The following is a 144,179-nucleotide window of genomic DNA, read 5'->3' on the forward strand; positions in this document are numbered from 1 at the left end:
TGTTAGCAATCTTCTTATAGCCCAGGCCATCTTTGTGGAGAGCAACAATTCTATTTCTAACATCCTCAGAGAGTTCTATGCCATGAGGTGCCATGTTGAATATCCAGTGGCCAGTATGAGAGAATTGTACCCAAAACACCAAATTTAACAGCCCTGCTCCCCATTTACACCTGGGACCTTGACACATGACACCAGGGAGGGACAACGACACATTTGGGCACAATTGGGACACGTTCACTGTGGGGTGTACTCACTTATGTTGCCAGCTATTTAGACATTAATGGCTGTGTGTTGAGTTATTTTCAGAAGACAGTAAATCTACACTGCTATACAAGCTGTACACTGACTACTCTAAGTTATATCCAAGTTTCATGTCTATAGTGTTGTCCCATGAAAAGATATAATGAAATATTTGCAGAAATGTGAGGGGTGTACTCACTTTTGTGATACACTGTATGTATGGGTGGTGCAGGATATGTATGAGGAAAGTCGAACAGTAGTGAGATGGGCAGTAGAAATGACAGACAGGTTTAAAGTGGTAGTGGGACTGCATCAAGAGTTAGCTCGGAGTCCTTTCAAGTTTAAAATGGTCATGGACAGGCTGATAAATGAGGTTAGGCCAGAGGCCATGCGTTATTTACAAAGACACATCTGCATGATTCCAGCCTTGCTGGCATTCAAAAATGACTCTTCCGGTCAGTGAAGAGTCATTTTTGCTCTTTTCCGGTCTGCTGCGTGACCTTGTTCTTATGAAACATCTTTGAAATTTTAGGGATGGAAGCCACCTAATGCTCACTCTCTGGTACTCTCTTTACCCTTCTAAAAATATTTTATTCCAGCTACTTAAATACTAATAACACATTTTTGCCACACAGCTGGTTTTATTGCAGGAAAACAGTGATTACCACAGCATTAATTCTTACCACAGCATTTTTTACCATACCGTTTTTACCACAGCATTAATATATTTCCTTGTCAAATACAACCCCAAATCAGAAAAAAAGTTGCAACAGTATGGAAATTTTTTTTGTTTCCTTACATTTAGTTTGACTTTAATTGTAATGCAAACTAGATATTTTATGTTGTCTGGTCAACTTTATTTGTTAATACACATCCATTTCTGCACTTCAGGCCTTCAACACCAGAAAGGTTTGTACAGTAAAGCATTTACCATTTTGTAATTATGCCATTCATTCTCACAACACAAGATATTTTTGCACCCAGGATACAAAGTAATGTGTTGCTAGTGTTATTTTGTCCCATTCCTCATGCAAACACATCTGCAACAGCACAGGGTTGTCATATTTTTTGTTTTAAAATTCTTAACACATTCTTTATTGAGGACTGCAGGAAGGCAGTCCAGTACGTACCCTCTTCCTCCACAGCCATTGTGTGCAGCATGAGGTTTTGCATTGTCTTGTTGAAAAATGCAGGGATGTCCCTGGAAAAGATATCTTCTTGTAATTGTACCTGTTTGTAAAAGTACTTCCTTGTCCATGTGGTTATATCAGCTATTGATGAATGATAATTCCTGATGCAGTGTAGTCTAAGGGATCAGAGATCACGCTTCCAGGCTTTCTTTAAAAAATATTGTTTTTAAACATTTTTAAAAAAATTGTCATGCATTTGCTGACAAACTGGAGATCCTCTTTCCATCTTTGTTCCTCAAAGACACAGCTTATAATGGCTGCTGGTTTTGTTCCAAATCATGATTACAATTACTTGGCTTAATATGTTTTATTTAATCTATTTAACAATTTGTTTCTCTAACCCCTTGGCAGGATCAGTGTCCTCGCAACGCAGACCCCTAAAAACATGTTTTATTCCTTTTATTACTAGCTACCCATTAGTAGATAGTAAATATGATTGGAGGTTAAAATCTAAACCTAAAATCAAGATTTAAGATTTACTGTCATTTCACTGTACACCAAAGTGTATAGAAAAAATGAAATTATGTGCATTGGTTCATGCTAAAAACACCGCAGGTTTAAAATAGAGTATATATAAAACAGTAATGAAATAAAAAAATAACTAAATAAATAAATATATAAATATTGCACATAGTAGTTATTAAGTATTGCACATGCAAAAAAATTCAGTGATTATACATAATGATAATTATTGCACATTGCGTTATTGCACATTTCGTTATTGCACGTTAAGATATTACGATATTGCACATGATATACCTTTAGATAAAAATATGTATCAGATTTGGGTTAATTTGTTCTGTTCAGAAGTCTGATGGCAGTCGGGTAGAAACTACTTCTAAATTGGACCGTATTGCAATAATAATTGAAATGGCTAACTGGCAGAGAATTAAGGTTTTGCCATGGCCATTCCAGTCCTCGTACAATGAGGTACTAGCCTAATAAGCCTACCAAGCCCAGCCACTGCTTAGGCTGGGTCCTTGAGCAAGGTTTTTTACCTTTACAATTTTTTTAATTGTATTCAGCCTTCTTATGAATGAAAGACCAAAAGGATATGCAATCAAGAATGTCTTTTCCAGTTAATTTTATTCATGTTTTCAACAGGTAACAATATTTGTGAATGAAAACAAATTTACTACAAATTCTAATTTTGTTGGAAAGACACATGTAAAAAAAAAAAAAAGTAAAGAGAAAGAGTGTATATTAGTGGTTAACAAACTTTTTTCTGTGACTTGACATACACAGGGGCACAATCAAATTCACAGAAATGATCAACATAAAATGACAACAATGTCGAATTAACAGGAAAGGTTTTGTAAAAAGCCTTTCCTTAATGTGACCTTTTAGCATTTTTTAATAATTTCCTGCAGTACTAGCTAATTCTCTAAAAAACTGAGCAACAAAATTTGGATCTTTTTCTTCCAGATTGGTCAAGAATGCATTTCTCTCCTCTTCGCTCCATGACTCAAACCACTGGGTCCACAGCCTTATTTGACATTCGAAAATGTTGGGTGGGCGGTCCTTTACCTGAAGAGCAGAAGGGAAACAAGGAACTGTTATACAACACAGCACATGTGTATATTTTTGGGTAACTCAACATTTAGGAAAATTTTGTTTGGGTTCCTTGCAGTAAATAATGTCTTTTAAATTCAACAGTTACAAAAACAAAAGCTAAATGTCAGAAAAGCTAAGTAATAAAAAGTGAGTATATAATAATAAAAAGAACCAAGAAACCCAGCTTTAATTTTTAAACAAGTTAACAGCATTAACTAGAGATTGCATTTCCGGAGAAAATGCGAGTGTGATTGCAGCGTAGCGGGCGGGCGTGCGCGCGTATCCAAATGCTGTATCTAAGTCGGTAGCGGCATCAACGGGCCGGACAATTTAGAGTCGGAACAGCTTCGATATCTCGAAATGTAAAAAAACGGGCGTGGCGGGCGTGCCTATCCAAAAATTGCATCCATGTCCCGGTGTCATCAATGGGCCTGACGATTTGGGCCTGAAAATTGCCTGAAAATTGCATCCAAGTCGGGGTGTCATCAGTGGGCTAAACAATTTAGAGTTGGAACGGCGTTGATATCTCGAAATATTAAAAAAACGGGCGTGGCAGGCGGGCGGGGCTGTGTATGACCATGCTGTATCCAAGTTGGGGTGTCATTAACTGCACGGATAATTTACAGTTGGAACGGCATTGATATCTCGAAATTTCCAAAAAATGAATGGAAGTGAATGGGACAAAAAAAAACAGGTGTGGCGGGCGAACGGGCGGGTGGATCCAAAAGCTGTAAAGAAGCATTGTTGTCATTTACAGGCCGGACAATTTAGAGTTGGAACGGTGTCGATATCTTGAAAATTGTAGAAAATAAAGCCAGACAATTTGGCCAAAAACGGTTAAAAGCGGGCGTGGTGGGCAAACGGGCGGCCGGATCCTAAAGCTTTCTTCAAGAAGTGGTGTTGTTAATAGCCCGGACGATTTAGAGTTGGAACGGCATCGATATCTCAAAATTTTTCTAAAATGAATGGAAGTCTATGGGAAATTCTTTTTGGGGAAAACGGGCGTGGCGGGCAAACGGGCAGGCGGATCCAAAAGCTGTATACAAACGCTCTATTCCCATATGGGCCAGACGATTTGGCGTTGGAACGGGGTCGATATCTCGAAAACTGCGGACGAAGAAACGCAGACAAAAACGAGCAGAATAATAACTAGAGATTGCATTTCTGGAGAAAATGCGAGTGTGATTGCGGCGTGGCGGGCGGGCGGTCGTGCATGTGTATCCAAATGCTGTATCTAAGTCGGGAGCGGCATCAACGGGCCGGACGATTTAGAGTCGGAACGGTGTCGATATCTCAAAATGGAAAAACACGGGAGTGGCGGGCGGGCGGGTGTGCCTATCCAAAAATTGCATCCATGTCCCAGTGTCATGAATGGGCCAGACGATTTAGAGTTGAAACGGCACTAATATCTAAAAAAATTTAAAAAAACGGGTGTGGCAGGCAGGTGGGGCTGTGTATTCCCATGCTGTATCCAGGTTGGGGTGTCATTAACTGCCCGGATGATTTACAGTTGGAACGGTGTCGATATCTCGAAATTTCTAAAAAATGAAGAAGTGAATGGGACAAAAAAACGGGCGTGGCGGGCAAACGGGCGGGTGGATCCAAAAGCTGTAAAGAAGCATTGATGTCATTCACGGGCTGGACGTTTTAGAGTTGGAACGGTGTCGATATTTCGAGAATTGTGGATGAAAAAAGGCTGACAATTTGGCCAAAAAACGCAAAGAAATAGGCGTGGCGGGCTAATGGGCGGGCGGATCCTAAAGCTTTCTTTAAGAAGTGGTGGCATTAACGGGCTGGACGATTTAGAATTGGAACGGCGTCGATATCTCAAACTTTTTAGAAAATGAATGGAAGTCAATGGGACCAAAAAACGCTACAAAAGCGGGCGTGGCGGGTGAACGGGTGGGCGGATCCAAAAGCTGTATACAAGCCCACGTCAAACGGGCCGGACGATTTGGCGTTGGAACGGCGTCGATATCTCGAAAACAGCGGGGCGAGTTAACCGGACAAGAAACAGGTGGAATAATAAAAATAAAAAGAATATTAATATGACTATCGAATAACAATAGTGTGATTGCCTACTGCAATCACACTAATAATAATATGACTATCGAATAACAATAGTCTGATTGCCTACTGCAATCACACTAATAATAATATGACTATCGAATAACAATAGTCTGATTGCCTACTGCAATCACACTAATAATGTACACACGTGGACAAAATTGTTGGTACCCTTCCATTAAAGAAAGAAAAACCCACAATGGTCACTGAAATAACTTGAGACTGACAAAGGTAATAATAAATAAAAATGTACTGTGGGGACCATAGGGACATGTTAACCTAAGGTGTGTCCTGTAATTAGCATCACAGTTGTCTTTAAACTTGTAATCAGTCAGTCTGCCTATTTAAAGGGTGAAAAGTAGTTACTGTGCTGTTTGGTATCTGAACATGGACCACAGAAAGCTAAGGTGAGAGTTGTCTCAGGAGATTAGAAAGAAAATTATAGACAAACATGTTAAAGGTAAAGGCTATAAGACCATCTCCAAGCAGCTTGATGTTCCTGTTGCATGTGTACAGCTGCACATATTATTCAGAAGTTTAAGGTCTACGGGACTGTAGCCAACCTCCCTGGACATGGCCGCAAGAGAAAAAATTGATAAATTGAAGAGACGGATAATACAAATGGTAACCAAAGAGCCCAGAACAACTTCCAAAGAGATTAGAGGTGAACTCCAAGGTCAAGGAACATCAGTGTCAGATCGCACCATCCGTCTCTGTTTTAGTCAAAGTGGACTTAATGAAAGACGACTGAGGAGGAAATCACTGTTGAAAGCAAATCATAAAAAAGCAAGACTGGAATTTGCCAAAATGTATATTGACAAGCCACAAAGCTTCTGGGAGAATGTCCTTTGGACAGATGAGACAAAACTGGAGCTTTTTGGCAAGTCACATCAGCTCTATGTTCACAGATACAAAAATGAAGCATACAAAGAAAAGAACATTGTACCTACTGTGAAACATGGTGGAGGCTTGGTTATGTTTTGGGGCTGCTTTGCTGCATCTGGCACAGGGTGTCTTGAATCTGTGCAGGGCACAATGAAATCTCAAGTAGGGCTGTCGCGGTAACCGCAATTTTGCAATACTGCAGGGCATGCCAAGCAACTGTCACAACCGCAATGTTCACGTTTTTTCTTTCTTTTTTTTGTTGCAGGGTCCATCTTGTTTTAGGCTTACATTCGGGCATAATAAATGTTAAATAAATTCATAATGAAAATGAGCTAAGTGTCATTTTCCCACCACCTGTTCGCATGCGTTGCTGCTGAGTGTCAGGCTTTGTGTTTTAAGATGGAACCAATGGCAACATTAATTATAGGCAAGTTTATTAATGATAAAATTGAGTTCACACTCAATAAAATACTTGTAATTTAGACTATATTTAAACAGCCTTGGCATACTAAAACACTTAATGACAGTTAATATGGCATTGCAGCCTGCAAATATTCTCTTGCTGGCTTGCTGGAATGATTTAACCTTTAAGAGATCCTTTAATATTCTGACGCATTTGTCCCTAAGGACAAAAAATGGCCACTTCCCAAAAACTGCTGTAAAAACATCATACATTAATATTTTTTTCCCTTTAAATGAGTCAAACTTTTAAATCTACTTCTGCCTTAAACATACATACCAAATATTAATGATATTTTTGGATTTTTTTAATCCTTTACATGCCAGTTTGTTTACATAGCACCACTGTTTTTCATAGAAAAACGAAAAACAAAAAACAAAAATAATTTCCATAAAATACATTTCAAGGAGCATTTGATAATTATTATTATTAGGCCCTGAGGTGGGTCAATGATTGGCAGCAACATTGATTTTGGTGCATTTTTTTTTTTTTTTGCAGTGTCAGATTAAAAGCCAAACTCACACTCAAGTGAGTCCATTTTTCCATTTTTTAAGGACAAAAAATGGCCGCTTGCCAAAAACCGCTGTAAAAATATATCTTTTTTAATTTAAATGAGTAAACCAAAAAGGGGGAGAGGGCGAGAGAGAGAGAGCAAGTAAGGGAAAGGGGGAGAGACAAAGAGGGCGAGAGAGACAGACAGACACCTGCTCGCTCTCCCTTTTAGTTATGCTGTAATAATTAGGGCTGCCGGAGTCTAAAACTCTCTGTAAAACTGTTTTACTCAACTCGCATTGTACATTATTAACTACATTCTTTGTTGTTTTACTCCAAAGGCATTCTGATGGAAACCTGTTCACCCGCCGAGGTTAAGGATTAAAGTCGAGACTGCCGTGACAACTATGCTGCTCCTGCCGGATGTGACTGGTCTGGAGTAATTGCACCAAGAATGACAAGAAATCACTACAGACATTATTGAAGACTACAGCGAAGAAAAACTCTATTATTATTTATCTATTTATTACCAGTTATAACTTTTAGATCATTTAATTCTGTGTTCGTATGTTCTGTGTAAATCGTGTATTTATTTAAAGTATCCTCCTGGCCACCCAAGAAGGATGGGCCCTGCTGAGTCAGGTTCCTCTCAAGGTTTCTTCCTGTAATTTTCAGGGAGTTTTTCCTTGCCACAGTCGCCCTCGGCTTGCTCAACAGGGTTTTTTTTTGTATCTGTTGGTCCTGGATTTTGTAAAGTTGCTTTGAGACAATGTCTATTGTAAAAAGCGCTATATAAATATGTCTGAGTGTGAAAGTCCAGCTCAGGTGGCGCCGAGGCTGCAAACGGACAGAATGTGGTCCTTGCATGTGAATATTCCAAGTGTACAGCAGGTGCTCCAAACTCTTCTCTTTCTGTCTGTGCAGAAGTCGAACTGCCTCCTGCCCTTATATTTATGAATGAGAGAGGGGTCTGGAGCAGCACCCTGCATATCTGCACCTATCCCTGCAGCAGCTGATGAGCGGGGAAAACACCCTCTCTTTTTGATGTGTGGGGCATTCCTCCCACCTTGTACGGTGTTTCGTGCTTAGGAGCAGCACATTCCTGCCCCGTCAAGGGAAGTAAGAGACCAGTGTGTGGGTCTTCGTAAAAGCAAAGGTGGAGGAGAAGAGCGCTTTTGCCTGAAGCAATTGAGGGGAAGCTCAGGCTTGTGTCGGTAATTTGTGCCAACCACGGCCAGAGGTGAGAAAATTGTCACAGGTAATGATGTGTCCCTGGAGCCCATCTGTCATCTCCAAGACCACCCTCATCCCCTGGTTGACTTCAGTTGGATTGCCAGAGGCTAAGGGTTGATTTATTTTTTGACCTGTAAACACCGGCCGAAATGAGCAGCCCTACGTAAGCCTACAGTTCCTCTGTGTCCACATCTCGCCAGTCTGTGATTGAACAACTCCAATGAAGGTGTGTCATGGCCACAATATGCTGCAGGATTTCATCTGTCAGCAAGAGTAAAAAGCTGGACGTCGAATCACTGATCCAGGCAGCGGCATAGTGTGTACAGTGTATCACAAAAGTGAGTACACCCCTCACATTTCTGCAAATATTTTATTATATCTTTTCATGGGACAACACTATAGAAATAAAACTTGGATATAACTTAGAGTAGTCAGTGTACAACTTGTATAGCAGTGTAGATTTACTGTCTTCTGAAAATAACTCAACACACAGCCATTAATGTCTAAATGGCTGGCAACATAAGTGAGTACACCCCACAGTGAACATGTCCAAATTGTGCCCAAAGTGTCAATATTTTGTGTGACCACCATTATTATCCAGCACTGCCTTAACCCTCCTGGGCATGGAATTCACCAGAGCTGCACAGGTTGCTACTGGAATCCTCTTCCACTCCTCCATGATGACATCACGGAGCTGGTGGATGTTAGACACCTTGAACTCCTCCACCTTCCACTTGAGGATGCACCACAGGTGCTCAATTGGGTTTAGTCCATCACCTTTACCTTCAGCTTCCTCAGCAAGGCAGTTGTCATCTTGGAGGTTGTGTTTGAGGTCGTTATCCTGTTGGAAAACTGCCATGAGGCTCAGTTTTCGAAGGGAGGGGATCATGCTCTGTTTCAGAATGTCACAGTACATGTTGGAATTCATGTTTCCCTCAATGAACTGCAGCTCCCCAGTGCCAGCAACACTCATGCAGCCCAAGACCATGATGCTACCACCACCATGCTTGACTGTAGGCAAGATACAGTTGTCTTGGTACTTCTCACCAGGGCGCCGCCACACATGCTGGACACCATCTGAGCCAAACAAGTTTATCTTGGTCTCGTCAGACCACAGGGCATTCCAGTAATCCATGTTCTTGGACTGCTTGTCTTCAGCAAGCTGTTTGCGGGCTTTCTTGTGCGTCAGCTTCCTTCTGGGATGACGACCATGCAGACCGAGTTGATGCAGTGTGCGGCGTATGGTCTGAGCACTGACAGGCTGACCTCCCACGTCTTCAACCTCTGCAGAAATGCTGGCAGCACTCATGTGTCTATTTTTTAAAGCCAAACTCTGGATATGACGCCGAACACGTGGACTCAACTTCTTTGGTCGACCCTGGTGAAGCCTGTTCCGAGTGGAACCTGTCCTGGAAAACCGCTGTATGACCTTGGCAACCATGCTGTAGCTCAGTTTCAGGGTGTTAGCAATCTTCTTATAGCCCAGGCCATCTTTGTGGAGAGCAACAATTCTATTTCTAACATCCTCAGAGAGTTCTATGCCATGAGGTGCCATGTTGAATATCCAGTGGCCAGTATGAGAGAATTGTACCCAAAACACCAAATTTAACAGCCCTGCTCCCCATTTACACCTGGGACCTTGACACATGACACCAGGGAGGGACAACGACACATTTGGGCACAATTGGGACATGTTCACTGTGGGGTGTACTCACTTATGTTGCCAGCTATTTAGACATTAATGGCTGTGTGTTGAGTTATTTTCAGAAGACAGTAAATCTACACTGCTATACAAGCTGTACACTGACTACTCTAAGTTATATCCAAGTTTCATGTCTATAGTGTTGTCCCATGAAAAGATATAATGAAATATTTGCAGAAATGTGAGGGGTGTACTCACTTTTGTGATACACTGTAGGTCCCAGGATCAAACCTGGCTTCTGAGATGTAATGGAGCGCCTCAGTGTTTGAGGGAGACCAAAATATTTTGCCATTTTTTGAATCTATTCTGCCGCTGCTTCATTCATGTCCTCTCTGCTGTCATCTTCAGATAGTTGGAGTTGGACTCCAGCTGGTCATTTTCTACCTTTGAGGCCTTCTCTCCATCAGACTCAGAGTCCTCGGAGGAGGTTGAGGAGCCATTCTCACACTCAGAGTGCATGATCAATCCCAGTGCCTCCTGGGTGCTGTAATGACTTGCCATCTCCAAAATGACCACTCCTGCACTACTGTAATACAACCTGAGCGAGAGCCCAAACAAAGTCCTATTTTGTTTTGGTTCTCTCTACTCATCGTTTTTATTATTGAATTAGTTTATAATGCAGAGTGTGGTCTTCAAAGAGACAAGATTTATGAAGTTGGACACATACACACACACACCATTATCAAACATCAATAGCGACACACACTTATCAAGGCACCCTTTTAGAAAACAGTAAAAATTGTGAAATTTTGATGCATGCTTTAAAAGGGTGTGAAAGAACAAAGAAATGTTAAGTTATACATAGCAAAAGACTGTCGCCTGCAATCAAGAGGTTTACGAATCCTGTTCCCGCTGACTTCAAACAGTTACTACTCCCCACCTAAGAAACATCTGTTAAGGTGTGAACTTTCCCACACAGCCATGAGGGCATTGTCATCATGTATATAAGAAAGACTGTTCCTTTGTTCAGGAGCACACTGCCCAGTTTACTATGTGAGACTTGTCAGTGTGTTCCTTCTCTGCAGACAAGATTAAACCTCTTTTTCTACTTATAATCCAGTCTTCAAGGTATTTATTAAAAGGGTTCTTTTTCTACCACATTTTGGCACCCCAGATGGCCGGGTCGTTTGGGTTTGACCTGACGGACAGACATACTTGAGGACGCTCGTGGAGACCTTACACTTCATCCTTTTTACCTCGTTTTTTAGAGACAAAAGGAAGTATTTTCTGATCGTCAATGGTCTGCCCTGCGCTACTGTCCATACTCATACAGGTGAGAGAGAACCCTTCTTTGTTTTAGTAGTAATTCTGTAATGGAATAGTGATTTAAGTAGTTTTGTGGAACTGTGTGTATACGTTGTCCCCTAGAAGCTTACCGAAAACTGGGTTTTCGGGGTCGAGACTTCCCGTCTCTCGACTAAATGGGATTTTTGACCAAAGTTTCTCGATAAAACTTGGATTTACGTTGACGAATGTAACTTAGCAGGGCAACGGTGAATAAGTTAAACACTGGGTGTTTAATTGAATGCATGGTCTGGGACCTGCAACTTGTGAACGGGTTGGCAAGTAGTATTCGTGACGTGTTGTGGCTGTGAGGCACGCGCTTTAGCTCGGGGCGTATAGACAGCACTTGCACAAACTAAAAGACTGGATTCTTAGTAGATTTGAGAATGTGTGTTATATGTTCGTATTAATCGTTGTATGTGTGTGTTGTGTGTATGTAGCAATTGCCGTGTGTGTTTTTGTAACTTTTGGTGACTTGCCATTTGCCATTCTAAGGTATATTATTTTTGGAAAATATTATCTTTTGGTTGGAGACCACTAAAACCTGTTAAATGGTCATATATCGTGTAACGTAATAACTGAGTAATTCAAAATTTTAACTCTTTACATAAAATAAAAAAATAAAAAAATAAAAAATAAATAAATAAAAATGGGCCAGACCAAGAGCAAAAAACATTCTGCATGTGATAACACTTATGATAGTCCTAATATACAATTTATGCGTGTCAATTATGGACTAGATAGTGTAAGTCAAATAAGTTATTGGATAACAGAATGTGGATTTCCAGAGAAGGGAAGTTTTAGTGAAAGACAATTAGAAATATTGAAAGAAAAGCTTGAACAAAAAGAAAGAGAATACAAGAGTAGCAAGAAGGGAAAGAAAAAACTTGTAGTAAATTGGAAAGCATTTGCAGAGTGGGAAAGAGAAGCCTACATAAGGGCAAGAAAAAATGTAGAGCAGGCAGGAAAAAATTCATCTGTCTCTCAGTGTGTTAAAATGCAGGCTACCCCTGACCTGGACTCCGCCCCCATACGCAGCCAGCAAAGGAACCCTTCTGAACAGCTTCAGCAGCAACAGGACGTGCAAGACAGCCAGACAGAGAGAGGAGGATCAGAAGGAGGAAGAAGAGCAATCACCTCCAGTACATCACATCTCTATCCAAACTTGACTCCTCAACCAACAGCTCCTCCCCCATACCACGAATCAACAACCCTTGCCCATGTGGATGAGGTGTCTCCACATCACACCAGAACAGGCAGACTCTACAGACATGATGCAAATCAAGAACAATCGTCACCAGTTCGACCAGACAAAGAAAGGCAAGCACATGCTGTGACACAAATGCCAATGGTGGAGGTCGCCGGAGCCGAAGGCATATTGCTGGTACACCGCCCATGGACCATAGCTGACATCAAAGAGGCCATGACACACCTACCAAACGTCAGAGAGGTGGGAGGTAACAAGTTTGCTGATGAACTGTTGATCTTCTGCAAAGAATTCAGACCAACTACTACTGAGCTCAGACGCCTCCTAATGGCCAAAATGGGCAATGATTGGTCACGTGCAGCAGCAGGATTTCCAGAAACGGATGTTAGAATGGAGCACTCAGAATGGGACAGAGACGTGAATAATACATATCGTGGATACATTATCCAGCTGTTGACTAGACTAAAGGAGAGTTTTCCATTAAGAATGGACATGACCAAAATTGCTGCTTGCAAACAAAATGAAGATGAGTCTGTACACAACTATCTTACAAGACTCACAAATGTTCACAATACTAACAGTGGACTTCAACCACCTAACAACATCAATGATGCTGAAATCACTGCATGGGAAGCACACTTAAGAAACAGCTTCCTAAATGGACTAAAACCGGACATTCAAACTATGGTCAAGAACATTTGTATCACTTGGGATTCAGGCAAACTGAGTCTTATTGAAGCACATGCTACCCATGCTAAGAAAATCGTTCGTGAAAGGGAAAAAAGAAAAACAGAGAAAAGAAGCAAAGACCTGCATGCAGCTAGTCTCACCATGTTCCAAGGAGTAAACAGAGGACGAGGACGTGGTCAAGGGCGAGGAACAAGACGTGGAGGACGGCCTGGTCGAGTTTTCAAGGCCAACCCAGACACAGTATGTTATAACTGTGGCAAGAAAGGACATTTTGCTAGAGACTGCTTAAACCAGGACATACAGGGGTTGGACAAAATAACTGAAACACCTGGTTTTAGACCACAATAATTTATTAGTATGGTGTAGGGCCTCCTTTTGCGGCCAATACAGCGTCAATTCGTCTTGGAAATGACATATACAAGTCCTGCACAGTGGTCAGAGGGATTTTAAGCCATTCTTCTTGCAGGATAGTGGCCAGGTCACTACGTGATGCTGGTGGAGGAAAACGTTTCCTGACTCGCTTCTCCAAAACACCTCAAAGTGGCTCAATAATATTTAGATCTGGTGACTGTGCAGGCCATGGGAGATGTTCAACTTCACTTTCATGTTCATCAAACCAATCTTTCACCAGTCTTGCTGTGTGTATTGGTGCATTGTCATCCTGATACACGGCACCGCCATTGGATGCACATGGTCCTCCAGAATGGTTCGGTAGTCCTTGGCAGTGACGCGCACATCTAGCACAAGTATTGGGCCAAGGGAATGCCATGATATGGCAGCCCAAACCATCACTGATCCACCCCCATGCTTCACTCTGGGCATGCAACAGTCTGGGTGGTACGCTTCTTTGGGGCTTCTCCACACCGTAACTCTCCCGGATGTGGGGAAAACAGTAAAGGTGGACTCATCAGAGAACAATACATGTTTCACATTGTCCACAGCCCAAGATTTGCGCTCCTTGCACCATTGAAACCGACGTTTGGCATTGGCACGAGTGACCAAAGGTTTGGCTATAGCAGCCCGGCCGTGTATATCGACCCTGTGGAGCTCCCGACGGACAGTTCTGGTGGAAACAGGAGAGTTGAGGTGCACATTTAATTCTGCCGTGATTTGGGCAGCCGTGGTTTTATGTTTTTTGGATACAATCCGGGTTAGCACCCGAACATCCCTTTCAGACAGCTTCCTCTTGAGTCCACAGTTAATCCTGTTGGATGTGGTTTGTCCTTCTTGGCGGTATGCTGACATTACCCTGGATACCGTGGCTCTTGATACATCACAAAGACTTGCTGTCTTGGTCACAGATGCGCCAGCAAGACGTGCACCAACAATTTGTCCTCTTTTGAACTCCGGTATGTCACCTATAATGTTGTGTGCATTGCAATATTTTGAGCAAAACTGTGCTCTTACCCTGCTAATTGAACCTTCACACTCTGCTCTTACTGGTGCGATGTGCAATTAATGAAGATTGGCCACCAGACTGGTCCAATTTAGCCATGAAACCTCCCACACTAAAATGACAGGTGTTTCAGTTATTTTGTCCAACCCCTGTAGAAGCTGATGTTAGGTTTTTCGGAACATAAAAACGTACATTTAATATGGGAAGTTTTACGGCATTTTCCAAGCTTTACGACATCCAGGCCACGTGGTCTTTTGTCCAACATGTCGCCGGCTAGGCTCTCTCCCTGACTCCTACAGAAGGGGTGGGAGGCAGAGCCCGGGGCTTGTTAGCACACTTCATTGGCTCCACCAGCAGTAAAGGAGGAGGAGCCTAGCTGAGTTTAAAAACTGGCGGGGAGAAAGGCTTGGCCTCTTTCTTACGTGGTTTTTCTAGACTGCAGGAGTAAGGAGCGCCGGTCGGCCTAGCTCTGATATATATTCACAGATTATTTTTACACTTAATAAAGTGTTTTTAAAGAGTACTTTCTGGACTTCCCGACTGCTTTCTTCAGGACCTTTTGAACCAAAAGATTCATCCTAACACTGACCAGATCACGTATCCTGAAGCAGACTGAGGGGCGGAGACCAGTGAAGGGGACCAGCACAGGGAACAGATAAGTACAAAACAACACACCCTAAACACACACAAAAGTTGTACCCTGTATGTGAAATACTCAACCTACCCCTTCACTGAGCTACCATGTATTGATTTAATAGTTCAAGATACCAACTTAACCTTTCTAGTAGATTCCGGAGCTACACATTCAGTAATTAGACAGAATGCATTATGTCCTAAACCTACACTTAGTTCCAGATCAGTTCACACGATAAGTTCCACGGGTCATTCAATCACAGAACATTTTTCTAAGCCACTTGAGTGCGTAGGGAATGCAGGACAGACATTTTTACATCAGTTTCTCATTTCCTTAGTATGCCCAATAAATTTAATGGGAAGAGACTTGATGTGTACCCTAGGGATCACTCTTGTCTCTACCCCGAAGGGAATTACTATATCTGATAAGTCATATGTTGATCATGAATTGACATGTGTCAAGTATGATCAAAATATTCCATTTCACTGTTATGAATGGCAGATCCCTGATGAAGTAACTAAAGTCACTGACTATCTTGTAACTCTGGCTAAGGAGTTTGTTAGCAGCAAGGAAGTTGTTTTTATGTCTTTGAATGAGTTGCACTGCACAGCACATATTAGTGAAGGACCAGATGTAGATTTTGAGACAAGGTGGTACAGAAGATGCCCTGAGGAAACATTGTTTCTGGAAAACATCTATTGGTCTGAAACTAATGTAGCTTGCTCTGTCAAACTCTCCGAATGTTCTTTGCTCTGTTCTGGAAATTGTTGTCAACAAAAATTGTTTAATGTATTAGGTTCCGTGCCGCATGTTCCACTAGCAAAACCTAAGCATGGCAAATGGCAAGATTTAGGCCCATGGATCCGGGCAGCTTGTGATTCCCACCCAATGACTACACAAAATGTAGTCTGGGAACCTACAGACAATCCTACCATTTTTTATCTACCAGAATTTAAAATCTTTAGAAAGAGACTGTCAGTTGTTGTTCGCACAATTAGAACAGTTCAGTTAACAAACAGAACAGTGGGGATTCTCACATGTGTTAATGAAACTGACTTGTCTCCTTCTAACATACACCCAAAGTTAACGGATGTTCCAAACCATTTATGGGCAAAAGGGAAGTATGATGTGGGGTTGATTAAGGGGAGAGAGCCTGTAAAAATCAAGCCAAAATCTGATCACCGCCCATTTCAAACACAATACCCATTAAAACCTGAGGCAGCTAAAGGTATAACACCAGTATTTGAGTCTCTTTTAAAAGCAGGAGTCATTGTGCCATGCCCAGACTCCCCTGTCCGAAGCCCTATTTTTCCAGTAAAAAAGGCAAGACGCCCGCCAGAACCAGATGACTGGAGATTCGTCCAAGACCTTCAGGCGGTGAATGCAGCCGTGGTACCTAGAGCCCCGGATGTACCAAATCCGTACACAATTTTGAGTCAAGTACCACCTGATAGTAAGTGGTTTTCTGTTGTTGATTTGGCTAATGCATTTTTCAGTATTCCGATGCATAAAGATAGCCAGTTTTGGTTTGCATTTTCTTTTAAGGGAGCCACTTACACATTCACCAGGTTATGCCAAGGTTATTGCGAGTCTCCAACCATCTACAACCAGGTGTTAAGGGAAAGTTTAAGCTCATTGCAGCTCACACAAGGGTCCGCCTTACTGCAGTATGTCGATGATCTCATGGTTTGTTCACCTACCCAGGAACAATGTGTAAATGATACAGTGGCATTGTTGCAACACCTTGCTAGAGAGGGCCACAAAGCTAGCTTGTCCAAATTACAATTTGTAAAGGAAAATGTGCACTTTCTAGGGCATGACATTTCAGCGATAGGAAAAACCATTTCGTCGGACCGGGTTGCTGCTATTCAGAAAATTCCCAAGCCCATTACCAAAAAACAAATACTTTCCTTTTTAGGTATGTGTTCTTACTGCCGGACTTTTATCCCTAACTACTCAGTAATGGAGGCACCATTGAGAGAAATTGCTCATGGACAAGGCCTCAATGCACACAGCAAAGTGGCATGGACTAAAAACGCTGAAAAAGCTGTTGTTGACTTGAAATTGACTTTGCAAACCACACCTACATTAGGACTACCTGACCCATCTAGACCTTTTACACAGACAGTGGACGAGAAACAAGGTTGTATGGTTTCTGTACTACTCCAGAAGCATGGCGACAGATTGAGACCAGTTGCTTATTTTTCTGCTAAATTGGATCCTGTAGCAGCAGGACTTCCTATCTGTCTACGGGCAGTAGCTGCAGCTGAGAAGGCTGTCCTTGCTTCCAGAGATCTGGTTGGATATTCCCAATTAACCTTGCTGGTCCCACATGCTGTCTCCATGCTCCTGCTAGAACACAAAACTTCACATTTGTCAACCCAGCGATGGCTGCGGTACAACAATGTTATACTTGACATGCCTAATATCACGGTCAAAAGATGTACAGTTTTAAACCCTGCCACTTTGTTGCCCACAGAGGAAGATGGCGATCCACATGATTGTGTAGCGGTTACTAATGAACTTTGTTCTCCCAGGCTAGACCTGCAGGAAGTTCCAATTCCTAATTCTAACCTGGAATTGTTTGTTGATGGATCAGCTTCTTGCAACCCTGAAACCGGCAAGAGTCAAGTGGGCTTTGCAGTGGTAAACGCTTATGATGTTGTCACATCAGGTCCTTTACCTTCACACTACTCTGCACAAGCAGCTGAACTTCAGGCCTTAATTGAAGCATGTAAATTAGCAGAAGGCAAAACCGTAACTATTTACAGATAGTAGATATGCATTTGGAGTGGTCCATGACTTTGGCACAATTTGGAAGCACAGGAAATTTCTAACTAGCTCTGGTACTCACATTGCTCACCACTCTTTGGTTTCTCAGTTGCTTGATGCTATCCTTCTTCCAAAACAGGTGGCAGTTTGCAAGTGTGAGGCTCATACCAACAAATCTGATCCTGTTTCACTAGGGAATGCCAAAGCGGACGCTGCTGCCAAAGCTGCCGCTAAACTGCCATATAAACCTGTTTTGTCCCTTTTACAGGATTCTGAGGCCATACCATTTCTGCAGGTTTTTGAAATCCAGCAACGAGCTACTCCTGAAGAGAAAAAGGAGTGGAAAAAAGCAGGTTGTATTGTCTCTGATGGTGCGTGGTTGAGCCCTGATGGTAGACCGTGTCTCCCAAAATATCTATTCCCGTATTTCGCTAAATTGACCCATGGTAAAGACCATGTGTCAAAAACAGGGATGATTGCATCACTTACAAAACATTGGTTTACAAAAAACTTTACATCTTATGCACAGCAATTTTGTCAAAAGTGTCTAGTGTGCGTTACCAACAACACTGGCAGAGGCCGAGTAATGACACAAGCCGCACACCCTGTTCCAAACAAACCTTTTGATCACCTACAGATGGATTTTATTGAATTATCTCCCAGTGAAGGAAAAAAATACTGTTTGGTAATCGTGGACATGTTCTCCAAATGGATTGAAGCATTTCCAACAGCCAAACAAGATTCAGAGGCTGTAGCGAAGGCACTGATTAAAGAAATCATCCCTCGATGGGGAATTCCAGGTAAAATCTCTAGCGATAATGGTACTCCGTTCATAAGACAGAAAGACATCCTTTATTTGTCATATATACATATACAGATGTACAGTACAATGAAATTCTTTCTTCGCATATCCCAGCTGGTGTTGGAAGCTGGGGTCAGAGCGCAGGGTCAGCCAACTTACGGCGCCCCTGGAGCAGACAGGGTTAAGGGCCTTGCTCAAGGACCCAACAGTGGCTACATAGCAGAGCCTGGATTTGAACCGCCAATCTTCCGGTTGATAGCCCAAAGCCCTACCCACTAGGCTACCACAGGCCTAGTGGGTAAGTGTAGCATTGAAACAGATCAGCCGATACTTGGGTGTTGATCTAAGACAGCACTGTGCTTATCACCCAGCCAGCGGTGGAGCTGTGGAAAGGGAAAATGGCACACTAAAAAACAAGCTCACCAAGTGCTGTGCCGAAACAAAATTGTCCTGGACTAAAGCGCTACCTCTGGTTCTCATGCAAATGAGAATGAGGGAAAGGTCAAAACATGGATTAAGTCCATTTGAGATTCTGTTCGGGAGACCTCCAAATACAGGAATTGGGCCAAATAAACCCACACCATTAGACGCAAACCAATGTGATGACGAAATGCTTGATTATTGTGTAAACCTGTCCTCTGCTCTGAATGTGATCCATAGGCAAGTAAAAGAAGCCCTTCCAACACCAGCGACGGGGCCACTACATGACTTAAAACCAGGGAATTGGGTAGTGATCAAAGACTTCAGAAGGACGAAATGGAATAAACAGAGGTGGACTGGACCATTTCAAGTACAACTGACAACCTACACGGCTGTGAAAGTGACAGGCAGAGCCACCTGGGTACACGCTAGCCACTGCAGAAGAATTCCGGAGCCAGAAGAACAACAGTCACAGCCAGTAGACTCGTAGCTGATTCCAGATACAAATCAACTGCATTGCATTGTTGTCCGCACTTGAATGATAATTTAAACAACTCAAAAAATAGCCTGATAACCCCATGTTTGACAGCTTTTAGTTGTTTTTTTTGTTTCCCTTAGCTGACAAATAGTGGAAGGGAATGAGTAGACACTGACCTTCACATAGTGAGACATTAAATACACTCCAGTTTTTATCATTGTTTTGTGATTACCGGGCAGTTCTATATGGAAAGACCATGGCATTTGTTCTGCGACCCAGGCTGGGGTGGACTGAAAAGATATTTTTGTGTCTTAATGTTAGTATGTCTAACAGTGCTTCCAATTGTGCAGTTTACCCGATCACAGGTTAAAGTAAAGTGCTCTGCTCCTGTTCCAGTATCCAATGACACCCACAACGCTACACGTGTTAGAAAATCGATAGCTAACACAATTCCCTATTCTTTGAATGCGTATTGGCAGTTTGCTAATTTCACTGCGGTAGGCCTTAAATTGCACACACCATTCGGATGTTATGTTTGTTCGGCTTTCCCTCACAGTACTGAGCAAGTAGGAAGCTATAAGCCAGCTATGGTATCTATAAATCAGACGATCTGTGCCGCCTCTTTTAGTAAAATTTCTAATCAATCACCATTAGAGGGCCATGAAACTATAACTGGGTTTGTTCGACAACCATATCTTCATAACAATCTAAGAGTAGATCACCTACCAAACAGCACACAAAGTATAGATGCCTGCCAGAGCTATGGTGAGGTGACGGATATACCTCAAGTAGATTTTAAACAACCTGTAATCTTACCTGACGAACTAAAGTTCCCAGTATGTTTCCTTAGAAAAGGCAGGGTACACGTAGGGCAACTGCCAAGGTCAACTTGCTCAGTCATCTATGTTGAATGTACAGATAGTAACTGCTCCAATGCTAACGGTTCCTATACCACTCCTAGCCACCGGGGTACTAATGGCTTGGTAGATTGGTTTTGGATTTGTGGAAACACTGTACGAATATATCTGCCGGCTGAGTGGAGTGGACTCTGTGCTTTCTCACCCCTTAGGGCACAAATTACAATTATTCGAGCAGCTCAAGTACACGTAACCAATATTAGACGCAGACGATCATATGACGAAGTACCAATAGAGCATCAAACAACTAGCAAATGGCATAGGTTTTGGACATCTGTACTGTCTCCGTTTGGGACAGTTGAACAGTGGCACGCTATTGAGGACATACATTATAAGCTAGTGTCGTTTACTAATTTCACTTTGCAAGCATTAGATGGAGTAAAAGTAGAGCTTACAGCTTTGAGGATGACTGCTATGCAAAATAGAATGGCTTTAGACATGCTTTTGGCTAAGGAAAGAGGGGTATGTCAGGTTGTAGGAGATAAATGTTGTACTTATGTTCCCCCAAACGATGCCACAGATGGAAACATAGCTAAAGCCTTGAATAACATTAAGCAGTTAACCAATAGTTTAACCAAGGAAGAAACACTGAAAGACACTTGGGGCATGTGGTATGGAATGTTTGGATGGCTGGCTCCACATCTATCAATGCTAATTCCAGTTTTAGTTGTGATTATAATATTTTTTTTACTTGGACCTTGCCTAATACACTGTTTACAGTCCTTAATTTCTAGATCCATGCAAAATCTTGCTGCTCCAGCATATGCACGACTGCATCAACAACATCTGGACAGAAATCAGGACTGCAAACCAGAAACATATGATGATATGTTTTATATGGACGTGGACTGTTTGTGATGTTACATGGCATATTAACGAAGCAATGACTTAAACCCGAAATGGAGTGTTATTGTGGATGTATTCTATGTCTTTTTTTCCTCTTTCTCTTTTCCCTTTTATTTTGTTACCTTAAAATTTTGTTTTATATGCTTTTATACTTTTAGTTATGCTAACTTGTTGAGTTAATTTGGTTGCCATAAAATGACAAAGAGGAGGGAATGTGAAAGAACAAAGAAATGTTAAGTTATACATAGCAAAAGACTGTCGCCTGCAATCAAGAGGTTTACGAATCCTGTTCCCGCTGACTTCAAACAGTTACTACTCCCCACCTAAGAAACATCTGTTAAGGTGTGAACTTTCCCACACAGCCATGAGGGCATTGTCATCATGTATATAAGAAAGACTGTTCCTTTGTTCAGGAGCACACTGCCCAGTTTACTATGTGAGACTTGTCAGTGTGTTCCTTCTCTGCAGACAAGATTAAACCTCTTTTTCTACTTATAATCCAGTCTTCAAGGTATTTATTAAAAGGGTTCTTTTTCTACCACAAGGGAAAAAGTAGTGCCAACTGTTAGAAAAATATATAAATTAAAAGTTGAAAGCTAGTAGTTCAAAATGAAATCTTAACCTAAACGAAAGCATTAGTTTATGTTCAGATAAAGGTGGGTTAAAAAATTGCGTTTTCAATGGGACATTTTTTGTCCTTAGGAACAAATGTGTCAGTTTTTGTGTAGCTTAGCCATTTTAGGCTAATTTAAGGAATTGACATAATAATTCTAAAATTTGTTAAAAATTAATATCCTGGACTTCCGGTCCAGCAGGTGAGGTGATGGCAGCATAGAACGGTAGGCTCCCGACAATAATAATTGAAATATAACCCGATAAAACTCGAATACTGCTTGAAGGCTAATAAAGGACTTATAGATATAGAGGGGGAACAATAATGCCCAAAATTGGGAAGCAAACTTCTGTACAAAGCAAAAAACACGACGAAGAGGAGGAATACCAGCCGCTACAAACTGATAGCAGCATGGAGGACGAACAGATAAACACAGACTCGGAGCCAACGCGTGAGGCCGATTTGAACAAAATTTTGAAGGAACTTCGAGAATTCAGAAATGATTCAAACCAGCAGTTAAGTGGCATAAGAGACGATATAAACAAGATATACAAAAGAGTAGATGAAGCAGAGGAGCTAATTAACACTGCCGAGAACCGAATCCAGTTATCGGAGGATGTGTTGTCGGAGTTGGTGAAGCTGCAGGGGCAAATGGAGGCTAAACTGACTGATTTGGAGGGACGTTCGCGACGTGACAATGTCAGAATACACGGGGTAAAAGAAGGAGAAGAAGAGAGCGCCACATCAATGATAACTTTTGTGGAGGAGTTGTTAATGAAAGGCTTGGAGCTCCCGACATCTACAGCACTGAACATAGAAAGAGCCCACCGCGCTCTCACCCCGAAATCTCAGAACGAAACCCGACCAAGATCAATTGTGGTGAAGTTCGCAAGCTTCAGATTAAAGGAAGATGTGCTTAAAAGAGCCTGGCAGAAAAAAGGATTCGAGTTCCAGGGAAAAAAGTGAATTTGGACCATGATTATGCACCGGAGCTATATACCGAGCTCAAAACTGCACTCAAAGAACGAAGCATAAGATTCCAGACTCCATTCCCAGCCAGACTGAGAGTGTTTTATAAGGACGGCACGGTGCTTTACAACTCAGCCGAGGAGGCAACAGCGGACATGACAGGAAGGGGAATATCGGTAACGGTCCACAAAAGTCCTCCCTCCCTTTTGGACAAGATTAACCAACTGACCTGGCGATTCAGCGGGAATCGAGAAAACCAGAGCGATACGAGCTCCGCCCGAGGCTTCAGGGAACGGCTCCAGGCATTCCGGCGATGAGTCATTTGATAAGTACAAAAGTTATGACAGTAATATGCCAGTCCTATATTATATCTTATAATAATTTCACATAATGTTAAAGACTAATAATTAGTGAGAAGTTTAATTACAAAATTTGCTTTTAAGCAATACCTATGATGTGGACATTGTCAAGGGCTAATGAAGGACAGATATGGTGACGGGACACCACTCACTGACCACTTTGGACCTAAATATCAGCTTAAAAGCTGAGGAGGGCCCTCTTCCACTCTCAGGAGGAAGAGGTTTTCCCTCATTGCTCTCATTCCAGCAGAGACATAAGGCAACAGGAAAGGCCTTAAAATTGGAAGTCATTTATTGTTATATTGTTATCTTGGTTCTGGTTAATGTTTGCAGTTGTTCTATTGTTCTTTATAACATTAGGGTGATGGATGCGAAGTAAGAATAAGTTTGAGGGGATTTCAAAACACTCAATGCAAAGTATTAAGTCAATCAGAGTAATTACTCACAATGTAAATGGTTTGGGATGTCCAGTTAAGAGGGGAAAAGTTTTGTCAAAATTAAAGAGGGAGGGAGTGGACGTAGCTCTTCTCCAGGAGACTCACATGACTGATCTAGAACACGAAAAGCTAAGGAGATGGAGGTTTGCTCAATATTCATCCTCATGTGGGCAGGGTTCTAAAAGGGGTGTGGTGATTTTAATCTCTAGTAAGCTAAATTTTGAATGTGTGTATGAAAGGAAGGACAAAGAGGGGAGGTTTGTAATTGTTAGAGGATATTTACAAGGTGCACTAGTTACTTTTCTGAATGTCTATGCACCACCAGGATCTGAATGGAAATTTTACAAACATATTTTTGAACTGTTAATTCGGGAGGCCCAGGGAATCCTAATTTGCAGGGGAGATTTTAATGTTAGACTTCAGCTGAGTCTGGATAGTTCAAAACCCTGCTACCCTGGGGGGCAGAAAATTATTAAAAATATTAAAATAATGATGAGGGAAGTAGGATTGTTAGATACATGGAGGGAAAGAAATCCGATAAAAAGCTATTACACTTTTTTTTCACATGCACATTCCGTCTACTCAAGGCTTGACTACTTTTTCATGTTCCAGAATGATCTGTCTAGGGTAATGGATTGCCATATTGGGACTATGGATTTGTCAGACCATGCCCCAGTTTTTCTTGATTTGTTACTTGATTGTGAAGAGAAGAATACTATCTGGAAGCTAAATACAGGAATTTTAGGACAAATGAGGCAGCAGATACAGATTGATATTAAAGACTATTTTGACATGAATGACAATGGGGAAGTAACCAATTTTATGGGATGCATGTAAAGCAGTCCTTAGGGGTAAAATTATAGGATATAGTTCAAATAAAAAAAAACTGAAAAAAGTAAAATTGGAACAATTACAAACAGAACTAAAACAATTAGAGAACATTCATAAAAATACAATGAATAAAAAAACAAAAATGGAACTGGATAAGAAGAAAAATGAATTAAATGAAATATACTCAAATGACATAAAAAAAAAAGTTGACTTTCCTCAAACAAAGATACTATGAAGCAGGAGGAAAGTCAGCTAAACTGCTTGCTTACAAATTGAAAAAGCAACAAGCAGAAAACACAATTTATAAAATCAGGGACCCGACAACAAAATCTATGCAATATAAATTAAAAGATATTCAACGATCATTTGAGACCTTTTATAAAAATGTTTATACACAGCCGAAAACAGATGAAACAAAAATGAAATATTTTTTTGACATGATACAGTTACCTAGAGTGGGGGACGAACAAAATGAGCTTTTAATCAGTGAAATAACCGAAGAAGAAATAAAAAAAGCAATATCAAACTTAAAACTCAATAAAGCAGCAGGACCGGACGGATTTCCCTCAGAATGATATAAGGAGATGAAAGATTTGCTCATCCCGGTAATGAAAAAAACATTTAATTATGTGCTCAGTACATTACATTTTACATTTACATTTTCAGCATTTAGCAGACGCTTTTATCCAAAGCGACTTACACGATGAGCAATTGAGGGTTAAGGGCCTTGCTCAGGGACCCAACAGTGGCAACTTGGTGGTGGCGGGGCTTGAACCGGCAACCTTCTGTTTACTAGTCCAGTACCTTCACCACTAAGCCATCACTGTACAGGTACAACTCCTCCATCTTGGAGAGAAGCAGTGATCTCTTTGATTCCAAAAGAAGGTAAAGACAAATATGAATGCGGAAGCTATAGACCGATAAGTGTACTAAACCAGGATTACAAAATTTTTACCCATATCTTAGCAAAAAGAACTGAAAAAATCCTCCTCCAAATCATAAGTCTAGACCAAACAGGTTTTATTCTACATAGGCAGACGCAGGACAATATTCGACGTACTCTACATCTGATCGAACAAACTACAGGGGAAAAACTTCAGGCAGTATTTTTGGGTCTTGATGCGGAAAATGCCTTCGATCGAGTCAACTGGGAATTTTTATATAGAGTATTACAAAAATTTGGATTCCGTCAAACATTCATTAAAACTATACAAGCATTGTACAAAGATCCAACAGCGAGAATAAAAATAAATGGGGGCATTTCAAACCCATTTAATTTAGAAAGAGGTACTAGACAGGGATGCCCTATTAGCCCATTACTATTTGCAATGTTTATTGAGGCATTAAGTCAGGGAATTACCCAAGATAAAAATATCACAGGGAAACAAATGAATGGACAGGAGCATAAAATCTCTTTGTTTGCAGATGACATTTTAATTTATTTGACAGATCCAGAGAACTCAATCCTGTATCTTTTATCATTATTAGAGGTCTTTGGCTCTATCTCAGGATATAAATTGAATGTTCCAAAGACTCAAATATTATGCTTCAATTACAAGCCCAGTCAAATTATTAGCTCCAAAATTAGACTGAATTGGAGTATGGACTATATGATGTACCTGGGAGTAAACATCCCAAAGGATTTAACAAAATTATATGATTAAAATTTTGATCAATTAAATCAGAAATTAAAGGAGGACATAAAGAAATGGAATTTAATTCCAATGCTAGTATTTGAGTCGCGGATTGAGTCTGTGAAAATGAATGTTCTGCCTAGGGTGCTTTATTTATTTCAGACTCTTCCGATAGAAATCAATGATAGACAATTTAATGAATGGGATAAGTTAATATCACGGTACATTTGGCATGGGAGCAAACCAAGAATAAAATTTCAAACCCTTCAGCTGGCAAAAAACAAGGGAGGGGTGGCACTTCCCTGCCTCAAGGACTATTATATGGCTGCCCAATTACGATACCTTTTCTGCTGGTGTAAATCTGATTACCAAGCAAGATGGAAAGAAATTGAAGTGGAAATATCTGGGGAAGTTCCTATTCAGGCACGGTTGGGGGATAAAAGGTTAATTAAAAACTTAATGGATTTGGGTAATAAGTGGATCAATGTGAATTTAAGAATATGGCTAAAAATTATCACAAAAGAGGGCTTGCTTGAAGACATAAGGATTTTGAGATGGTGCTCTCATGATTTGGACTTTGTCCCAAGTCAGTTGGATGCGACTTATAGGGGATGGGCGGGGAGGGGCCTTTCCTCGTACTGCACCTTTTTCCATCAGAACACCCTGTGCAGTTTTCAGGGGTTGAAAGTTTTATATGGGTTAAATAATAGTGATTTTTTTATAAAAAAAATATAAGCCACCATATAAGCAATTTTATGAAAGAGGGTCAAAAAGTATTTGAAAATAATTTATTGAAAACTTTTATAAATGCCTATAAAGCTGATTCTGGACTTAAAGTGATATCTAGAATATACAGAGGGCTTCAGGAGATGAAAATGGCAAGTACCACTTATATAAAAAAAAAAATGGGAAAGAGATACTAACAGTAGCATCCCAGAGGAGACATGGATAAAATACTGTGAATTTCAGTGGAGGATAACAAGGTCAGCTTCATGGAGGGTGTTCGGATGGAAGAGCCTCAGTAGATATTTTATTACTCCTGTTCAGAGGTCTCGTTATTCAGGTACATCCAGCTGCTGGAGGAACTGCGGCTCCCAGGAAGCCAATCACTACCATCTGTTTTGGGATTGTCCAAAAATAAATATCTTTAGGCACGAAATTTACTTAGAAATGGGGACTATTTTTGGGAGAGAAATAACCTTTAATTGGAAAGAGCTTTTCTTTGGACTTATGCACGCAACATCGACAAACACTCAAAGGTATATTAAGTGTAGCTGCAAGAAAGGCTATCACAAAGAAATGGCTTAACCCAGTCTCTCCATCCATAGAGAATTGGTATGACATAATCTATGAAATTTTTGTAATGGAAAGAATAACCTTCTCTGTTAGGCTTCAGGAGAATAAATTTGAGAAAATATGGGAGAAGTGGAAAGCATATATTTCCTCAAAACGCCCTTCTTTTGTCTAAATACTGTGTTTGCTCTGATCTTTTATTTTATTTAAAGGCTGCAGCTTTGTTTCTGTATCACCCCAACTTTTAATTTCAAGTTTTGATTTTGAGTTTGTTATCAAAATGGTAAAAGTTGAATCACATTGTAAAAAAGAATTTAAATCATAATTATATGTGTAAAATGCTGTCATGTCTTTGTGATTCCAAAAAAAAAAAAAAAAAAAAATGAATATCCTTTGGCAAATATGAGCTGTATTTATTCAACACAGCCAAAATGGTTTGAAAAAAAAAAAAAAAAATAGCACAAAATGTCCCTAGGATCTCTTAAGGGTTAAATGTATTTTTTCGTTGAATAAAAATGTATTGAAACGAATAATAACTTAAAATGTAGTATATAATGTTATGTTAATAGTGGCTAATTTCAGTGCATTTTTAATGCGCAACAACCAGACTACATTTCCTCTGCTCTCTAAAGTCGCATGCAAGTACATGTGTATTTGTGCAACGAGCACACCATCAGAGAGAGTTTTTAGTGCCGCCGGGAACATTGCCACCCCACTCAGGTCCTCTCTGAAACCACATCAGGTGAACATGTTGGGTTTTCTAGCGCGCAACAAGAACATGATAACGCAGGTTTAAGGTCTTATAGACTTTATTCTTTATTCTAAACGAAAGGTTTCGTTTTATTATCTTTTTTTTACCATATTTTCATTAGATGTGCATTTAAAATATTTAGCCTAAACAGTTTTTTAAACAGTTTTTGCTTTTTTTCGTTTCACAGTGTATATCTATCCTAGGCTAGAAGCTAAATTTAAACCTTTTTTAATAGAGAAAATCCATGCATTCTTATTGCGCATCCCTGCTCTTCTTTGTTTTGTATTTAACAATAAACACGCATTTGATTTGTCTTAAAGCTGTCTCATCTTTGTCATTAAAAAGCAATAATATACCGAATTATAGCCTAACAATAAAGCTTTTTTATATAGCTCTAAAATCCAGATAAATTAAGTAATTTAAAAAAAAAAAAAAAAAAAAATGGCGGTAATACCGCATACCGTGGTGTTGAGCCACGCTAAATACTGAAAGGGAAAATTCTTTCACCACGACAGCCCTAATCTCAAGACTATCAAAGCATTCTGGAGCAAAATGTGCTGCCCAGTGTCAGAAAGCTTGGTCTTAGTCGCAGGTCATGGGTCCTTCAACAGGATAATGACCCGAAACACACAGCTAAAAACATCCAAGAATGGATAAGAGCAAAGCATTGGACTGTTCTGAAGTGGCCTTCTACGAGTCCTGATCTAAATCCAATTGAACATCTGTGGAAGGAGCTAAAACATGCAGTCTGGAGAAGGCATCCTTCAAACCTGAGACAGCTGGAGCAGTTTGCTCATGAGAAGTGGGCCAAAATACCTGTGGACAGGTGCAGAAGTCTCATTGAGTTACAGAAATCGCTTGATTGCAGTGATTGCCTCAAAGGGTTGTGCAACAAAATATTAAGTTAAGGGTACCATCATTTTTGTCCAGGCCAGTTTCATTAGTTTGTTCTTTTAAATTATTCTGTTGAACCACAATTCAAAAGCAATGTCTGATTTTCATTAGTTGATTTTCAGTTAATTTTATGTATTATTACTTTTGTCAGTTTCAAGTTATTTCAGTGACCATTGTGGGTTTTTCTTTCTTTGATGTAAGGGTACCAACAATTTTGTCCACGTGTGTATATCACTTACATTTTTGAGGCTGAGCCTCTTCCAGAATTTATCTATTTTTTGTTTTTAAAAACAGTAACAAACAAGTTTAGCACAAAGTAAACAGCAAATTAACAATTTATTTAACTGTTAAAACTGCAAACTGGACATATAAAATTTAACATTTGTAACAAAACTATATTAAACCATTTAAGATGTTATAACCTAAAAGATCTAGGTGCTTACCAACTAACATCTATATATCTTAAATAGCTTGTATTTAAAAAAAATACTACGAATATGTACAAATGTGTTTAAGAGTTGTCTTAAACTGAAAATGTATAAAGGAAAGTTAAAAACGTAAAATGTTTTTGGTACATTTCATGTCAGTGATCAACCTATAACAACCTAGTCATGCTATTAGAAATTAAACACAATCAAGAAAACCTCATTTTTTGAGGAGATATGATAGGGTGATGTTTGTGTGAGTTACCTGTAATGTATTGAGTTGCTCCAAAAGGCTGCTAACTTTTCTTGGTACTGCCTTTGAAATCAGGTCCTCTAGAAATCGCTTTCTTTGAGAAGGACCCCAGCCAAAAAACCAGTTTAACACACAACGCTGTTCCTGAAGAGTCACATAAGATAAGGGAACAGGACCATCGCTTAGCCCAAGGTTAAAGGAAGAAATACACGAAAGCTCTCCCAGGCTTGGCAATACCACGCTCTGTGATGCATCATCAAAGTATATATTTGAAGACTGGAGACAACTTTGTCCATCAGATAGATCTACTAGTACATTTGTACTAGGGTTTGACTTGTGGCATTCATGGCCATCGCACTTGAGGTCGTTTACCGAAGACAACTGTGGTTGGCAGGCATCTTGCATAACATGATGAAACCAGGCCATTTCCTAAGACAAGCGGAAACACAACATTTTAATTACTTTTATACACTGTGAAATTCATATCTGACAATACTGACATTGTATAGAAGACAAATGTTTAAAAACCATAATATTCTTATCTAAATGTACACAGGTTTGTACATTTCCAAACGTTTTAAAAATTGCATTTTTTTTAAATGTAGTAAAAAAGAATCTGTTTGGTACTTCTCTGGAATCTTTATTTAAATGGTAGACATTCGATTCCTGGAACATACTCCAAAATTACTATTAATGAAACTTCTTAATGGTTGCAGAATTGAGGATGCTAATTGCTGCATTTTGCAAGTGTAATTTTGGTCCATTATTCCTTGATACGAGACTTCAACAGTCCGTGATCACCATTGCCTGATCCCAAAGATCCACCATACATTTTAATTAGAAAACAGAACTGGACACACTCTGTGCCTACATAGCCACGCTGTTGTAGCACATTCAGAATGAGGCCTGGCATGTTCTTGTTGAAGTAACCATAAACTTCCTGAGAAAAGATGTCACCTTGATGGCAGCATGTGTCACTCTTAAATCCCTATATATAATGCCTCCACGCCTATGGAACCTTCACACATGGAACCCATACCATGGCCAATGATGTACCCCCACACCATGACAGATATTGGCTTTTGCACCTTTTTTTCTTGCATTTTACTACATGTCCCAACATTTACAGAAATGGAATTTGTATGTAAATGAGTAGTATTAAGGGAAATTTTAAAATGTTTTAACGTTACACATTTAATGTTGCAAAATGTTAATATTTTTGTTTGAAATATTTGTCATTTACTGTCGTTTACTAATTCAATTTAGTTTTTTAGGTATAGAAAACCTATAAAATATAAAATTTATAAATTTTATAAAATAAATGTCTCTTAAATAAAATGACATTTATTTTATAAAATTTATAAATTTTATATTTTATAGGTTTTATATACCTAAAAAACTAAATTGAATTAGTAAACCACAGTAAATGACAAATATTTTGAACAAAAATATTAACATTTTCATTAACATCAATGGATCAACAAGCCACAGTCATGTCAGAAAGTAAACAGACTGGATCCGGAGGGCAAAGGAGTATAGATAATGCTGCATGATGTCACCATTTATGTGCAACCTGTATGCTGAACATATAATAAGAAAAGCGGGACTGCAGAAAAATGATAGAAGATTTAAGTTGGTAAAAGAAACATCAATAACCTTTGATATGCAAATGACAAAACTCTAACAGAATAACATGACTACCAGAAAGTCCAGAAGATTTAAAGGCCCGTATAAAGGAAAGTTAAAGAACAAAAAGATGGAACTTAATACAAAAATCATGACAACCGAAAAAACACTAACTTTAAAATTGATGTCTCATTTGAATAGATTGTTCATAGCAAAGGATCCAGCAGTCAGGAAATACAACACCAACTGGCACTTGACAGAACTAAAAGGAACTGAAAATAAAGGAACTAAAAAATTTTCAAATGTAATGATTTGTCTGTTCAGAGATCAGAAGTGTCCAGACATTAGCTGCGTCCGGAATCGCATACTTACAGAGTGCGTACTAGATTGGAGGAAGTATGCACTACTCGGCCGATAAAAAAGTACATACTTTCAGTACAGAAGTATGCAGTATGCACACATCACTACGAACTACATGCGCCATCTTGCCAACGTCAAGTGATGACGTAAGGACGTGATGACGTAATATCACCATAGTTACTCATTACAAACCCCACTCGCCAAAATTTTGGATATTTATCGTGTTTTTGTTATTTATTCGTCTTTAAAATGTTTTATTTTATTTATCTTACTTACACTTGTGAACAGAAGACTCCGTTTTCCGCCATCTTTCTTGTTTCTTATTCCGCTTTGAACGCCTACGCAGCTCCAGTTGCATTATGGGATACATTAGCGGACCGCAAGTGTGCATCGCTTGCATACTCAAACATGGCTGCCCAATAAGTATGTTATCCGGGTACTTCTCGCGTACCTCTTTATTTATACTATGTATTCGGACATACTAACCGCTCTCGCGTACTCATTTCGCGTACTATTAAGTATGGAAGTATGCGATTCCGGACGCAGCTATTGTCTTCTCTGTGGTTTATGGATGTAAAAGCTGGACGAAAAAAAGCAAAGGGGAAAGAATGCAGTGAACAAGCTACTTGACAGGAAAGAGGAGAATAATAAATAGATGACAGATGGTTTGGCCTTAATATAATAAAAAAAAATTTGAGAGTTAAATTAAGTTAAATAAGAGAGAAAAGTAGCAATTAGAAGTCAGACGTAAATAAGTGTACATTGTACATGCAACACAATGGTTTTGTTTTTCAATTTATGTTCATACATGTGTGCAGGTGTATCCAGCTTCATTAATGTGTTGGTGAACAGAACCATGAGTGTGATTGATACAAAGTGTAGTAGAGTTTTTAACAAGACATGGACATCCAAGTTTTTTTTTTTTTTTGTTTGTTTTTTTACAGAAGTCGAATGTAAAGCCATGTGTTTAGTTTGTAGAGAACAGATTGCTGTGTTTAAGGATTACAATTTAAATTGACATTACGGTAAAACGCAGAAAAAGACAAACTTTAACGTGTTTTGCTTATGTATTAGAAGTATAACCTATTGCTTGGCATAGTATTTTTTTTGCAAATTATTTCTCTAACATGAACAGGAAATCAAAAGATGTGGAACAGCTTTCCACCATTCATGTGCTTCTCATGTCCCCTACTCAGGAAACTTAAAAAAGCAATTCTTGTGGTCATTGAAGGACAACCTAACATTACACTTAACACATTCAGTGGTTGTACATCCATCCATCCTTGCAGTGTGCACATCGGACTCATTTGTCCGCCTTTATGGGCTAATGTCCCATGTTACCCAGGAAAAAATGTACTGTGAAGTTTTACAGTAAAACTGTTAAGTTTACAGTTAAACCATAAAAGTTCATAGTTCTACTGTCATTTTTACAGTTTCACCATGAGTACAACTGTGAACTCTCATGTTACCATGAAGTTCATGGTAACCTTTTCAGTGTTTAATAATAGTAACTGTGAAGTTTACAGTTCAACTGTTAAATTTACAGTTAAACCATAAAAGTTCATAGTTCTACTGTCACTTTTACAGTTTGACCATGAGTACAACTGTGAACTCTCATGTTACCATGAAGTTCATGGCCACCTCTTCCGTGGTGTTCCGTGGTGTTTAACAATATTGACTGAAGTTTACAGTTCAACTGTAAACATGATATTGTTGAATTGTAAAATTCAGTTAACTTACAGTTTACAGTTCAACTAAGAATAGTTCAGTCACCTCTTCTAATGTTTGATGTTTACAGTAATTTACAGTTTAACTATGATCATATAGGTAAATGACAAGATACAAATATCAAGACAATAATAATGTAATATTTATGTATTATTTAAAGGAGGTACGTGAAGGTTGTACGTGTATGTGTGTGGGGCTAAGTTAATTACATGACATGAAAAACATGTCAAAAAGACATTATTTACATCTAAAAAATTAGATGATTAACAATATTCCAATAAAAAAAGAATACAGCACAGATTTTACAAAAATACAAATAACCTCATGCAGGCAGGACAAACATTACATTACATCAATATTACATCAGACAGATGACTTTATAACCTTTTATTCTGCCTATTCTGCACAAACCTCTCTTCTACACACATGATGTCAGTCTGGACAGCTGGGCGCGCACATGCGCACTTGATTTGAGACCGTTATCTCAACCAAGCGTCTCAAGCTTGGCGTCAGGTGAACCGCGCGAAATACAAATGTAGAGTCAGTTTCAGTGATTTAATTCTCACAAACGAGTCTGTTAAAGTCCACGCTGTGTATTTACTTAAGACGGAAAATCTCGTCAACGGCTAAACTGTTACCTGGAAAGTAAGAAATGGATAAAAAGACGTTGGTGAAGCGGCGCGCTGCTAAACCCTGAAGTTCGATGGTAAGTCATAAACTTAAACAGTTTATAATAATAAACAATGATATCTTAACTATGCCTGAAATGTTATTAAAAATAAGTGCCCATTTTAGAAAGCCGAAAATAACACAGGTCTCAGGATTATATGTCTTCAAATTAGTTACTTGGGACGTTAGCTAAACTATAACATTAGCATTAACAGTCTGTTTAGTAATGTTTGCAACGCGTTAAGACTGGTGCAATTACTTAGTTTTTGCTGGACCTCCACTATTTTAAGAGCAACAAGGTTAACGTCCACATTTAATTAATGTATATATTAGAGATGTATGAGTACCGATACTAGTATCGGGTATTAGCCCGATACCGCGCTCATTAACTCGTACTCGTACTCGCAAACGAGGCTCCGATACTAAACATCCGATACCTTGTGCCTAGTGCACGTTGCTGCGTTAACGCAGGGGTTTTCAACCTGTGGGGCGCGAGTGCCTGACCGGGGGGCGTGACATTACGAGATTTTTTTACTTCTAAAACTAAAGCAATTCATTTTTCACCCATGGGAGACAGATTGAATTATTCTCACTGACCACGCTCACACGCACGTTTAATGTTATTTAGTTCCGTTTGACAAAAAAAACCCCTTCAAAATAGAGCTAACAGCGAAGATAACCGGTTACAAAAGCGTTTGTTATACAGGGTGGGCCATTTATATGGATACACCTAAATAAAATGGGAATGGTTGGTGATATTAACTTCCTGTTTGTGGCACATTAGTATATGGGAGGGGGAAAACTTTTCAAGATGGGTGGTGACCATGGCGGCCATTTTGAAGTCGGCCATTTTGGATCCAACTTTAGTTTTTTTCAATGGGAAGAGGGTCATGTGACACATCAAACTTATTGAGAATTTCACAAGAAAAACAATGGTGTGATTGGTTTTAACGTAACTTTATTCTTTCATGAGTTATTTACAAGCTATTTACAAGCTTCTCTTTGTTTACAGCCATTGACATGTCGCAGAGGTTAACACGTGAGGAGCGGATAGAAATTGTGTTGATGTCTGGTGAACGCAGTACCCGGGTCATTGCAGCAGATTTCAATACAAGACACCCTACGAGACCACCCATCTCCCATGCTACAGTTAGCAAACTGCTTGCCAAGTTTCGTGAAACTGGTTCAGTGTTGGATTTGCCAAAATGTGGACGCATGAAAACTGTCACTAATGAAGAAACATCAGTGGCTGTCCTAGCTTCATTCAGCAAAAGCCCACAGCGTAGCACTCGCCGCATGTCACTGGAGAGTGGCATCAGTCGAACATCCCTTCGGCGGATATTAGCTACTCACAAATGGCACCCTTACAAACTCCAGCTGCTGCAGCATCTCAATGAGGATGACCCAGATCGGCGCACTGAATTTGCAGAATGGGCAAAACTAAAATTGGAACAGGACCCTCAGTTTACACAGAACATTTTGTTCAGTGATGAGGCAAACTTTTATGTGAATGGTGAAGTTAACAAACAAAACCACCGCTATTGGTCTGACACTAACCCACATTGGATAGATCCCTCCAAGACTGTTGGAACACAAAAATTGATGGTATGGTGTGGTATATGGGGTACAAAGATAGTGGGGCCATTCTTCATCAATGGAAACCTCAAGGCCACTGGATATTTGAAATTGCTACATGATGATGTGTTTCCCTCTTTATGCACTGAAGCTGGCACGTTCCCTGAGTTTTTCCAGCAAGATGGTGCACCACCACATTATGGGTGTCAGGTCCGAGCATTCCTAGATGAACAGTTTCCTGGAAAGTGGATTGGTCGTCGTGAGCCAGTTGAATGGCCCCCAAGGTCTCCCGATCTGACCCCCTTAGACTTTTATCTTTGGGGTCATCTGAAGGCAATTGTCTAAGATACTGTGAAGATTGGCTGTGAAGATACGAGATGTGCAGCACCTGAAACTACGGATACTGGAAGCCTGTGCTAGCATTTCTTCTGCGGTGCATTGACAATCCAACACAATGGGCAGCACTTTGAACACATTTTATAAGTGGTCAGAAACTTGTAAATAACTCATACGTTAAAACCAAGCACACCATTGTTTTTCTTGTGAAATTCTTAATAAGTTTGATGTGTCACATGACCCTCTTCCCATTGAAAAAACTAAAAGTTGGATCCAAAATGGCCGACTTCAAAATGGCCACCATGGTCACCACCCATCTTGAAAAGTTTTCCCCCTCCCATATACTAATGTGCCACAAACAGGAAGTTAATATCACCAACCATTCCCATTTTATTTAGGTGTATCCATATAAATGGCCCACCCTGTATTACAAGTGTTATAGGACGTGTTTGTGTTCAATACTCTGTTCACAGTGTCGATACAGGAGTCGACTCATTTTAAGCGCAGCATAAGTTTCTTTTCTCAGTCAATTCTCCGTGTTTACTGTTATAATGAATGATGCGGTTGTAAATAAACACCAACTACTACAGAACATTTTGTGTGACTCGCTTACCTGATATTACCTGATTATACTGGTTATTACCACAGAGCGGGAGCCGACTCAGAGTCGTTTACGATTTACCGAGGTGAACCCACGAATGGATGTGCTGATAGAATCGGCTCAGATGGGATCGGACTGTATTGTCTTTTTAAAGTAAATATTTCAATCAGCAGAATCGCATTGCATGTATGATGTGCACAGCGTTAATTACGTGCGTTTATTAATGATGAACTTTAATCACGTGCGTTTATTAATGATGAACATTAACTTTAGCTTGTCAGAAGCTTTCTCAATGATGTCTGTGCAGTGTTTTTTTTTTTTTACAATTAGTGATGGCAACCCAAGCAACTGTTCCACTGCACTATTTTACACTAAAAACTACACTATTCCATAATGCTCCAGATTGCATCATTTTAAATAGGTATCGGTATCGGCGAGTACAAAAATACATGTACTTGTACTCGTACTCGGTTGGAAAAAAAATGGTATTGATGCATCCCTAGTATATATATATATATATATATATATATATATATATATATATATATATATATATATATATATATATATATATATATATATACAGGGGTTGGACAAAATAACTGAAACACCTGTCATTTTAGTGTGGGAGGTTTCATGGCTAAATTGGACCAGTCTGGTGGCCAATCTTCATTAATTGCACATTGCACCAGTAAGAGCAGAGTGTGAAGGTTCAATTAGCAGGGTAAGAGCACAGTTTTGCTCAAAATATTGCAATGCACACAACATTATGGGTGACATACCAGAGTTCAAAAGAGGACAAATTGTTGGTGCACGTCTAGCTGGCGCATCTGTGACCAAGACAGCAAGTCTTTGTGATGTATCAAGAGCCACGGTATCCAGGGTAATGTCAGCATACCACCAAGAAGGACAAACCACATCCAACAGGATTAACTGTGGACGCAAGAGGAAGCTGTCTGAAAGGGATGTTCGGGTGCTAACCCGGATTGTATCCAAAAAACATAAAACCACGGCTGCCCAAATCACGGCAGAATTAAATGTGCACCTCAACTCTCCTGTTTCCACCAGAACTGTCCGTCGGGAGCTCCACAGGGTCAATATACACGGCCGGGCTGCTATAGCCAAACCTTTGGTCACTCGTGCCAATGCCAAACGTCGGTTTCAATGGTGCAAGGAGCGCAAATCTTGGGCTGTGGACAATGTGAAACATGTATTGTTCTCTGATGAGTCCACCTTTACTGTTTTCCCCACATCCGGGAGAGTTACGGTGTGGAGAAGCCCCAAAGAAGCGTACCACCCAGACTGTTGCATGCCCAGAGTGAAGCATGGGGGTGGATCAGTGATGGTTTGGGCTGCCATATCATGGCATTCCCTTGGCCCAATACTTGTGCTAGATGGGCGCGTCACTGCCAAGGACTACCGAACCATTCTGGAGGACCATGTGCATCCAATGGCGGTGCCGTGTATCAGGATGACAATGCACCAATACACACAGCAAGACTGGTGAAAGATTGGTTTGATGAACATGAAAGTGAAGTTGAACATCTCCCATGGCCTGCACAGTCACCAGATCTAAATATTATTGAGCCACTTTGGGGTGTTTTGGAGAAGCGAGTCAGGAAACGTTTTCCTCCACCAGCATCACGTAGTGACCTGGCCACTATCCTGCAAGAAGAATGGCTTAAAATCCCTCTGACCACTGTGCAGGACTTGTATATGTCATTTCCAAGACGAATTGTCTAGCTCCAGAAACCGAACTTTAATGCTGGGGCCGTCCGGCGAGTCTCGTATACACCGTTTCAAATGAATATTCATGAGTCCGTAGATGTTCCTAAGACGCTTCCGCTTGGTGGTAAACAGCGCTCAGAACAACAGCGATTGACCACAACTGCTTCAATTCTTTTGCGCTAGTTCAGGTGTGATTTATTGACAGTATGTCTAAATTAAAGTTAGGAACATGTTGTTCGGTTGGCGGATGTTCCCTCAGGCCAGGTACAAACTTGCTTTCAGAAATGAAAGTGTACAGATTTCCAAAAGACAACGCACAGCGAAACGCTTGGATTGCTGCTGTAAATAGAGACGGCTGGATACCCACCATCAGCTCTTATAATAAATGTAATATATATTATTTCATAATAAAATATTGTGAACAAATGTACTCAGTTGAACGCTGTTCTCATGCTGTCTTGTCCCTGACGTTTAGCTTAAGTGTATTAAAATACGCCGGCACTTAATATTTGTATTAATAGAACAGAATAAACATAAGCCTTAAAAAGTGTACATTTTCCTTAGAATACGATGTAAAAGCCATAACTTTATAGGACTATATTTTGGGGAAATGTCACTATATGGAATTATATTAATAGCTTAATTAGCTGTAATAATTAGCTTAGCTTAATTATTAAATGACACGCAGACCTGTAAAGAAACATATGGTTCTACTTTTGTAATACAAAAAGTAAATAAACTATTTATGAATACATTGTGCTTACTGTGAAATATTTCATGTATTTCCAGTTAGGCTATAAAAAAAATCGTTTTAGCATGAGCTAATATGTTCTAATTCAGATGAGAAGTAATTCACTGTGGTTTGCCATATTTTTATCATATTATAATGGCTCTTAGCTCAACAGACACAAAAGGGGAGATGACACAATAATGATGTTAATAATTATTTTAATAATGAATTGTATGCGTTCAAACTGCGGTATGCTTTCACTGCCTCTCTGGTGTAAACACACTCCGTTTCAACAAGGTAGTGACACACGGCTGGGTATGTTACCGCAGGCAAACGTTTTAGGTCAGCGGAAAAACACTGACTTCTTAAATTCTCCTCAAAAGGGGCTGGTAAAGATACTTGATGATCTATCATTCATTTCTGCTTATATCGCGTTTGTTCCGCGTTCGGGAGACTCGCAAAGTACGAGCTCGTCATGTTGACAGCTGGATGGATGTTTAAAAATGGCGCTACCGGAAAGGCGAAAGGAACAGACATGCGCAGTAGCGTTGTTATTGTTTACCCTCATTGAAACGGTCTATACAAAACTAAACCAACTGAACGTCCAAACGCACATGTATAAACCTGGTGCTGCATTCTGATTGGCTGAGCTGAATGTCGCTCACATATCGCCGCTACAAAATTGTCCCGCCCTTCACTGTCTCTGATTGGTTTAGACCATGATTTGGGCCTGATGTGTGTCTGTTGTTCTACCACAGGGAGACTTTCAGAGTAGCGGAGACTTTTTTCCCCTCGAACGGCTGGTTGCACCGGTGCGACCTCAGATTTTTTTTAGTCGCACCATTGAGAAATTTGGTCGCACTCTAGAGTCCTGCTACACCATACTAATAAATTATTGTGGTCTAAAACCAGGTGTTTCAGTTATTTTGTCCAACCCCTGTATATATACAGTGTATCACAAAAGTGAGTACACCCCTCACATTTCTGCAAATATTTCATTATATCTTTTCATGGGACAACACTATAGACATGAAACTTGGATATAACTTAGAGTAGTCAGTGTACAGCTTGTATAGCAGTGTAGATTTACTGTCTTCTGAAAATAACTCAACACACAGCCATTAATGTCTAAATGGCTGGCAACATAAGTGAGTACACCCCACAGTGAACATGTCCAAATTGTGCCCAAATGTGTCGTTGTCCCTCCATGGTGTCATGTGTCAAAATCCCAGGTGTAAATGGGGAGCAGGGCTGTTAAATTTGGTGTTTTGGGTACAATTCTCTAATACTGGCCACTGGATATTCAACATGGCACCTCATGGCTAAGAACTCTCTGAGGATGTGAGAAATAGAATTGTTGCTCTCCACAAAGATGGCCTGGGCTTTAAGAAGATTGCTAACACCCTGAAACTGAGCTACAGCATGGTGGCCAAGGTCATACAGCAGTTTTCCAGGACAGGTTCCACTCGGAACAGGCTTCGCCAGGGTCGACCAAAGAAGTTGAGTCCACGTGTTTGGCGTCATATCCAGAGGTTGGCTTTAAAAAATAGATACATGAGTGCTGCCAGCATTGCTGCAGAGGTTGAAAACGTGGGAGGTCAGCCTGTCAGTGCTCAGACCATACGCCGCACACTGCATCAACTCGGTCTGCATGGTCGTCATCCCAGAAGGAAGCTGACGCACAAGAAAGCCCGCAAACAGTTTGCTGAAGACAAGCAGTCCAAGAACATGGATTACTGGAATGCCCTGTGGTCTGACGAGACCAAGATAAACTTGTTTGGCTCAGATGGTGTCCAGCATGTGTGGCGGCGCCCTGGTAAGAAGTACCAAGACAACTGTATCTTGCCTACAGTCAAGCATGGTGGTGGTAGCATCATGGTCTTGGGCTGCATGAGTGTTGCTGGCCCTGGGGAGCTGCGGTTCATTGAGGGAAACATGAATTCCAACATGTACTGTGACATTCTGAAACAGAGCATGATCCCCTCCCTTCGAAAACTGGGCCTCATGGCAGTTTTCCAACAGGATAACGACCCCAAACACAACCTCCAAGATGACAACTGCCTTGCTGAGGAAGCTGAAGGTAAAGGTGATGGACTAAACCCAATTGAGCACCTGTGGCGCATCCTCAAGTGGAAGGTGGAGGAGTTCAAGGTGTCTAACATCCACCAGCTCCGTGATGTCATCATGGAGGAGTGGAAGAGGATTCCAGTAGCAACCTGTGCAGCTCTGGTGAATTCCATGCCCAGGAGGGTTAAGGCAGTGATAATAATGGTGGTCACACAAAATATTGACACTTTGGGCACAATTTGGACATGTTCACTGTGGGGTGTGCTCACTTATGTTGCCAGCTATTTAGACATTAATGGCTGTGTGTTGAGTTATTTTCAGAAGACAGTAAATCTACACTGCTATACAAGTTGTACACTGACTACTCTAAATTATATCCAAGTTTCATGTCTATAGTGTCGTCCCATGAAAAGATATAATAAAATATTTGCAGAAATGTGAGGGGTGTACTCACTTTTGTGATACACTGTGTATATATATATATATATATATATATATATATATATATATATATATATATATATATATATGTCTTATTTATACACATATCTCTACATTAATTAAATGTGGACGTTAACCTTGTTGCTCTTAAAATAGTGGAGGTCCAGCTTTTTCTTTTGAATGATTGTGTGCTTTAAATTATTGCTGTGAAGCTGGGGCAGTTGATCAAAGTTTATATGATTTATTCAGAAAATGTCTATTAACACACATTTCAGGTTTTTCCTACTCTTATAAGACTTGGGCACCACCTAAGCCCAAGCCCAGTGACCACACCACGTAAGCCCACCAACAACCCAGGGAAAACCCTGCATTTGTGCCACTGTGTTTAAGCTATTGTAGCATTCTGTTAACTACATATTTTAAATATGAAATTAAAAACAGGAAAATGGCCACATGTCAAGGAAGGCTGCTGAGTTTGAGAGAGTCTTAGTGTCCAACAGAGAAGACCCGGGTATTGTAGATAACAGTATCTGCCTACATTTATATCAGCACATAAGGACATGTTTTCCATATGCTAGTTCATGATAGTAGCAGCAAGTTTGATATTCAGTACATTGCTTTACTATCACATCCACAGAATGTTACTGTTTTTGTAGCCTCAGATAACTACATATTCTAAATCATTTCATTCTAGGACTATGCTGTAAAGGAGAAAATTACAAGGAGGCCTGGATCTGGGAAACTTAAAGTAAGTGCTAGTTGATACAGTTTTGGTGCTGACAATGTCTATTCATCCATTCATTCATCCATCTTTGTGCCCGCCTGCCCATCTATATATGCTTAAAGCCCTGACTGTTTTCAACTTCTGTTGGGTGTGTTACCACGGGGTGAATGCTAAACTATGTACTGATTGCATAGCTGCTGATATAAATTATTTGATTCTTTTTCAGTCTACTAGTGAATCAGATGGGCCATGCCGATCCATCTTAAGGCAGTCAGAGCTGCTAAAATAATGAAGAAAAAAAAAAAAAAAAAAAAAAAGATATGTGCATTAGTGCAGATGAAGGTAAGTCACGTTTTTCAGCAATAAATATTTTTTGCACAATAAGTATTAATGGTGAGATCACAAAGTTTATATATCTCGTCATATATTGAGCACTCAAACAACAGATTATATATAAAAAATAAAATACACGGTACTTTGTCACTTTAACTTCTGCTTAAGATCAATCAATCTTTTTAACATGTATAAACATATGTTTGCATTTATATATTGATACGCTCACCAAGTATATGGCTTATGATACATCAGATGTAAGGCATTGCTGATCAAGTATATTAGGGCCCTTGTAGCTTAAAGGTGATGGCGGCAAATGTTTGATTATTTATTTATTATTTTTCAAAGGTGGACAAACATATTTTTCCCATGGAGGAGGTCCAAAAAGTGTACTTCACCAGCAAATTCAATGATGTGGACAAGCTAGGAAAACAAGGGGTGTAATTCATTTCACAATTCTCGCCCCACACACACACACACAAAGACATAGGGCACATCCAAGCACCCAATACTGCCATAATTAAATGCATAGTGAATGATTATGAATTAGATTTTTAATTATGTATGTATAGAGTTTATATATAGAGATTTATACCACAATACATTATTCAGTTATATAATTGTATATATTACTGTATAATAAAATTATATTATTGTATAATTGATGTCAAAGTACAGTAATTATAGTCAAAGTAAACAGTGAAGTTCAGAGTAAAACTGTTTACCAAGTTTACAGTGGAACTGTTAAACATCACAGTAAAATAATCTATCAGGTTTACAGTTTTACTATGAAATTGTTATAGTAGAACTGTGAAATAATTTATGGTCAAACTGTGAAAGTTTACAGTAAAACTGTCAACTAGATTACTATGAAATTTCACAGTAGAACCATGAAGTGGCCAAATTACCATAAATTCATAGTAGAACTGTAAAATAATTCAGTTTTACTGTGAAATTGTTTACAGTAGAACTGTGAAATAATTCAGTGTTTTACTGTGAAAGTTCATAGTGGAACTGTCAACTAGATTACTATGAAAGTTCACAGTAGAACCATGAAGTGGCCAAATTACCATCAAAAATTCATAGTAGAACTGTAAAATAATTCACAGTTTTACTATGAAATTTCACAGTACATTTTTTCCTGGGTATCCTTGTGGATGTCCAGGGGGTGGGGGTGTGGTGGGGCATTCAGGCCATTTTGTTGGGGACACCCTTACATTGGGGCTTGGAGATCTTCCCTCATTCAGAGATGGTTTCTGTCTACTAAACAACTAAACATGTCATTTGAAAAGATTTGAGAACAAAAACTTTATAAGACAGTTATTCCCTAAAACTAATATTATTGTCTGTAAAATAGTGGTGTCATTCATTTGATACGAGTTTACTCTTCTGTAATTATGACCACTGGAGCCCAGTGTTGTATTTTTGCAACTTTGAAAAAACTGCCCAAAACTGTCCACTCTGGACAGAGTGCAGTTTGCTAATGTATTACATTTTCTGTCACTAAACATCATAAGATATGTAGAAAAAGCTGTTAGCCAAGCTGTTATCAAGGCAAAAAGTGACTACTTTGAATAATCTAAAATACAAGAGGTTAGGTAAGGTTTGTTTAAAATTCAAAATCTGTTCAATATGTGTCATAAATTGAATCTTGGATTTAAAATAAAATCGTTAGCTGTTCACCATTTTTATTTGGCACTGTAAACAGAATAACTATTGTACGATTTCAACGAGTAAAATGGACGACTATCGAAAATTGAACTTTACCGAAGCTTCATTCTAATACTTCCTACTTCTAATAACTTAACTATTTAAAAATGTTTTAAAAAGTAAAAAAAAAAAAAGAAAAGAAACCATTATGAGTAGGTGTCCAAACCTTTCACTGGTACTGTGTATAAAGTCATACACATGCACAATAACATGTACAGAAATGTTTCGTACAAAGAAAAATTCACTGTTTACAACCTATTCGGTCCGTGTACCTTTGGTAATTCGTTTTTCACTTTAAATCCCAAAGTTTTTCGTTTCAAAAACCAATACTGAAAAACGGGAAAACGGGGCGTTATTCGTTTTTCGTTTTAAGATCAAAAATCAAATAACAAATAAGCAGAAATTGAAAAACGACGTATTTTAATTTTCCAAAATCAACATTTTTTATCAGTTCAACCAGAAATAAAAGTGCGAGGGCGTGCACGCGCTGATGTGCGTATACATGCATTTATACATTCATATAAAGTGTAAATCAGGTACAAGTGCTGAGAAGACGGAGCTAAAAGTCATAATAACGTTACACCGCGTCCCCTGTTATATTACCGTATAGAACTCGATTCTGTAATAAGAACTAATCGTACATGTCACGGTGAAACTATTACAAATATATTTGATTGTTGTTGCTCCTTGTTTACTGCAGAGTTAGTTCGTGCAATTTTATTAATTTTTGGATGTTTATTGGCCGAGAACAAGAAATATTGAATCGCCTCGGTTAAGGATTCGAATCTTCGTACTGAATCAGGAATCACGAGTCCGAGATCTCAATGAACCCGGATCCTATGAGTCCTCTGATTCGCACTGGCTCTGAGTGCACGGAAAATAAGTGATATTTGAATGTATTTTCATGCAGTAAATAACTCGCAATCAAGATGTCAGTACAAGTGACTGAAGTGAACCGAATCACATCACTGAGTGACTCAGACTAACCCGAGTCCATAAAATGAACCGAATTTACCACCACTATGTGACATGTACGATTAGTTATGCCTATATTACAGAACTGGGTCCTATACGGTAATAATAATAATAATAATGTAAAAAATAATGCAGCATTCTTTTTTCTTAGAATAGCCCCCTATTTTTTTTTTAGGATAAACAGTTCTTGTGTGAATTACAAGGGCAGGAAAAAGTACGACAGACACAAAAGTCAGAACAGGGGACGCGGCGTAACGTTATTATGACTTTTAGCTCCGTCTTCTCAGCACTTGTACCTGATTTACACTTTATATGAATGTATAAATGCATGTATACGCACATCAGCGCGTGCACGCCCTCGCACTTTTATTTCTGGTTGAACTGATAAAAAATTTTGATTTTGGAAAATTAAAATACGACCCGTTTTTCAATTTCTGCTTATTTGTTATTTGATTTTTGATCTTAAAACGAAAAACGCTCCGTTTTCTTGTTTTTCAACTTTGGGAATTAAAGTGGAAAAAGAATTACCAAAGGTACACGGACCCTATTCCATCAACCTTCAATAGTTCTCAACCTCTGGCTAGTAGTATCGGTGGGCCTTTGGTTTCTCGGTCATAACAGTATTTGTCGTAATATCGTTATCACAATGCAAAGCCCACATTATCTATTTTCCAAACCATATCTTAAAAAGCTAATTTAACACGACGGACTTCTGTCCTAGTGTCACCACAATACTGATATACTCACACAATGATGCGCAGGACATTTGCTCCTTCGTCGTTTTTTTACTTGTCTTCTCGAAAGTATTGCCAATGCCTTGTTTAGCTGTATGAAACGAAGACTAAAGCGATGGTTTTTCCAATTTGAGTTGAGAACGGTGACATTAACATATATTAGCGCCACTCATCGGATTGGAGTGGAAAAACGTTTACAACTTCAGCTTCAAGTGAATTTCTGGTTTATAACCAGAAAGGTGAGAGAATGAACAAACACTAACAAACTAACTCCATATTGTAAGTGAAACTACAACCACGGCCAGCAATATTAGCCACCTGGTCCACCAATTAACTGACTAGAGCTTACAGACTGGCTACCATAATAATAAAATAATCTGAGAAAAAAAGCTCTTTCTAACAAGTGGGATTGTGATACACAACACAGGCAGTCCACCTTTGTCAAAGCAATAAGCAAATACTCTGTGCTATGCTGATTAAACTGTGCTGACTACAGGTGAGGAAAATTAGCACTGATACTGTGGTTTGCAACTGGAAAGTGCAGTTTATTTAGAACTACCATGTGTTTATTTGTGCTTCCTGACATACAACTGACATAGTCTCAAAGCAATAAAACAGATCTCAAGACCAAAAATCCCCTATGCGCAGGCCTAGAGGATTGTTTGTATAAAATGTAATGAATAAACTGGATATGGAAAATAAAATTAATTTTGAAATACATTATAACAAATATAAAGCATAAAGAATGTAATGGGAGTTCATCATCCTTCAGTTTAGTCTGTTTTAGAATTAAGTTTGGAGTTCTGGACACTGAGTGCAGTCACTGCAGATTCCCATCACATCCATCAGGAATGGCATTGGCAGCCTCAACCTATGGGCTTCATCATCAGGTGTGTAAAAGGTTATTTCAAAACCACCTTGTGTTAAAAACTGAAGATGTAGTTCAATATTATATGAACAGAATCATTAACAATAAGAAATCAGTTGTGCAGACTGTAGCATGAGGCTCCGGCATCACTAATAAATACTGCATAACTATAAGAGAGAACTAGGCGGTACCACAGCCATAAGGGACATCAGTGCTCACTTTCTCCAATTTTACCAACCTGAGTGATCAGGTAAAAGAGGCAGAAGGACAGGAACCCAACATCCCTGGTTACAAATCTTTATCGGTCATAAATCTCAGTCAGACATTTTATTAGATTCAGTTTCTGTGACAAGCGGCATGGTGGCTCAGTGGGTAGCACTGTCGCCCCACAGCAAGAGGGTCCTGGGTTCAATCCCCTTTCTGTGCGGCGTTTGCATTTCCCGTGTCTGTGTGGGTTTCCTCCGGGAGCTCCGGTTTCCTCCCACAGTCCAAAAACATGCAGTCAGGTAAATTGGAGACACTGAATTGCCCTATAGGTGAATGGGTGTTTGTATGTGTGTGTGTGTGTGTGTGTGTTTGTGTCTGCTCTGCGAAGGACTGGCGGCCCGTCCAGGGTGTTACTGTGTGCCTTGCACCCATTAAAAAGCTGGGATATTGGGATATGCTCCAGCAGCCCCCCACACAATTTTTAATTTAGTGTGCTCCCACTGGTGCTCCAATTTTTTACTTTACATGTGGTCATTATACTATGGAGCAAGTGTTTTCTCTCAATTATTTTAATTTATCTAAAATTATGTGAAATTCATCCCAATAAACTTTGGGTCCAGATGTACTGATTCAACTCTGTGGGATTGTGTACCTGGATTATTGAGCATGCGTCAAGATAAAATGTGGAATTCATATTGTAAGTTTTGGGTTGTGTGTTGAAGCTATTCAAGCTCTGATGGTGGCATAGTCAAGTCAAGTCAACTTTATTTATATAGCGCTTTTTACAATAGACATTGTCTCAAAGCAACTTTACAAAATCCAGGACCAACAGATACAAAAACCCCTGTTGAGCAAGCCGAGGGCGACTGTGGCAAGGAAAAACTCCCTGAAAATTACAGGAAGAAACCTTGAGAGGAACCAGACTCAGCAGGGCCCATCCTTCTTGGGTCTTTAATACTGATAGGTTATCAATTAAAGCAGCTGCAGTGGCAAATGTAAAAGTGCACTGAAACTGTGAAAAGGTAGACAAATATTTGTACTTAAACACAGTTCATATATTAATAGATAGTGATTTGAGATTAAATAGATTGGGGGAAAACGACAAGAATGTCTATGTTAACACCAAGTCTTAGGTATGTGTAGAGTGGTGAGTAGGTCTCATTACATTCTGGGTAAATAGTACTTAGCTAAATAAATTGTTTTTTTATGTGATAAAGACTGATAAGCTACATTAGCCACAAGTATTTAAAATGAGTTAGCTTTAGTTATAAGTTGTTTTTACAGTAAGGCCATAAATTGTGGCTGTTCCTCCTCCACAACCATTAAGACACTGCTTACTTATATCACTGTATCTGGGAGGAGCTGCTTCATTTAAACCTACACTGATCAGCCATAACATTAAAAGCACATCCTTGTTTCTACACTCACTGTCCATTTCATCAGCTCCACTTATCACATAAAAGCACGTTGTAGTTCTACATTCACTGACTGTAGTCCATCTGTTTCTCTGCATGCTTTGTCAGCCCCCTTTCGTGCTGTTCTTCAATGGTCAGGACTCTCCCAAGACCACTACAGACTAGGTATTATTTGGGTGGTTGATCATTTTCAGCACTGCAGTGACACTGACATGGAGATGGAGTGTTAGTGTGTGTTGTGCTGCTATGAGTGATAAGATACAGCAATGCTGATGGAGTTTTTAAACACCCCACTGTCACTGCTGGACTGAGAATAGTCCACCAACCAAAGAATCCAGCCAACAGGGCCCTGTGGGCAGCGTCCTGTGACCACTGATAAAGGTCAAGAAGATGACCAACTCAAACAGCAGCAATAGATGAGCGATCGTCTCTGACTTTACATCTACAAGGTTGACCAACTAGGTAGGAGTGTCTAATAGAGTGGACAGTGAGTGGACACGGTATTTAAAAACTCCAGCAGCACTGCTGTGTTTGATCCACTTATACCAGCACAACACACACTAACACACCACCACCATGTCATTGTCACTGCAGTGCTGAGACTGATCCACCACCCAAATAATAGCTGCTCTGTGGTGGTCCTGTGGTGGTCCTGACCATTGAAGAACAGGGTGACAGCAGGCTAGAAAAAGTATGTAGAGAAATAGATGGACTACAGTAAGTAATTGTAGAACTACGAAGTGCTTCTATATGGTAAGTGGAGCTGATAAAAAATATAAAAATAAAATGGAGTGTAGAAACAAGGAGGTGGTTTTAATGTTATGGCTGATCAGTGTAAATACTCATTAGGATTAGTCCAGATTTCAGTTAGATTTCAGTTATGCAATTTGCATTAGGACAGTTATCTGTGATCATTTCATTTACAAGTATGACTTTAGACACAAGTGATCTAATGTTTAGTGGTCTTTAATTTTTTATCAGAATTATTTAGGTTAATGCTTACGATGTTAATTAAAAGGTACTTGTTGAGTATGTTTTCATTTACAAATTTCACAGGGAACAGAAACACATAGTTAGGGAACAGTCTCTATAGCTTGGGACCTACAGGTTATAGGTGATATCTGGCAGCGACTCGCACACTGCCTTGGACTACAAGTGGGACATAAAGCCTCCTCTGATGATTCCCATTTAAGAGAGGGCCGAGGACCACTTATTTCATAAAGAATTTAGAATAACTGAGGGACTTGGGTGCCACAGCATCCTATTATGCTAGCCCAACAGGGCTTTGTGTCCAGGTATTGAAAATAAATAATTAATAAAATTAATTTATTTGTCTTTTTTTATATTTTTGTCTAAATATGGCTTTTAATGTTAGACACTGCAAAGTAAAATGAAAATGCAATGAAAATTGTGAGAGTTAAGATTAATTACACCTGTAGAACCCCAATAATAAATCCAATAAAGTCTCTTGCCAATTTGTCTTAATTGTTCTTGAAAGCTGATTGGAGGAACCATAGCTATTTCACCTGCCCTCTGTTAAAATGGACTAAGGATTTGTTACAAATTACATTTGTACAGCAAATATTTTATTAAAAATGTCTTTCTTGTGGCCAGTGGTTTTTGTTGTAGGAACTGCAGTATTTGCAGCCAACAAAGGTAACATATCATTAACTATCTTTGAGAGGAATATTAATTTCTCTTTTGATGTTTTGCGTGTGCGTGCGTGCGTGCGTGTGTGCGTGTGTGCGTGCGTGTGTGTTTTAGTCACAGATATTGATGTGGATTGCAGGAAAGACTCTGTTGTTGTCAAATGGAAGGTTAATAAAAACCTTGCTGAAAAGCCCTCCAGTCTTCTCCTGGGTGATTGCTCTCCTTTAATGTTTGCACCTGATGCTGATGGGGGAGGGGAAGCAATTTTCAGTTCTGGCTTATCTGATTGCCATTTCAAACAAACGGTAAACATACAGCTTATATTCTACAATACCTGAATCTAATAAAATGTAATCAAATAAAATTTTTGTATCCTGTCAGAGAACAACAACAAAGGTGATCTATGAAAATAACTTGACCTTTAGGCCATTATTGAAGCCAAATTCTGCTTTATTCACATACCCTATTCAGTGTGTGTTTGAAAGGTATGCCTGCTACTTGTAAACTAGTCTTTAGCTTGAATAGATTAATATTTTAAATGTCCTTTTAATTTAGTTTAAAACACATTTCAGGTCTGAAGGGATGCAGCCATTTGTAAAGCCTGCTTTTGTTGTTTGGCAAAATCAGGGTGACTTGATCTTTCACATGGGTCTTCTCAATAGTAAGTATTTTATATGACTTTGTGGCAATTGATCAAGTGTTTAACTTGCTGTTCCCTCTTAACAGACAATTTAAGTGGCCCAGCATTATCAAACTTCTTCCCTTTTGGCTCATTTATTAATATTTGGGCTGCAGTGGAGCAGCAGGCTCATCAGCCCCTAATGTTGTACCTTGAAGAGTGTGTGGCATCTACAGCATTAACTCTTGGAGCAGGTTCATGGACGCATCCAATAATTGCTAACAAAGGGTAGGTGAATTTTATCGCATGGGAGACTTGACATGTCTTTGAGGTCTGAATGAATACTTTCAAGTTTGTGTGTCGTTTTCTTATAGATGCCTTATTGATGGTAAGAATGGGTACTCGAGGTTTTTGCCCCGCTTTGAGTCATCATCAATTTTGCTTCAGCTGCAGTCCTTCAAATTTGCCATGGAACAAGAAGTAGGTGTCCAAGTGCCAAATGTCTTGTCTTGTATTTAGTCAGGTATTGAACAAACCTGAATGTACACCTTCTCTCAACGGTTTCTTTACTGCCAAGATTCATCCATGTCTGTCAAGTTGATTGTAAAGCCTGCTTATTCTTTTTCCCACTCTGCTAAAATTTGGTGTTATTTTAGAATAATTGAGCAAGATAATTATAGACAAAAAGTAGTACTAAAATTACTCTCATCATGCCATTTATGTGGGACACCACACAATATTTAATCTTTACATTTATCATGTGTAATGCTTCAATTAGGTGTATATCCATTGTAAACTAGTGGTATGGGACCCTCAAGATCTAAATGAAGAAAAGAAGGCTTGCAATTATGACAAAATTACTGGAGAGTAAGTATGCCTTTTTCTTTCTTTCTTTTTTTTGGATGTGTCAAATGCCTACCAATTTTTGCTCTCTTTAAACAGATGGGAACTTTTAGACAACCCCTCCCAAAATGATTTGTGTCGCTGCTGTGATGGTGGCTGCAAACAGCGGAAAACACGGAGTTTACATTCAGGTGAAGAAAGTGTTAGTGCTACTGTGATCATGACCAGAATACTGACATGTGCCTTTTTAATGTAAATACTGCCTCCTGCTTATAGCACAAGCCCAGAGGTCTGTCTTGGGACCACTTATTATACCGGCATCCTCTTCAGGAACAAGCGAGAGGGTTACAAGACTAAAACTAGGTTGGGTACCATAATGTTGAGCACTTATTTACATTTGTGATTGGTTTACTTAATGATTTGCATGTGTGAAGGCTGGATTACAATATGTCTGTATCTACTTCAGGTACTTAATGGGACTTCACTTTGTCTTGGCTGCCATTCCACAAAGTAAATAAAGACATGACTTCGTTAACTTGTTTTTTTTTCCTGCATGGATATTTGGTAAACATCAGGAGAATTCAATACATTACATGCATGCTCAAAATGTATGCTTCTTACAAATATGATAGTTACTAGCACATTCTTTTTCAATGCTGGTAAGATAATGTGGTCTTGTTTTCTGAAAGCCACTATAAAGTAGAGTAGATTGAAGGGTATAGTGAGGGTATTCTACAAAACATTTTAAACCATGTGATTTAAGCTTTAAAATAAGACAGTGTAGTAACTACTTGTGCCCTCTGTATAATGAAGTAAAAGTTTTGTATGCAGTAGGAGCAAAATTGTTTTCACTTGCACATCTAAGTGCCTTTTCCCCCTCCCTTTTTCTCTCCAGCAAATGAACACTTAAACACCTAAAATATGTCCATGTTGGCTAATGTTTTCTAAAATATGTTTTGAATAACAGTAGACTTTGTCTGCTTAAAATTAGTTGTTTGGTTTATTAATGGTTTAAATCATGTTTGAACAATATAGAAAATAAAGCAGTTAAATAACACAGGGGTTGGCTGGGGCATTTGTGGTTTTACTATCTAGCTATTATATCTGGTCAAATGATAAACATAGCTGACTAACTTGTCATATTATGACCCTTCTATTTATTAACACATGTAGATTAAGAAGCTACATGAATAAGCAATAGTTCACATGGAAACAGTGAAAAGTTTTGTCTTTCTGCAACTCAAACTTTTTTAAGCATTTTTTATGCAAACCTACACGTGCTGTATATTCACCATGTACATGTACAGGGGTTGGACAAAATAACTGAAACACCTGGTTTTAGACCACAATAATTTATTAGTATGGTGTAGGGCCTCCTTTTGCGGCCAATACAGTGTCAATTCGTCTTGGAACTGACATATACAAGTCCTGCACAGTGGTCAGAGGGATTTTAAGCCATTCTTCTTGCAGGATAGTGGCCAGGTCACTACGTGATGCTGGTGGAGGAAAACGTTTCCTGACTCGCTTCTCCAAAACACCCCAAAGTGGCTCAATAATATTTAGATCTGGTGACTGTGCAGGCCATGGGAGATGTTCAACTTCACTTTCATGTTCATCAAACCAATCTTTGACCAGTCTTGCTGTGTGTATTGGTGCATTGTCATCCTGATACACGGCACCGCCATTGGATGCACATGGTCCTCCAGAATGGTTCGGTAGTCCTTGGCAGTGACGCGCCCATCTAGCACAAGTATTGGGCCAAGGGAATGCCATGATATGGCAGCCCAAACCATCACTGATCCACCCCCATGCTTCACTCTGGGCATGCAACAGTCTGGGTGGTACGCTTCTTTGGGGCTTCTCCACACCGTAACTCTCCCGGATGTGGGGAAAACAGTAAAGGTGGACTCATCAGAGAACAATACATGTTTCACATTGTCCACAGCCCAAGATTTGCGCTCCTTGCACCATTGAAACCGACGTTTGGCATTGGCACGAGTGACCAAAGGTTTGGCTATAGCAGCCCGGCCGTGTATATTGACCCTGTGGAGCTCCCGACGGACAGTTCTGGTGGAAACAGGAGAGTTGAGGTGCACATTTAATTCTGCCGTGATTTGGGCAGCCGTGGTTTTATGTTTTTTGGATACAATCCGGGTTAGCACCCGAACATCCCTTTCAGACAGCTTCCTCTTGCGTCCACAGTTAATCCTGTTGGATGTGGTTTGTCCTTCTTGGTGGTATGCTGACATTACCCTGGATACCGTGGCTCTTGATACATCACAAAGACTTGCTGTCCAGATGCGCCAGCAAGACATGCACCAACAATTTGTCCTCTTTTGAACTCTGGTATGTCACCCATAATGTTGTGTGCATTGCAATATTTTGAGCAAAACTGTGCTCTTACCCTGCTAATTGAACCTTCACACTCTGCTCTTACTGGTGCAATGTGCAATTAATGAAGATTGGCCACCAGACTGGTCCAATTTAGCCATGAAACCTCCCACACTAAAATGACAGGTGTTTCAGTTATTTTGTCCAACCCCTGTATGTATGTAAGTAAATGGTTTATATTTACAAGTAATACATACAGGCAATCACCAGCGATGCACCTTTCACCAATGCATTTCTTGCGTTATATATTGGCTCTTGGCTCAAGCCAAGCAAAACAAAAGGACTGAAGTGGGGAAGACGGTCAAAACAGGACCACTACCTTAACCCAGTGCTGCACTTGGAGCTGCATAACTCAAGACAAAAGGACCCATGTCCCAGGGAGTAAGTCAGGAGCCAGAGAATGTGTAGGTTCTGTTATACATTTCTCTGCCTCAGAAATGAGTAATGTTTCCAACACTTTAAATTTCTCATCATGTCTAAAAATGTATTTCACCATCATCTCCAAGTAAGCAGTTTTCAGGAGCCTGTGATTGTTACATGCTTGCACTCCCCAGTGACTTACATTTCTACATTTTGTTTCATAGCCATCACAAACTATTTTAGAAAAATGGGTCATGTCTTTAAACATACTGATTGTATATGATTCACATAATTAGAATTGTCATTTTCTTCACACTGATCTTCTTTAAAGAATATATTGGGACATGCCTTTGGTTATACTAATTATTGTCACGCTGGGGCTAAGGCTGAGACAAGAGGGGCGGACACACGCAGAGATGAAACAAGAATTTATATTTATTAATAACAAAGACAAAACAGAGGAACAAAAGACCTAAGCAAAGCTAAACAAATTACAAACACTAAACAAACTAAATGCTAAACAGGCTAACTGACTAAACATGGACACAACCCCTAAGCTAAACAAGAACTAAACATCTGAACTAAATGCTAAACTGACTGATAACACAAACTATGCTAATCTAACTAAAACAAGCTAAACAGACTAAGCAGGCTAACTAGACATGAACAGAATAAACAAAACAAACACACCGGATGAAACGGACCAAAGCAAGGAACCTGGAGCTAGGAACAAGAATCCATCCAGAGTCAAAGAAAGCCAAACAAAAGTCCAAAATAGGTCAATAGTTCCCAATCTCCCCGTTGCCCCAGCTCTCCTTATAAATGTTCCATGATGAGGAGCAGCTGGGGCTGATTAGCTTAGGGAGCCAATCACCTGTGAGCCATGGCAGGAGAGTGAGTGTGCACTCGGAGAGGGGGGCGTGGCACACAGGAGCAAATGTGACATATGCCCCCTCCTGAAGGCACTACTCCTGGAGTGCCTTCCAAAACAAAAACAAAAATGAGGAGGTCCTGGTCCCTGAGGAGCAAATTCAAAGTCATTTAGAATGTCCTCAGGCAGGCGTGATAAAAGCGTTGAAACAGCAGCTGCCGACAGGAGACCAAAAGTGCCACCTTGGGGCAACGTTGAGAGACCAGAAGCGGCGTCGGGGGACGCAGACTCTGGAACAGAAGTGCCATCAGGGAGCACCGACACGGAAACAGAAGCGCCATCGGGCAGCGGCAACTCAGGAACAGAAGCGCCGTCGGGGGTCGCCGACTCGGGAACAGAAGCGCCGTCAGGGGGCGCCAACGAGGAAACAGAAGTGCCATCAGGGAGCACCGACACGGACACAGAAGCCCAATCGGGCGGCGCCAACTCAGAAACAGAAGCGCCATCAGGGGGCGCCAACTCGGGAACAGAAGCGCCATCGGGGGGCGCCAACGAGGAAACAGAAGCGCCGTCAGGGAGCGCCAACATGAGGACTGGAATCCCATCTAGAAGAGCTGATGTGGAACCTGGCGAAGAGGCATCGAGAGTCAGCTGCGTGGAACCTGGCGAAGAGGCATCGAGAATCAGCTGCGTGGAACCTGGCGAAGAGGCATCGAGAATCAGCTGCGTGGAGCCTGGCGAAGAGGCTTCGGGAGTCAGCTGCGAGGAGCCTGGCGAAGAGGCTTCAGGAACCAGCTGCGGGGACCCTTGAGAAGAGGTGTCCGGAGTCAGCTGCGAGGACCCTTGAGAAGAGGTGTCCGGAGTCAGCTGCGAGGACTCTTGAGAGGAGGTGTCCGGAGTCAGCTGCGAGGACCCTTGAGAAGAGGCGTCCGGAGTCAGCTGCGAGGACCCTTGAGAAGAGGCGTCCGGTGTCAGCTGCGAGGACCCTTGAGAAGAGGCATCCAAAATAAGCTGCGAAAACACTGCAGAAACGTCATTAATCAGCTGCAAAAATCCTTGAGAAACTCCTTGAGTCAGCTGTGAGGACCCTGGAGAGGCGTCTGAAGTCAGCTGCGAAAATCCTTGAGAAACTCCTTGAGTCAGCTGTGAGGACCCTGGAGAGGCGTCTGAAGTCAGCTGCGAAAATCCTTGAGAAACTCCTTGAAACAGCTGTAAGGACCCTGGAGAGGTGTCCGAAGTCACTTGCGAAAGCACTGGAGAAACGTCATTAATCAGCTGCACAAATCCTTGAGAAACTCCTTGATTCAGCTGTGAGGACCCTGGAGAGGTGTCCGAAGTCACTTGCGAAAACACTGGAGAAACGTCATTCAGCTGCGAGGACCCTGGAGAGGCGTCCGAAGTCAGCTGCGAAAACACTGGAGAAACATCACTCAGCTGCGAGGACCCTGGAGTGGCGTCCAGACTGAGCTGCTTGAACCCTGGAGGGACATCTTGAATCAGCTGCTTGAACCCTGGAGGGACGTCATGAATCAGCTGCTTGGAACCTGAAGATTCGTCTTGAATCAGTTGCTTGGGACCTGAAGATTCATCTTGAATCAGTTGCTTGGGACCTGAAGATTCGTCTTGAATCAGTTGCTTGGGACCTGAAGGTTTATCTTGAATCAGTTGGTTGGAACCTGAAGATTCATCATGAATCAGCTGCTTGGAACCTGAAGAGGTTTCGTGAATCAGCTGCTTGAAATCTGCAGACTGGAACATAATGCTTGGAACTTTGACAGAACACAAAACTGGAAAGGACTTGGAACTGTTTGACTCTGTCTGGGTGGCAGGAGGCCCTGAACGTACAAATAGACCATTTTTGAAACCCTGACCAGCTGACTGACACCTAGTACCGACAGAGACAGATGAACACAGAACAGGACTAGACAAACTAGAACTCATGGAACCTGACTTAGACACAGGACAGACTTGGACGGATAGATCAGGACAAGACAAGACAGACTGACTGGATCAGACAAACTTGAACTAATGGAATCTGACAACGCAACAGGACGGATCTGGACAGACGGATTCGAAACAGACAAGATCGAAGGACTAACAGAATTAACGGGACCAGACACAGTGGCTGGACGAGTTTGAACTAACAAACCTGACCTGGACTGCACTGAACTCGACACTGGCGAACATGAACATAACCGAACTGGTAGGATACAGTCATAAACTTTCCTAGACAAAGACTTAGACTGACTGAGTCAAGGAAACAGACGGAACCGACATAGGACTGACCCGAATTTGAGTACACGGAACTGGAGCCGGCAAACAAACAGAAGAACAACTGGAGCCTTTGGGGTCATTACAAGGAGCAGGACTAAATAAACTATCCTGACTGGCTCCTAACAAGGACGTGGGACGCTCACGAGCATTAGAAGCGGGCACTGGCACCCGGACCACATCAGCAGTGGGCACCCGGGGAAATTTAACCTCCCCAGTGGGCACTGGATGCCGGGTATAAGCTCCAGTGGGCCTGCAGTGGGCGCTTTGCTGCGTAGAGCGTCTCCAAATGGTACGGGAGGTTGGGTAACCCTCCCTACACCAAACCCGTAAGGGTTTCTTCCTGAGAATTGAGTTCGCATGAGGCCCTCAAACACTTGCACAGAGTTCAGCTCAGCTCCCTTCTCAGTCCAGAGCCTCCTAGCCCATTTGCGAGCTGCACCACTCAGCCGAGACATCATAAACAGCACTTGCTGTTTTTCAGAGGGCTGAGGGTCACTAAGGTACTGCAAATAGAGCCGACTCTGCAGAAGGAAGGCTTCAACACTGTGGTTGCTTCCATCATAGGGAGCTGGCCTACCAAGTGTGAAGGTTTGAGGGAACCACATGGAGTCCAACTCAGGGAATGCATAAACACAAGCCATCTCGCTGTGTCCTAAGTTAGGGAACTATTATGTCACGCTGGGGCTAAGGCTGAGACAAGAGGGGCGGACACACACGCAGAGATGAAACAAGAATTTATATTTATTAATAACAAAGACAAAACAGAGGAACAAAAGACCTAAGCAAAGCTAAACAAATTACAAACACTAAACAAACTAAATGCTAAACAGGCTAACTGACTAAACATGGACACAACCCCTAAGCTAAACAAGAACTAAACATCTGAACTAAATGCTAAACTGACTGATAACACAAACTATGCTAATCTAACTAAAACAAGCTAAACAGACTAAGCAGGCTAACGGGCTAACTAGACATGAACAGAATAAACAAAACAAACACACCGGATGAAACGGACCAAAGCAAGGAACCTGGAGCTAGGAACAAGAATCCATACAGAGTCACCAGAGTCAAAGAAAGCCAAACAAAAAAATAGGTCAATAGTTCCCAATCTCCCCTTCTTCTTCTTCTTCTTCTTCTTCTTCTTTTTGGTTAATGGCGGGTGGCAGTCCAACTAAAGGTGCATTACCGCCATCTACTATGTGTGTGGAATGAGATTTCTGGAAGTGACTTTTCTACTCAATGCTACCCTCAAGTGGTTTATATTAATAATAATAATAATAATAATAATAACATTAACATTAATAATACTAATGATACATAAAAAAAAAAAAAAAAAAAACACTTGCTAAATTATGTTATATTTACCAATATTCTTTAGAAACCAAAACACCTGCTTGTGTACTATACCCATCCCTGCCCCATAAGAAAGTAACCCCTTCATAGTGAAATCTTTGTGTCCCTTTTCCTTTAAAATATCAATGAATAGTGATCTTTGTGCAGAATGTTTTTTACAAATAAGTGATACATGTTCAGCAGTTTCCCTCTGTTGACAGTATTGACAAAGCCCTGTGTCGTGTTTTTTTATTAAGTGAAGAGAAGAATTTAACATTGTATGACCTATCCTGAGCCGAGTTAATATAACTGCTTGTCTTCGATCATATCCTCCACCTGTACCCGAACCAACTTTTGGCTGTATTGCAAATAGATGCCTTCCCCTGAATTCCTGTTCCCAGTCACCCTGCCATACCTTTCTCACAAATTGTTTAACAACCACTCTTGCCTCAGCCTTGCTAATTGGGATGTCAAAATCACATCTTGTTCGTTTTAGGCATTGTCTTGCAGCTACATCCACAATCTCGTTTCCGATTATTCCTACATGTGCTGGAACCCATAAGAATTTTACTGATATTAATTTCATATGTAATCTGAACATTGTCTGATACATTTCTATAATGAGATCTGGCCTACAATTAGACTGCCCCGACTGGATGCTTTGTAATGCTGACAAGGAATCTGAACAAATCACTATTCTCATTGGGCATACCTCTTCGGCCCATTGCAACGCCAGCAGAATGGCAACTATTTCAGTGGCAAATACCGAGAGATTACTTGTTAGTCGTCTTTTGATAATTACTCGAAAGTCTAGGATATACACTGCTGCTGCTGTGGTTCCTGTAGTAGGATGCTTTGATCCATCCGTATATATCTGCAGAATATTATAGTATTTTTGTGCCAGATGATGTTGCACCAATACTGTAGCAGCTGGAATTTCTAAATTATTATACTGCTTTTCATGCAGTGTCAGGTCTACATTGGGTAATTCGAACATCCAAAGTGGCATCACTGACCTAGGCACTGTACAGCTAAATCTACAAGCCTGTAGTCCCATGTTGTCTGCTTCTTTATTGCTCAGGCACCCAAAGTTTGTAATAGGACTGTGGGGATGGTTACTGCAATCATGTAATGTGGCTAACGCTGGATGACTCTCATTTTGCCCCTTTAGGTTTATCCAATACATGGTAGACAGTGCCACTCGTCGCAAATACAGAGGCATTTCCCCTGTTTCTACCTGTATTGAGGCCACTGGAGAGGATCTAACAGCCCCGCAACATATCCTTAACGCTTGTGTTTGTATTACATCTAGTTTTTTCAAGTTTGTCTTAGCAGCTGACCATACAGCCGTAATCAAACACTGCCCTTATTAAAGCATCATATATTCTCAAGAGGGAGGAACGGTTAGCTCCCCAGTCACATCCCGCTAGGCACTTAAGGACATTAAGGCCTTTCTTACATTTATCTGATATCTTCTGAATATGTTGTTTCCAGGTCAACTTCGAGTCCATCCACATTCCGAGGAACCTGATCACCTTGACCTGTTCCAGAACCTGCCCATACATTTTGAGCCCTAGTGCACCTGTTTTAGGTCTATTTGAAAAACAAATAACCTGGGTTTTTGGAACAGACAACTTGAAACCCCAATCTTTTGACCAGTGTTCCACTGCTGCTATTGCCTCCTGCATCTTTCTTGTTACAAATGCCAGATTTCTACCTCTCTTCCATAATGCCCCATCATCTGCGTACAAAGATTTAGCTATATCTGTTCCAACCACTGAAAAGATATCATTAATCATTATATTAAACAGTAGGGGGCTACAGACGCTGCCTTGTGGAGTACCATTTTCAATCTGATACACTTTAGAATATTTAGTTCCTACCCTGACCTGTATTGATCTATCCTGCAAAAAGTCCATTACCCAGTTGTATAGCCTCCCTCCAATTCCTAGCTCGGACATCTTAATCAGCAAACCCTCTTTCCACAGCATATCATATGCTTTTTCTATATCAAAAAACACAGCAACTACAGCTTCTTTATAAATTTGTGCCTTCCGAATGTCAGATTCCAGACATAGTACTGAGTCCATAGTCATTCTTCCTTTACGAAATCCGCTCTGATATGGAGAAAAACTATTCCGCCGTTCTAGATAATAAGATAGCCTCTCTGTTATCATCCGTTCCATAAGTTTACTTATATGGGAAGTCAATGAAATTGGTCTGTAACTACTTGCATCAGACAGGTCCTTCCCTGGCTTCCCTACTGGAACCACTATAGCCAATTTCCAAGCAGAGGGAATCTGCCCTGCTCTCCAAATTTTATTATAAAATTCCAAAGTAACACCCAGTGATTTATCAGATAAATGTTTAAACATAGTATAACATATGCCATCTTTACCTGGAGATGTCTGGCCAGATCTTGCTATTGCTTGTTTGAATTCGATTAATGTAAGATCACAATCTAATACACTATCCAACCCCTTTCTTTTATGTAACACTTCAGGATATTGTGCTACAACTCTTTCTCTGCAAGCCATCATTTCATTACTCAAGTTTGCATATCCATGAATCTTTACAAAAGATTGAGCCAAAACCTCTGCTTTGTCCATATCAGATACCGCCTCCCAGTCTCTCTGTTGTAATACTGGTATTGTCCCAGATTTTCTTATACCCCTCATTTTCCTAATCATATTCCATACCTCATTGACAGGGATGTCAGTTCCAATGCTACTACAGAAAGTCCTCCAATACTCTCTTTTAGCTGATTTTATAAGTTTTCTAACTCTAGCTTGGGCTTGTTTATATTTGATTAAATCTATTGGTGAAAGTGTTTTCCGCACCATGCGCAGGGCTTTATTACGCTGCCTGACTGCTACAGAACACTCTGCTGTCCACCAGGGCACTGCTGCCTTCTTACCATAATGTTTCTTTTCTGGAATGGTTTCTTCAGAAGACCTATATATCATTTCACATAATTCCTTGTTACATTTCTCTACATCTGTTGACATTGACCAGTCCTGCAACCTCATCTCACATAGATCAGAGAATTTCGTCCAGTCCGCTTTATTACCCAATCTCCCCGTTGCCCCAGCTCTCCTTATAAATGTTCCATGATGAGGAGCAGCTGGGGCTGATTAGCTTAGGGAGCCAATCACCTGTGAGCCATGGCAGGAGAGTGAGTGTGCACACGGAGAGGGGGGCGTGGCACACAGGAGCACACAGGAGCAAATGTGACAATTATAGTTGAATCAAACTATTCTTATTTAATGTTTACTGAGCAAAATACACCTTCCATCCCCTTTTGTGACTTATGTGAGCCTTTGTAAGTCATTATAACTAGAATCAAGTCTTGAAACATAAAAATACTCTGAATGCATTCATATAGTGTGTTAAATGGTGAATAATCACAATCTTAATAAACTCTTGATTTTGCCTATCCAGAGGTGAGTGAAAAATCTAACAATTCCACCTTGCCAGCTTTTATGCTTGAGTTTGTTTACCACCTCGATAGTGAAATAGGATAGGTTCAGTTTCATAATACATTTCAGTACAAGTAAATGAACAACAAAAAATGCAATTACTTATAACATGATTTAAGCATTTAAATACAACACCAGAACAGAATAGAAAAACCCAGAGTGTTTCTTACATTTATTTTGACTTTAATTTCATTGCAGACTGTAAGAACCCAATATATTTCATGTTTTGTCAGGCCAACTTCATTTCATTTGTTAATACAGTAGACCCTTGACTTATGAATTTAATTGGTTCCAAAGGGCTGTTCTTAAGTCAAAATGTTCATTAGTTAAACCTATTTTTCCCATATGAAATAATGTAAATAGAATTAATCTGTGCCAGACCTCCCAAACCACCCCCTTACCCAACCTTTCTACATTTACATTTAAAGCATTTAGCAGACGCTTTTATCCAAAGCGACTTACAATTTCCACATGCATCACACTGAACACGATGAGCAATTGAGGGTTAAGGGTCTTGCTCAAGGACCCAACAGTGGCAACTTGGTGGGGCTTGAACCGGCAACCCTCTGTTTACTAGTCCAGTACCTTAACCACTGAGCTATCACTGCCCTTTCTAATGTCTTAAATGGTCTTTTTTGTTATAAATACAAGTAAATTAAGTAATTTAAGTTCCCTTAAATCTTAAATTATAGATTAGACATTACTGTAATAAACAATAACCAACAACAATACACAGTAATAGTGTACTGTACATAAAAAAAACATACATCACATTTCAGTACAGTACGTGTGCTATACCATACACATAATGAATTTCCTTCTTTTTTTATAAAATGTATCTACCAGAAACAACAATACCTCTTTTATTTCTCTATTATTTCCTTCATTTCAATAGTATTGTATTTTGTAGGTGTAATTTCACCAAATAATAACTTCCTTCTTCTCTCTCACTCACTGTCCCCTCTGTCTGATACACAGTGACAGCTACTGGCAGGAGTAATTATACAACACAACAAATAGTAATAGATTTTTTTATTTTCTCATCACTATGCACATTGTTTGGGGCCATTTTGATATAGAATTTTACAAAATATAAAGGAAAACATCAGAAAAACACTGTCAGCTGTTTGAACGTTCGCTCACTGTATATATATATATATATTTATATATATACATATATATATATATATATATATATATATATATATAGAGAGAGAGAGAGAGAGAGAGAGAGAGAGAGAGAGAGAGAGAGAGAGAGAGAGAGAGACGGTCGGAGTCAACTTCCGAAATTTGTTTGTACGTTAAGTTGAAAAAGATCATTCGTAAACCAAAATGTTCGTATGGTAAAGGGTTCGTAACTTAAGAGTCTACTGTATACATACATTCCTGCATGTCAGACCTGCAAAACATTTTAGGAAAAGTTGGTGCAGTAAAGCATTTACTACTGTGTAATGTTTCTATTTCTTCACACAACACTTGGCCCAAATGATAGCAAGTGTTCCAGGTCTTTTATTCCATTCTTCCTGTAAACACATTAAGGTGTGCAACAGTTTGTTGTTGTTGTCGCATTTTTCCAAAAAATCTTTCACAATTCATAAGCAGTTTAGCATGATTGAGCCAGTCTGCCTAGAAATTTGGGTCATTAGTCTCTATTGGTCTAAAATACAATGCAAGTGTCCACATCCATCAACATCAAATACTGGCACATAATATAGCCCATTGTATCAGTCACCAATGTTTTTACTATAGGTACAACAGGACAGTATCAGTAGAATACCCACTGTGGCTATGAGGATTATCCTCAATGTAGTCAATACTGCTTTTCAGCTCTGAGATAGCCAGTACCACCAGCTCTGTAAAACTGTTTTGTATAGTGCTTTTTACCACTGATGTTGTCTCAAATTGCCAATTTAGTTCTGGACACTGTGAGTGCATTCAATGCAGGTTCCCAACAGAGGCTTGCAAAAGCATTGCTTGCATGGAGCCTCAAATGTACAGTAAAAGGTTTCAAGTTAGAGCCATCTCTTTTTTTAAGTAGACATGTTTGATGTGGACAAAATCATTATTAATGAGTATCATAGCATTATAAAAGCCAGGCCGTGTAAAGTGTTATTGGTTAGTAAATGTACTTTGTAATTAATGCAGAATTTAATTAGCTACACTAATTAATGCAGTTTTATTACTGTAGTCGGGTCTATGATTAAAATATTTCCAAAATGTAATTTCACTGTAGTTAAGAGCATAATTGTTGGGAAACTGTTGGGAAATTGTTGTTTTTTCTAGAATATTTAAAACAAAAGAAAGGTTTGATATCGGTCTGTAGTTAGTGTATGACCAAAGTTAGTTTTGTTAATCAGGCGTTTAATAACTGCATATTTAAAAACTTTTAATGCAAAATAATTTACTGTAGTTAGCAAGGGTTCGATAATGGCAGGGAGTAATTTTTTAAATGTGTTTGAATGTTGAGATAAGATTCCTTTATTGATCCCCATTGGGGAAATTCAAGTGTTACAGCAGCTCCAGCACAGTGTATTAACAGTAAATAACATTGCACAGTTGACATACTTTTTAAAGTTTTTTAAAGTCAGTACAGGAGAGAGGGAGACATGGTTAAAATCCTTGCAGATCAACGTGAGGGCGCTGGTATGTTGTGTCTGAAGTCCTGCAGTAATCAAGTGAATGATATTTCTAGCGCTCTTTGCCACAGCCAATGGAGGGATGTAAACAATAACAGCAATACTATGTAAGAACTCCCACGGTAGACAGTATGGTCTCAAACCTACCGCCAGAAGTTCAGTATCTGGAGTGTAGATGCATTCCTTCAGTCACATGTTCGGGATTACACCATTTAGAGTTGACAAATACAGCAAGACATCCTCCTGTTTTCTTTGTTTCCCACTGTCTGTTCGAACTAGCAAGAAGCCAGCTAGTTCAAAAAGACTATCTGGTACATTCTCATGCAACCATGTTTCTATGAAGCACAATAGGCAACAATCTCTGTAGACCCGCTGGTTGTTCCCAAAGCCAACAGTTCATCCACCTTTTTAGCGAGAGACCTCATATTTCCAAAAATACTGTAAGAAGAAAAGGTTTAATTCTCCTGTCCTTATCAATCCTCTCCCATATCTTCACTCCAGCTCTTCTTCTGCTGCGAGGTTGTTTCCTCAGGTATGTGAGCAAATGGGACACCAGCTCCATGCCGGTATCGCAGTAGTTCATCACAAGTGTAAGTGATCATGTTTCAGAAAATAAATACAGATACACTACAATTGTCAAAGTAAACCATATAATCTGTCCGTGGACACAGTAGATAACAAAAAGAGTAGAAAGAAAGAGCATAAAAAGCAAAGTAAGTGAGAGCTGCTGCAACACACTGCTGACCACTCCAGCGCCAATTTGTGAATCTTGCCAAGTAAACTTGATGATGACTTATTACAATTTTTCTCAATCTGTAAAACACTAAACCCCATTCTAAGAACACATCTGTCAACTGCCAAAACTTGTCTATTGAATGAATCACTCTTTTCACAAAACCTTAAACCATTTTCTCCTAGTTTGACACCATTTTAATACTTGATTCAACCTTTTTGCAAAACTCTAAACACTTTCTCACTGTCAAACACACATTTCTCATGGTAGCGCACTTTGAGGCAAAATGGCACACACAGGCCACAAAGATAAACAAACAACACAACAAACACACTATTGTCATCGTTAACACACTACAGGTAAAAACTGTGCACACGTGTCATATCAGTAAATAGGGTTAAACTATTAAGGAGTTAAACTATTAAGGTAAGCAGAATAAAAGTCAGTTCAAATATATGTGGCATTTCTGAGCTGTATTGTGACTTTAGCAATGGAGGGTAACAATAGAAGTTGAAGAGGAGAGTGTGTCAGAGGTGGTGACGAAGAGAAAGATGAGGATGACCAAGAACAAAAGCAGTCATATCAAATACTGTATTCTGTGTAAAACAGCACATGTATACAACGACATGAGGTCTGTCATGATGTGTCACATTTAAACTAAAACCCATGGAGAGGCCCCATGAATGTTTACATTTGGACAAAGCTAGATTTAGTCTCACAAAGAGGTGGAGAAGAGGTCTCAACATAACTGGTCAACATGCAATTATAGAAATGCCTGTCCATCGTGGTGGCAATGTGACCATGTAGCCTAGTGGTTAAGGTACTGGACTAGTTAGCAGAAGGTTGCAGGTTCAAACCCCACCACTGCCAGGTTGCCACTGTTGGGCCTTTGAGCAAGGCCCTTAACCCTCAGACTGTATACTGTAAGTTGCTTTGGATAAAAGTGTCTGCTTATTGCTGAAAATGTAAAATGTATGTGCGGCTATCAACAGCAATGGGGTTCTGCATCGCCATGTTACATTAGGGCCCTACAACACAGAACATCTAACATTACTGGATGGTCTACAAGACGCTTTGCTTGGACTTGAGCAGGGGGATCCTGAGCTGAGAAAGCATCCTGTGTACCTTGTCGTTTGGGACAATGTGAGCTTTCATCGTTGTCATATGTGAGTGGTTTATCAATAACCTCTGTTTTATAAGTCTAAGCCTTCCACCACACTCTCTCCTTCTAAACCCATTTGAGGAATTCTTCTCAGCGTACCCAGGAAAATCTACTCCAGTCAATGCATGCAGCATGTGATGACATTAGAGTGGATTCTATTCAAGCCTGGATTTTGCATGCAAAAGGATTTTTTCCCATTGTCTAGATAGGGAGAATATTGCCTGTAATAGAAATGAAGTCCTGTGGCCTGATCCAGCCCAGAGGCATGATCCTGAGGCAGAACAAATGATTCAAATTGCAAACTGTATATACAATAAATAAATATATTGCAGTTACTGTATACTGTATTTCTTTGTTGGTTTTCTGGTATATAAATATGTAAACACATCAGTAAATATGTGTTCATGTATACAAAAAGATTTCCAGAATTCATGAATAAAGATTTTTGGTTTTGCTATGATAAAAGCACAGTGTTTTGTAATGTTTTATGTAGTGTATAATGACTGCTGTGTAGTGTTTATCCAGTGGCTGGATTTGTGTGTTATTTGACAGCAGTGTTTGGTTTTGAGCAAAGATAAGATAGTTTTGAGTTGATTGTTTGATTTTGCAAGACAAGTTAGAGGTGAAAGTAGCTTACATTTTGCACCCAGAGATTCTAGAGCTACAATAGTATAGTTTAAAAACCTTTGTCAACTGTACCATAAGTAATTTATTCACCCTTGTGTTTTTCGTTACCTGGGCCCATGGCAGGAAAAAATAACCTGAAACTTCCCAAACTTAGGGAATTATGCTCTGTACAGAAACCCAACAGGTGCCCCAGTTATTTTGCTAATGTGTATACGACTCCTTTTAGTATTAAAGAATCTTTGTCCCGTTTTAGCTCTGTCAAACAAATTTATCAGCATCTGTGAATGCTACTTGAGCACAAAATCCTGACCATTGGGCTGGTAACATGAGCAGGTTTGTATACTTTTTTGCTCAAATTCCTGACCTTCACTGGCCTTGGATACTTTAATTTTGGAACTCTTACTGTTGGAGAAAGTGGGGTTGCTGAAAGCAGTTGACGATTAGGACACCACCTGCTGTTTTTGCCAACCAAGTAGACTCATGTATTTTAGACAAATAGAACGATAAGCAATCTAATAGGCACAGTGTTGTTTCTCATGACATGTTCAGGCTGATCGGAAAAACTAAGGGTATCTTATTCATGTGGCACATAATGCAGGATCTTTTCTTATCATCACGTAAGTCCCTGTTGGTCCAAGCCAAATAGTTCATCAGTTTACAAGGCATATTTTCTTTTACTTGTGTAACAATTCCTCAGGTTTTTCTAGTATTAATCCTGTGATTTTCCACATCAGCAATATCAACATTATGCAACAAATTCGAGTAATGAATCTTTTCCTGGCTCCAGGTAGTCATATAAATTTTACAGGTTGTTTGTTCTCTATGCTGTCACCAGATACACAGAATAAAGGACATTCATGCAAAATAAGTCACTATACTGTATTTATTATTCAGCTTCTCATATTTCCCACTTCTTCATTTTCAAATGTAGTATCAGGGCCAGTGTTTTGGAACACACTTGTACAATGTAGAAATTCAGATAATTCCTAGTCAATATTATTAATTCAAGGATACAGTGACTGATTTTTAACACAGTCTGTGATAGGTCATAAATATAACCGGGTCATTCTGGGGTACATTTCACATCACCAAAAAGTACAAAAGTAATGTTCTCTCTCAATAGAACAATCAGTGGTTCAAGTTAATATATTCCTTCAGTGTAACATATCCACTAGTTGCAAAGCTTAAACATGAATTCTTTTTTTTTATTTTAAAGGGAAAGGATGTTTTCGCTACTCAGTTTGTCAACTATGTTACGGACAAACTGCATGTCATTACAGATATTTGATTAAATCCTGCACTTTAAGTAAAACACAATTTTAGGGGCTCTTGAGTCTATTCTACCATATATAAAATAATGTTTTAAAAATAATTTTAAGAATTGATTTTTTTTTCCAGACATACATGTGATGACATGTTCAGCATTGTCATTAAGGACAGGAATATGTTTTATAATAAAACTTCCATACAGGTCATTTTGATAGTGTTTAGAGATCTTGTGCAAAACTCCAAACAGTATAGATGTGCAGTATACTTTAAAAGGTATCAGAAGCACCATTTTAGTTATTTTAAATTTGAAAAAATGAGGTGTAACATAGTTGACAATGAAAGTCACTCAGTTGACACAATTAACATAGTTGACTGGACACATTATTAACCATAAGCACTATGTTTATTTCAGGGCAGGAGTACAAAATTCAATTGAAACTTTCAATTTACACAAAGAATGAAATGATGAAACATTAAATTCATACAACATACTCAAATTTTAAATTTACTAACAAGCAAAACAAACAACAAAAACAAACATATTACAGGAACATGTTTCACACAGTGCGAATTAAACATTCCCACTGATCAGTGGTAACTGGTGAAACAAGTGTTGGAACAAGTGGTTTTAATTTATACATTCATACATTTTAATTCATACATTCAGAATTCATTTAGAATAATTCAATTAATAAAGAATTTAACTCATAAAGAAAGTGACTTTTAAGTCAGACAAAGAACAAACTCATATAGAGGAACAAGTAAAGAACAGTTTTAAAGTAATGTTTTTGTAATGGGTTCAAACCAGAACAGAGATCCAAGTGAAGCCTAAGCTAAAAACTAAATATTAAAAAAAATAGTGCAGTAACATCAATATTGCAACATTCAGTTGAACCTTTTAGAAACTAGACCAGATATCTTTATCGATCTCGACGTGGTGTGACGTCACTGGCTTTGGAGGAGGAATCATTCTCAAAATGTCCTCAAACAGGTACCACAGCACATCATCTCTCAGTGGCCAGAAGAAACGGTTGACACGGTACATGCACTTTACCTGCACATGTGTCTCCATGACTTCCTGAATGATTCCTGGGTAAATTTCTCGAGCACACCACTGGCCAATCAAATCAGGACCACACAGCATTTCATTCTCCTTGCTTTTGTGTGCTAGAAGCAGCGACTGGGTTGTTTGCTGAACCCCAAAACTAAAGGTATAAGTATCATCACACTGACAATCATAACTTTGTCTGGCGGTGCAAAGGCAACTTACATCTCGATACAAGATCTCTTCTGGTGCCCCTGTGACCACCTGGTGGATCCGGCCACCCGCATGGATCCGGCACTGCTGTCAGACAACTTGGCATCTTTTTAGTAGCTTCATCCACCAGATTCTCTGGAATGTAGAACATCCTAACAGTTCTGCTGTTGGCCAACGCACGATAGAGGTGTCTTTCTCTGCTTCTTTGCTGTGCTTTGCTGACATCTGTTTAAAACTATTGGATTTTTTAAAAAATGTGTTGCTAAGGGTGAAAGTGAAAATGTGCCAATATGAATAACATGCATTGTGACATATGTAGACTGATAATGGTAATGATGTGATAATAATAACTTTTGATGTAGACTACTAGGTAACTGAGTTGACAGGTAACATAGTTGACAATTTCCCTATTTTGACACATAACTTCAGTGGTAGACCTTGCCTGGCTGACCACATGTCATTTCTTGAACAGATTAATGTCTAATTTGAACATACAATTGAATTAAAATCATTAAAAAATTTTAACCATAACAACGTATGTAAAATAGTTGACGGTCAATTAATATACTCATTGACAATGTTCTATTATAGATAAAATATAAAAAAAAAAATAAGAGGACACTCACCACAGTGTGTTCAACATGACCGCCACAGAGAAAAATGATATCATGTAATGCTGGTCACATGTTTTCCAATAATAAGTAAAATATGACATTTTTGAAGAAAATAGTTAGAATAAATATAATTATTATCATTGGACATGGAATGTACCCCAAATTATAGAATGACTCAAAAGTTAGTTTGACACTATGGAAATAAACCTCATTGTTAAACCTTGTTAATTTTCTAAACAGTTTTAATAATAAATAAAGTAAGGAATAATAAATAAAAAGAAATTCTTGATTACAATTTAATCAGTTATCTTGGATGAGGTGTGTTGATTTAGGTGTCTCTAGATCTTTATCAACACACCAGCAGTCAATTTTTGAAAACAACTTGACTATCTGAAAACCCCAACAGACTCTAAACATGTGTAAGTATGTGAACCCATACAGGCTTACTGTGAGTATGGGAAAACAGACACAACATAAGGATTACATGGACCATTTGTCCCAACTAAAATGTGATACTGCTAACTAAATGATAATTAACAAATGAGAGAAGCCAAAATCTGCTCTACTAAATTGTTAATTGCTAGGACTTAAGCCATAGACTTGTTTTAGTAAGTGCTGATCTATATAGTGTATTCATGTAAACAAGATGCAGATAAAAAACATGAGGTAAAACATGGCATTAAAAGACAAAATGTAAAACATGGCATGAAAGATTAACTTAGAGTGCTAATTAAAAATCATAAAAATGCTGTTTTGATTAGACGGGTCTTCTTTTTGACAATGCTTAGTGACTGATTGGTCCTCAGCTCCTAAGGGACAGAATTCCAGAGCTTTGGGGCACAGTGGCTAAATTCAGATTCCCCATCCTTTAACCATGTTTTAGGTTCTACTAGCATATTGCCATTAGATGACTTAAGTGCCCTGGTAAGAACGGATCTAACAACCAGTTCACTAAGATATGATGGAGCCAGACCATAGAGACATTTAAAAACTAATAAGAGAATCTTAAAATAAATGCTAAAGGATACAAGGAACCAATAAAGTGATTAGAGTGCTGGTGTAATATGATCCCGCTTTCTCATATGCTTCAATACTCTCTGAACTTGGTATGTGACTGAGCTTTTAAGAAGACCAAAAAATAGTCAACATATATAACTACATCTAGAAGACAGTCTAGATCAGGGGTCACCAACACGGTGCCCATGGGCACCTAGTCGCCCGCAGGGACCACGTGAGTCACCCGGAGGGACCATGTGAGTCGTCCCCAGGGCATGTTTTAAAAATAGCACTAGTCACGTGGAGCTCTGTCTAAAAATTTTATTTGTGTTGCTGTTTTTACTGAATCAGTACTATTTGCGTTGATGTAAATTTTACTTACAATTTTCACAATTATTGGGAGGAAGCACAATTATTGGGAGTTCTGTTTTAAGACAGTTAAAGAAAAGTGTGTATGTCATTTAACTGTGGCGAAGGCAAAGGGACACAATGTGGAGAGACACTTCAATATGTGTCACTAACTACCCACCTGGCAGCGCAGGGCGGGCATAACAAGCACGTACCTTTCAGGCAGCTCTGGTCTTTTTTCACGAGGCCGGTAAAAAAGTCACAAAAAGCAACTGAAGCTTCATTTAGAGCTGCAAACTTTTTGATAAAGAGTAAGATCTTATAATAATAATAACGAGTGTGATTTTGAACAAAATTTGCTAATTCATACAGCAATAGAAATAAATAATGTTGCACATTTAAATATATCAGTTTTTCCTACCATGCAAAATCATTAACCCAATAGGTCACACAGGTTCGTTATATCGAGAAAGTATCGGTCAAAAACAGCAAATGTTTATTACACACAAGACTTAACAAAAGTAACACAGCATAGCAAACATACAACTGTTTTCTATTTACACTGGTCTCATCAACCAACAAAGAAGAACAACTCAAACCAAACAAGACAAATAAAGAAAACAAAACAGAAAAATAACCTGTTACCTCAGCTGAGAACTTACTAGTAGGGAGGTAGACTCAGCAATCCAATGAAAATATTACGTCAAAAGGTCACATGCACACATGCTTCACACGCACATACACAGGAGAGAACATGAAAACCATCACATGACACACCTATACATCTACAGCTAGAAGGTGGCAAACCTCCCTACCGTATGCCCTCATCCTACCTAACAGTAACAGCCATAAAATGGCATAAAATATAAGGCCCTAGCTGTCACAGCCCAATTACACAGAAAATAAAATGGGACGTTTAGGAAGTATTTCACGACATTTAGACAAGTACATAAACAACTTTGATCGCTTGCATGCAGGAAAAGAAGTAAAAAGAACAGAATCAGAGTGGATTTGGCTATGTGACCAGCAGGGATTGTCTGTTCTGTTTTGCAGAAATAGTTATACTATAATTTATAGATAAATAAATACTTTTGCAATGCAACATTGGTATTATGGTTTGGCATAGACTATAAGGTCACAAATACTGTAAAGCTTGTGTTTGCCCCAGTGTATTCTGATAGGAACTACAAACCAAATTCAGAAAAAAAGTTGGGACAGTATGAAAAATGCAAATAAAATAAAAATGCCGTGTTCCTTACATTTACTTTGACTTTCATTTGGTTGCAGACCGTTTGAACCCAAGATATTTCATGTTTTGTCTGCTCAACTTTATTTCATTTGTTACAGTTTTTCTCAATCGCTAAAACACTAAACCTCACTCTTGGAACAAAACTGCCAAAACTTGTCTATTGAATGAATCACTTTTTTCACAAAACCGTAAACCATTTTCCCCCAGTTTAACACAGTTTCATATCTGATTCAAGCTTTTTGCAAAACTCTAAACACATTCTCACTGACAAACACACAATTCTCATGGTAGCGCACTTTGATGCAAAATGGCACACACATACCACAAAGATTAAACACAACAAACACACTATTGTCATTGTTAACACACTACAGGTAAAAACTGTGCACACGTGTCATATCAGTAAAAAAGGTTAAAATTAGTAGGTAAACAGAATTAAAATCAGTTCAAATGCATGTGGCATTTCTAAGCTGCATTGTGACTTTAGCAATGGAGGGCAACAAAAGAAGAAGAAGCAGAGAGTGTGTCAGAGGTGGTGGCGAAGAGAAAGATGAGGATGACCAAGAACAAGAGCAGTCATATCAAATACTGTATTCTGTGTAAAGCAGCACATGTATACAACGACATGAGGTCTGTCATGATGTGTCACATTTGAACTAAAACCCATGGAGAGGCCCCATGAATGTTTATATTTGGACGAAGCTGGATTTAGTCTCACAAAGAGGTGGAGAAGAGGTCTCAACATAACTGATCAACATGCAATTATAGAAATGCCTGTCTATCGTGGTGGCAATGTGGCCATGTAGCCTAGTGGTTAAGGTACTGGACTAGTAAGCAGAAGGTTGCAGATTCAAACCCCACCACTGCCAGGTTGCCACTGTTGGGCCTTTGAGCAAGGCCCTTAACCCTCAGTTGCTCAGACTGTATACTGTAAGTTGCTTTGGATAAAAGCGTCTGCTTATTGCTGTAAATGTAAAATGTACATGCAGCCATCAACAGCAATGGGTTTCTGCATCACCATGTTACATTAGGGCCCTACAAAACAGAACATTTCTGAATGGTCTACAACAGTGTTTCTCAAACTTTTTAGACCAAGTACCACCCATTATCAAACCAAAACTTCCAAGTACCACCTATGTTTCTCATCACAGAACCACATATGCCACACATTAATTAGGGGTGTGTGTGTGTGTATATACAGTATATACAGTATATTAGTGATGGGAATTATGGCTTCTTGATGGGAGCCAGATCTTTTGGCTCCGTTCTTTTTAAAGAGCCGTTCAAAAAATGACTCTTCGTTCTTCGGGAGGCGCTACTGGGTAAACTATAAGACACCCCCGATATTAATATAAAATTTTGCTACCTTGCCTTAAATGTAGGCCTAATTCAAACAACACTTAAACGAGAAAAAAAGATTTATTTCAAAAGGAAAAAAATCTACAGAGAAGAGACGTACTGTGGTTGCATTGCATTAAGTTTTTAGAACAATCCTCTCTTGTACTGAGATGTGACTGTGTTTGTTTCTGCTTTAAAACATAAGCGCCATGAAAGAACCAGATTTAACACAATTAAACAAGTTTATTTCTCAATTATTTGTCATTATACTACTAGCTCTCTCTCTGCGTGTGTGTGCGTGTGTGTGTGTGTGTCTCGCTTGCTCTCCGCGATACTGAAAGTGTTTCGGATTTGAATATCGACAATAAACAGCTCTTATTACAACTTACGATTAATTCCCTCTACTGATGCGAAGCTGAATGAGTGGATTACAGTCTTTAAGAACTGCGCAGAAATAAAAGACTCGGTTCCTTTCGTTCATTTCAAAGATCCGTTTACAGTTTTTCTGAGTTGCTAAAACACATTTCCTGAAACCTCCTCTCCTTTTCTCAAAACAGTAAACACAAAACCCAAAATGTAAGCTACTTTCACAAAACCTCTGACTTGTCTTGCAAAATCAAACTATCAACTCAAAACTATTTTATCTTCGCTCAAAACCAAACACTGCCGTCAAAATACACACAAATCCAGCCAATGCATGAACACTACACAGCAGTTATTACACACTACATAAAACAATACAAAACACTGCGCTTTTATCATAGCAAAACCAAATATCTTTATTCAGGAATTCTGAAATGTTTTTTGTTTACATAAAAACATATTTACTGAAGTGTTTACATATTTAAATACTAGGTAACAAACAAAGAAATACAGTATATGAACTGCAATATATTTATTTATTGTATATACAGTTTGCAAAGTCAATCATTTATTCTGCCACAGGATCATTTCTCTGGGCTGGGTCAGGCCACAGGACTTCATCTACATCACAGGCAGTATTCTCCATATCTAGACAATGCAAAAAAAAATAAAAAATCCATGCAGATTCCAGGCTTGAGAAGAATCCACTCGAATGTCATCACATACTGCATCCATTGACTGGAGCAGATTTTTCTGGGTACGCTGAGTAGGATTCCTCAAATGATTTTAGGAAGAGAGTGTATGGTTGAAGTTTTAGATTTATGAAACAGAGGTTATTGATAAACCACTAACGTTTTGGCGAAGGTGAAAGCTCACATTGGTCAAACAACAACGTACACAGGGTGGTGCTCTCTCAGCTCAGGATCCCCTGCTGAAGTCCAATCAAAGTATCTTATAGACCATCCAGAAATGTTAGTAGTACCCCATTGCTGTTGATGGCCGCACATACATTTTACATTTTCAGCAATAAGCAGACACTTTTATCCAGACAACTTACAGTATACAGTCTAAGCAACTGAGGGTTACGGGTCATGCTCAAAGATCCAACAGGCATTTCTATAATTGCTGGTTGATCAGTTATGTTTGATATGTATGATATATGAAACTGATATGTTTATCAGTTGAGACCTCTTCTCCACCTCTTTGTGAGAATAAATCCAGCTTTGTTCAAATGTAAACATTCATGGGGCCTCTCCGGGGTTTTAGTTTAAATGTGACACATCATGACAGACCTCATGTTGTTGTATAAATGTGCTGCTTTACACAGAATACAGTATTTGATATAACTGCTCTTGTTCTTGGTCATCCTCATCTTCCTCCTCATCCACCACCTCTGACACACCCTTCTCTTCATCTTCTATTGTTGCCCATCATTGCTAAAGTCACAATAGAGCTCAGAAATGCCACATGCATCTGAAATAAATTTTATTCTGTTTACCCAATCATTTGAACCCTATTTACTGATATGACACATGTGTGCACAGTTTTTACCTGTAGTGTGTTAACGATGACAATAGTGTGTTTGTTGTGTTTAACTTTTGTGGCATGTGTGTGCCATTTTGCATCAAAGTGCAATACAATGAGAAATGTGTGTTAGTCAGTGAGAATGTGTTTAGAGTTTTGCAAAAAGGTTGAATCAGACGTGAAACTGTGTCAAACTAGGAGAAAATGGTTTAAGGTTTTGTGAAATGAGTGAGTCATTCAATAGACAAGTTTTGGCAGTTGACAGTTGTGTTCCAAGAATGGGTTTTAGTGTTTTAGCGATTGAGAAAAACTGTAATAGAATCAAATCGTTCGCGAACGACCCATCACTATATGCCAGGGGTATTCAACTAAAATTTAAAGAGGGCCAGTTAGAGAAAATTTCAAGAAGCAAAGGTCCGGAATGTTTAACTATATATATACAGTGTATCACAAAAGTGAGTACACCCCTCACATTTCTGCAAATATTTTATTATATCTTTTCATGGGACAACACTATAGAAATAAAACTTGGATATAAAGAGTAGTCAGTGTACAACTTGTATAGCAGTGTAGATTTACTGTCTTCTGAAAATAACTCAACACACAGCCATTAATGTCTAAATGGCTGGCAACATAAGTGAGTACACCCCACAGTGAACATGTCCAAACTGTGCCCAAAGTGTCAATATTTTGTGTGACCACCATTATTATCCAGCACTGCCTTAACCCTCCTGGGCATGGAATTCACCAGAGCTGCACAGGTTGCTACTGGAATCCTCTTCCACTCCTTCCTGATGACATCACGGAGCTGGTGGATGTTAGACACCTTGAACTCCTCCACCTTCCACTTGAGGATGCGCCACAGGTGCTCAATTGGGTTTAGTCCATCACCTTTACCTTCAGCTTCCTCAGCAAGGCAGTTGTCATCTTGGAGGTTGTGTTTGGGGTCGTTATCCTGTTGGAAAACTGCCATGAGGCCCAGTTTTCGAAGGGAGGGGATCATGCTCTGTTTCAGAATGTCACAGTACATGTTGGGAATTCATGTTTCCCTCAATGAACTGCAGCTCCCCAGTGCCAGCAACACTCATGCAGCCCAAGACCATGATGCTACCACCACCATGCTTGACTGTAGGCAAGATACAGTTGTCTTGGTACTTCTCACCAGGGCGCCGCCACACATGCTGGACACCATCTGAGCCAAACAAGTTTATCTTGGTCTCGTCAGACCACAGGGCATTCCCGTAATCCATGTTCTTGGACTGCTTGTCTTCAGCAAACTGTTTGCGGGCTTTCTTGTGCGTCAGCTTCCTTCTGGGATGACGACCATGCAGACCGAGTTGATGCAGTGTGCGGCGTATGGTCTGAGCACTGACAGGCTGACCTCCCACGTCTTCAACCTCTGCAGCAATGCTGGCAGCACTCATGTGTCTATTTTTTAAAGCCAACCTCTGGATATGACGCCGAACATGTGGACTCAACTTCTTTGGTCGACCCTGGCGAAGCTTGTTCCGAGTGGAACCTGTCCTGGAAAACCGCTGTATGACCTTGGCCACCATGCTGTAGCTCAGTTTCAGGGTGTTAGCAATCTTCTTATAGCCCAGGCCATCTTTGTGGAGAGCAACAATTCTATTTCTCACATCCTCAGAGAGTTCTTTGCCATGAGGTGCCATGTTGAATATCCAGTGGCCAGTATGAGAGAATTGTACCCAAAACACCAAATTTAACAGCCCTGCTCCCTATTTACACCTGGGACCTTGACACATGACACCAGGGAGGGACAACGACACATTTGGGCACAATTTGGACATGTTCACTGTGGGGTGTACTCACTTATGTTGCCAGCCATTTAGACATTAATGGCTGTGTGTTGAGTTATTTTCAGAAGACAGTAAATCTACACTGCTATACAAGCTGCACACTGACTACTCTAACTTATATCCAAGTTTCATGTCTATAGTGTTGTCCCATGAAAAGATATAATGAAATATTTGCAGAAATGTGAGGGGTGTACTCACTTTTGTGATACACTGTATATATATACTGTATATATATATATATATATATATATATATATATATATATATATATATATATATATATATATATATATATACATTTTCAGCAGACGCTTTTATCCAAAGCGACTTACACAATGAGCTGAACACGATGTAACGAGCAACTGAGGGTTAAGGACCTTGCTCAGGGACCCAACAGTGGCAACTTGGTGGTGGCGGGGCTTGAACCGGCAACCTTCTGTTTACTAGTCCAGTACCTTAACCACATATATATATACAGTATATACATACATATATACATACATATATATATATATACATACATATATACATACAAATATATATACATACATATATACAGTGTATCACAAAAGTGAGTACACCCCTCACATTTCTGCAAATATTTTATTATATCTTTTCATGGGACAACACTATAGACATGAAACTTGGATATAGCTTAGAGTAGACAGTGTACAGCTTGTATAGCAGTGTAGATTTACTGTCTTCTGAAAATAACTCAACACACAGCCATTAATGTCTAAATAGCTGGCAACATAAGTGAGTACACCCCACAGTGAACATGTCCAAATTGTGCCCAAATGTGTCGTTGTCCCTCCCTGGTGTCATGTGTCAAGGTCCCAGGTGTAAATGGGGAGCAGGGCTGTTAAATTTGGTGTTTTGGGTACAATTCTCTCATACTGGCCACTGGATATTCAACATGGCACCTCATGGCAAAGAACTCTCTGAGGATGTGAGAAATAGAATTGTTGCTCTCCACAAAGATGGCCTGGGCTATAAGAAGATTGCGTCACTTCCGGTGGTACGCACGCTGAGACGCTAGCCTAGTTGTTTGTTTGTAGCCTTTAGCTAAATAACTTTTTATATGCGTATGTTTTAAACATATAATTTATACGTTAATCTTCCGTGTGTTGTTGATTTAGTTTTATTTTGTTTATCGTAAAAAAAGCGCTTGTGTTTACTAACGTAAATTCGTGCTGTGTTGGAAACTAGGAAACTTCTGCTACCGGCATCCGAACGAAGCCGGTTTTGTTTGTTTTTGTACTTCGCATAAACATCATAATTATCCAGAATTAAAACCGTTTTCGGTCCGCACGAAGCGCGTTTGTGTTTGGTTGTGTTCTGTATTTCAGCTCTTAAAACACCTCTGTTTTGTGGGGAGTTATAACCGTTTCTGTTCGTAGGAAGCGCGTTTATTTGTTTTGTACACCAGCGCATAACACCGTTCTCCTTTAGAATTACAGCCGCTTTTGTCCGAACGAAGCGCATTTGTGTTGTTTGGTTGGTGGTTTTTGTATTCCAGCTCATCATCGCCTGTTTCATCCGGAATTAAAGCCGTTCTTCTGTGACTACCAGCAGAAGCGCCGGTGAATCCAACATAAACATCATCTCCAACTCATCTTGTAAAGCTAAGTATATTACTTTGTTACTATGGCCCCAGCAGGAGCTTTGTATCCATGTTCCGAGTGTAATATGTTCAGTTATTCCTTCTCCGTGTTTAGTGATAACTTTACATGTGATAAGTGTAGATTAGTTGTTAGTCTGACGGAGAAGATCTCAGTGTTAGAAGGGCGCATTCGGGCGTTAGAACAGACTACTACTAGTGAGGGCTTAGATTCAGCTGTAGCAGTCCCGAATGCCAGCAGTTCAGGTACAGAACCCCAGACTCCGGCATTAGAGCCCTCACAGCGGGGCGACTGGGTGACGTCTCGGCGACATAGTCGTAGGGAAAAGCACCGACCATCTCAGTTGCACGTGTCCAACAGGTTTTCCCCACTCAGTGAGCCACCCGCTGAGAAGCCTGTTAATGTAAGTGCTCTGGTTATAGGAGATTCTCAGCTCCGACACGTGCGTATTGCAACCCCCATAGAGACACCAGCAACCATAGTCACTTGTATTCCGGGGGCCAGGGCGCCTGACATCAGAGCAAACCTGAAAGTGCTGGCTAATGCTAATCGTAGATTTTCGAAGATTGTTATCCACGTCGGCACTAATGATGTTCGTTTACGGCAGTCTGAGGTTACTAAGAGTAATGTTAAAGAGGTGTGTGAGTTAGCTAGGTCGATGTCTGAGGCAGTAGTGTGCTCTGGCCCCTTACCGATTCGACCCAGTGGCGAAACCTACAGCAGGTTGTTGTCGCTGAACCGCTGGATGTCTAAATGGTGCTCAGAAAACTGCATTGATTTTGTAGATAACTGGTCCACCTTTGAGGGAAGGCCTGGTCTTTTGAAGCGGGATGGTGTCCACCCCACGTGGGAGGGTGCTGCTCGCATTTCTTGCAGCATAGGTGACAGGCTTTACCACCGCGTTAGTGTAGCGGCAGATAGTGTTAAATGACTATCCAGAGCCAAGACCAGGCAGCAGACTAACAGGCCTAACCAACTGTCTGCGAGTCGCCATCGGACGTCACCCGGAATCCTTAGGTCACAAACCATTGAGACTGTGTCTGTTTACCGTGGCAGGTGTAAGCCAAAACAAAATAAAAAAGTATGTCATAATAACTTAATTTAAATTAATCTAAATGAGCATCATGAAAACCCTAGTAAAGTTAAACTAAAGTTAGGACTTCTAAACATCAGGTCACTTGCATGCAAAACAGTAATTGTAAATGAAATAATTACAGATAATTGTCTTAGTGCCCTGTGTTTAACCGAGACCTGGGCTAGACCTGATGAGTATCTAGGTTTAAATGAAGCATCTCCTCCGGGTTACAGTTATGAACATAAGCCACGTCTTAGCGGTCGTGGTGGAGGAATAGCCACAATTTATGATAAAGACATAGGTCTTACTGTAAAATCAACTCCCATAACAAACTCGTTTGAAGTTCTTATCTCTGACATAACCAATAAATGTTCATCTGATAAAAATAGTATGTTTAAACTGGTTACTGTTTATCGACCCCCTGGTCCTTACTCAGAATTTCTTAACGAATTTGCCGATTTTCTTTCTAAATTAGTCTTATCAACTAAGAAAGCTCTAATTGTTGGTGACTTTAATATTCATTATGAGGATAAGTGTAATCCACTCAAAATTGCGTTTGACTCTATTTTAGAATCTTTAGGCATCACCCAAAATGTAACAGGACCCACTCACCGCTGTAAACATACCTTAGATTTAATACTTACTTATGGTATAAACATAGACAACCTGGAAATTATACCACAGAATGACTTAATCTCTGATCACTCCCTACTAATATATGAAGTGTCCCTGTCCAATAATATACAGCAACCAAATCGTTTTAAATGTAAGCGCACTATTACATCTGCAACTGCAGCAGCGTTCATAAACTGCCTACCAGAATTACCAAATATATCAGCATCAGAACCTAAAGAACTAGATCAGGCAACTCAAAACCTAGAGACCGTACTGCGCACAACCTTAGATAACGTAGCCCCACTCAAAACTAAACTGATTAGGGAGAAAAAACTTGCTCCATGGTACAATGACCACACATGCGCACTTAAACAAGCAGCACGAAAATTAGAACGTAAGTGGCGTCACACTACACTGGAGGTGTATAAGATTGCTTGGAAAGATGCTCTAACTGAGTATAAACATGCACTTATAAAAGCTAAATCTGTATATTATTCATCCCTAATAGAGAAAAATAAAAACAATCCTAGATTCCTTTTTGAGACAGTGTCCAAATTAACTAAAAACGTCAATGAAACTGAATCTAATATACCGCCTGACTGTACCAGCGATGATTTTTTAAAATTCTTTAATGACAAGATAGAAAAAATACGACTTCAGAGTCAGAGTGTGTCACTTGCCAATGTTAAGTATGGACTCACTCCGAGCAGCATTGGTGATAATAGTAACGAGTTAATCCAACTAAATTCCTTTAATCCAATCTCCCAAAATGAACTAACTGTGTTGATTAAATCATCGAAGTCATCATCGTGTATACTCGATCCTGTTCCAACTCGTTTACTTAAAGATTTACTCCCAGCTATTGTAGAGCCCCTGCTTACATTAATCAATGCATCCCTTAGCCTTGGGTATGTACCTAAATTGTTTAAAAGTGCTGTTATTAAACCCCTGATTAAAAAACCTAATCTTGATCCACATGTTTTATCTAATTATAGGCCAATTTCAAACCTTCCTTTTGTCTCAAAGATATTAGAAAAAGTCGTTTCCAAACAGCTATGTTCTTATTTGAATGAAAATTGTATTCATGAAAAATTTCAATCAGGATTTAGACCCAACCATAGTACCGAAACCGCATTAATTAGAGTAGTTAACGAGTTGTTAATGTCTTCTGATAATGGATGTGTCTCTTTTCTTGTTCTATTAGATCTTAGTGCAGCGTTTGATACGGTCGATCATAACATTTTACTGGAGAGGCTAGAAAATACAGTAGGTGTTAAAGGACTCGCACTCTCTTGGTTTCAATCATATTTGACTGACCGCTCTCAATTCGTTTATGTAAATAATAAATGCTCAGAAACTACAAAAGTAAAGTGTGGTGTTCCACAGGGGTCGGTACTTGGACCGCTATTATTTACACTCTATATGCTCCCACTAGGTGAAATTATTCATAAACATGGCATAAACTTTCACTGCTATGCAGATGACACACAGCTGTATATATCAGCCAAACCAAATGATACTGACACAATCAGTAAGATAGAAGATTGTGTAAACGACATAAAAAACTGAATGTCGTGTAATTTTCTTTTACTTAATTCAGATAAAACTGAGGTTTTACTTGTTGGCTCTAAAGCTGCAAGAGACAAGTTGTCTAACCTGGTGCTAAACTTAAACACGTTCTCGGTTACTCCCAGCCCAGATGTAAAAAACTTAGGTGTCACAATAGATTCAGATCTCTCCTTTGATACACACATTAATAATATTACTAGAGTTGCTTTCTATCATTTGCGTAATATCTCTAAAATAAGAAATATACTATCTGTTAATGACGCCGAAAAACTGATCCATGCGTTTATAACTTCTCGGTTAGATTATTGTAATGCTCTTCTAACTGGATGCTCTGGTAGATCCTTAAACAAACTCCAGTTAGTTCAAAATGCAGCAGCTCGAGTGCTAACTAGAACTAAAAAATTTGATCATATCACTCCTGTTCTATCATCTCTACACTGGCTGCCAGTTAAATTTTGCATTGATTACAAAATACTTTTACTAACCTATAAAGCGCTACATGGTCTGGCTCCACAGTATCTGAGTGAGCTTATTAATTACTACAACCCAGCACGTCCACTTCGTTCACAAGATGCAGGGTTACTTATAGTTCCTAAAATTAAAAAGACCAAAGCTGGTGGAAGAGCGTTTTCTTACAAAGCTCCACAACTCTGGAATAATCTTCCTGCCTCTGTTCGGTATTCGGACACAGTCTCAATGTTTAAGTCTAAACTGAAAACATATTTATTTTCTCAGGCTTTTGATTAATATAGACAAAGGCGCAGGGCTTGGGGGTTCTTGGTCATAGAAACTTGTGGTGATCAGGGATGTTGGGTCGCTGTCGTTCTGCCTCTCTTGTCCAATCACTCTGGTTTGGGTAGGAGAGGTGGGCGCTGATGTCCTGTGAAAGCCTTCATGACCTTGTTACCTGCTCGCTCTCCCTTTTAGTTATGCTGTAATAATTAGGGCTGCCGGAGTCTAAAACTCTCTGTAAAACTGTTTGTCAACTAGCATTGTACATTATTAACTACATTCTCTGTTGTTTTACCCCGAGGGCATTCTGATGGAAACCTGTTTACCCGCCGAGGTTAAGGATTAAAGTCGAGACTGCCGGGACAACGATGCTGCTCCTGTCAGATGTGACGGGTCTGGAGTAATTGCAATGACAAGAAATCACTACAGACTTTATTGAAGACTAGAGCGGATAACAACTCTATTATTATTTAATTGTTTATTTATCTATTTATTACCACTGTATGACTTTTAGATCATTCAATTCTGTGTTTGTATGATTTGTGTAAATCGTGTATTTATTTAAAGTATCCTCCAGACCACCCAAGAAGGATGGGCCCTGTTGAGTCTGGTTCCTCTCAAGGTTTCTTCCTGTAATTTTCAGGGAGTTTTTCCTTGCCACAGTCGCCCTCGGCTTGCTCAACAGGGGTTTTTGTATCTGTTGGTCCTGGATTTTGTAAAGTTGCTTTGAGACAATGTATATTGTAAAAAGCGCTATATAAATAAAGTTGACTTGACTTGACTAACACCCTGAAACTGAGCTACAGCATGGTGGCCAAGGTCATACAGCGGTTTTCCAGGACAGGTTCCACTCGGAACAGGCTTCGCCAGGGTCGACCAAAGAAGTTGAGTCCACGTGTTCGGCGTCATATCCAGAGGTTGGCTTTAAAAAATAGACACATGAGTGCTGCCAGCATTGCTGCAGAGGTTGAAGACGTGGGAGGTCAGCCTGTCAGTGCTCAGACCATACGCCGCACACTGCATCAACTCGGTCTGCATGGTCGTCATCCCAGAAGGAAGCTGACGCACATGAAAGCCCGCAAACAGTTTGCTGAAGACAAGCAGTCCAAGAACATGGATTACTGGAATGCCCTGTGGTCTGACGAGACCAAGATAAACTTGTTTGGCTCAGATGGTGTCCAGCATGTGTGGCGGCGCCCTGGTGAGAAGTACCAAGACAACTGTATCTTGCCTACAGTCAAGCAGCCCAAGACCATGATGCTACCACCACGGTAGCATCATGGTCTTGGGCTGCATGAGTGTTGCTGGCACTGGGGAGCTGCGGTTCATTGAGGGAAACATGAATTCCAACATGTACTGTGACATTCTGAAACAGAGCATGATCCCCTCCCTTCGAAAACTGGCCTCATGGCAGTTTTCCAACAGGATAACGACCCCAAACACAACCTCCAAGATGACAACTGCCTTGCTGAGGAAGCTGAAGGTAAAGGTGATGGACTAAACCCAATTGAGCATCTGTGGCGCATCCTCAAGTGGAAGGTGGAGGAGTTCAAGGTGTCTAACATCCACCAGCTCCGTGATGTCATCATGGAGGAGTTGAAGAGGATTCCAGTAGCAACCTGTGCAGCTCTGGTGAATTCCATGCCCAGGAGGGTTAAGGCAGTGCTGGATAATAATGGTGGTCACACAAAATATTGACACTTTGGGCACAATTTGGACATGTTTACTGTGGGGTGTACTCACTTATGTTGCCAGCCATTTAGACATTAATGGCTGTGTGTTGAGTTATTTTCAGAAGACAGTAAATCTACACTGCTATACAAGTTGTACACTGACTACTCTAAGTTATATCCAAGTTTCATGTCTATAGTGTTGTCCCATGAAAAGATATAATAAAATATTTGCAGAAATGTGAGGGGTGTACTCACTTTTGTGATACACTGTATATATACTGTATATATATACAGGTCCTTCTCAAAAAATTAGCATATTGTGATAAAGTTCATTATTTTCCATAATGTAATGATACAAATTAAACTTTCATATATTTTAGATTCATTGCACACCAACTGAAATATTTCAGGTCTTTTATTGTTTTAATACTGATGATTTTGGCATACAGCTCATGAAAACCCAAAATTCCTATCTCAAAAAATTAGCATATCATGAAAAGGTTCTCTAAACGAGCTATTAACCTAATCATCTGAATCAACGAATTAACTCTAAACACCTGCAAAAGATTCCTGAGGCTTTTAAAAACTCCCAGCCTGGTTCATTACTCAAAACTGCAATCATGGGTAAGACTGCCGACCTGACTGCTGTCCAGAAGGCCATCATTGACACCCTCAAGCAAGAGGGTAAGACACAGAAAGAAATTTCTGAACGAATAGGCTGTTCCCAGAGTGCTGTATCAAGGCACCTCAGTGGGAAGTCTGTGGGAAGGAAAAAGTGTGGCAGAAAACGCTGCACAACGAGAAGAGGTGACCGGACTCTGAGGAAGATTGTGGAGAAGGGCCGATTCCAGACCTTGGGGGACCTGCGGAAGCAGTGGACTGAGTCTGGAGTAGAAACATCCAGAGCCACCGTGCACAGGCGTGTGCAGGAAATGGGCTACAGGTGCCGCATTCCCCAGGTCAAGCCACTTTTGAACCAGAAACAGCAGCACTGGACTGTTGCTCAGTGGTCCAAAGTACTGTTTTCGGATGAAAGCAAATTTTGCATGTCATTCGGAAATCAAGGTGCCAGAGTCTGGAGGAAGACTGGGGAGAAGGAAATGCCAAAATGCCTGAAGTCCAGTGTCAAGTACCCACAGTCAGTGATGGTCTGGGGTGCCATGTCAGCTGCTGGTGTTGGTCCACTGTGTTTTATCAAGGTCAGGGTCAATGCAGCTAGCTATCAGGAGATTTTGGAGCACTTCATGCTTCCATCTGCTGAAAAGCTTTATGGAGATGAAGATTTCATTTTTCAGCACGACCTGGCACCTGCTCACAGTGCCAAAACCACTGGTGAATGGTTTACTGACCATGGTATTACTGTGCTCAATTGGCCTGCCAACTCTCCTGACCTGAACCCCATAGAGAATCTGTGGGATATTGTGAAGAGAAAGTTGAGAGACACAAGACCCAACACTCTGGATGAGCTTAAGGCCGCTATCGAAGCATCCTGGGCCTCCATAACACCTCAGCAGTGCCACAGGCTGATTGCCTCCATGCCACGCCGCATTGAAGCAGTCAATTCTGCAAAAGGATTCCCGACCAAGTATTGAGTGCATAACTGAACATAATTATTTGAAGGTTGACTTTTTTTGTATTAAAAACACTTTTCTTTTATTGGTCGGATAAAATATGCTAATTTTTTGAGATAGGAACTTTGGGTTTTCATGAGCTGTATGCCAAAATCATCAGTATTAAAACAATAAAAGACCTGAAATATTTCAGTTGGTGTGCAATGAATCTAAAATATATGAAAGTTTAATTTTTATCATTACATTATGGAAAATAATGAACTTTATCACAATATGCTAATTTTTTGAGAAGGACCTGTATATATATATATATATATATATATATATATATATATATATATATAACATAGATATTGATATGTATTATATATAAGTAGCCTAGTAGTTGTATCAACATCTGCATGTAATCAATAACTGACTGTCAAATCAGATGTCTGTTTATTAGGATTTTAACATCATGTTTTACACTTTGGTTACATTCATGACAGAAACGGTAGTTACTCATTACACAGGACTCATCAGGTCACAAGTTTATATTAAACACAGTCATTCAGTGTCTCCAATTCACCTCACTTGCACGTCTTTGTACTGTGGGAGGAAACCGGAGCACCGAAGGAAACCCACGCGAACACGGGGAGAACATGCAAACTCCACACAGAGAGGACACGGACCGTCCCACCTTATCAAACCTTTCTCTTATCAAATTAAGAGAAAATAAAAATAAATTGTGCTCCAGTGGGAAGTAAGAACAGAAATGAGTCTCTCCATCACGGATTAAATGCTGTATTTTCGCTGTACACGTTTCTTTTTTGGAGAGCGCCATTTGTCTCCTCTCTCACTCGTCTTTTTCTCAACTTTCTCCTGCACAGTCGTCTGTATCTCTCCCTTCGTTTTTTTCTACGTTCGCTATCTTTCTTTTTCTTTCCACCGTCTTTTCACATGTAACTCGCCTCTAACTCTCTCATCTGTCTGCACTGTAGAATCTCTGTTCTCTGATGAGTCCACCTTTACTGTTTTCCCCACATCCGGGAGACTTACGGTGTGGAGAAGCCCCAAAGAAGCGTACCACCCAGACTGTTGCATGCCCAGAGTGAAGCATGGGGGTGGATCAGTGATGGTTTGGGCTGCCATATCATGGCATTCCCTTGGCCCAATACTTGTGCTAGATGGGCGCGTCACTGCCAAGGACTACCGAACCATTCTGGAGGACCATGTGCATCCAATGGCGGTGCCGTGTATCAGGATGACAATGCACCAATACACACAGCAAGACTGGTGAAAGATTGGTTTGATGAACATGAAAGTGAAGTTGAACATCTCCCATGGCCTGCACAGTCACCAGATCTAAATATTATTGAGCCACTTTGGGGTGTTTTGGAGAAGCGAGTCAGGAAACGTTTTCCTCCACCAGCATCACGTAGTGACCTGGCCACTATCCTGCAAGAAGAATGGCTTAAAATCCCTCTGACCACTGTGCAGGACTTGTATATGTCATTTCCAAGACGAATTGACGCTGTATTGGCCGCAAAAGGAGGCCCTACACCATACTAATAAATTATTGTGGTCTAAAACCAGGTGTTTCAGTTATTTTGTCCAACCCCTGTATATATATATATATATATATATATATATATATATATATATATATATATATATATATATACGGTATATATAACATAGATATTGATATATATTATATACAGTGTATCACAAAAGTGAGTACACCCCTCACATTTCTGCAAATATTTCATTATATCTTTTCATGGGACAACACTATAGACATGAAACTTGGATATAACTTAGAGTAGTCAGTGTACAGCTTGTATAGCAGTGTAGATTTACTGTCTTCTGAAAATAACTCAACACACAGCCATTAATGTCTAAATAGCTGCAACATAAGTGAGTACACCCCACAGTGAACATGTCCAAATTGTGCCCAAATGTGTCGTTGTCCCTCCCTGGTGTCATGTGTCAAGGTCCCAGGTGTAAATGGGGAGCAGGGCTGTTAAATTTGGTGTTTTGGGTACAATTCTCTCATACTGGCCACTGGATATTCAACATGGCACCTCATGGCAAAGAACTCTCTGAGGATGTGAGAAATAGAATTGCTGCTCTCCACAAAGATGGCCTGGGCTATAAGAAGATTGCTAACACCCTGAAACTGAGCTACAGCATGGTGGCCAAGGTCATACAGCGGTTTTCCAGGACAGGTTCCACTCGGAACAGGCTTCGCCAGGGTCGACCAAAGAAGTTGAGTCCACGTGTTCGGCGTCATATCCAGAGGTTGGCTTTAAAAAATAGACACATGAGTGCTGCCAGCATTGCTGCAGAGGTTGAAGACGTGGGAGGTCAGCCTGTCAGTGCTCAGTCCATACACCGCACACTGCATCAACTGCATGGTCGTCATCCCAGAAGGAAGCTGACGCACAAGAAAGCCCGCAAACAGTTTGCTGAAGACAAGCAGTCCAAGAACATGGATTACGGGAATGCCCTGTGGTCTGACGAGACCAAGATAAACTTGTTTGGCTCAGATGGTGTCCAGCATGTGTGGCGGCGCCCTGGTGAGAAGTACCAAGACAACTGTATCTTGCCTACAGTCAAGCATGGTGGTGGTAGCATCATGGTCTTGGGCTGCATGAGTGTTGCTGGCACTGGGGAGCTGCAGTTCATTGAGGGAAACATGAATTCCAACATGTACTGTGACATTCTGAAACAGAGCATGATCCCCTCCCTTCGAAAACTGGGCCTCATGGCAGTTTTCCAACAGGATAACGACCCCAAACACAACCTCCAAGATGACAACTGCCTTGCTGAGGAAGCTGAAGGTAAAGGTGATGGACTAAACCCAATTGAGCACCTGTGGCGCATCCTCAAGTGGAAGGTGGAGGAGTTCAAGGTGTCTAACATCCACCAGCTCCGTGATGTCATCAGGAAGGAGTGGAAGAGGATTCCAGTAGCAACCTGTGCAGCTCTGGTGAATTCCATGCCCAGGAGGGTTAAGGCAGTGCTGGATAATAATGGTGGTCACACAAAATATTGACACTTTGGGCACAATTTGGACATGTTCACTGTGGGGTGTACTCACTTATGTTGCCAGCCATTTAGACATTAATGGCTGTGTGTTGAGTTATTTTCAGAAGACAGTAAATCTACACTGCTATACAAGTTGTACACTGACTACTCTAAGTTATATCCAAGTTTTATTTCTATAGTGTTGTCCCATGAAAAGATATAATAAAATATTTGCAGAAATGTGAGGGGTGTACTCACTTTTGTGATACACTGTATAAGTAGCCTAGTAGTTGTATCAACATCTGCATGTAATCAATAACTGACTGTCAAATCAGATGTCTGTTTATTAGGATTTTAACATCATGTTTTACACTTTGGTTACATTCATGACAGAAACGGTAGTTACTCATTACACAGGACTCATCAGGTCACAAGTTTATATTAAACACAGTCATTCAGTGTCTCCAATTCACCTCACTTGCACGTCTTTGTACTGTGGGAGGAAACCGGAGCACCGAAGGAAACCCACGCGAACACGGGGAGAACATGCAAACTCCACACAGAGAGGACCCGGACGGTCCCACCTTATCAAACCTTTCTCTTATCAAATTAAGAGAAAATACAAATAAATTGTGCTCCAGTGGGAAGTAAGATCAGAAATGAGTCTCTCCATCACGGATTAAATGCTGTATTTTCGCTGTACACGTTTATTTTTTGGAGAGCGCCATTTGTCTCCTCTCTCACTCGTCTTTTTCTCAACTTTCTCCTGCACAGTCGTCTGTATCTCTCCCTTCGTTTTTTTCTACGTTCGCTATCTTTCTTTTTCTTTCCACCGTCTTTTCACATGTAACTCGCCTCTAACTCTCTCATCTGTCTGCACTGTAGAGTCGCAGTGTTTACCGGCTGGAATGCACAGACTTGATTGGCTGAGTGGTGTCACGTGATCGGTCTGTGCGTTTTCTCATCCGCTAAACCGCTACCGTAAAGACTACAAAAGCTGCGCCGGTTCAAATAGAAGCGCTCCGTCAGGTTTCAAATAATAACTTTCTGTTTTGGCTGTGGGTCCGGGTCCGTATGGGACAGCTTCTGGGTCCGGACCCGGACCGCTTGTCCGCCTGTTAGTGACCTCTGCTATATGCAGTTACCACTGACCATTACAGTGAGAGGGGTGCGCCTGTTTAGCGGAGCAGCCTTGTGATGTCAGGAACGAGATCAGTGAGCTTCAAACGCAGATCTGCTCTGAGAGATCCACTGATAACTTTACTGATAACTTTACTGATAACTTTACTGATAACGTTTCGGAAATTTCGAGATGAAAACCGCGAACGTGAAGTATAGACGTAATGAAGTACGGTGTCTGCGTAGCCCCGAATATTTTAAAAACACATTAGTTTTAATACAATTAAACTGATTTTATTAAAACAGAATTATAAGAACTTTGAAACAGATTTTATTAGTAATTTACACATTTTGTTTCATTTTTTTTGTATTTATAATTATTAAATTATTTATTTTTTCGGTGCATGTAATTACTTTTCCGAGATTATCTGGCGTACCACCTCATGCTGCTTCACGTACCACCAGTGGTACGCGTACCACAGTTTGAGAACCACTGGTCTAAGCAATTAAGGGTTAAGGGTCTTGCTCAAAGGCCCAACAGTGGCAACTTGGTAGTGGTGGGGTTTGAACCTGCAATCCTCTGCTTACTAGTCCAGTACCTTAACCACTAGGCTACATGGTCACATTGCCACCACGATGGACAGACATTTCTATAATTGCATGTTGACCAGTTATGTTGAGACCACCTCTTTGTGAGACTAAGTTCAGCTTTGTCCAAGTATAAACATTCATGGGGCCTCTCCATGGGTTTTAATTTAAATGTGACACATCATGACAGACCCCATGTTGTTGTATACATGTGCTGCTTTACACAGAATACAGTATTTGATATGACTGCCCTTGTTCTTGGTCATTCTCATCTTTCTCTTCGCCACCACCTCTGACACGCTCTCCTCTTCTTCTTCTGTTTTTGCCCTCCATTGCTTAAGTCACAATACAGCTCAGAAATGCCACATGCATTTGAACTGACTTTTATCCTGTTTACTTACTAATTTTAACTTTATTTACTGATATGACACGTGTTCACAGTTTTTACCTGTAGTGTGTTAACGATGACAATAGTGCGTTTGTTGTGTTTAATCTTTGTGACGTGTGTGCCAAGTGCACTACCATGAGAAATGTGTGTTTGTCAGTGAGAATGTGTTTAGAGTTTTGCAAAAAGGTTGAATCAGGTATGAAAAACTGTGTCAAACTAGAAGAAAATGGTTTAAGGTTTTGTGAAAAGAGTGATTCATTCAATAGACAAGTTTTGGCAGTTGACAGATGTGTTCCAAGAATGGGGTTTAGTGTTTTAGCGATTGAGAAAAACTGTAAAAGATATGGTTTCAATGTCATTATGAACGAAAGAAAAGAAGAGTTCAAAAACAACAAAACACTCTTGTAATGTGCAATTCATACTTGTTTCAAAAAATGCTTGTTTGAGCTGCTCTGGCTTTGGAAAAGCATTTTACAATGTCATTATGAACGAAGTAAAAGAAAAGTTTTAAAACACTAAAACGCTCAAGGACTGTGCTCTAAACATTTTGGTTAAGCTACTGTGACGCTTAAAAATGTTCCTGTGTCATTTTGAACGAATTTAGTGATAAGTTTAAAACCACTTTGTTACTTTTCATTAAACTTCTATTTGAGCTTCTCTGACATTAAAGAAACGGAAGAAACGGATTGTTTATAAACACTGCAACACTCATCCACTGTGCTTGAAATGCGTCTTAAGGCTTTTCTGAGGCTGAAACAGCATGTAACAATGACATTATAAACGAGCTGTAAGATAAGACAAACACCTCTAAAACGCTCCACTTCTATGCTTCAAATGCTTGTCTGAGCTTTTGTCACGCTTTAAAATATTGTTTCAATGTCATTCTAATCGAAGTAAAAGAAAAGTTTAAAACACTAAAATACTCAACTACTGTGCTTTAAAGGCGTGTTTATAACCTTCTAAATCTGATAATGCATTGTAAATTGTCATTATAAGCGAACATAACGCAAAGTTTAAAAATAACCAAAACACTCTTTAACTAGCTTTTCTGGGGCTAAAATAGCATGATCCAGTGTCATTTTGAACAAATTTAAAGAAAAGATTTTTAAAGAACACTGAAGTACTCAATTAATGTGCTTTAATCGCTTGTTTAAGCTTTTCTGAGTCTAAAAATACTTTGGGCAATGTGATTATGAACAAAAAGATAACCACTAAAACACTCCACTAGTGTGTTTAAAACGTTTCTCTGAGCTTTAAACGCATTTCCGCACTTCTCTCATGCTTAAAAGTATTGTTTCAATGTCATTATAAATGAAAGAAAAGAAAAGTTCAAAAACAACAAAACACTCTTTTACTGTGCAAGAAATGCTTGTTTAAGCTTCTATGGCTCTGAAAAAGCATTTGACAATGTCATTATGAACGAAGTAAAAGAAAAGTTTAAAAACACTAAAATACTTAACTACTGTGCTTTAAACGCTTGTTTATGGCTTTCTGAATCTGAAAATGCTTTGGGCAATGTGATTATGTTTCTCTGAGCTAAATGTTCTTTAAATGCTTGTCTGAGCTTCTCTGGGCCTTAAAAAGCATGTTCAAATGTCATTTTAAACAAATTAAAAGAAAAGATAAAAAACACTACTCCTCTACTAGTCCTCTTCTGTGCATTAATCGCTTGTTTACGCTTTTTAAGCTCTGGAAATGCTTTGGGCAATGTGATTAAAAACGAAGTAAATGAGAAGATAATAGCCACTAACAGAGAAGATAGCAACACCTCTACTGTGATAGAAATTCTAGTTTAAGCTTTTGTGGCGCTGAAACAGCACTCATCCACTGTGCTTGAAATGCTTCTTTAAGCTTTTCTGAGGCTGAAACAGCATGTGGGTCATTCTATAATTTGGGGTACATTTCACATCACCAAAAAAGTACAAAAACAGTGTTCTCTCTCAATAAAACAATCAGTGGTTCAAGTTAATATATTCTTTAGTGTAACATATCCACTATTTGCAAAGCTTAAACATTATTTTTTATTTTTTTTATTTTAAAGGGACAGTAGATGTAGACTACTAGGTAACTTAGTTGACAGGTAACATAGTTGACAATTTCCCTATTTTGACCCATAACTTCAGTGGTAGACCTTGCCTGGCTGACCACATGTCATTTCTTGAACAGAATAATGTCTAATTTGAACATACGTTTGAATTAAAATTATTAAAAAAAATTTAACCATAACAATGTATGTAACATAGTTGACGGTCAATTAATATACTCATTGACAATGTTCTATTATAGATAAAATATATAAAAAAATAAGAGGACATTCACCACAGTTTGTTCAATATACCCTCCCCAGAGAGAAATTATATCATGTAATGCTGGTCACATAGTTTTAGAACAAACCATTTGCTGAGTGGAGTTCTGTTAGTAACATAGTTGACAGAACTTTTGCGGACATTAATAAATAAAGATATTTAAATTATTTAAAAGAGAAACTCAATTTAAAAAATATTATTTTTCTTTGGTATTTAAACTTTTAAAATAAATAAAAAAATAGATGTTGTTGCCCTTAATGATTTTATTCATTATTTTAAAACCAAGGCACCCTCAACTTAAAAAACGGACACAGCAAAAACTGTTCATTTAGGAACATCATGACAAATTTCAAGCTAAATGAAGCATATGATGCACATAATGTTTTTGTGATATTACAACATGTTTTCCATTAATAGGTAAAATATGACATTTTTAAAGAAAATAGTTAGAATAAATATAATTATTATCATTGGACATGGAATGTACCCCAAATTATAGAATGACTCATGTAACAATGACATTATAAACGAACCTCTAAAACACTCCACTTCTACACTGAAAAAATGGAAACTGGAGGGCTGTTCAAGTTACAGATATGCAGTTTGTATATATTACATAATTTATTTATAATTCTCTTCAGAACATGTTTAAATCTTGTAAATATATTTCAATTTTAAGGTATGTAAATTCTGCTACTTTCAATCATGTTAAGAATAATTAAAGTAGTTATGTTTTATTAGCCGGGAAATTTCGCCTTCGGGGTTCAGTCTCGAGGACAGAAAACCGTCACTGTTGAAGCACGCCATATTTTCCCTCGCTTTTGAAAGAAACGAAGTTTATTTTAATGCTTAAACTATGCTAATGCTAGAAGACTTAAACTATCTTTTTTATCAGTATTAACGTAATGCTGCACGGAATGTGTTTTAGATTTTGAAAATGTATGTGACAGAACTTCTCTTTTAAAATCCGTAATAAATGGTAGTTGTTTAAAACGTTACTATTGTAAAACAAGCTAACACTTGTCAAAATAGACTTTTAATATATATAAATTAGATAACTACATTAGTTAAATAATATTATAATTCTTTAGGCGGTGTTAGTCAGTTTTCTCATTATAAAAGCCTTTATCGAGTCCCACTGTAATTTCCTATGGTTTATTTTACTTTTTATTTAACCTTTTTTTTTTTAACTGTTTAGAAGTTTTTTCATCTAGTGCCATTGTTTGGCCTCTTGAGTGCTGTTCCAAAGGTTGTGCAATTGTGGTGAGTAAAATTTTATTTCATTTTGCACAAAATCTTAGGTGGTTGAACTGAGATTTTAATCTAAATGTAATGTAATGATTTAGCACTTAAAAGTATATGTCTGAAATTTATATAAACAGACCACAAATGTTTCTCTGAAGTTTTACCAAATGGTTGGAATACAAAAATTTTATATGAAAAATGTAACATTTTTATTTCGGTAAAAGCCAGAGGCTCTGTAATTGTAAATACTACTTTAATGGATGCTTTAAGTTATTTTATTTCATTCTTAACCAAATTGTAGGTTGAATTGAAATATGGATTAGCTGTTAGATTTACATGTACAGTAAGTACTTGATTTCTATAAAGTAGTTAGTAAAAAAAAATAAAGTTAAAAATTATTTTAAATGAAATAATACAATTTATTTTGTACTTTATAGGTATCCTCCAGCTTTGCTCTGAGTGCTGTTTCAAATTATTATTCAAATGCATTTGTTGGTTTATCTGTTCCACAGCATGACTGATGCTATTCATTTTAAAAAATGTGCTAAAAGAATGGCAAGAATATAGATAATTTCTATTTTTTTAGATGCACATCATTGTTATGTACTTTTTTTCCAACAGCCCTGAAGTGAGTCTTACTTTCTCTAAGGTTCTAATGTTCAATTTTTTTGTTAAAACTGTTTTAGATGGGTGTCACTAATATAGTCAAACCTAATTATTCTAAATATTAACACTCCTCGGTACAACACAAGTTAAACAGCACCACAAACTACAGCCTCTAAAGTTGCTGTGAATGTTAATTAACACTTCCATTAAACACAGGTGACTAAAAATTACAACCATTATGATGGTAGGATTTATTGGATGGCTGTTGAATTACACTACAGTGGTTTTGGTTTTAAAGATGTCATCTAAATGTATGCTTTTGAATGGTAGAGAATAGTGGTACGCAGCGTTGAATTATTTTGTGAGGAAAGACTTATTTTGTAAATGAACTGACCTAACCATAGTTTGTCTCTCTTTCTCTAGTAAATGTGGCAGTGTAAAGGGTGTTCAGTAGCTGTTGGAAGTAGGTTACAACTACTTAACCATTACAAACTTAAACACCCACATTTTGGACGCACTGTATGCTATCCATGTACATATTCTAAATGTCCATGTACATTTAAGACATGGAATGCTTTAATCGTACATCAAAGTAGGGTGCATTCCACACACGATAATCAGACACAAAAAGAGTTGTCTATATTTAGCTGTCACTTATGTGCATGCAAGAATTTAACTAATGAAAGGGAGTTTTTTATACACATCAACACGCATCTAAAGATAAATGAAAATGTCAGCTGCATGTTTGCTGGCTGTAGTTTTCAAACCAGTATTTATGGAACCTTTAAAGCTCATAAGAGTCGCCGACACACACCTCACAAGTTAACTGACTTCTTACCAGGTATTGTGAAAACAACTACACTAACAGCTCCATCATTAGATAATTTTTTTAATGATAGTCAGGATTGGGAGTGTGTGAAAGAGGGAGTTTCTGATACATCCCTTGATTGGAGCAATGAACATGAGGCACTTCTAAGTGTAATTGAGCAGCAGCTTGCAGCAGCCTTACTGAAGTTGGAATATTTAGTCCATGTGCCAGGTACAGCTATTGATGAATTTTTACAAGAACTTTACTTGATAAACTCTGCATCAGTTCCACTATCTAGAGATGCTGTAGGGGATATCTTTCAGCATCACAACCTACATGTTGATGAATTTGTAGTTACAGAAATCACCACAGCGGTTTGCTCATCTAACCCTGTTCCAAAAGCAATTGAAAAAGGTGGCCCTCTAAGCACTTCGTATCGACGCAAACAGTACTACAAGGAAAAATTCAATGTTGTGGAACCAATTACTTACATACTTGATCATAAAAAGAAACACACTTTTCAGTATGTTCCACTGTTAAAATCTTTGCAGCAAATTTTAAATAGAAAAGACATTCTTGATAGGATTATTCAAAATCATAGAGAACAGCAGGACATCGAACTTGACCCATCTTATGAATTCAGGTCACCTGAAGATGGTTTACATTTTAAGGAAAACAGCTTCCTGAATGCAGATGAGTTGCGAATATCACTGCGTCTCTATGTTAATGATTTTGAGACCTGCAACCCCCTAGGCACTTCCCGAAAAAAACACAAGCTTTGTGGTATTTATTGGATTTTAGGTAATCTGCCACCAGGCTCCCACTCGTCGTTGTCGTCTATTTATCTTGCAGTACTTTGTAAAAGTGGTTTTGTAAAAACTTACGGTTGTGACAAAGTCTTGGAACCTCTTCTTCAAGATCTTAAAACTCTTGAGGACCATGGTGTGTATGTGCCTTTGTTTGGCAGGTCTCTTAAAGGTACAGTGTTGTGTATTGTGGCTGATAACTTGGGAGCTCACAGTATTGCTGGATTCATAGAAAGTTTTTCTGGTGATTTCTTTTGTCGGTTTTGCACAGGAAGGAGTTGTGATATTAGGAATCATTGTGTTGCATCTGTTGCTTTCAGGCTGAGGACTAAAGAGGACCATGCAGAACATGTAAAATCAGCTTGTGAGATCAATGCACATTGATTTGGAGTTAAAAGGGAGTGTGTTTTTACCAAAAATCTGTCTTATTTTCATGTTGTCTCTGGTTTCCCTCCTGACATTGCTCATGGCTTATTTGAGGGCATTGTGCCTGTTGAGCTGGCGTACTGCTTGGCATCAATGATGTAAAAAAAGTTATTTACATTGGATCACTTGAATAAAGCTATATTGGCTTTTCCCTATAAATGGTCAGACAAAACGATTAAGCCACACATTGTACCACAGAGTTTCTTGGTTCGTAAAACTATTGGCGGCAACGCTCATGAAAATTGGAGCTTACTTAGGCTGCTCCCATTTGTGATTGGGCATCTTGTGCCAGAAAATGAGCCAGCGTGGCTTGTGTTGATGGATTTGAAAGATATTGTTGAGTTAGTTGTTGCTCCCGTGCATACTGATGAATCCATCTCATTCCTTGAAAGCAAAATTGTTGAACACAGACAGAGGTACCAAGAGCTGTTCCCTGATGTCCGAATTCTACCAAAGCACCACTATCTTCAGCACTATCCTCAGATGATAAGATGTTTTGGACCAATAGTTGCAGTTTGGACAATGTGATTTAAAGCCAAGCATGGCTTCTTTAAGAACATTGTGCAACACATCAGTTGCTTTAAGAATATACCTCTTACTTTGGCTTCAAAACATCAAATGATGATTGCTTTTCACATAAACTCGCCATCCTATGGTACATCTAGCCTAAATTTATCTAATGTATCCACAGTTCCAGTTGATGTACTGAAGGAGGAAGTGGCTGAGGCTATTAGGCTAAAATGTCCTAGCATGTCTGAAGTTCATCTTGCCAAGAATGCATCAAGTAGTGGCATAGCCTACAGCAATGGCATGATAGTTGTCCATGGATCAGCAGGTGGATTACCAGAGTTTGCTGAAATTATTCAGATGTGTGTAATACATGAGAGTCTGTTTTTTATTGTAAAAGTTCTGTGTGGGTGGTACAGTGAACACTACAGAGCCTTTGAACTAAGCTTGTCCCCGTCAAGAGAAATAAAACTTGTGGCACTCAGTGAACTCACTGACACATATCCACTGGCCTATTACATGGTTGGATCAAGCCGTATGGTGACCTTAAAAAGGCATATCATTATTAAAGGTTGGTTAACCCCCCAAAGTTGTCATTAAAAGTGTTCTGTTTTGTACATATATGCAATATTGTTGGCTTGTGTGATCTAATGAACTCCAGGGCTAGGTTGTCAAGAGCTCCCAGTAGGGTCTCCCAAGGTGAACAGGTCTGGAGTGAAGATCCAAACAAACACGATCCATATTTCGCCCTTATGAACCCAAAGGAGAGCACACTGTGTGCCCTGCCCAGGAAAGGGTTACCAGGACCTACCCCTGGAGCTTGGCCTGGGGGTAGTGTCCAACAACGAGTTTCTGGTGGCTAGGCAGCCCATTTAACCCTGGCCGAGCTCAGCCCGAAAAGGCAATGTGGGAGGATGTTGCCCGCAAGATCCAGAGTAAGGGTGTGGTGCAGTGTTTGTTGGGCACAGTGTGGGGGAAGGGGCCCCTGGCAGAGACATCTGGGATTTTTTGCTTGCCCTATTGCCACCATGACCCTAAAAGGATAAGTGGAATAGATTATGATGTTTTATGATTTGACTACAAAATGAAAGCCTGGGCTAGAATCAGTTTGAAAATGAGAAACCTGACATCCTATTCAATACATGGTTGTTTCTATACAATACAAATAAATAAATAAAAAAAAAAATCTGATTAACCTAAAATAATAAGTAATTATGCTTTAACCTAATCACTATTCTTACTTTCTCTTAACAGACCAAGGCATAGAAGGATGTATTCCCCAGCAGTTCTCAGAGTTATCCTGGGTGACAACAGCAGCCAGAGGATAACTTTCCAAAATGGACTTCCTGAACCTATCAGTTAACTTTAATTTTAGGCTTCAATTTATGGATGCACTATTTGGAAATGAGTTTATGAACCTTACTTCAATTGATGAAGTACAGGATAGAGGGACAATCAGAGTAATTCCCATGACAGACGCCTCAACTCCCTATGGTGCTAATATCTCTTTTACCTCAGCTACTGCCCATCGCTCGGTTGATGAATCCTCATCTCTGTCTAGTGTTGACACAGATATACTCTCTTCACCAGAGTCAGAGTCATCGTCATCAAGCTCTCGGTCATTTTGGCCTAGAATCTTTCATGTTCCTAAGTTTTGTTACGATGCAGAGTTGAAACTTCATCAGGGCAATGCAGCTTACAAGGAAAATGGTACATTGCTTATTCCAGATCCAAAACTGAAGTCAAACATTCTTGACGGCCTGGAGCAAGAAATAGTTACGTTTAAAGTTTATGTCACTGATAAAGAGTTTAACACTGTTGGAGAGGCCCTCATCTCAAAGCATCCTTGCCTGACTGAAAAAGGTTCCCTCACTGGATTTGCTGGATGGAAAGCTAGCTTGAAGAATAAACTGGCAATCTACCGCACTCACTTGAGAAAGCTTGGGTGTCCTGAGGTGACAAACCAGAGGGCAAAATCAAGTGCTGCTTTCGGCATAAAAAAACCTAGGAGGTCTGAAGTGAACTACTGTCCCTCCTATTCTGCTGGAGAATCTGTTAAGAGCCTTGAGAGTGTGAGAGTTGAGCTTCTTTCAGATGTTAAGAAGAAGAACAACAGAGAAGTACTGAGAATGAAAATGGAAAAGACATTTGCATACAGGAGACATGAAGTGGTTCGTGATACACCAATGATACAAGACTTTCAGGCAAGATGGCCAGCACTCTTTGACGTAAGCGAGGTATGTAATTTATGAAATTCTACACACAGAGATGTTATGAACAAGCTAAAACAAAAGCTGTTTGTATGAAGCCTAAATGTTGAGCACAAAGATTAACATTTGGCATATTTTTGTAAAATTATCTGCTGGCTGCTTGACAGCCCCCCTTAGTTTTAGACAAATTATCATCATTATGTAGTCCGCTTATGTGCCCAACAAACATGTGGCCAACAAACACTGCACCACAAGATCCTCCCACGTTGCCTTTTTGGGCTGAGCTTGACCAGGTTATGTGGGCTGCCTATAGCCACCAGGAACTCCCCGTCGTACACTACCCCCAGGCCAAGCTCCAGAGGTCATAATACTAATTATTTGTGAACTTTGGAACTGCTGTACAAATTAAACTTAAGCTTCCTCTTGCTTATAGTAAATGAACGGGTGACAAACGTTTTCATTGTATTTCTTTCCAAATTCCTGCTTCACAGCACATTTATGTCTAATCATTCTTGTTTTCAGATAAATGCTGAATTTAAGCGTATTACCACCATGCCCCTTCAGTCCAGATTTCTCTCTCAGTTAGATGTGCACTTTAAGAAACTGATAGTTCTGGGGAGGACAAATAGGCAAACACCTAGAGAGCATCATAGCACCCATGGCTCAAGTAAGTATACTTCCTTGAAAAAGTACTGCTTTGTTGATGTAGCATTTGATTAAAAGGAAAAGGGCTTTAAGCAAACAACTTGCTCTGCTTATCCCCTTTGACTAGAATGATGATGTTGATTTAGGACGAGAATGTATCATCAAGGCAATTTGTGTGTACCTCAACGAGGATCCAGAAAACCTCTTGAGAGAGTATGTGGTGAGTACTATTTTTGAGGTTCAGTATGCCCAGATTTTATCTTTAATATTTTGTAAACTTTACAATGTCTATTTATTGAAATTCTATATCAGCCAAGTCAGATATCAATATTGTAATGATGGGGCTGTGACAGTATGGATTTTTACCATGGTGAAAAAGCAATGTATGCCTGCTCTTTGGCAATTTATTGCCAGTGACTTGTTAGCATGTAAATGAATATGGGTAATAAAAATACAGTAAATAGAATAATAATTCTGATGAGAATATTGCAGTTGAAATCCGTTTTTGGGGCCCAGTGCGATCATTCACAAAAATGTGTAGGCTAACTTCAGAACCTGTCCTTTCATTCTGCAGTACAATATTTCCTCTACACATAAGCAATGTGTCACCACTGAAAAGAAATTTGATTTAACCACTGCATACTACTACTGAATGATATTGCATTGGGTTCCAGTAGTAATGGATGTTTACTATGCATTTTCATTATAAAACACATTATACTGTATAACTGATCAGCCATAACAAGAAACCACCTCCTTGTTTCTACACTCACTGTCCATTTTATCAGCTTCACTTTCCATATAGAAGAACTTTGTAGTTCTACAATTACTGACTGTAGTCCATTTGTTTCTCTACATGCTTTTTTAACCTGCTTTTACCATGTTCTTGGTCTGGTCAGAACTCTCCCAGGACCATGACAGAACAGGTATTATTTGGGTGTTGGATCATTCTCAGCACTGCAGTGACACTGACATGGTGGTGGTGTGTTAGTTTGTGTTGTGCTGGTATGAGTTTTAAATGTGGTGGATCATTCTCAGCACTGCAGTGACACTGACATGGTGGTGGTGTGTTAGTGTGTGTTGTGCTGGTATGAGTTTTAAAGGTGGTGGATCATTCTCAGCACTGCAGTGACACTGACATGGTGGTGGTGTGTTAGTGTGTGTTGTGCTGGTATAAGTGGATCAGATACAGCAGCGCTGATGGAGTTTTTAAATACCGTGTTCACAGCGTGGGCAGCGTCCTGTGACCACTGATGAAGGTCTAGAAGATGAGCTACTCAAACAGCAGCAATAGATGAGCGATCACAACATCATGGCTACGTAGGAGAAGGATCCGGGTACTGAAATGGCCAGCCTGCAGTCCAGATCTTTCACCTATAGAGAACATTTGGCGCATCATAAAGAGGAAGGTGCGACAAAGAAGGCCCAAGACGATTGAACAGTTAGAGGCCTGTATTAGACATGAATGGGAGAGCATTCCTATTTCTAAACTTGAGAAACTGGTCTCCTCTGTCCCCAGACGTCTGTTGAGTGTTGTAAGAAGAAGGGGGGATGCCACACAGTGGTAAAAATGGCCTTGTCCCAACTTTTTTGGGATTTGTTGATGCCATGAAATTTTGAAACAACATATTTTTCCCTTAAAATGATACATTCTCTCAGTTTAAACTTTTGATCTGTGATTTGTGTTCTATTCTGAATAAAATATTAGATGTTGGCACCTCAACATCATTGCATTCAGTTTTTATTCACAATTTGTTTAGTGTCCCAACTTTTTTGGAATCCGGTTTGTAGAATATGTAAACAGCTAGCAAGCAAATAGTATTGGACATATTCAAGATTTAAGAGCCTAACCTTTGGTTGTCTTTCAAAAGATCAGTAAATATGTTTTTGACTATAAACACTTACAAATGTCAGTAGTTTCTGTCAAATTCCATAGTAAATACATAAGGGTCATTTTTGACCCATGTTGTGCATTAGAAGGGTAGTAATACAAAAATGATTTTTATTAAAAAAGTAAAAAATATAAAACTGAAATGAGGATTTGTGATGATCAAGTTAATTGAAAAATTCATGGACGCTTGAATGACGAAATTAATTTATTGCAAAGATGTAGAAAATAAAAACTCAGTTGGGTCACTTTTGACCCAGGTTGTGCATCAAAGGGTTAAGAGGTGTTTGTTTTGTCTTTTAGTTCGTTAAGAATGTCATTTCGGTCTCAGAAAAGCTTAAAGAAGCATTTCAAGCACAATTGATGAGTGCTGTTTCAGCGCCAAAAAAGCCTAAACAAGATTTTCTAGCACAGCAGAGGAGTGTAGAAGTTTTTACTTCGCGACGCGAAGCGGAGTGCCTAAAACGTCTTTCCCCGTGATAAAATCATAGCAGTAACGCACGGTTTCGAGTGGCTTAGTGCTTTTATAAAACGGCGGTCAACATAAAATATAATAAAATACAACAATGTTCAATTTATAAATGTTTTTATTTACAAAAACACTTACAAAAAGCATTCTTCCACGACCCCAGGTAGTTTGTTAACAGTGTTGCTAGGCAACATGAGGGCGAACATAACATTCACTTTTTCTTTTCAGTGGCGTATTAATATGGAATGATGTGAGGTGGTCCTAGGTGTGCGTTTATCAGGGATTTTACAACGGCTTCGAACGCGGCTCAGCCAATCAGATTTTAGGACCGGAACTATCCGTTTTATAATTATCACTAAATACGTTCCAAACTTTTAGAGCACAGTCTTTGAGTGTTTTAGTGTTTTTAAACTTTTCTTGTACTTCATTCATAATGACATTGTAAAATGCTTTTTCAAATCCAGAGAAGCTTAAATAAGCGTTTAATGCACAGCAAAAGAGTGTTTTGTTGTTTTTTAACTTTTCTTTTCTTTAGTTAAAAAAGACATTGAAACAATATATTTTAACATGAGTTAAATGCAGAAAAACGTCTAAAGATCAGAGAGACGTTTTAAACACACTAGTGGAGTATTTTAGTGTTTATTATCTTTTCTTTTATTTCATTCATAATAGCATTGCCTAAAGCATTTTCAGAGTCAGAAAGCCATAAACAAGAGTTTTAAAGCACAGTAGTGGAGTACTTTAGTGTTTTTAAGCTTTTGTTATAAAACGGATAGTTCCGGTCCTAAAATCTGATTGGCTGAGCCGCGTTCGAAGCCGTTGTAAAATCCCCGATAAACGCGCACCTATGACCACCTCACATCATTCCATATTAATACGCCACTGAAAAGAAAAAGTAAATGTTAAGTTCGCCCTCATGTTGCCTAGCAACACTGTTAACAAACTACCTGGGGTCGCGGAAGAATGCTTTTTGTAATGTTTTTGTAAATAAAAACATTTATAAATTGAACATTGTTGTATTTTATTATATTTTATGTTGACCGCCGTTTTATAAAAGCAATAAGCCACTCGAGACCGTGCGTTACTGCTATGATTTTATCACGGGGAAAGACGTTTTAGGCGATAAAATCGCAGTAACGCACGGCCTCTCGTGGCTTATTGCTTTATTTTATTTTGATTAGAATGACATTAAAACAACATTTTAAAGCGTGTCAAAAGCTCAGACATGCATTTGAAGAATAGACGTGGAGAGTTTAAGAGGTGTTTGTCTTGTCTTCAAGTTCGTTTATAATGCCATTGTTGAAGCCTCAGGAAAACTTAAAGAAGCATTTCAAGCACAGTTGATGAGTGTTGTTTCAGCGCCACAAAGCTTAAACAAGACTTTACATTTACAGCAGACGCTTTTATCCAAAGCGACTTACACAATGAGCATTAAGGGCCTTGCTCAGGGACCCAACAGTGGCAACTTGGTGGTGGCGGGGCTTGAACCGGCAACCTTTTGTTTACTAGTCCAGTACCTTAACCACTGAGCTATCACCGGCCCTTAGACTTCCTAGCACAGTAGAGGAGTTCTGTAGTGTCTTTAAACAATTCGTTTCTTTCGTTTATAATGTTATTAAAACATGTTTTTTTAATGTCAGAGAAGCTCAAACAGGAGTTTAATGAACAGTGATAAAGTGTTTTGGTGGGTTTTAAACATCACTAAATTAGTTCAAAATGACACTGGAACATGCTTTTTAAGCTTCAGAGTAAGTAGTTTAACCAAACGTTTAGAGCACAGTCTATGAGTGTTTTAATGTTTTAAAACTTTTCGTTTACTTTGTTCATAATGACATTGTAGGTGTTTGTCTTGTCTTCAATTTCGATTATAATGATATTGAAACTACTGTATATCTTTTAACATGAGAAGAGCGCAGAAAAGCGTCTAAAGCTCATGACATGACTAAAGCTCAGGGAAACGTTTTAACCACACTAGTTATTTAAGTGGGTCTAATCTTTTACTTCGTTCATAATCACATCGCCCAAAGCATTTTCAGAGTCAGAAAGCTACACTGTAAAAAATGATTTGTTGATTTTACTTAAAAATATAGGGCAACATTTTTGCATGCTTATTTTTATGTAAACTCTACCAAAAATTTTAGGTAATTTTTACTTAAAACTTTGAAATGATAGCACTAAAAAATCTGAATTTCACTTCATTGCTTTTACATAAAAGATTTTGTTTCGCAAGTTAGTAAAAATAAGCTGCCTTTGTTTGATTTACTTAATGTTTTAAGATGACTATTAGTAATAATTTGAGTTAATATTACAGCTACTAATGCCACTAATACTGCTACTAATGCCACAGGCACAAATATCAGTTAAATAAACAAGCCATTTAGTCAACTTTAAATTACAGTTTATTTTAAGAAATAGCATTCAAAAACATCAGAATACCTTTGTAACTTGTACCTTTTCCCAACCCTTTACCTATAATCACAGTAAACACAATGAAGACATCAGCTAGATAACTGAATGTAAAGTACACCAAAACCAGTATGCATCGGTTGAGTACTTTTCAGAACCCATCATGTTTTACGCACTTTGGTTACATTCAGGAGAGAACAGGTAATTACTCATTACTAGATTCATCGGGTGGCACGGTGGTTCAGTGGGTATCACTGTTGCCTCACCGCAATAAGGTCCTGGATTTGATCCCTAGGTGGGGCGGTCCGGGTCTTTTTTGTGTGAAGTTTGCATGTTCTCCCTGTGTCTGTGTGGATTTTAACATCATGTTTTACACTTTGGTTAAATTCATGACAGGAACGGTAGTTACTCGTTACACAAGATTCATCAGTTCACAAGGTTCTATCAAACACAGTCTTGGACAATTTAGTGTCTGCAGTTCACCTCACTTGCATGTTTTTGGACTGTGGGAGGAAACCGGGGAACCTGGAGGAAACCCACACAGACACGGGGAAAACACAGAAAGGACCCGGACCGCCCCATCTGGAAATCAAACACAGAACCTTCTTGCTGTAAGGTGACAGTGCTACATACTGAGCCACCATGCTGCTCAATATTTAACTTTGAAGCTAAGAATAAATGGCAACCATGTCATTTATGTGAACTGGAATGTTTAAGCATGCTGGCATCAATACCAACATCATAGCCCTTTTGTCCTCTCCATTTCCCTATGTCACCATAGCTCCCATGCTAAAGTTCTGGCCAAATAACAAAAACACAAACTGGCCAAATAACAAAAACATAGATGCTGGCAAATTGCATCACAGAGGTCTTAAACACTTAAAAGTTTAAATCCTTGTCCTTGGTGTTCTCAGTGTTCACGTAAACAATTTGTTCTTCAATGACAGAATCTTCGGGGACAGTTTCCCACTGTCTAGTTCCAGTAGCACTTTTTGGAAAAATTCAAAAGTGTACCTCAATGGTTTTGGATAGCTCAGGAAGCAGGATGACACATGCATTGGGTACACTTTGTAAACCTGCTAACACTTGTACCCCCTCCAAAACAATCCCTACGTCTGGAAGACTGCCATCTGCAGAAACCTCTTTGGTGACAATCTTCAGTGTGTGGTGTTTTAGGTCATCAGGGTTGAGTTCACCATAAATGTCCTGAAATAAACACAAAGAACAATTTTATTATATGATATTGACATTCTTATTGTTACATGCTAATGACTGCACCTCCAAAGAGCCATTTTTTAAACCCTGACTGCAAACAGTAAAGGACTAAAAATGACAAAACATGTAAAAACAGTAAAGGACAAAACATTAAAGCAAAACATGGTCCAAAATGGGTGTCTTAAAAATGACCTAAATTTTAATAACCATGTTAAACTAATAACAAAATTAGCTCAGTGGGTATCACTGACGCCTCACAGCATGAAGATCCTGGGTTCAATTTCCAGGTTGAGCGGTCTGGGTCCTTTCTGTATGAAGTTTGCATGTTCTCCCCATGTCTGTGTGGGTTTCCTCCGGGTGCTGCGGTTTCCTCCCAGTCAAAAGACGTACAAGTGAGGTGAATTGGAGATACAAAATTGTCCATGACTGTGTTGAATATTAAACTTGAACTGATGAATGTTGTGTAAGCAGTAACTACCTGTCCTGTCATGAATGGAACCAAAGTGTGTAAAACATGATGTTAAAGTCCTAATAAATAAATATAAATCTCTTTCATGCTTTTACTTCTATAACAAGCTTAATTACTGAAATTCTAAATCGTTTGTTTGTTTATTAGGATTTTAACGTCTTGTTTTACACTCTTTGGTTACATTTGGTTACATTGCTTGTCTTTGGACTGTGGGAGGAAACCGGAGCACCCGGGGGAAACCCATGCAGACACAGGGAGAACATGCAAACTCCACACAGAGAGGACCCGGACCGTCCCACCTGGGGATCAAACCCAGGAACTTCTTGCTGTGAGGTGACAGTGCTACCCACCTAGCCGCCATGCTGCCCGAAATTCTGAATTGAGTACTAATTTTAAAGACCTTCCTCAAAAGTCCATGAGACCGTTTCAGCTCAAAATCCAGCTAAAAAATGATTAACAATACTTAAAGAAATGAGCACATGAAGATGTGTATTTCAGTCACAAAAAAACTTGTCTGGGTCACAATCTCAATCTCATCACTTAACCCCTTTCTATTCAGCCTCCCTTGCACATAACATATCATAATAAATCACAGTGTACATCATCACACTGGGTCTGTATTTGTCACAGACGCACTGTATATGACAGGGCAAAAGTAATGCAGACTTAACACATGTACCACACTAACCTGGTAGTTTGCAATGAGATGCTCACCATCTTCAGAGAGGTATACCACTAAGCCACGAATCACTACCTCTCTCCGACTGCTCACACCAGCATCCTTAATAATAATCCATTTTATTTATGGCACCTTTCAAAACACTCAAGGACACCTTACAAAAGCAAGAAAGTAACAGACATCAGTAAAACCATTAAAATCTAATAGAAAAATCAATAAAGATAAATACAATAAAATCAATACAATCTCTAAACAGTTAAATGTAATCACTATTAAACAAATATTGGGGTAGTAGTACCAATTAAGTTGAAAGATTAGTAGTAGGCTAGCTTGAAGAGGTGAGTTTTAAGTTGGGATTTAAAAGTAGAGAAACAATCGATAGTACGAATATGGATTGGGAGGGTGTTCCAGAGAGAAGGGGCAGAGTGGCTAAAAGCCCTCGCACCCATAGTCGACAGGCGGACAGAAGGAATAGAAAGCTGGAAGGCTGAGGAAGACCTAAGAGTGCGGGTGGGATTGTAGAATTGGAGTAAATCGGAGATGTAAGAGGGTGCTAGACCATGTAGAGCTTTGAATGTGAATAACAAGATCTTAAAGTGTATGCGATAATTTACGGGGAGCCAGTGAAGCTGTCTGAGAACTGGAGTGATGTGATTAGTTGAGGGTGAGCCAGAGATAATCCGTGCAGCGGAGTTTTGGACTAGTTGGAGTTTTTGTAATGATTTATGAGGTAAGCCGAATAGGATTGAATTACAGTAGTCAATTCGGGATGTTACCAGCGCATGGACGAGAATGGCAGTACTTGTTTGACTGAGGAACGGGCGTAGGCGGTTGATATTCCTTAAGTGGAAGTAGGCATATCGTGTAATGTTATTGATGTGTGCTTTGAAAGAAAGATGACTGTCAAGAACAACACCTAGGCTTTTAACCTGGGAAGAAGGCGAAATGACGGAGTTTTCAAAGTTCAAAGTAAACGATTTGGTTTTGGCGAGAGTGGTCTTAGTTCCTACAAGGAGAATTTGGGTTTTATCTGTATTAACCATCAGGAAGTTTTTAGAGAACCAGTTTTTAATTTCGTCTAAGCAGTCAGATAGGGTAGAAGGTGGGAGGAAGGCATTAGTGATGGGAATTTCGGCTCCTTTTAGAGAGCCGGTTCTTTTGGCTCGGCTCACTAAAAAGAGCCGGCTCTTTCGGCTCCCAAGTGGCTCCTTAGATTTTTTTGTAGCTTAAATTAATTTATTACCAAATTACATGTAAAATGAATTACTAATGTAAAAAAAACATTGTATCAAATGTTTATTATTGAAATTGCTTTATTTATATACTCAACATGGAACAGAGTGCTCCAACAATAAATTATAGAATACAAAAACAAAGACCCATCTCAATTACACAAAAAGATCCGATTGTGTATATTATTTGTACATTTGCATCTAGAGTGGGACGGCATGGTGGCTAAGTGGTTGGCACTGTCGCCTCACGGCAAGAAGGTCCTGGGTTCGATCCCCAGGTGAAGAGCCCGGGTCTTTCCCGTGTCCGCGTGGTTTTCCTCCGGGTGCTCCGGTTTCCTCCCACAGTCCAAAGACATGCAAGTGAGGTGAATGTTCCTGTCATGAATGTAACCAAAGTGTAAAACGTGACGTTAAAATCCTAATAAACAAAACAAAATAAACAAGCATCTAGAGTGAAACAACTCATCATCAACAAAGCATCACTCAACAAAATATAAATGAAAATGTGCAAAACATAAAGAAGATAGTTTAGTGAAGATTAGCATTCAGAAAAACCAAGGAGCTCATCTTTGATGGGTTGATCCTGTTTCTCCTTTCTGTTATGATCTGCTCTGTTAAAATAAATTCTCTCTGAGTGGACAGATACACAGTCTATGTGCCATCACATGTATAAGATGTGGGTAGACTGAACACTTGGTCTCCCACCAGTGGGCCTGCACTTCTCTGTAAAAGGGGCTCCTCGAGTCCAAACTTTACTATGTTTCCTCTCACTCATTTTCCTCACCTTTCCAGCGTGTAATGTCTGCCTGTGTAAGTTAATGTGCATATTTTTTGTAATTAATGTGTATTGGAACTGTGAGGGACTGAGCACCTAAGCATTTCACTCACCTTTCACACCTGTGTTAATGTGACGTGACAATAAAGTGATTTGATTTGTGTAAAGCGCTGAGTTCTCTCTCCCTCCTGTTCGTGTGCACGCTGTCTCTCTGTGTGTGTGTAACCCCGCCCCTCCTGCTCAGTGTAAACACACAAACGCCACCACGCATCTTGACCAATCACGTGCGGCTTTGACAGAAAAAAAACCCGGAAAAAAACGAATCGGCTCCCAGTCAGGAGCCGGATCCCGTCGTTCACTTTGAAGAGCCGGCTCTTAGAGCCGGATCGTTCGCGACCGACCCATCACTAGAAGGCATTAGGTTTAGTGGATAAGTATAGTTGGGTGTCATCAGCATAACAGTGGAATTGGAGGTGAAAACCAGACTGGAAAGCCTCATAAAAATCGTTGTCAATTAGATATTTATGAACTTGAGCAAAAACAACTTTCTCAATAATTTTCTAAATAAAAGGTAGATTAGAAATAGGACGAAAGTTATTTAGGTCATTGGGATCCAAGCCAGGTTTCTTAAGTATGGGTGTAATAGTTGCCATCTTGAGAGGGGCAGGAAGAGAACCAGAAAAAAGAGATGATTGAACAATGGCAGTAAAAGGAGTACACAGAGAGGAAAAAAGAATGCAGGTTGAAGGTTTAGATTTTTGGATAAGGCGGGTTATTTCAGTAATAGTAGGAAGTTCAAAAGTAGATAGGGAACAAGAACATAGTACATGAGCAGTTGTACAGTCATAGCTTATAGTATTAACAGGTGGAGAGTACAGCTGCTGGTGAATATTTTGGATTTTGGAATTGAAGAATGACATAAACTTGTCACACAGTTCAGTTGAGTACATGTGGTTAGGTAAAGTGTCCGGTGGCTGCAAAATGTTATTTACAGTAGAAAAAAGTGCACGGGTGTTACCCTCAAACGCCCTAAATAGTGATCCATAGTAGGTAGATTTGGAAGCCGAGATAGCATCTTTATAATGCAGTAGGTGGTTATTATACATTTCCTTGTGCACAGTAAGTCCACTTTTCCTATACAGGCGTTTGAGCTGTCGTGCCCTTGATTTTAGTTGTCGTAGTTCAGTAGTGTACCATGGTGCAGTGCGAGTAAATGAAACAGTTCATGTTTTTAATGGGGCAAGATTATCCAAGAGATTATGCAGCTCTGTGTTGTAATGAGAGATGAGGTCTTGGGTAGAAGCAGATCCATAGTTCCAATGGAGAGCACTGACTCCCGATGATAGGGCAGTATGATCGATGTTCTTGATATTACGGAATGAGGTGGCCCGAGGACTCGTTTTAGCTGATGGCAGTGTCACAGTAAAAGAAATCAGGTGATGATCAGAGATAGGAAGATCTGAAGCAGTACAATTCAGAGGGGTTACTCCAGAACAGCAGATGAGATCTAGAGTATGCCCCTTGCAGTGGGTTGGAAAGTCCACATGTTGCTGCAGACCAAAACCATCGATGCATGACAAGAAATCTTTTGTAAATGTATTGTTTTTGTTGTCAATGTGGATGTTGAAGTCTCCCAGAACTATTGTGTTCGGTGACATAGAGCAGAGTGAAGTTAGGAAAGTGGAAAAATCATTTATAAAATCAGTATTATGCTTAGGTGGTCGGTAGATTGTGGCCAAAATAGTAGGTATTGGTCCATTAATTTGGATAATAGTTGATTCAAATGAAATATGAGGAGGAACAGGCACTGAGGTCACTTTCCATTTCTTACTGTAGAGGGTAGCAATACCGCCTCCTCGCCCATTGGTGCGAGGTTCACAGGTAAAGGCAAACCCGGGTGGAATGCATTGATTTAATTGAGAAAACTCACCAGGTTGTTGCCATGTCTCGGTCAGGAAGAGAAAATCAAATTTTTGATCGGTTAGTAAATCATAGACCAAAGAACTCTTGTCAGAGAGCGAACGGATATTCAGTAGACCAATGTGAAGAGAGTTCAGACTGTGTACGGTACTTGGCGACCTAGCCAAGGTAGCCAGCACATCCCGGTTAACAGACCGAGTACGGCGTCTGCTGGGTGAACGGGGTAGAGTTGACCAAAGAGACCTTATCGGTTTGCTGTCGTCAAATTTGTAATTTCGATGAGAGCCACGATGGAAGGTGAGCAATATTCAGGTGTGAAAACAAAGATGATGACGGCTTGAGGGACGGGATCCGGTAACGGAGTTGGAGAAGTTCCATAGCTGTATATTTTAGAGTGGACATCGTTTGTTGTAAGATGGGAGCAAAAAGCGAAAGCCAGACGAGAGATGTCCACAGTGGGGGCAGAGAAGAGAGAAGAAGAGCGATGAAGCAGGACATAAACAAAAGTACCGGTAGCAGATGATAACTCCAATGCTAACTCAAGGTAAAGTGCTATTATCCAACAAGGCGCAGATATTTTCTGATTAAAAATAAATAAATAGAGCGACAGGAGCGGTAGTGATCACAGGAGTGTATAAAAATATGAAAAAGAATGAAAAATACAATAAAAATACGATAAAATACGGTAGGGGTAGCGGCAGCCAAATGCGCCAGCGTCCACCATCACCATGACAACTAATTTTAGTCAAAATGGCAAACAAACAAACAAATCTTTTTTAATAAATGTATGTTTAGACACCAAACCTCAACATTTAAAATTGATTTTAAAACAACTCACCTGATCCAGTAACATTAATATTTCACGCATTTTGCGTGCAGCATTTCCTCCTTTGGACTGAAACATACTGAGGAGCCTATCTGTGTATTTGTCCAGCTTAGTAAAGAATTGTGATTCCAAATCAACGGCCGTTATCCTTCTGAATTCCTCTTTTACCTTAAAAGCAAGACGTAATAATTATTAACAAAATTGTAATATATAATGAAATGTACATTCATTGTTACACACAAGCTACTATTCATATTGTGATATCCAGGTAATAAAAAAACTTCTGTAATCATGTCATTATAAAAACACTCAAATCACCTGAATTACATCTCTCCAGCAGGTCCTGTACAGGTGGGCTTTCTTCAACTATTTCTTGCCTGCGACAAGAAAAGGTTCTGGCCATCTTCTCACCAACAACTTTTTGGTTGTTCCTTATCTTAATGTCGCTGAGACGCTCTACCCGCACTCTCTCCAATGTCTGCTTGGTTTCACCAGTTGGGAGAGGTGGGAGGTAGTTCAACTCTGCCTTTCGTGGCTTTTTTACTGCAGCAGGCCACTGATCTTGTGAAGAATTGACCACCAATTCAGGACATCCAAGCTGTTTTAGTTTTCGTCTGTAATTTGCCATCTTATTCTTCAGTCTTGATAACCAACCATCGTATCCAGTCAATGATCCAGGCTCCCTCAGACATGGATACTTTTCAATTAATGCCTGTGCAACTGCACATATCTGCTTGCTAGTGGGGTACGCACAATGCTGGAACATTTTTTTAACTATTGTGTCAGAAACCTGAGACCTCACACTGTGATCATTTAGAAGAACCCCATTTTTTAGGAAATCTTCGTTTCCTGTCTGCAGAGTCAGCTCAGTGTCGGATGGAAAATCAGGAATTTCAAATTGAGTTGGCCATTGTTGTGACCTCAGCCCTTAAGACTTCGAAGGGGACAGCAACACTGTGTCATCTGATGATCCATACTGAATGGATGAGACATCTGATGAGTTAACTGAAGACACTGTGGATAGGGCATCTTGAGATGGAGAGGATGCATTCTGAGGGTTGTCAATTGTTGTTAGGGTGATTACCAAAGGTTCCACAAAAACAACCTTAATTGTGTCTTTGTCTCTTAAAGTGGATGTGGTAGTCAAAGAAAAAAAATCTCCAAACTCTGCATCCAAGTAATGCAGAGCAAAGTTTGCAGTTACATTAAATTCTTCTTTCACCACCTTCTCCAGTTTTTCAGATGCATCAGGAATCCCGGAAGGCAAGCTCAGTTTATGCGCATTGTGTTTAATAATCACGCGTAGCTTTGCTGGTGACATTTTGGGAGTCTGTTACAAAAAAATGACAACTTAAATATTACAGAGAGGTAGCCCTTTAACACAGTTTTACCATCCTATTAACATATACTACATAATGTACAAAATGTAAATAATTCCTTTAAATTTTTTTATCAAAAAAGATGAAAGGGACAAGATGTCAAGTGATCCAAGCTCCAAGCTGATCAATTAGAATGGAACATCAATGTGTCGTTTCAGGGTAACCATACATTTCTTCCCAACATTGTATGCAACTAATGGCACAGAGTCATTCAAGCCACTCTGGAGAAGAAACTTTAAATGTCCTGGTTTTTCTAGCTCAAATGATCTCATGTGCTCATCATACCATGCTGCTCGGGTCTTTACCATAAATCCAACCAAATTCTCAACAATAGAAATTTGGTGAATTTGCACAAAATCTGTGAGCCCTGCAGTGGAACCATGGCTAAAATCATACCAGCACAGTATTTTGTTCCATGGCAGAACACAGAATTAGCGAACTGTACCGATGTCTGATTTGGGAATTTGTTTAGAATCGCTTCCTGCATGTCAGCCTTCAACAAATCCAAAGGAATGAGGGAAACACGTGAAACAGTAAGGGCTGGTTTTGAAAAACTGTCGTTTTGTGATTGATAGGCCATTAGAAGCTGATGTTTGGTTGTAAGAGATAGCAAAATGTTCCTGAATGAATTTATATGCCAGGCTACGCGTTTAAAAAAACTATGTTTTGTTAGGGTGCCTGCGACGTCTGGTGAACGTACCACCAGCTCCCAGCGTCGCAGGCGTTACAGAACAAAGAACAGCGTGGCCTCAAGTAGGAGGCCAGCTGATTAGAGCGAACGACCTGCAGCTGCGAACTCCCTATTTAAGGGGGCGTCGCCAGGTTGCAGGCGTCGCACCTTTGTTCTCTTTTTGGCTTATGGCTGCATTGCACCAGCCTTTTCCTTTTGTAGGACTTATTTGGTTACCCCAGGCACTGTATAGTGGTTGGGTGTGTAGGTCGAAAGGCCGAGGTAATTTAGGGCTTTGGTTTCATTATTAGACAAAGCCGGTGCGATTACGTGCAGCCCTCGCGCTGCGGTTTGTTTTGATCTCGTTACACGGTGGTTAGCAGCGGGCTAATGCTAGCGTATTAGTCAACTCACCGCAGTCTTTTAAGGCGCTTGCCGATTTCCAGGTTCATCACAGCTTACTTGGCTGAGTGGTTAAAACGCTGCTCTAGCATCGGTGCAACCCTGGTTCGAATCTGCACCTCGCTCTGTTAATGTCTTTTCATTAATTAGGTCGGCTTCTTGCCAGCAACTCCGTGCTGGTGACAATGCCAATTCGGCTTACTTAAAAGCCCATTTTTGTGCAGCTTCACGATTCTCACGGATTATTATCCGGAGATCCACTTCACACTACGCTCCTTTCAGCCACGCCGTAGCGCTGTGAGATACGCATTCGGCTCGCGAGTGAGCGACCAGGGTTCGTGCCTCGCGTCAGCTAATTTGTGCTCTTGTGTTTTCTTTTTTCTTTTCAGTTGCCAGCGTCGTCAGTGGCTTCGTTCGGGCTTTCCTGAATTGTTTTCTGTTCTCTTTATCCTTTGTTTATATTGTATATTATTATTTATTAAATAAAAACATTATTTTTGGGTCCTACCTCTCTCACTATAACATGTTTATAACATGTTTAGCCTCAAAACGCATTGTCCACATAGCCACAAGAGGACCAAAGGCCTGTATCAACTCTGGATAATGCTCCAGAAAATGATGCTTTGGTAGAAGTTTTTCACCTGGAAAGATGTGCAAATATCTGTGTTTGTGCTCTGATATTTTGATACCAAGGTAACAAAGGGTCTCTCTTGTATGAACTGAAGCAACAACCAGCTCAACTATTTCTTTAAGATCCATTATGAGTAACCATGCAGGTTCGTCAGCTGGTATCTTCATTCCAATAAGAAATGGCAGAAATCTTAACAGGGCCCAGTTTTCATGTGCATTGCCCCCAATGTTCTTCCGAGAGGCCAATGTGAGAGGCACTGGCTTTGGGCAGTTAGTTTTGTCAGTCCATTTAAATGGAAAATGCTTAATTGAATCATTGACCTCTGATAAAGTTAAATATTTTTTCTCAATGAATACTTTCAAGCATAAGGCTATTTCGAGAGGAACAATCCCTTCGAAAAGGTCATGCAATAAATCTGGTGGGTACCCTTTCAAAACATGAAAGCTACTCAATTTGTCAGTCAACACACATTGTTTTTTGACACCAAAGCAATGGGAAGTACTTTGGTCATGTAACATTGTTTGAACAAGCAATGCATGCTCCTGTTTAGTTCTCATCTGAAATTCACCTCTGCGTACCTCCTTCAGCTGAAAATCTGAGCGTTGCCCAACACAAAATCTGCATGGGTATTGCCCTGAAAAACTCTCCACAAATCCCCCAATTGCATGTGCACCCAAATTGTCTGCTACCACACACTGTACAGCACCTTTTACATTTCTGGCAAGACTTAAAACAAAAATTCCTTCTGACTCCAAAACTACAAGGTCTTGTAGTAGTGGTTCCAGAACCACTGAGAAGCCATGTGTTTTGACATCGTCTGCTTTACAAAGCACTGCCAAATGAATGGAGGTCAATTCAGCTCGCAGTTGTGATGGAATATTACCCAAAACCCAATACACACAGCTGTTATCTTGTGTTTCTTTCGGGAGGTTCCTAGAGGATTACAGACCTCAAAATCATCTACATAAAGAATCAAAGACACCTTGAATTCATCTCCATTGAAAAAAGTATTCTCCTTAAAGTATGACCCATCATAAAAAGATTTGTACTGAAGTGTCACATCACGTTTGGAAGTTTCAGTACTTTCTACAACTTTTTCCAAAATATTTTTGTTGTTCAGTAACTGACAATGATTTTAGAATTGGAACATACTGAAAACTCCTTTTTGACTTTGAATCAACGATATACTCAATGGGTTGAATAACACTAAAATTGTCCTCAAAATATTTTTTTCTTTTGTATGCACTGTTAAAGGGACCATCCACTCCAAGGGCTTTACTTATTGGTCCTGATTTACACAGCTCCTTCACTAAATCTGCTATAACTGATCGAGCAAGTATGCAATTGTGTTTCTCCAAAGTTTGCTCAATAATGTTTTGGAAGACTAGAGCTGAAGCTACAGATGAAATGAACTGTAAGTCCTCTACTAACTCATCTACACAATTTTCTGAAACATGGAACAGGCTTTCCAATTTAAGCAGCAATGAACCAAGCTTTTTCTCAGAAGCATTTTGTAAAGGTTTAATCTCGTCATCAAATATCAAGTCACTGTTTTCAGCAATATTTTCTGTATCCATCCCAGTTTCGACAGCATCAGGAACATCTGAGGTGCTCTGCAGAACTAGACTTTTAAAATCAGTGACAGAATGAGGCGTATGTTTTCTGCTCTTGTGAGCTGCATATGTCCCATAAACATTTGTTTTAAAGTCACAACCATTAAAAGCACAGTGAACTGTTTCTTGCTGACTCAGATGACGTCTTACATGAGCAAAAAAATCCTTCTCTGTTGTGAATCTGTTTGATCAACAATTTGGACAACAGAAAGAAACAACTTCTCTGCTTATCGACACATCAGGGCAATGGTATCTTGCCAAATGTGATCGCAGAGCACTGTGAGTCTTGAAGGTGCAAGGGCATTCAGAGTGTGGACAGGGCTGAGGCCCTAAGCAGTCATGATCCATTCTATAATGTTTAAAAAGGTCCCCTTTCCTCAAAACTTCTTTCTGACAAATTTTACAAACCCACTTCATGCTGTTCTAAAAAATGACAAAAATAACAACACAACCATTTGTAGTATATAAACATCTTAAGTGAAATATAAAAAATATGATTCTAGACAACAGCTGCTGCAAAAGAATTAAACAAAATTGTTAATGTTCTTACCTTTACTTGTGTGAAGGCTTATAAAATCTCAGTCTTGTCTGAATCTGATATAACAATAAAGAAATGGGTTAATTTTGTAATTAATTGAGATGACAAAATGATTGATGGCATGGCTTCACGTAACGTTCTAAAATAAAGCAATAAGCCACGAAAGACCGTGCGTTACTGAGATTTTATCACGGGGAAGGTTGTTTCTCGAGTGGCTTATTGCTTTTATAAAACGGCGGTCAACATAAAATATAATAAAACACAACAATGTTCAATTTATAAATGTTTATATTTACAAAAACACGTACATTCTTTAAAGCATTCTTCCGCGACCCCACGTAGTTTGTTAACAGTGTTGCTAGGCAACATGAGGGCGACTATAACATTCACTTTTTCTTTTCAGTGGCGTATTAATATGGAATGATGTGAGGTGGTCATAGGTGTGCGTTTATCGGGGATTTTACAACGGCTTCGAAGGTGCCTCAGCCAATCAGATTTTAGGACCGGAACTATCCGTTTTATAAATAATAGTAATAATTATATCAATGACTATAGAACCGTTCTCTCTAAATTTAAATTAATAAGAAACATTTTATCAATGTCAGCTCTATAAAAACCTTTAATGTGCAACAAAAAATGCCTTCTCACGTTGTCGCCGCCGCCGCCATCAAAAATGGCTGAAAATGCAAAACACATAAAAATAAACAGTCAATATGTTCTTACCTGTTAAGTTCTGACTTGATGTACTGCACATTCGAGGTTTAACGGTTTTCTGCTTCGCACCAAAATCCTGTGTCACGTGATGTCCACAGAAATCTCAAATTATTTAGTTCAGTCTGCTCAATTCTAGTGGATGTTGACAGTCCTCAAAACTTTAAGTGATGTTTTAGCAAAATTGTGAATATAATAAAAACATAAAATATATGACTGCATTTATTCTTTTTATTAAGTAAAGTTAAAAAAATTGCATTTTAAGTAAAATCTACTCATTTTAATAAGCAAACTTTACTGGGTTCAAGAATAATTTTTTACAGTGTAACAAGCGTTTTAAAGCACAGTAGTGGAGTACATTAGTGTTTTTAAACTTTTCTTTTACTTCAATTAGATATTAAAACAACATTTTAAATCGTGACAAATGCTCAGGACAAGCATTTGATGCACAGAAGAGGAGTGTTTTAGAGGTGTATGTCTTGTCTTTTAGTTCGCTATATGCTGTTAAAACCTCATGGAAGCTAAAAGAAGCATTTCAAGCACAGATGAGTGCTGTTTCAGCGCCAAAAAAAAAAGCTTAAACAAGACTTTCTTGTCTACCTGATTCCAATTTAAATATCTGTTCAGATTCTGCATTTGTGGTCAATTCATTGACAGAGTATTTACCCATTTGGCAGAAACGAGGCTTTACTACTGCTGATGGTCAGCCTCTAGCTCACTGTGGTCTCATACAAGCTCTTTGGTCAGCTGCTAAGACTAGTAAGCACAGGATTGTTTTGTTAAAGGTGAAGGCACATCAGAAAAAAGGGACTTTTTTCAGAACCAATTGCATCAATACATACCAGAGAGCCAGTAGACCTTAAAGGTGCACAACACTCTGATCCAGTAATACGCGAGGTAATTAGGTTGAAACTAAATAGTAAAGTTCTTTCAGAAGGCCCCTTTTTAGAACATGATGCACAACTCATTGTACATGAGAACATGTTACTGTATAAAACCGATGATGCTACACTGTGGATTCCACCGGTGGGATTGCGAAATGATATATCACGTCCATAATCAAGGGGGCACTTAGGCGTGACAAAAGTAAAAGATAGATTGAAAAACCTGTTTTGGTGGCCTAGCATTGATAAATACATAAACAATTACTGTGCAAATTGTTTAACATGCGCCCAAATGAACCCGTCAAAGGTTAAGTGTAAAGGATGTTTGAGACCAACTTGTTTAGCAGAAGGTCCATGGACGAATTTACAGATAGATTATGTAGGTCCACTTCCAGCCGCTAAGAGGGGCTACAGATACATTTAAATTTTGGTGGACACTTTAAGTAAATGGTTGGAAGCTTTTCCCATCAAGATGGACACAGCATCCGCCACAGCAAGAGTTCTTTGGGAACAAGTCTATTGCAGATGGCGCCTACCTCTGAGTTTAGAGAGTGACAGAGGTACCATTTTACAGGCAAAATTCACACAGACCTGGGAAAATTACTGGGAATAAAAGACAAGCTCCACATAGCTCATCATCCACAATCTTCAGGAGGAGTAGAGCATGCAAATATAACATTGAAGACAGCGTTAAAAAAAATGGTGTTGAAAAATGGCTCTAATTGGGCTCAGAATCTCCCAGGTATTTTAATGTCTTTACGTAGAATTGTACACAAAAGTACAGGGTTCAGTACTCATGAAGTGATTACAGGCAGAAAAATGCGAATGCCAGAACACCTGTTTCGGGCAGTGATAGCTCAGTGGTTAAGGTACTGGACTAGTAAACAGAAGGTTGCCGGTTCAAGCCCCGCCACCACCAAGTTGCCACTGTTGGGTCCCTGAGCAAGGCCCTTAACCCTCAATTGCTCATTGTGTTCAGCTCATCGTGTAAGTCGCTTTGGATAAAAGCGTCTGCTAAATGCTGAAAATGTAAAATGTAGAAGTGCCAAGACCTACGATTGAAGGATAGACAACAGAGACATTTCTTAAGAACATATGCTCTTCTTTGCCTGCCATGTATCACCAAGCTGCCCAACAAATTGGTACCAATCAGAAATACAATAAGATGTATTATGATCAAAAGGTGAGGGAGCAAACATTTGAAATTGGTGAAGAAATCATGGTGAAAAATTACCATCATGATGGTCCATGGTCAGCAAATTGGATGGGACCATACACGGATGTTGATAAAACCTCAGTCCGGTGTGGTGACAAGACTGTATACTGGAGTTTTGATCAACAACATCCAGTGGGTCCACATTCCAGTCTTGGTGAACCTGACAGCATGGTCTCTTGAAATATATAACGATAGCAGGGAGTAAGCGTGACTGGGATGTACAAGGATCTACTAACCACAGCATTCCTGAAATACCATAGTGCTATAGCAACCAGCTCCCCATCGAACCAGCCTGCAGATGAACTTCAGACCCCATACTCACAGAGAACCTCCTATCGGCGGAAACTGTTGGGGTTCATGGATAGTATTCTGGGAGCTACTGGAACAGGTTTGGGATATCCAACTGGATCAGTGCTGAGGAGCTAAAAAAGAATGAACTCAAACTTAAAGCTCTTATAGGTGAGCAGGTGTTACAGACAGATGCCTATTTACAAGAGGGGCTAAAGGAGGAAAAGGAGACTGTACAAGATATTCACACCATTGCAGCAACTTTGTGTTATTTCTCATAGCATTAAGGGAGCTTTTAACCACATGCAAAAGGAATTATACTGTGCACAGTTTGCCTCAATAAAGTATCAAAAGATCTCCCGCATTCTGCAGGAGGTGTTGGCGGGGAAGGTTCCAGGAACTCTCTTCACTGAAGAGGTGGTCGTAAAATGGTTTGGATTCAAATACTGTTTTAACACCTCCTCAGGAGATTTAAAGACTTTCATGAACAAACTAGACAAATGTAGGTTGCCCATTCCTTATAGTTACATTTTACATATGGCCAGGATCTCTTCTCATCCTCTTCCAGCTGGATTTTACAGTCCACTAGACTATGGCCCTTTAATGAAGAGAATCAATTTACCTTTCACCCCTCATGGAGGGGAACCACCAAAACCCAACACTGAAACACCTCCAATACAGATCCTGAGGTGGTGAAATGAGACTGTGATCAATAACCCTAAGGACAAATCATGGGCTTGTTCAGCTGGTAACAGTTTTAAGCGGTTTGGTTGTTTTATGAGACAAATGTACGCAATGCTTTTAACTGTTTCTATACATGTCTTCCAGAGAGAGCAGGTCTTTGAGAGAGTGGTCAAGGTTGATAGTATAGGAATATTGCAGGGGAATGTTCTAAAGAAAAGGAAAGACCTTCCTGAGTTGATCACCCAATAGCCTTCTGGAGAATGGAGGAGACTGAATACTGACTGTTGTGACACGACTCCTTTTGGCTTCCTCTGTGAATGTGATGCTGTAGAAAAGCAATCCTTGTGTGGAGACTTAAATATGAGTGATACAACCAGTGAAATTCGCTTGACACACATACACAATAACTTTACCAAGTTAGTTGTTCAGGGGAGTAAGGCATGTGTTACCACTACGTACAAACATTTCTCCACTTATACTAATGGTAGTCTGGAAGATTGCCCCACTAATACAACTTCATTCTGTGTTACACCAAATTCACCGTGGTCTGTAGGAAATCTTCGTTTCCCCTATGTTAACCTAACTGAACAAAGTGTTTATGCTAATCCAGAAGAAGAGCTAGGATTTGTTGAGGACATTCCTGACTTTGACTTTCAGTTACCAAATCTAGATACTATGCTTATGTCTTTAATGCAAAGGAAAGACAACCACATCATCAAAGCCTCCCAGAATATTAGCGCAAAGGACAAAGATTTGATTAGACAAATGCATGATGGTGATATGGATATTGCAGTTTCTGGTTATCATGGGAACTGACCTTCAAGGCTGTGTATTATTCTTATATTGTGCCAGTGTGTAATGTTGTGCTGTATGTGGTCCGTGTTGAAACACAACATTATAGCTTTCTCAAACACTTCATTTAGGCATTCCCCTTGGATGTTTTGAAAAAAAAAAGTTTTGTTTATTTGTTTGTTCTCCTTTTTTATTTGTCCTTGTAAAGGAACCGTTATGATGGTTTTGCCAGTTGAGAGAGTGAGTACCAGTGTGTTTTAAGACACTTCTCCATTGACGGGTAAGACTTCTCAAGGCCAATGAGGGGCAACCTAAGGCAGGAGGGTGTCAACCACTGAGTGCCACTCAGGGCAGGTGTGTGTGGTAAGCAGTTGTTGTGATGATTCAGGGCCAAAAGCATCAAAGGTGGAACTGTAAGTATTACAGCATGGACTCAATTATGACTAGTTTTACCTAACTGCACTCAATGGCATTATTATCATAATCAAAGTCTAAACCAGGGTGTCTCTTCCTAAAGCTGGGGAGACCATCTGGCTTATTTAGCATATGAAAAAGGAGAACAGGAAGAGCAACGACAGCTCTCACAAGTTCTAACCAACTTAAAGGGATTACTTTAATGAGTGATCAACAACCATCACAGACATAGGGAACTGGCCTAGACATGAAAGTGATTAAAGACAATTAAATCAATTAGAATTGAGGTGACAGTTCCATCTTGTCTGCACTTCTTTTGATAATACACATCCTTCACAGGAAGCACTTAAATGGTAGGCGGTATTTTCAAATGTATATATGCTGTGTTCTTCAGTCACTAAATGTTCAGTCCAGCTCCGCTGTACCCGAGTTACATCCTTGTATCTTGTTACTGCTTCCTGTAATAAAGATTGACCATTTTTTCCATCAAGTTTGGAGAGACATCCTTCCTTCTTTTTTTCCTTACACTTCCAATTAGTAAAAAAAAAAAATCCAGCATAAAAAAATTAGATGTACACTGGTCAATAAACCAGGAGCACTCAAAAAACTGTATCTAGTCCCTGATGTAAATAAGCAGTACAGTGCAACTTGTTTGGTAGTATAAAGTCTAATCAGTCCAGCTGAATTCTTTCTCCAACCAAAGTAATTAAGTAAGTATTTGTTTGTGTCCAAACATCAGCTACAAACTTCCATTCAGAACAATAAAGTGGACAATTTTGGCAAAATTTACACAGCTCTAAGAGGGATCAGAGTCATTGTCTCTTACAGAAATAGTGACACCTCCAGGCATTGTTTCCAATCTAATTCCAAAAGGCGCACATAAGATCGCACCCCATAAAATTTATAGGACAGATTGGGGAAATTAGGAACTGATGTTTAAACTCTCTATTACTATAAACATATATTAATAGAATGCTATATTTTATGAATACATTAGTAGGTGTATGTATCATATTTGTATGATCACAATAAAGTTTTTTCTGTAGGTGTATGGCTACTCATCTGCTGTTGGTCGGGTTGCCTCACTCTCTGGACTCCAGCCCTCAGTTGTTGTAACCAGGTTTATTTTGTGAGCAGTGTAGTGGTGAAAATTATTTTTCTGCGATAATAACCAGACCAGACCAGTTTGCCTTAGGAATTAAGAATACCCTTTATTCTTAAGAATGTAACGCCAGCGGGAAGGCTTCAGACTATATCTGACCAGACCATCCACGAACTGTTAACACTTGTGTCTTTAATACTTCAAGAACACCTTTCAACATGAAATGCATACAGTTCGTGGTGTAGTCTCATTGGCTAATCACAAATGTCCATGTGTTGACCATGCTTTGTTCACAGGAATCAAGGGACCCCCCAATGTGAAACAGATGTAAGACTTTAGAAAATGAGCCTAGTTGTAAATTCCAAACCCCCAGTGGGTGAATCCTGTAATCTCCAGTCATGAAGTCCAGGTGTAAACCATTGTGCCATTCAACTAGTATTTGGATGCCCCCACTCATACACATACACAAAATATTATATAATATGCTTACACAAAATATTATATACATAAAATTCCACTACAGCAGTCTTTGGCAAAATGTCCAGTTTATCCACATTTGAAAACAGGTCTCATTGTCAATAAACTTTTGTAAGTCTGTCCTGTATTGTTTTGCAATGTGACCTGTTCTTCCACAAGTGTAACACACAGCACTTGCGAATGATGATTTTCCTTGACCACGGCCTCTTCTTCTGCCCCTGTTGCTTGGTTCAGTTCATTCAGGAAGTTATTTCTCAGCTTGTATCATAACATTAGCAAAAGCCTGCAGTCCACTATCAGTACTATCAACATTTTCCAGTCTTTCTGGATAATTCTGCACAGTCTGTTTGTCCTTCTATGTGCAAGCTGAGCTGCTATCTTTACTGGAAACACAGTTCTTATTCTCTCCAGTAGTCCTCTGACCACATCTCTGTATGCTCCATCATCGTCATACCCCAGTCTACGTCACTCATCCTCTTGAGATTATTCTGGGGATACCCTTCCTCAGGCTGGTTAGATGTGTCATTGCATCTTTGATATCAGCAATAGTCCATATGTCTGTTGATCAAAATCGCATTCGCTGGACCAGAAAACTCCAGCAATTGAAGAATCACAATCACCTTTCCCGTTTTGTCTGCCCCCACTAGTGAGTCCATCATCTGCTTCCAGAATTGCAGACCAGAACATGTTGCTTGTGATGAAAACAGCTGCTTTGATCTCTGAATGGTAATGGGGAGGTGAAAGCCTGGGCAGTAGTTTCTTTTGTGGCACCTCAGGATAGAATGCTGGGGTTGCTGACACCATGGCTTCTCCTGTATCTCCTCCCTCTGCTGTTGGTTCTTATTCCTGGTTCTTTGTCACTCTCCTTCTGGCAGGGCATGAGTCCAGATGAGGTTTAACCTGTAACTTTACTTAACACATAACTTGATTAATTTTGTCCCTACACTTTCTCTGTTCCTTCTTATCATTTTCAAATTCTCTTCATACCATCTTCTCTCTTCCCTACTTGCACATTCCTTCTATTCTAACTTACTTTTGACTCTTTTAGCTGTCTTTCCCTAAAACCATTTTTTTTTTCTTAAAACCCACTTTTCTCTACCCACATTTGCAAACTGTGAAACAGCATTGGTATAGTTTTCACCATAAATTTTTTACATTTTTAGCAGACCCTTTTATCCAAAGCGACTTACACAATGAGCAATTGAGAGTTAAGGGCCTTGCTCAGGGACCCAACAGTGGCAACTTGGTGGTGGCGGGGCTTGAACCGGCAACCTTTTGTTTACTAGTCCAATACCTTAACCACTGAGCTATATAAATATAACACTAATGTGTGTACATATAACCTCAATTTTAACAAGTAACTGTATTTGTTTTTCCACAAAATTTCATCTTACGTTTACCAACTGTACTGCTTAAGTTCACCTGGACAGATTATTTAAAATTGTATGTAAAATATTAGTACAAAGACACACAATTACAACACAAACAACAAAGACAACACAACTAGTACCTAACTCCTCCTACATCTTACTTCATATGTTGCCACATACAACACAGACACACAAACACACAAATTCAATAAATATTTCAATTCAGTCACCAGTTCCCTCCTCTTTTATATATTGATTAATGGTAATAGTAATTAATAATATTAATTATATAATATTAATAATAATAGAGTAATGTGTTTTTTTAACGCTATTATAAATAATATTAATATCACACCTTTATAATTAGTGTCCGGACAGTACTATAATATTTATGTATTAAGCCAAGACGTGTATATATATTCCGAAATATATATATATATATATACAGTGTATCACAAAAGTGAGTACACCCCTCACATTTCTGCAAATATTTTATTATATCTTTTCATGGGACAACACTATAGAAATAAAACTTGGATATAATTTAGAGTAGTCAGTGTACAACTTGTATAGCAGTGTAGATTTACTGTCTTCTGAAAATAACTCAACACACAGCCATTAATGTCTAAATGGCTGGCAACATAAGTGAGTACACCCCACAGTGAACATGTCCAAATTGTGCCCAAAGTGTCAATATTTTGTGTGACCACCATTATTATCCAGCACTGCCTTAACCCTCCTGGGCATGGAATTCACCAGAGCTGCACAGGTTGCTACTGGAATCCTCTTCCACTCCTCCATGATGACATCACGGAGCTGGTGGATGTTAGACACCTTGAACTCCTCCACCTTCCACTTGAGGATGCGCCACAGGTGCTCAATTGGGTTTAGTCCATCACCTTTACCTTCAGCTTCCTCAGCAAGGCAGTTGTCATCTTGGAGGTTGTGTTTGGGGTCGTTATCCTGTTGGAAAACTGCCATGAGGCCAAGTTTTCGAAGGGAGGGGATCATGCTCTGTTTCAGAATGTCACAGTACATGTTGGAATTCATGTTTCCCTCAATGAACTGCAGCTCCCCAGTGCCAGCAACACTCATGCAGCCCAAGACCATGATGCTACCATCACCATGCTTGACTGTAGGCAAGATACAGTTGTCTTGGTACTTCTCACCAGGGCGCCGCCACACATGCTGGACACCATCTGAGCCAAACAAGTTTATCTTGGTCTCGTCAGACCACAGGGCATTCCAGTAATCCATGTTCTTGGACTGCTTGTCTTCAGCAAACTGTTTGCGGGCTTTCTTGTGCGTCAGCTTCCTTCTGGGATGACGACCATGCAGACCGAGTTGATGCAGTGTGCGGCATATGGTCTGAGCACTGACAGGCTGACCTCCCACGTCTTCAACCTCTGCAGCAATGCTGGCAGCACTCATGTGTCTATTTTTTAAAGCCAACCTCTGGATATGACGCCAAACATGTGGACTCAACTTCTTTGGTCGACCCTGGCGAAGCCTGTTCCGAGTGGAACCTGTCCTGGAAAACCACTGTATGACCTTGGCCACCATGCTGTAGCTCAGTTTCAGGGTGTTAGCAATCTTCTTATAGTCCAGGCCATCTTTGTGGAGAGCAACAATTCTATTTCTCACATCCTCAGAGAGTTCTTTGCCATGAGGTGCCATGTTGAATATCCAGTGGCCAGTATGAGAGAATTGTACCCAAAACACCAAATTTAACAGCCCTGCTCCCCATTTACACCTGGGACCTTGACACATGACACCAGGGAGGGACAACGACACATTTGGGCACAATTTGGACATGTTCACTGTGGGGTGTACTCACTTATGTTGCCAGCTATTTAGACATTAATGGCTGTGTGTTGAGTTATTTTCAGAAGACAGTAAATCTACACTGCTATACAAGCTGTACACTGACTACTCTAAGTTATATCCAAGTTTCATGTCTATAGTGTTGTCCCATGAAAATATATAATGAAATATTTGCAGAAATGTGAGGGGTGTACTCATTTTTGTGATACACTGTATATATATATATATATCGGAATCTTCAGGTTCCTATAAACTTTCCTCCCCCTATAAACTTCCTAAACCCTTGTTTAGAATCTTCGAATTCTTTAGTGAATTCGGATCCCTTCACAAATTTTCTAGTTTGCACAGCCCTGAGAATGAATTATTCTAAAAGCTTGTCTTGGAATCTTTGAATTCGTAGCAAATTCGGATCCCTTGAAAATCTCTAGCCTAAACAAACATGAAAATGAATTATTCTAAGACCTTCGAGTTAATTTGACTTGGATCCCTTTGATACAGCGTCCCGTATCCCTAATACAGCGTCCTGTATATTCCTTTTTATTCTAAATTCGTAAGGCAACTGTTCTTTAATTTTCTTACCGGCACTTTGAATCGACTCAGAATCACTCACACTGAATATCGGCGGCCACCTTAGTTGATAATTTAGTCCTGCAGTCCGAGATCTCTGGAAACAAAGGATATAGGTATCTCGGTGGAATCTCCAAATGTCGTGGCAAGAATGTTTTCCGCGACCAGTTTGCCTTAGGACTTAAGAATACCCTTTATTCTTAGGAACGTAACGCCAGGAAGGCTTCGGACCATATCTGACCAGACCTTCCCTGAACTGTTAACACTTGTGTCTTTTATACTTCAAGAACACCTTCCAATGTGAAATGCATACAGTTCGTGGTGTAGTCTCATTGGCTAATCCCAAATGTCCATGCATTGTTCACATGAATTACAAGACCCCCAGGGTGAAACAGATGTAGAAACTTTAGAATGAGCCCAGTTGTAAATTCCATACCCCCACGGAGGGGTGAAATCCTGTTCACATTGGCCAAAGCATTTTCAAAGTCAGAAAGCCAAAAACAAGAGTTTAAAGCACAGTCGAGGAGTACTTTAATGTTTTTAAACTTTTCTTTTACTTGGATTAGAATGACATTGAAACAACATTTTAAAGCGTGACAAAAGCTCAGACAAGCATTTGAAGCATAGAAGTGGAGTGTTTTGGAGGTGTATGTTTTGTCTTCAAGTTCGTTTTTAATGTCATTGTTAAATGCTGTTTCAGCCTCAGCTTAAAGAGGCATTTCAAGCACAGTTCAGTGCTATTTAAGCGCCAAAAAAACTTTAACAAGACTTTCTAGTACAGTCGACGAGTGTTGTAGTGTATTGAAACAATTTGTTTTTTTCGTTTATAATGTTATTAAAACATGGTTTTAATGTCAGAGAAGCTCAAACAGGAGTTAAATGAACAGTGATAAGTTTTTTAGTGGTTTTAAACTTATTACTAAATTTGTTCAAAATGACACTAGAACATGATTTTTAGGCGACAAAGTAGCTTGACCGAAGGTTTAGAGCAGTGTTTTAGTGTTTTGAAACTTTTTATTTACTTCGTTCAAAATGACATTGTAAAAAGCTTTTTCAGAGCCAGAGAAGCTTAAACACGCATTTCGTGCACAGTAAAAGTTGGTTTTCAACTTTTCTTTTGTGCAAATTGACATTGAAACAATATCTTTTAACATGAGAGGAGCGCAGAAAAGCGTAGAAAGCTCACAGAAAACGTTTTAAACACACTAGTGGAGTATTTTAGTGGTTCTTATCGCTTTTTTTTACTTCGTTTATAATCACATTGCCCAAAGCATTTTCAGAGTCCGAAAGCCATAAACAAGCGTTTTTAAGCACAGTAGTGAAGTACTTTAGTGTTTTTAAACTTTTCTTTTACTTCGATTAGAATGACATTAAAACAACATTTGAAAGCGTGACAAATGCTCAGACAAGAATTTGAAGCATAGAAGACTAGTGTTTTAGAGGTGTATGTCTTATCTTCCAGTTAGCTACATGCTGTTTAAGGCTCAGGAAAGCTTAAAGAAGCATTTCAGGTACAGTTGATGAGTGCTGTTTCAGCGCCAACAAAGTTTAAACAAGACTTTCTAGCACATAGAAAATCGTTCCAGTGTATTGAAACAATTCGTCTCATTCGTTTATAATGTAATTAAAACATGTTTTTTAATGTCAGATAAGCTCAGACAGGAGTTTAATGAACAGTGATGAAGTGTTTTGAACTTATCACTAAATTCGTTCAAAATGACAATGGAATATGCTTTTTAAGAGTCAGAGTAGTTTAACCAAATACTTAGAGCACAGTCTTTGAGTGTTTTAAAGTGTTTTAGTGTTTTAAACCTTTTTATTTTAGTTCATAATGACATTGTAAAATGCTTTTTCAAAGCCAGAGAAGCTTAAAAAAGCGTTTCATGCCCTGCAAAAGAGTGTTTTGTTGTTTTTCAACTTTTCTTTTCTTTCGTTCATAATGACATTGAAACTTTTAACATGAGAGGAGCTCAGAGAAACGTTTTAAACACTACTGAATTATTTTAGTGGTTCTTATCTTTTCTTTTACTTCGTTCATAATCACATTGCCCAAAGCATTTTCAGAGTCAGAAAGCCAAAAACAAGAGTTTAAAGCACAGTCGAGGAGTACTTTAATGTTTTTAAACTTTTCTTTTACTTGGATTAGAATGACATTGAAACAACATTTTAAAGCGTGACAAAAGCTCAGACAAGCATTTGAAGCATAGAAGTGGAGTGTTTTGGAGGTGTATGTTTTGTCTTCAAGTTCGTTTTTAATGTCATTGTTAAATGCTGTTTCAGCCTCAGCTTAAAGAGGCATTTCAAGCACAGTTCAGTGCTATTTAAGCGCCAAAAAAACTTTAACAAGACTTTCTAGTACAGTCGACGAGTGTTGTAGTGTATTGAAACAATTTGTTTTTTTCGTTTATAATGTTATTAAAACATGGTTTTAATGTCAGAGAAGCTCAAACAGGAGTTAAATGAACAGTGATAAGTTTTTTAGTGGTTTTAAACTTATTACTAAATTTGTTCAAAATGACACTAGAACATGATTTTTAGGCGACAAAGTAGCTTGACCGAAGGTTTAGAGCAGTGTTTTAGTGTTTTGAAACTTTTTATTTACTTCGTTCAAAATGACATTGTAAAAAGCTTTTTCAGAGCCAGAGAAGCTTAAACACGCATTTCGTGCACAGTAAAAGTTGGTTTTCAACTTTTCTTTTGTGCAAATTGACATTGAAACAATATCTTTTAACATGAGAGGAGCGCAGAAAAGCGTAGAAAGCTCACAGAAAACGTTTTAAACACACTAGTGGAGTATTTTAGTGGTTCTTATCGCTTTTTTTTACTTCGTTTATAATCACATTGCCCAAAGCATTTTCAGAGTCCGAAAGCCATAAACAAGCGTTTTTAAGCACAGTAGTGAAGTACTTTAGTGTTTTTAAACTTTTCTTTTACTTCGATTAGAATGACATTAAAACAACATTTGAAAGCGTGACAAATGCTCAGACAAGAATTTGAAGCATAGAAGACTAGTGTTTTAGAGGTGTATGTCTTATCTTCCAGTTAGCTACATGCTGTTTAAGGCTCAGGAAAGCTTAAAGAAGCATTTCAGGTACAGTTGATGAGTGCTGTTTCAGCGCCAACAAAGTTTAAACAAGACTTTCTAGCACATAGAAAATCGTTCCAGTGTATTGAAACAATTCGTCTCATTCGTTTATAATGTAATTAAAACATGTTTTTTAATGTCAGATAAGCTCAGACAGGAGTTTAATGAACAGTGATGAAGTGTTTTGAACTTATCACTAAATTCGTTCAAAATGACAATGGAATATGCTTTTTAAGAGTCAGAGTAGTTTAACCAAATACTTAGAGCACAGTCTTTGAGTGTTTTAAAGTGTTTTAGTGTTTTAAACCTTTTTATTTTAGTTCATAATGACATTGTAAAATGCTTTTTCAAAGCCAGAGAAGCTTAAAAAAGCGTTTCATGCCCTGCAAAAGAGTGTTTTGTTGTTTTTCAACTTTTCTTTTCTTTCGTTCATAATGACATTGAAACTTTTAACATGAGAGGAGCTCAGAGAAACGTTTTAAACACTACTGAATTATTTTAGTGGTTCTTATCTTTTCTTTTACTTCGTTCATAATCACATTGCCCAAAGCATTTTCAGAGTCAGAAAGCCAAAAACAAGAGTTTAAAGCACAGTCGAGGAGTAATTTAATGTTTTTAGATATTTATTTTACTTAGAATGACATTGAAACAACATTTTAAAGCGTGACAAAAGCTCAGACAAGCATTTGAAGCATTGAAGTGGAGTGTTTTGGAGGTGTATGTCTTGTCTTCAAGTTCGTTTTTAATGTCATTGTTACATGCTGTTTCTGCCTCAGAAAAGCTTAAAGAAGCATTTCAAGCACAGTTGATGAGTGCTGTTTTAGCGCCAAAAAACCTTTAACAAGACTTTCTAGCACAGTAGACGAGTGTTGTAGTGTATTGAAACAATTTGTTTTCTTCGTTTATAATGTTATTAAAACATGGTTTTTAATGTCAGTGAAGCTCAAAAAGGAGTTTAATGAACACTGATAAGTTTTTTTGTGGTTTTCAACTTATCACTAAATTCATTCAAAATGACGCTGGAACATGCTTAAAGAGTAGGTTCAGAGTAGCTTAACCAAACGTTTAGAGCACAGTCTTTGAGTGTTTTAGTGTTTCAAAACTTTTCTTTCACTTCATTCATAATGACATTGTAAAATGCTTTTTCAGAGCCAGAGAAGCTTAAACAAGCATTTTGTGCACAGTAAAAGTGTTTTGTTTTTTTCAACTTTTCTTTTCTTTCGTTCATAATGACATTGAAACAATATCTTTTAACATGAGAGGAGCGCAGAAAAAGCGTAGAAAGCTCAGAGAAATGTCTTAAACACACTAGGGGAGTATTTTAGTGGTACTTATCTTTTCTTTTACTTCACATTGCGGGCGGCACGGTGGCTAAGTGGGTAGCACTGTCGCCTCACAGCAAGAAGGTCCTGGGTTCGATCCCCAGGTGGGGCGGTCTGGGTCCTTTCTGTGTGGAGTTTGCATGTTCTCCCCGTGTCCGTGTGGGTTTTCTCCGGGAGTTCCAGTTTCCTCCTACAGTCCAAAGACATGCAAGTGAGGTGAATTGGAGATACTAAATTGTCCATGACTATGTTCGATATAACCTTGTGAACTGATTAACCTTGTGTATAAGTAACTACCGTTCCTGTCATGAATGTAACCAAAGTGTAAAAACATGACGTTAAAATCCTAATAAACAAACAAACTTCACATTGCCCAAAGCATTTTCAGAGTAAGAACGCCAAAAACAAGGGTTTTAAAGCACAGTCGAGGAGTACTTTAATGTTTTTAATTTTTTCTTTTACTTCGATTAGAATGACATTGAAACAACATTTTAAAGCGTGACAAAAGCTCAGACAATCATTTGAAGCATAGAAGAGGAGTGTTTTGGAGGTGTATGTCTTGTATTCATGTTTGTTTGTAATGTCATTGTTTTATGCTGTTTAAGCCTCAGAAATGCTTGATGAAGCATTTCAAGCACAGTTGATGAGTGCTGTTTCAGCGCCAAAACAGCTTTAACAAAACTTTAAAGCACAGACGAGTGTTGTAGTGTAATGAAACAATTTGTTTTATTAGTTTAAAATGTTATTAAAACATGGTTTTTAATGTCAGAGAAGCTTAAAAAGGAGTTTAATGAATAGTGATGAAGTGTTTTGGTGGTTTCAACATATTACTAAATTCGATCAAAATGACACTGGAACATGCTTTTTAAGCGTCAGAGTAGCTCTTTGAGTGTTTTAGTGATTTAAAACTTTTCTTTTATTTCGTTCATAATGATGTTGTAAAATGCTTTTTCAGAGCCAGAGAAGCTTAAACAAGCATTTCGTGCACAGTAAAAGAGTGCTGTTGTTTTTTTCAACTTTTCTTTTATTTTGTTCATAATGACATTGAAACAATATCTTTTAACATGAGAGAAGCACAAAAAAGCGTCTAAAGCTCAAAGAAACGTTTTAAACACACTAGTGGAGTATTTAACCCTCCTATTACCTTCAAATTTACTAACATCTTTTATGCTTGGGGTCAATTTAACCCCATCGATTTAAATCTCCAGAAAATGATTATAATTAAAATTGTTACCCTAAATTTATGTCATATACTTTTTGTTTGTTCATTGACCACCTATATAGCCTTTAATTCCCCCCCCCCCCCCCCCCCCAATACATCCAGAATATCTGTTGCGCGACTATGGAAAAATATGCAGATCACCATCAAATCTCATTGATTTACCTACATTTGTAAATTTGTAAGTAGAGATCTTTTTGGTGTTTTAATGGATTTATATGAGTGACATATTTTTGTTATCTATAACATTTGAAATGAAAAACAATTTCTGTTATATGGAATAGTAACATGTTTGGGGTCAATTTGACACACACAATTTCAAAAATTTAGAAGGATTTTATTTGTAAAACAGATCATCATTATGGGCATGTATTGTCTGAAAGGACAGAGCCCACAAAATGCAATTAGACATTCATCCACAGTCACGTTGGGGCCTGGATTGTAAAGAAAGGGTAATCGCTGAACCCACTTGTCCCATACATCCCATATTGCTGCAAGTCTGTCACGCTCTCGTCGGCCCTGCCTTGTTTCTCTGTCATCAAAGCTTATGACACGGGAGAAAACATGGAATGTGTTTAGAGACATGGTGGCTGAAAATATTGCCCTTCCAGTGTCAGCAGCCCAGAGACTTGCTGTTGCTTTGCCTTTTGACTTGTGCACTCCCGCCGAAATAAGAAACCCAATGTAGGCTTGCAAGTGGGTCACATCTAAGTCTTTCCAACTGTCCCCATACACACACCTCCCCTCTAAATCTGTCATCTCAGGTATATCCTTTTCAATTGATGGTGTAATGAAGAGCTCAAATGCTGATATAATGTCTTGGACATGGCTGACAGCGTATCTGGTGGGGTCTGGAAGCATTTTGTTGACATTAGCAGCACTAAGTCTGCCTTGTTATTCCAGTGGGGAGACAGACCATAATAACTTTTCAGTTTTGGAAGGTAGTGTGTTTGCTGGTGGTTGAAAGACAAAAGAAGGGGTCAACACTGAGGGTCTCATTCTTATCAGAGGAGGATGCCTAATAATCCAAGTCCTCCTCAAAATCATCCTCTGTCTTTATTCTCTGGAACCATATTTTCCTGTCCCCACAGCATGGGAAATATGAAAAATCTTGCGAGGATGATGTTTCCCCCTACCCATGTTGTGTGAACTATTAGTGGTTCTCGCACTACTACAGTTATGGTTATGTGAGGTTAGGGCCTTAAAGTTTTTTGAAGATTATAAAATTGCATGTCATAGTGACCTCAATATCTTCCTAAACAACCAAAACAAATGTGTGTAAAATGTTGATATTTTTTATATGTTTTATACAGCTGAAACAGCCTGGGGTCAAATTGACCCCAACGAACACCGATGCGTACAACATGTATTCAGGACATTGAAAACATAACATCATGTTAATTTTATGTTTACCCAGTTGTCCCCATTAAATTAGGAAAAGTCATCAAATATGAAGCAAAAAAAATGATTTCAATCATTTATTTAAAGACGTTAAACATTGAATGGGGTCAAATTGACCCCAAAGGTAATAGGAGGGTTAAGTGGTTCTTATCTTTTACTTTGTTCATAATCACATTGCGTCATAAATCCATAAACAAGCGTTTTAAAGCACAGTAGCGAAGTACTTGTTTTTAAACTTTTCTTTTACTTCGATTGGAATTAGAATGACATCACAAATCCTTATTTCAGTTTTATATTTTTTACTTTTTTAATAAAAATCATTTTTTATGACTACCCTACCTGTTTGTAGTCAGAAACATATTTACTCATCTTTTGAAAGATAACCAAAGAGTAGGCTCTTGAACTTCACTTGCTTTTAATAACCTTTTTCAAAATGTTAGGATGGCACTTGCAGATGAAAATTTTGGTCCTAAAATCTCTGATATTGGTGACATAGACTATGTGCCTCAGGGCCGAAATGAATTTGAAGTTGTGTCTGTGAATCCATCTTACCTAGATGAAGAAGACTTTTTTGATGACACAGAAGACTCATTTGAGTCCTCTGAAGAGGAAACTCAGACTCGGTCTAATAAATTGAGTTAAACGTGTCTTACTGGAGCTAGCATCCCCCATTCAGGGCAGAACAAAAAGCTAAAATATCCTGAGGAGCTGCCCAAGACATGCATTTGGTTCAACAACTGTTTCAACGCCACTGAGGAAGTTTTGAAGAGCAACAGCAGCAACAGAGTAAAGAAGTATTGTCAGTAGTATATATCATGCACTACCTGTCAAAAATATGATTTATGACCCTGATTTATGACCCCCTCTGTGAGCATCAGGCTAGTTTGATTGACAGGTTATGTTGACTGACATAGTATGGAACGCCCACCCGTCCCGCCTCTCCCATCCCACCTACCACTCCCATCTCATCTCACCTCTCCCATCCCATCCACCTCTTCCACCCACTCACCCTCCCACCCCTAGCACACTCCACACTACTCAGACACAAAAGCGATTTATGTTGGTGTCTTAAAGCAAACATCATTTGATTAATACCAACTAAATATAAAATTATATTTTAAATAAATGAGATACTTAGTTTTTCTTCACAGGTCAACACAACAAGCATAAACACACACACACACACACACACACACACACACACCCCTCCCAACCCACACACACCCCTCCAACCCTCCCAACCCACACACATACACACACACACACGCACATACACCCACATACACCCACCTAGGTTTTTAACATTAAAGTTTTTACGAAACCCCATTTTGTAACAATGTCTGTATATAGTGTTTAAGCAGCCGTATACTGTTGGAATTCTAGGGCAAAAAGCTTTAAAATGGCTAACGTATATGTAAATCAGACACATTTTAAGTATTTTACAGCAACACTATTGTTAGGCCTAGTGTTCGTGAAGCCAAATCGGTTTTGCATCAGTGAGAAAAAGATATGTCAATGCGTTGGTAGTATGCATAGCAAGTATTTTAAGGAAAGTTAAAATAAAACCTATTTGATTCTTTGGCTTACGATGATTGTAGGTCTAATAAAGAGTAAAGAGGCAAGCATTGTTTTGTCTGTTAAAAGAAACATCAAACACATACACATACACCTACACAACACTCCACCACTACTCAGACACATAAGTGATATAAGCTATCGTTTTAAAGTATGTATCATTGATTAATGCTAACTAAATATAAATTTATATTTTAAAATAAAATGTATAATAAACAAATAAATGAGATACTCAGTTTTTCTTCACAGGCCAACAAACCACCCAAACCACAGACCCCCCTACCACTCCACACACAAGGTTTATCTGTTTAGGGGCGCTTCATAGGTTTCTAACATTAAAAGACACTTAGGTGCGATGTCTCTATATATGTTAATGTTTAAGGTTTATAACATTGGACAGACCGGCAGACAGCCTGAGGTTATCTTTACTACAAAGGGGGCTTTCCAGACGTGTATCCTCACCACCCCACAAATGGTGAGGGCACAAACACATTTCCAAAGGTTTACGAAACCCCATATCACACAGATTGCTAAATCTTTTTTAGATATTTTACAGTTACACCGATTGCTAGTTCTTGTGTTCGTGAAACCAAACTGGTTTTTTGCACCAAGGATAAAAAGATAGACAGAGCATTTGACTGTAGGCTTAGCAAGTATTTTAAGGAAATTTAAAATAAACCAATTTGATTCTCTGGCTTACGATGTTTGTAGGGGGGCACTACAGAACAGGGGCCATGGCAGGCCTTATTTTGTCTGTTAAAAGAAACATATACACCTACACATCGCTCTACACTACTCATACACAATAGTGGATTAAGTTAGAGTTTTAAAAGCCTACATCATGATTAATACTAACTAAATATAAATGTATATTTTAAATTAAATGTTTAATAAACAAATACATTAGAAACTTTTAGTTTTTTCTTCACAGGACAATACACACACACACACACACACACACACACACACACACACACAAACACACACCAAGGGGCTCATCTGGTTAGGGCACCTCATAGATTCTAACATTAAAAGTCAATTAGGTGCGATGTCTCTATATATGTTAATGTTTAAGGTTTAGGTTTAAGGCTAGGGGTTATCTTTACTTCAAAGGGGGTTCCAGAGCGTATTCTCACCCACCCAAACAAGTGGGGGGTCACAAATACGTCCCAATGTTTATGACCCTCAGGCCACACTGACTGGCCGTCAGACACAAAATATTTAAATATGTAAATGTTAAGAGGCGTGTTCCAGGTAAAACAGTATGTATAGTCGTTGTTTCATTGTTAGTTTACAAAAGATCGTTCAAGAAACGAAGACGCTAAGACTCCAAGATACCATTTGGAAAAGCTGCAATGGACTCTAGCATTCTTGGTAAGCGTGTTGCTGTATGTCCTTTCTACTTATTTCTGTTGTTATTTCAGTTGTAAGAATTTAAAGTGTTATAATGTTTTTCTTACTTAACAGGTTTTTTTATTGTATAGGGACATCAGAGCTTGAAACAATCCAAGCCATTAGAAGCATTGAAGGAATATCTCAACTTTTTGAGGGTTTGTTTTCTGTATTGTATTGTAACATTTAATTGTTGTTGTTGTTTATTTGTTATTCAACATAATATTTCATACATTTCTACAGAAACAGCTGACATATCCAGTTATGTACAACCACTTGGTGAGTTATGATACACGCTGTAAGTTGATTGTATGTTAATGTGTGATGCTAATTATATGTTCTGTAGCAGGGTTAACGCGACTGGTTGATTCTACGGGTTTGTTAACACCCCCCGGTTTTGCTGCCGTAATTGACACGCCCCCGTTGGCTGTATCGCGGGACACTGCGTACGGTAACCACGGACACAGGCCAGACAGTTTTAACCCCTGTTCGACTAGCAGCCCTGAGGGGGTACAGAGGGCCCAAAACCCACAACGACTCGACGGCGAATCGACTCTGCGTGGAAAACGTGCTTGTACCGTTATCATCGATGTGCATGAACAAAATCCAGGCAGAAAACATCTTAGATGGCTAGACGGTTGCGAACGAGTTGGTAAGAAAATACAAATGAATCACTATATGTAGTCAGCAATTTAAGGTCTGTGTGTATATTAATATGTATTTGTTTTTAGATTTGAACGACGAACCGTTGTTGGTGTACAGCCCTAGCGATGTCACAGACCAGAACAACATTGAATGGACTGATGGACTGTTGAAAACATGGAACGAAAATAGTTTTACGGACTTTGATTCTATGGTCGTACGGAGTGTACGTCCAGATGCACAGCACGGATTAAGAGACCCCACCGAGGATGATTTGAAGTCTAACCAAACCCACGAGAGGCTACACCAGGTTAGCGCTGTTAATGCTACAAAGTTTAAGGAGTTGAGTCTGGTACAGAATGTTTCTAAAATAGCCATTGAGCAACGTAGAGAAGCCGCGCTAAAACGTAAAACAGACAATACTTTTCGAAAAGAAATTGTCGACTTAAAATCTACGATTTCTAATTTAGGTCATGTAATTGGAGATATGCAACAAACTATTTAAAATTTATTTGTAGAAAATCAAAAATTACGGAAGGAACAGGCATCACACAATAGCAACGTGTACAATACATTGTACAATTTAAATCGTTTTTTACAACTAAAAGTATCATCGTTAATACCCATAGCAGGTCCATCTGGTTCTAAATAATCGTTGTTGTTGTTAGTTATTGTTGTTGTTGGTGTAGTGTTAACTGTTGTTGTTTAAAAGGTTTTAAATAAATCAGCTCGTCAGTACAAGCTCAAACAATTACGTATCAACATTATTTTGTTATAAATAAAATGGCGTCTAAAAGGTTTTTGGGGTCAGACAACGATACAAACGATGACCCCGCTTTTAAAATTTTCCAGCAAATGTCTCACGGCGAGCAAACAGCTTGTCTAAACCAACAGTATACAAATGCTATAAATGTTATACAAAATAATGCACAAAACAGTGTTAATAACGCCGATAGTAACACCCGTGTTTTTATGCAAAATACATTGGATACGTGGTTAACAAACAGTAGTGGTCAAACTTCACAAGAAACATCTGCAAAACGCTGTAGATTGACTAGTAGTAACGAACAAACGATAGATTTAACATGTAATGATAAAATTTTTGAGGCCTTCCAACATACAGGGGTTGGACAAAATAACTGAAACACCTGGTTTTAGACCACAATAATGTATTAGCATGGTGTAGGGCCTCCTTTTGCGGCCAATACAGCGTCAATTCGTCTTGGAAATGACATATACAAGTCCTGCACAGTGGTCAGAGGGATTTTAAGCCATTCTTCTTGCAGGATAGTGGCCAGGTCACTACGTGATGCTGGTGGAGGAAAACGTTTCCTGACTCGCTTCTCCAAAACACCCCAAAGTGGCTCAATAATATTTAGAGCTGGTGACTGTGCAGGCCATGGGAGATGTTCAACTTCACTTTCATGTTCATCAAACCAATCTTTCACCAGTCTTGCTGTGTGTATTGGTGCATTGTCATCCTGATACACGGCACCGCCATTGGATGCACATGGTCCTCCAGAATGGTTCGGTAGTCCTTGGCGGTGACGCGCCCATCTAGCACAAGTATTGAGCCAAGGGAATGCCATGATATGGCAGCCCAAACCATCACTGATCCACCCCCATGCTTCACTCTGGGCATGCAACAGTCTGGGTGGTACGCTTCTTTGATGCTTCTCCACACCGTAACTCTCCCGGATGTGGGGAAAACAGTAAAGGTGGACTCATCAGAGAACAATACATGTTTCACATTGTCCACAGCCCAAGATTTGCGCTCCTTGCACCATTGAAAGCGACGTTTGGCATTGGCACGAGTGACCAAAGGTTTGGCTATAGCAGCCCGGCCGTGTATATTGACCCTGTGGAGCTCCCGACGGACAGTTCTGGTGGAAACAGGAGAGTTGAGGTGCACATTTAATTCTGCCGTGATTTGGGCAGCCGTGGTTTTATGTTTTTTGGATACAATCCGGGTTAGCACCCGAACATCCCTTTCAGACAGCTTCCTCTTGCGTCCACAGTTAATCCTGTTGGATGTGGTTTGTCCTTCTTGGTGGTATGCTGACATTACCCTGGATACCGTGGCTCTTGATACATCACAAAGACTTGCTGTCTTGGTCACAGATGCGCCAGCAAGACGTGCACCAACAATTTGTCCTCTTTTGAACTCTGGTATGTCACCCATAATGTTGTGTGCATTGCAATATTTTGAGCAAAACTGTGCTCTTACCCTGCTAATTGAACCTTCACACTCTGCTCTTACTGGTGCAATGTGCAATTAATGAAGATTGGCCACCAGACTGGTCCAATTTAGCCATGAAACCTCCCACACTAAAATGACAGGTGTTTCAGTTATTTTGTCCAACCCCTGTATGTCTCATGACGAACAAGCTGCGTGTCTAAACAATGAGTATAATTTGTCTATAGCCGAACTAGAAAGTAATCTGCAAAATAATATACAACACATAAACATAGAACAGACAGGAGGCGGGGTGCTGACACACGGATACCCGCCACTCAATCCATCAGCACATAACTTTGGGTTGTCGGAAGACAACATAGCGAGGTTAGCACGAGTTGGTGGCATCGTTGGTGATTATACGGTAGTGCCTAGGTGTCGGTTTAACAGTATTGTACTACACAGATCATTGAGTTTACGTGATGCGCCAACCACAGACATGGCGTCATACACATTATACATACACAATACACTAGCAGAAATTGTATCGTTTTCCAGGGTGTTGGCTGGCGATGGTGGCGTTATTGACATTACGCTAAGAGGTGGTAGTTTAACATCTGATGTTAATACGGTGTTGTCTTCAAGAGATGGTTACAGTGTAGACAGATTTTCAGATGCTATTGAAAGGGTTGTGCAGAGTAACCGTTGTATTAGAACAGACGATAGTTTGGTTTTGATTGTCTCGATAGCCATGTGTAAAAATGGTGGTGTTCGTCGTAAGGTTCGTGACCTAGCACATAACCAGGTGATTGAAAAAAACAGGTTGAATCTTTTCTGTCCAACAAATGTTTCAAATAACTTGTGTTTTGCTATTTGTATTGCCTCATTTCTAAACCCAAACGCCACATTTAACACGTTAGAAACTATAGCTAAACAACTGCAGACAAATGTTGGTTTTTCTCAGGATCATAGAGTAGGGTTTAATGACATAGTCCGTTTTGAATGTAAGTATGGTGTTAAGATAGTTGTTTTTCACAAAGGTGTTTCGGGTGATTTAGAGAAGTATCAAACTAGCGACAGACCACAAAACAAGACGGTGTTTTTGTACCTCCACGATGGTCATTACTACATGATAAAAAATTTGAAAGCGTTCATGGGTGTGTCGTATGTTTGTGCGTTTTGTTATAGGGGCTACACAAGTGCCCGAGATCATAGCTGTAAATTTCACTGCGATGTGTGTCAAGACGCTATGTGTTACACACACCCCAAAGTTGTCAAATACTGTGCCAGTTGCTCACGCTACTGTAAATCTCTATACTGTTATGAACAGCATAGAGAAGAAAAACCGCAGCCCAAAACAGGTGTAATGGCTTCTTCATGCGATCTCACAAAGTATTGTAAAAAATGCGGCCGTCGTTATCATGTTAGTTTGACAAAGCCAAAACGCCATAGGTGTTTGTCTGACCGCTGTATTCATTGTGGTGAAGATTTAATTTCAGACACCAAGCATGAGTGTTACATACAACCACTCAAATTAAAAGAACCCAGCGAATCGTACATCTTTTTCGACTTTGAGACACGATTTGAAAACGGTAAGCATGAAGCTAATTTTGTCTGTGCTATTACATTTGACGGTGACGAATTCACAGCGGAGGGTTCTGACTGTATAGAGAGACTTGTCAAAAAGTTTAGACAGCCAAAATATCAGGACTACACATTGTTAGCACACAACGCCGCTGGTTTTGACAACTTCCTGTTATTGGAATATTTTTCAAAAGTGGGGATTGCGTTAAAAATCACGATGATGGGGTGTAGACTGATTGCGATGTACGACGAAACGTATAAACAGCGTTACATAGATTCATACTCATTCATCCCTATGCGTCTGGCTAAAACAACATCGGCCCTAAATCTGACTTGTGATGAGAAAGGGTATTTTCCACACAAATTTAATTTAAAGTGTAATGAGGACTATGTAGGGCCGTACCCTGAAAAAAGTTATTATGGATATGACACAATGAATGACAAAGACAAACATGAGTTTGACGAATGGTACAACACTGTCTCCGGTGATGTGTTTGACTTCAAAAAG

The 144,179-nt window shown here is 39.4% G+C and overlaps 2 protein-coding genes and 2 long non-coding RNA genes across 4 annotated transcripts; 3 read left to right on the forward strand and 1 right to left on the reverse strand.

The window, feature by feature from the left end:
* Nucleotides 1-2,499: 2,499 nt before the first annotated feature.
* On the reverse strand, nucleotides 2,500-46,157 carry c4h14orf119 (chromosome 4 C14orf119 homolog). Its single transcript, XM_062993942.1, has 3 exons — nucleotides 46,079-46,157; nucleotides 29,741-30,157; nucleotides 2,500-2,957 (listed from the first exon to the last, which is right to left on the reverse strand). Exons 2-3 carry the CDS (start codon nucleotides 30,152-30,154, stop codon nucleotides 2,784-2,786), a joined length of 588 nt encoding a protein of 195 aa, XP_062850012.1. The 5' UTR covers nucleotides 30,155-30,157; nucleotides 46,079-46,157; the 3' UTR covers nucleotides 2,500-2,783.
* Nucleotides 34,130-42,606, forward strand: LOC134312206 (uncharacterized). The gene is made up of 4 exons (XR_010011514.1): nucleotides 34,130-34,148; nucleotides 42,031-42,100; nucleotides 42,284-42,337; nucleotides 42,540-42,606. It is a non-coding gene; the product is annotated as an uncharacterized LOC134312206 (long non-coding RNA).
* On the forward strand, nucleotides 42,619-43,266 carry LOC134312207 (uncharacterized). Its single transcript, XR_010011515.1, has 2 exons — nucleotides 42,619-42,655; nucleotides 42,995-43,266. It is a non-coding gene; the product is annotated as an uncharacterized LOC134312207 (long non-coding RNA).
* Nucleotides 46,158-50,150: 3,993 nt separating the features above from the next.
* LOC134311872 (zona pellucida sperm-binding protein 3-like) lies at nucleotides 50,151-52,201 on the forward strand. Its single transcript, XM_062993519.1, has 10 exons — nucleotides 50,151-50,211; nucleotides 50,320-50,510; nucleotides 50,587-50,690; nucleotides 50,778-50,866; nucleotides 50,932-51,112; nucleotides 51,199-51,304; nucleotides 51,603-51,691; nucleotides 51,767-51,858; nucleotides 51,944-52,030; nucleotides 52,134-52,201. Exons 1-10 carry the CDS (start codon nucleotides 50,151-50,153, stop codon nucleotides 52,139-52,141), a joined length of 1,008 nt encoding a protein of 335 aa, XP_062849589.1. The 3' UTR covers nucleotides 52,142-52,201.
* The last annotated feature ends 91,978 nt before the right edge of the window (nucleotides 52,202-144,179 follow it).

This window comes from Trichomycterus rosablanca, chromosome 4 (assembly GCF_030014385.1).
Source record: "Trichomycterus rosablanca isolate fTriRos1 chromosome 4, fTriRos1.hap1, whole genome shotgun sequence".
Lineage (NCBI taxonomy): Eukaryota > Metazoa > Chordata > Actinopteri > Siluriformes > Trichomycteridae > Trichomycterus > Trichomycterus rosablanca.

Bases quoted from the DNA above. Each gene is read 5' to 3' on its own strand.
- c4h14orf119 (XM_062993942.1), bottom strand. From the start codon at position 30,154: ATGGCCTGGTTTCATCATGTTATGCAAGATGCCTGCCAACCACAGTTG. The intron at 2,958-29,740 runs GTAACTCACACA...TCTGCTCTTCAG, and splicing joins AGCAACTCAATACATTACAG to GTAAAGGACCGCCCACCCAA.
- LOC134311872 (XM_062993519.1), top strand. From the start codon at position 50,151: ATGTCTTTCTTGTGGCCAGTGGTTTTTGTTGTAGGAACTGCAGTATTT. The intron at 50,511-50,586 runs GTAAACATACAG...GTATCCTGTCAG, and splicing joins ATTGCCATTTCAAACAAACG to AGAACAACAACAAAGGTGAT. The intron at 51,859-51,943 runs GTGAAGAAAGTG...TCCTGCTTATAG, and splicing joins AACACGGAGTTTACATTCAG to CACAAGCCCAGAGGTCTGTC.